Source organism: Scleropages formosus, chromosome 12 (genome assembly GCF_900964775.1).
Source record: "Scleropages formosus chromosome 12, fSclFor1.1, whole genome shotgun sequence".
Classification (NCBI taxonomy): domain Eukaryota; kingdom Metazoa; phylum Chordata; class Actinopteri; order Osteoglossiformes; family Osteoglossidae; genus Scleropages; species Scleropages formosus.
In genome coordinates this window covers 12,214,806-12,321,528 of record NC_041817.1, presented here as the reverse complement: position 1 = coordinate 12,321,528, position 106,723 = coordinate 12,214,806, and the positions used below count along the sequence as shown (strand labels likewise).

The 106,723-nt window shown below is 43.9% G+C and overlaps 4 protein-coding genes and 1 long non-coding RNA gene across 12 annotated transcripts; 4 read left to right on the top strand and 1 right to left on the bottom strand.

The window, feature by feature from the left end:
• Positions 1-24,883: 24,883 nt before the first annotated feature.
• LOC108929506 (uncharacterized) lies at positions 24,884-25,742 on the bottom strand. Its single transcript, XR_001965763.2, has 3 exons — positions 25,620-25,742; positions 25,479-25,530; positions 24,884-25,164 (listed from the first exon to the last, which is right to left on the bottom strand). It is a non-coding gene; the product is annotated as an uncharacterized LOC108929506 (long non-coding RNA).
• Positions 25,743-37,654: 11,912 nt separating this feature from the next.
• On the top strand, positions 37,655-53,364 carry LOC108929447 (follistatin-related protein 1-like). 2 transcript variants are annotated; one of them, XM_029257116.1, is made up of 10 exons: positions 37,655-37,718; positions 47,189-47,293; positions 47,435-47,564; positions 47,840-47,872; positions 49,316-49,446; positions 49,994-50,112; positions 50,405-50,517; positions 50,743-50,853; positions 51,123-51,220; positions 51,463-53,364. In XM_029257116.1, the coding sequence occupies exons 1-10, from the start codon at positions 37,656-37,658 to the stop codon at positions 51,502-51,504; spliced, it is 945 nt and encodes a 314-aa protein (XP_029112949.1). In that variant the 5' UTR covers position 37,655; the 3' UTR covers positions 51,505-53,364. The 2 variants fall into 2 exon arrangements, with proteins under 2 accessions (XP_029112949.1, XP_029112950.1); XM_029257117.1 differs by having other exon boundaries at positions 47,192-47,293; positions 51,463-53,363.
• Positions 53,365-54,555: 1,191 nt separating this feature from the next.
• lrrc58b (leucine rich repeat containing 58b) lies at positions 54,556-61,605 on the top strand. The gene is made up of 4 exons (XM_018744022.2): positions 54,556-55,268; positions 59,375-59,503; positions 59,707-59,984; positions 60,212-61,605. Exons 1-4 carry the CDS (start codon positions 54,814-54,816, stop codon positions 60,403-60,405), a joined length of 1,056 nt encoding a protein of 351 aa, XP_018599538.2. The 5' UTR covers positions 54,556-54,813; the 3' UTR covers positions 60,406-61,605.
• Positions 61,606-66,915: 5,310 nt separating this feature from the next.
• On the top strand, positions 66,916-86,095 carry gpr156 (G protein-coupled receptor 156). 3 transcript variants are annotated; one of them, XR_001965764.2, is made up of 12 exons: positions 66,916-67,149; positions 70,852-71,009; positions 71,510-71,634; positions 71,728-71,863; positions 72,580-72,690; positions 72,777-72,902; positions 73,197-73,292; positions 74,061-74,297; positions 75,014-75,175; positions 76,952-78,406; positions 82,262-82,265; positions 86,086-86,095. XR_001965764.2 is itself a non-coding variant. In XM_018744056.2 (10 exons), the coding sequence occupies exons 2-10, from the start codon at positions 70,890-70,892 to the stop codon at positions 78,059-78,061; spliced, it is 2,223 nt and encodes a 740-aa protein (XP_018599572.2). In that variant the 5' UTR covers positions 66,916-67,149; positions 70,852-70,889; the 3' UTR covers positions 78,062-79,883. The 3 variants fall into 3 exon arrangements, 2 of the variants coding, with proteins under 2 accessions (XP_018599572.2, XP_018599573.2); XM_018744056.2 differs by lacking the exons at positions 82,262-82,265; positions 86,086-86,095 and having other exon boundaries at positions 76,952-79,883; XM_018744057.2 differs by lacking the exons at positions 66,916-67,149; positions 82,262-82,265; positions 86,086-86,095 and adding an exon at positions 69,533-70,629 and having other exon boundaries at positions 76,952-79,883.
• Positions 83,347-105,391, top strand: gsk3ba (glycogen synthase kinase 3 beta, genome duplicate a). 5 transcript variants are annotated; one of them, XM_018744058.2, is made up of 11 exons: positions 83,347-84,315; positions 93,718-93,911; positions 94,334-94,417; positions 96,986-97,096; positions 97,531-97,661; positions 97,767-97,873; positions 98,166-98,263; positions 99,847-99,954; positions 102,801-102,987; positions 103,180-103,278; positions 103,427-105,391. In XM_018744058.2, the coding sequence occupies exons 1-11, from the start codon at positions 84,228-84,230 to the stop codon at positions 103,492-103,494; spliced, it is 1,275 nt and encodes a 424-aa protein (XP_018599574.1). In that variant the 5' UTR covers positions 83,347-84,227; the 3' UTR covers positions 103,495-105,391. The 5 variants fall into 5 exon arrangements, with proteins under 5 accessions (XP_018599574.1, XP_018599575.1, XP_018599576.1 ...); XM_018744059.2 differs by having other exon boundaries at positions 83,348-84,315; positions 99,847-99,942; XM_018744060.2 differs by lacking the exon at positions 83,347-84,315 and adding an exon at positions 84,401-84,671.
• The last annotated feature ends 1,332 nt before the right edge of the window (positions 105,392-106,723 follow it).

The following is a 106,723-nucleotide window of genomic DNA, read 5'->3' as shown; positions in this document are numbered from 1 at the left end:
ATGCATGCCCTACCCAACGACGACTTTACCAACAGTCCAACTGTCACATGATGGTTTTGTTTTATTTTTAAACTACATTTATGTTCTCTGACATGCACCATGTTTCAGAAAGTCAGCCTTGCTGTATTTTTTTTTTTAAATGCACAAGTTTGATTACCTATTCTTCACAAAAGAATTCTGCTCAGGTACAGCATGGCTCAAACACAGTTTAAGGCTTACAGAATACTTCCCTGCTGTGCAATAAAACTTTTAAGTACATAAAGGTGTTTAAAGGCTTCCTAATATTTTCTCATTTCAATGGTTAAACATGAGGTTCAACGAAAGTTGTTAGTACCACATTAATAGCAGTCAATATGCTTTATGAAAATACACGTATCCAGGCAGCATCAACAAAGAAAGCTGGCACGTTAATCTGTATGTCATTAATTTTGTGGAAATACATCAGACTTAATTGAAACTTGGAAGCATTTGTAGTTATTAAACTAATTTCAGTAATGTATGGGAAATCCTTGATTTTATAGGAATTAGACAGGTATCCTGTCTCTTAACAAAGAGTCCTTTAAGTGCAGTTGTACTTTTGCAAGCTCTGAAAAACATTCCAACATATACGTACGGTGGTGCTTGAAAGTTTGTGGACCCTTAATAAATCCACAGACAAGTATAATGTTTCTGTCTTGCTTGTTTAACTGGTTTCTCTTCGTCTAGTTTTAGGATTTGCGTGAAAATCTGTTCATGTTTTAGGTTGTATTAATGCAGATAGAGAAAATTGTAAAGGGTTCATAAACTTTCAAGCAGCACTGTATTTATGCTACTGATGGAAGTTTCATCAAGTCAGTTTTTAGCTCTGTGGCCACTGTTGTTTCATGGCAAAATTAAGTGGTTTAAGTTCCACTTTTCTGCATATGTCTCTGGTGTGCAAACACCAAGTAAAACATGCAAAGTCCCCCAACCACTGAGCAGCTCTGAACAGATGAGACACGAGTTTTACAAGCTGTGCCCTTGAATCCCTACTGATGAGTACATACAAAATAAATGTACAGTATTAATACTGTAGAAATTACATGCCAATTTCAAACCAGCAGATTATGCCTGTTAAATACAAAGGTTGTGGATGTACAAAGGAGTATTTTTTTATTTTTTTTTAAATTAATTCTCATACTCATCCCTTTTCTAAACAGGTTTTGGCTTTGAGAGAAAGCTCTTCAAAACAGAAACACTGTAAACGCAGCTGGGCTATGACAAACACCTGTATCTCTTTAGGGGAATCCCACACACTGTTTAACTTACTCTGAAGCTGTGAAAGATGTTGGAGACTAGATTAGAGAAGAAACTAGTTCTTCAAACTGCCATGCAGTAGCATTTTTCGTTAGTGCTATGTTTATGCCATGCAAACTGCGTTCTAGAGCCCGAATTCGACTGCCTATGCTGCTGTAGGGAGGCTGTCTTGTTTATACCTCTAAAACAACAACAGCAAAGATTCTAATTTTCAGAGCACCAAACAGCACAAATGCGGAATTAACGAATCATGGAGTTTTCATGTGCCCTGTCTTTTGGGGGGCCAACTTCATGGAGCTGTGCAGCAGCTAGTTCTGGAATGAAGGTGTATTAATGGGTCAAAGGGAGTCAACAGGGACAGTCGCTTTCTTTTAATGTCCAACTTTATTAAAAAAAAAAAAAAAAGATTATTCACCCTGTTCTGTGCTTAAATCCTGCGCTGCTTCTTCAATTGATGACTTACGAACTGATGAAAGTTCTCTCTCCTAAATGAAAAGAAAGCAGTAAGCCTAAGGAAAGTTGTTTTAAAAACTGTGCAATTATAAATTCATGTTAATATTTAAAAATCAAGCTGTTATTTAGTTGTTTTACAAACTAGCCATTTCCATGCAAAGATCATTAAAATAAGCTGATGCAATACTAAACAGACCTGGGGTTTGGTGAGAGGCCTTGACTCCCTACAGAAAAAAAAAGTGAAATAATGACTTCTCATACATTAGGGAATTAAAAGAAATGTATTGATAGTAGGGGGTGCGGTGGCACAGTGGGTTGGACTGGGTCCTGCTCTCTGGTGGGTCTGGGGTTCGAGTCCCACTTGGGGTGCCTTGCAGCGGACTGATGTCCCGTCCTGGGTGTGTCCCCTCCCCCTCCAGCCTTACGCCCTGTGTTGCCGGGTAGGCTCCGGCTCCCCGTGACCCAGTATGGGACAAGTGGTTCAGAAAATGTGTGTGTGTGTGTGTGTGTGTGTGTGTGTGTGTGTGTGTGTATTGATACTAAAACCACAAGGTGGAATTACCTCTGCTGTGAATATTTCATCTTCCAGATAAAGAATATAAGGACAGCCAAGAGAACAACAATAAGTGCAATAAATACTCCATATATCCCTCTAGGAGTATCACCTGGAAAGGAAAAAAAAAAAAGCTGTTTTCAGAATGAAATCAAAATACTGAATTTATATTTAATGGACACCGTTGCCAAAGGTAACATATGTCTCTCACCTATATATACAAACAGGCTCGCAGATGCTCGACCAAACTGGTTTGAGGCCTCACACAAGTAGAGTCCACTGAGATCTGCGCTGGCTGCTGACAACATCAGTCTGCTCCCTCCATTTTCAACTGAAGCACTGGACATTGTGCCATTGACTCTAAAAAAATATAATGTTTACTACAAACTATGCTATGAGGTATAGTCTGTTTGGACACAAACTATATCCACAGCAAGTAAATATTTTGTTTGTAATGAGCAAATGTAATTTAAATTTAGCGCTGACAGCTGTAAATTTTGTACAAAAGAAAATACGAAAAACAGAGCCAAATTTGCACAGGGATTCACACACACATTTCCTGAATTGCTTGTCCCATTCAGGGTCACAGGGAACCAGAGCCTACCCAGCAACACAGGGCATGAGGCCAGAGAGGCACCCAAGACAGGACATCAGTCCACCACAAGGCACCCTCAGCAGGACTCAAACCCCAGACCCACCAGAGAACAGGACCCAGTCTAATCCACTGCACCACTGCACCCCCCCAGGCAATCACACACACACACACATTGTCAGAACCGCTTGTCCCATACAGGGTCACAGGGAACCGGAGCCTAACCCGGCAACACAGGGCACAAGGCTGGAAGGGGAGGGGACACACCCAGGACAGGACGCCAGTCCGTCGCAAGGCACCCCAAGCGGGACTCAAACCCCAGACCCACCGGAGAGTAGGACTGCGGTCCAACCCACTGTGCCACCGCACCCCCTACACATTTTCAGAACTGCTTGTTCCATACGGGGTCACGGGGAACCGGAGCCTACCCGGCAACACAGGGCGTAAGGCCAGAGGGGGAAGGGGACACACCCAGGACAGGACGCCAGTCCACCACAAGGCACCCCAAGCAGGACTCGAACCCCAGACCCACTGGAAAGCAGGACTGTGGTCCAACCCACTGCGCCACCACACCCCCCCAGGCAATCATTTTTTTGAAAAAGGACAATTTGGTCAGAGAGCTGAAACACTATAGTATGTTCCAACTCCTTATAGGAATATTTTATGTGATGATTTTGCATACAGGTAATGCCAAAATACACACACATTTTCAGAACCGCTCATCCCATACGGGGTCACGGGGGAACCGGAGCCTACCCGGTAACACAGGGCGCAAGGCTGGAGGGGGAGGGGACACACCCAGGACGGGACGCCAGTCCGTCGCAAGGCACCCCAAGCGGGACTCGAACCCCAGACCCACTGGAAAGCAGGACTGTGGTCCAACCCACTGCGCCACCACACCCCCCCAGGCAATCATTTTTTTGAAAAAGGACAATTTGGTCAGAGAGCTGAAACACTATAGTATGTTCCAACTCCTTATAGGAATATTTTATGTGATGATTTTGCATACAGGTAATGCCAAAATATTGCAACACTGTACAATTAGCACACTTGTTGAATGATTCTCTGAATGTTGAACTAATGTAATGTGAAGATAAGAAATCCATTATTTAGCCAATGTTAATAGATTTATCAAACACATAAAAAACATTTAAAATCAAATGTTGAGACAAGCTGACACTTTGTGTAAATTCCAAGAAGGGATGGGCAAGTCAGCAGCAACAGTTATGCAAATTCTAGCACTCTGTTGTTAAGCACTGATCTGTCTGAGACAACTTTCCACAACTACTCTGAATTCATCCAATACATTTAACCTTTTCGCAATATGTATAAACATGCCCACAGATGGTCAAAGGAGCAGGTGTGTGAAGAAAGTGAGTGAAAATGAAACCCACAGTACACTATTCAAAGTTTAAATGCTAAAGACAGACACTTGGTGAAATGATTCTTCCAAAGTCCATTTGATACCTGCTCCAGGTGTATTTTGTGCCTTCAGATGGACTGGAATCCGCCATGCACTGAAAGACCGGACCTTCACGTGATGTCCCATGTCTGATATTTACAGAATGTGGAGGATCTGAAGGAAAGATCGACGAACACAATCACACTTGATGTCTAAATGATTACAGAACAGTAATAATTCATTTTCAATTGACAATGCTTCATCTAAGGAAAAGGCAGCCTGACGACACTCACAGTGCACCTGTATCCTGAACGGAATCACCTCCTCCTGCTTCAGGGCCGTGTGATTTACAACACATTGCACTTCTTGCTCATTCATGGATATGGTGGGTACCACGATCAGGTAGCTCCTGACTGTTGTTGTGCCATCGGAGTGATGCGTCTCATTTGAATGGATCGTGAAAGTGCTGTTCAGGTGGTCCACAACCCAGGTCACGCTTGCCGGAGGCCGGCCGCTGGCTGCAGTACAGGCTGCCATTATCTGTTCTCCTTCTCCAACCACTGGAGGAGCCTCAGGTGTTATGGTCACTTTAGGGTGAACTACCACATAGGTATACACTTCATATAAATGGCACAATAGAGCACATCTGTAACACAATTCTACCTTTATTACACAAGTAACACGGGATGTGCTGCTCCAAAAAAATCAACACTAGTCATAGCAAAGCTATAGTCCTCACTGTGAATTTTGGTGTTGTGCATTATACATTTCTTAATGTCTTTATACTATTGCCTAGTTTGCATTTATAACTTTAACAGTCTATAGCAGACATTTAAGCAAGGATTTCATTGCATCATATATACCTGCATTACATGTATGTGTAGATACAAAGAAAATACTGAACCCATTCATGTAGAAATGACTATAACTACCCTTTGAATAACACACTCCTTACTATAGCTTTGCTACAAAACGCTCAAGGCCTTGTATGATACAGAATCAGGAGATTATGACCCTAACTATATCACATAAAGTTCTGTTTCAGGTTATTTTTTTAAAGAGTAAAAGGAATGACATGTTACAAAATTACAAATGACAAAATCCTGCACAGCATAGTGGCTGGGGCCACCGCCTGGTAACCTGAAGGTCCACTCTTCAAGTTCAGATCATGCTGCAGTACTCTTCATCAAGGTACTTACCCCAAACTGCTCCTGCTGTATGCATTTGTAAATAACTAAGTCGCTTGGGGTAAAGAAAAAAAAAAAAAAAACAGAAGTTCTAGTGGATGTTGTGAATGTTAGAGCCATGACCCAGGTTCACACCCTTCAAAAAGGTTCTTACTCAAAATTCCTCCAGAAGAAAAAAAGACTTCCCTGTACAAATGAGCAAATCATTCCCATTCTTCATTATTATGGACAGACAAAATTACTCAATCTACTGACATATCACCAGTTCCCCTTATAGTGCAAGAAAAATAAAGTTCAATGCATACAATACCTCGAACACTCAGTTTAATTTCTGTCTGGAAAGATCCACTAGGGAAGACGGTGATGATACAGGTGTAGTTTCCTTCGTCCCTCAGGGATACGTTCGACACTCGAATGGATCCATTTTGTGCTGCTATGTCTCCAATGAATCGAACCCGTTCCCCCAGTCCATTGACATGGTGTACATCCTGCGGTGCCACAATGACGAGAAAGTCCTCCCTTACAGAATTTCCTCGAGTTCTTTTCTGCCAGGTTACCTGACTGATGATCTCGTCCGTCTCAGTGATTCTGCAGGACATGGTGGCATCTTCTCCCTCGGTGACTGCAACGTCACCATTTTTAACCTTTGCACCTGGAGAAAAGGGTTCGCATGAGAACATGAGAACTCCTGAAGGTGTTTATCTGCGTGCTGAAAGCAAATATAACAGTAAATACGAGAACGGAACTCATCTATAAGTGTAGCATGTCAAGTTTGTTCATTTCTACTTCACAACACACGTTCGGAGCAGTTAAACTGCATGATACAAACCAGCACGCTAATTCATACATGACACAAAGACAAAGGTATTTCCAAATATAATATTAGCTAACACGACACGAGTCGAGTGTACAAGTAATTAATGAGCTTACCATCAGTTGTATGATAAAACGTACGGATATATATACAGAGCATGAAAACAAGGTAACGCCTATCTTTCTTCATTTCGTTCGAATACTAGCCATCATTTATAATTCATGAGTCAGTACAGCGTTGTCATGGACATCACTTTCCAAATTCATTCACGGGTCTCATAACTAGCCCGGCGTCAGAGAGCTGAAATCTCCCCTTATACCAGAACATAGAAAACCCACATAGACGTGATGCAAGGAGCACGACAACTCCACACATCCTGGGCGGGGATCAACCGATGTCCTCAAGTCAAGAACCGCAATGATTTGCATACATGTTACATTCTCGATTCGGATGGGATAAAGAAGGACTGACGTACATCGCTCACTACGTATGCATATGCCACACAGGCAGACAGCAAATATAAATAATAAGTATGAACACGTATTATTTTTTTTCCAGAAACTATTCTCGTGAATGGATGTATGATTGGCTGTATTATAAAAACTGATATGTGTTCTACAGGAAATTAGATGTTTTTTTTTTTTTTTCTTCTGCAGCATGACAGGTAGGTATCCTTCTAATCTAAACCCTTTTCTCCAGGCTTCGAAGCGTACTGCATGTCAAAAAGTGCAACGTTTTGCATTGTAAATATACATCAACTTAACTACACACGCACTTTACAAGCCTGAACATCCAATCACTTAGGTTTTTTTGAACTACTTAGAGGAAGAAGCTACATTTACATTTATTCATTTAGCTGATGCTTTTCTCAGAAGTAACACACATGCAATCACAAGCATGTACACGTTTATTATATGTAGCTGGGTAATTTTACTGGAGCAATTAGCATAATCACCTTGCTCAAGGGTACTACTCTACAGCCACAGGGAGGGATCAAATCTGCGACCTTTAATTTCCAAAGGCCACAGCTCTAACCACCTTGAGTGGGCAGACAGAAAGTCAACAAACCTACAACCAACTACAGACAGCTGTGCTTAGGCCTAGGTTGTGGAGTTTGGACACCAGTACATTGGGGATGACCGTGTTGAAGGTGAAACTGGAGTCAACGAAAAGTATTCTGACATATGTGTTTGGCCCATCCAGGTGCTCCATGGCAGTGTGGAGGACAAGGCTGATTGCATCTCCCTTTGAGCTGTTTGCCCGATGGTCAAACTGATACTGATCCAGAGTGACAGGGATGATGCTTTTAATATGTGCCAGAGTCAGCTTCTCGGAGCGCTTGGATATCAAGGGTGTAAGTTCAATTGGGTGATAGTCATTCAGGCAAGTCACATTTTTCTGTCTGGGGATGGGCACAATTGTTGCAGTTTTGAGACAGGTTGGGACGAGGGTTCTGGTCAAGGAGAGGTTAAAAATGCTGGTGAAAACCTTTGTCAGCTGGTTGGCACAAGCACTAAGTACACACCCTGGGACACCATCAGGACCAGCTGCTTTCCTCATATTGACACCTGCCACCTCCGTGTCCTCTGTTCATTATGACAGTAGTAACATGTATTATTATCTCTTTCTATGTCTATCTCTATTACAAATACTGTAGTTACACTTATTATTATTATTATTATTATTACTACTGTATTATTATATTAGAGATGTTTGAGTATAGCCTAAGTGATTCTTTAATGTTTTTTATGCATGGAAAGGTACACGATAAACATTTAGACAAGACATAAGACAAACATTTGACAAACTAATGTTAGATACTCACCATACCTAACTGTTCCGACTTAACGTCAAAATCCAAAAGACAGACTGAGGACATGGAACTCGTTCGTAATTTGGGGACTGCCTGCGTACTGTTTTCCTACTACTTTCCTGCTTAATTTTGTTCTAGTATTTTAAATGCTTTCAAACACTTTGATGGTGATTACAGTATAAGTTAGGTAAGATAAGAAAAGTAAGTAGTGTACTGGTTAGAGCTGCTGCTGGTTTTGGACCCAAAGGTTATAGGTTTGAATCCCACGTCCAGCTGTAGAACCATTGAGCAAGGAACTGACCATAACATGCTCCAGTAAAAATGACCCAGCGATAGAAATGGGTAAATATCTGTAAGTATCTTAACACTGTAAGGTGAATTTGAGAAAAGCTTCAGTTAAATGAGTAAATGACTAAATGAGCTTAGTGGAAAGCAAATGTTGCCAGAAAGACACCCCCTTCCTTGCTTCTGATTCCCTCTACTGGTGAAAATTCCACTGCTTGAAAATCTGCAAGACTTTTTTTTTAAAAGAAATGCAGTCAAATGTTCTTCAGTCATCGAGAAAGAAAGTGCTTCTGTTCTATTTTATTAAATTATTATAATCATGCAAGTCTAACCTGCAAGGATGAAGACACCTGTCTGCAATTCACTTACAACTTTGTCAGTAAGTTTGTTACCAAAACCAGAAACTTAACAAACCATGTGTAAGATTATTTAACAAATTCATAATTACAGTAGCAAGGTAATTAAGCCTTGACCTATATTAAAAACATTGTGCCTTGTCCCGATCGGGGTCACGGCGAACCGGAGCCTAACCCAGCAACACAGGCGCAAGGCTGGAGGGGGAGGGGACACACCCAGAACGGGACACCAGTCCACTGCAAGGCACCGTCTCGAACCCCAGATCCGCCAGAGAGCACCACCGCACCCCCCTGTTATCTTTATTTATGTTATTCAATTTGCAGTTTGTTAGAGTGTGTAAAAAAACTAAAAAACTGTGTTCTGCATTGTAGATTGGGTGTCACTCAGGCGCTTCTATTAATCACATCTGTTTTGGTTGCCATTGTCAGAGTAGTTTTGATTTGGCGTTTCAGCTGATGTGAATTAGCCTGGTTCAAATTGCAGCAGCCTGAAGGTGCAAAGACAACGGAGTCTACCTACAGGAATCCACCAAAGGAGGCCTCCGCTACTATGTGACTTCTGTTGTCACAATCGGGTTTTGCAAGGGATCGTGTGTCAAACGTTGAACATCAAAGTTGTTTATGGCAACTGAACTGTGCAACATCACCGTCATCTGAGACTCAGATGCTCCGGCTGCTATAGTAACCTGGTTTATCTCTGTCTATTAAGCCCACCATCCTGTTTCAACCTCTCCATGGGACTCTGGAACTGCCAGTCTGCTGTGAGAAAGGCTGACTTCATACCAGCATATGCCTCTCATCTCTCACTGGACCTCCTGGCCCTAACTGAAACCTGGATCACCCCAGACAACTCAGCCACACCCGCAGCACTCTCCACTAACTGCTCCTTCTCTCATACCCCTCGTCCCTCTGGCAGAGGTGGAGGCACAGGCCTGCTCATCTCTCCCGGGTGGGAATATTCTGTTCTCCCTCTCTACCTACATGACTTGTCCTTCTTTGAATTGCATGTTGTCTCTATCACTGCCCCAGTCACTCTTGTTGTAGTTGTTCTGTATTTGTAGAAGTTACTTTTAATTATCTATGGTTTTTAACCTTAGAGTCTGTCTTTTCGTGTCTTAAAGGTTCTGTCATTCAGTCTTGTATTAGTTGGTTTTATTTTTAGGAGTTGGGAGTGCGGTGGTGCAGTGAGTTGGACTGGGTCCTGCTCTCCTGGGGGCCTGGGGTTTGAGTCCTGCTTGGGGTGCCTTGTGATGGACTGGCATCCTGTCCTGGGTGTCCCCTCTCCTCCTCCAGCCTTACGCTCTGTGTTACTGGGTAGGCTCTGGTTCCCTGCGACCCTGTATGGGACAAGCGGTTTGGAAAATGTGTGTGTGTGTGTGTGTGTGTGTGTGTGTGTGTGTGTGTGTGTGTGTGTATTTTTAGGAGTTCTTTATTAAAGAATTTAATCGTCGGAAATGATGAATTATGGACAAATGTTTACTGTCGAGTTGGACAGTATGTGGAACCAGACACCGGGCTGGTAATCCATTCTGATACCTAAGAAGAAAAGAAGAAAAAAACAAACAAAAAAAAAAAAAACGGTCTCCAGGGTAACGGGGTGACGTGCTCAGTGCCTTGTTTTTACTGCACGTAAAAATAAGTACCTAATTCAAAACTCGACTTCCCGCGCGATATTTCCGACCCGGATACATTCCCACAGCTCTCTGAACTGCGTCACGTCATAGGGAACGAGTCCCGTGAACGATAGCAAAATTTGGTAAAAAGGCTACATTCAGAAAGGATGTCCAATCCAGCCACGTGTTCTTTTCGAAGAAATTCGAGGCTACTCCAACACTGTACTGACTGAATTATTATAAATGATGGCTAGTATTCGAACGAAATGAAGAAAGTAAGGCGTTGTCTTGTTTTCATCATTCTCTGCTGTATCCGTATGTTTTATCGAACAACTGCTGCGCCTGCTGGTAAGTTCATGACTGTGCACTCGCATGATGTATATCAAAACAACATAAACTGATCGAAAGTAATACAACTACTAGGAACCAGGATTACGTACACAGTACAAATCATATGTAACGGATTTAATTTTGGGTGTGGTGACACTAGGACTGTTCACTAGCGGTGCATTATATGGGTGTAGTGTTTTCTCCTCTCGGAGCTATATCGGGCACGGACTTTGTACATGCGCACTGGAGTGCATCAGCCAGTCTTGTAGCAGCCAATAAAAGCTCTGTTTGAAACCAACCTTGACTGGTATCGTTTGTTGTTTTCTGGATCCCTAAGTGTCTGGCGAACCCTACAAGAACGCTCGGTTATACAGACAAAGTCACCTTGCACGGGCGCTTTTCTTTTTTCTGCCGTCTGGAAAGCGGCCTAGGCACTAGGCTACAGTTTACCCCCCCACTGCTGTTCCCTCCAAGCACATTGGCACATTACTTACACTGTCACTTTAGTATTTTCAGTTTTAAGAACTCTGGCTGTTTATTGTTATTTATTGCTGTTGTTATTAGCATTATTTATTGTTTTCTTTTGTGCAGTAGTATTATATTATATTGTTTTTTGTTCATAGTCTGTGGAGAAGCACTCAAAGAAGAATTTCATGGTACTTGTACCTTTGACAATAAACCTTGAAACAGTGATACAGCTGAGATACCTGCAGGCATTCTATAGATTGCAGAATTACTTATGAAAAAGCTATATTTACTGTTCATTGAGGAAACCTCAGTAGAATGTACATCTGTTACTTTCTGTGAAAGTAGAAATGAACAAACTTGACATGCTACACTTATAGATGAGTTCCGTTCTCGTATTTACTGTTATATTTGCTTTCAGCACGCAGATAAACACCTTCAGGAGTTCTCATGTTCTCATGCGAACCCTTTTCTCCAGGTGCAAAGGTTAAAAATGGTGACGTTGCAGTCACCGAGGGAGAAGATGCCACCATGTCCTGCAGAATCACTGAGACGGACGAGATCATCAGTCAGGTAACCTGGCAGAAAAGAACTCGAGGAAATTCTGTAAGGGAGGACTTTCTCGTCATTGTGGCACCGCAGGATGTACACCATGTCAATGGACTGGGGGAACGGGTTCGATTCATTGGAGACATAGCAGCACAAAATGGATCCATTCGAGTGTCGAACGTATCCCTGAGGGACGAAGGAAACTACACCTGTATCATCACCGTCTTCCCTAGTGGATCTTTCCAGACAGAAATTAAACTGAGTGTTCGAGGTATTGTATGCATTTAACTTTATTTTTCTTACACTATAAGGGGAACTGGTGATATGTCAGTAGATTGAGTAATTTTGTCTGTCCATAATAATGAAGAATGGGAATGATTTGCTCATTTGTACAGGGAAGTCTTTTTTTCTTCTGGAGGAATTTTGAGTAAGAGCCTTTTTGAAGGGTGTGAACCTGGGTCATGGCTCTAACATTCACAGCATCCACTAGAACTTCTGTTTTTCTTTTTTTTTTTCTTTACCCCAAGCGACTTTGTTATTTACAAATGCATACAGCAGGAGCAGTTTGGGGTAAGTACCTTGATGAAGAGTACTGCAGCATGATCTGAACTTGAAGAGTGGACCTTCAGGTTACCAGGCGGTGGCCCCAGCCACTATGCTGTGCAGGATTTTGTCATTCGTAATTTTGTAACATGTCATTCCTTTACTCTTTAAAAAATAACCTGAAACAGAACTTTATGTGATATAGTTAGGGTCATAATCTCCTGATTCTGTATCATACAAGGCCTTGAGCGTTTTGTAGCAAAGCTATAGTAAGGAGTGTGTTATTCAAAGGGGAGTTATAGTCATTTCTACATGAATGGGTTCAGTATTTTCTGAATTTTCTTTGTTCAGTATTTTCTTTGTATCTACACATACATGTAATGCAGGTATATATGATGCAATGAAATCCTTGCTTAAATGTCTCCTATAGACTGTTAAAGTTATAAATGCAAACTAGGCAATAGTATAAAGACATTAAGAAATGTATAATGCACAACACCAAAATTCACAGTGAGGACTATAGCTTTGCTATGACTAGTGTTGATTTTTTTGGAGCAGCACATCCCGTGTTACTTGTGTGATAAAGGTAGAATTGTGGTACAGATGTGCTGTATTGTGTCATTTATATGAAGTGTATACCTATGTGGTAGTTCGCCCTAAAGTGACCATAACACCTGAGGCTCCTCCAGTGGTTGGAGAAGGAGAACAGATAATGGCAGCCTGTACTGCAGCCAGCGGCCGGCCTCCGGCAAGCGTGACCTGGGTTGTGGACCACCTGAACAGCACTTTCACGATCCATTCAAATGAGACGCATCACTCCGACGGCACAACAACAGTCAGGAGCTACCTGATCGTGGTACCCACCATATCCATGAATGAGCAAGAAGTGCAATGTGTTGTAAATCACACGGCCCTGAAGCAGGTGGAGGCGATTCCGTTCAGGATACAGGTGCACTGTGAGTGTCGTCAGGCTGCCTTTTCCTTAGATGAAGCATTGTCAATTGAAAATGAATTATTACTGTTCTGTAATTATTTAGACATTAAGTGTGATTGTGTTCGTCTATCTTTCCTTCAGATCCTCCACATTCTGTAAATATCAGACATGGGACATCACGTGAAGGTCCGGTCTTTCAGTGCATGGCGGATTCCAGTCCATCTGAAGGCACAAAATACACCTGGAGCAGGTATCAAATGGACTTTGGAAGAATCATTTCACCAAGTGTCTGTCTTTAGCATTTAAACTTTGAATAGTGTACTGTGGGTTTCATTTTCACTCACTTTCTTCACACACCTGCTTGTGTGAGCTGGAGAAAGTTGCGAGGGACAGGGATGTCTGGGCTTCTCTGCTTTCCCTATTACCACGGCGACTAGAAGGACAAGTGGTCAAAAAATGGATGGATGGATGGATGGATGGATGGAAGGAAGGAAGGAAAAACAGACCATACCTTATAGCATAGTTTGTAGTGAACATTTTTTTTTTTTTTTTTTTTAGAGTCAATGGCGCAATATCCAGTGCTTCAGTTAAAAATGGAGGAAACACACTGATGTTCTCAGCAGCCAGCCCAGATCTCAATGGACTGTACTTGTGTGAGGCCTCGAACCAGTTTGGTCGAGCATCTGGGAGCCTGTTCATATATATAGGTGAGAGACACACGTTCCCTTGGACAACGGTGTCCGATAACTATAAATTAAGTATTTTTGACATGTCATTCTGAAAAAGACTTTTTTTTTCCCCCTCCTCCTCTGTCTTTTTTTCCTTTAACAGGTGGCACTCCTAGAGGGATCTATGGAGTACTTATTGCACTTATTGTTGTTCTTTTGGCTGTCCTTATTGTTGTTGTATTCTTTATCCAGAGGATTAAACACTCACAGCAGAGGTAATTTCACCTTGTAGTTCTAGTACCAGTACATTTCTCTCAATTTCCTAATGAATAAGAAGTCACATTATTGTACTTTTTCTATAGGAAGTCAAGGCCTCCCACCGAATCCCAGGTCTGTTTATCATTTCATTCCCCTGACTTTAATGACCTCTGTATGGAAATAGTATGTAAAACAACAAAATAAGTGCTAGATTTTTAAATATTAATTTAAATACTATGCAACAGTAAATTTATAACTATTTTCCTTAGGGTTACTGTTTTCTTTTTGTTTAGGAGAGGCATTTTTCTTCACTTCGTACATCAGAGATAGAAGAAGAAGCGCAGGATTCGAGTGCAGAACATACTGCCTAATCTGTTTTTCTTTTAATATTCATCTTTAAAACTTCTTTTGAAAGCCCTTGTCTCTGGGTCAAAGGGAGTCAACATTCATCTACCTTCACTCCAGAACGAGCCTCTGTACATCTCCGTGAAGCTGGCCCCTCTACAAACAGCACACATGAAAAACTCTGATTCGTTAGTGACGTTTAAAGTGCAGTTCAATCTCTTTTACTTTTGAAGATAATTGAGGTTGGTTTAGATGGCATGTGGTATCATCTAGAATTACCCCCCTACACACACAATACCGCAGACACTCGAATTCAAGCTTATTCTTTAGTATATCCACTGTGCTGAATTGTGCGATTCAAAGCGCGGTTCCATCTCTTACCTTTTCAGGTAGCAATGATTATGTGACATGTTATTTCTGGGGAGGGGGTGTGGTGGCGCAGTGGGTTGGACCAGGTCCTGCTTTCTGGTGGGTCTGGGGTTCAAGTCCCGCTTGGGGTGCCTTGCGGTGGACTGGCGTCCAGTCCTGGGTGTGTCTCCTCCCCCTCTGGCCTTACGCCCTGTGTTGCCGGGTAGGCTCTGGTTCCCCGTGACCCCGTATGGGACAAGCGGTTCAGAAAGTGTGTGTGTGTTTACACTGCTCAAAAAAATTACAGGAACACTTTGAAAACACATCAGATCTCACTGGGGGGAAAAACAAAAATCATGCTGGATATCTATACTGATATGGACTGGGTAATGTGTTAGGAATGAAAGGATGCCACAGTGTTTGATGGAAATGAAAATTATCAACCTACAGCGGTCTGAATTCAAGGACACCCTGAAAATCAAAGTGAAAAAATGATGCGGCAGGCTAGTCCACTTTGCTGAAATTTCATTGCGGCAACTCAAAATGGTACTCAGTAGTTTGCATGGCCCCCACGTGCTTGTATGCATGCCTGACCACGTGGGGGCATGCTCCTAATGAGATGACAGATGGTGTCCTGGGGTATTCCCTCCCACATCTGGACCAGGGCATCACTGAGCTCCTGGACAGTCTGAGGTGCAACCTGGTGGCGTCGGATGGACCGAAACATAATGTCCCAGAGGTGTTCTATTGGATTTAGGTCAGGCGAGTGTGGGGGGCCATTCAATGGTATCAATTCCTTCATCCTTCAGACACTACCTGCATACTCTCGCCACATGAGGCCTGGCATTGTTGTGCACCAGGAGGAACCCAGGACCCACTGCACCAATGTAGGGTCTGACACTGGGTCCAAGGATTTCATCCCGATACCTAATGGCAGTCAGGGTGCCAGTGTCTGTCCTGTAGAGGTCTGTGTGTCCCTCCATGGATATGCCTCCCCAGACCATCACTGACCCACCACCAAACGGGTCATGCTGAACGATATTACAGGCAGCCTAACGTTCTCCACGCCTTCTCCAGACCCTTTCACGTCTGTCACATGTGCTCAGGGTGAACCTGCTTTCATCTGTGAAAAGCACCAGTGGCGGACCTGCCCATTCTGGTGTTCTATGGCAAATGCCAATCGAGCTCCACGGTGCCGGGCAGTGAGCACAGGGCCCGCTAGAGGACGTCAGGCCCCCATGAGGTCTGTTTCTGATTGTTTGGTCAGAGACATTCACACCAGTGGCCTGCTGGAGGTCATTTTGTAGGGCTCTGGCAGTGCTCATCCTGTTCCTCCTTGCACAAAGGAGCAGATACCGGTCCTGCTGATGGGACCTTCTACAGCCCTGCCCAGCTCTCCTAGAGTAACTGCCTGTCTCCTGGAATCTCCTCCATGCTCTTGAGACTGTGCTGGGAGACGCAGCAAACCTTCTGGCAATGGCACGTATTGATGCGCCATCCTGGAGGAGTTGGACTGCCTGTGCAACCTCTGTAGGATTCAGGTATCGCCTTATGCTACCCGTAGTGACGCTGACCCTAGGCAAATACAAAACTAGTGAAAAACAGTCAGTGGCCTCCACCTGTAAAACCATTCCTGGTTTGGGGGTCGTCTCATTGTTGCCCCTCTAGTTCACCTGTTGTTAATTTCATTAACACCAAAGCAGCTGAAACTGATTAACAACCTCCTCTGCTACTTAACTGACCAGATCAATATCCCAGGAGTTTAATTGATTTGATGCTATACTCTGATTAAAAAGTGTTCCTTTAAGTCACTTTAGTAATGAAAGGGTTGTTTGATGTTGCCTCCAGTAACAGGAGAACCACACTGGTGATGACAGCCTCCCAAGCACAACAGCTACGGACAGCTTTCAGTTGTTTTGTATGCAAAGGTTTGCATTCCCAACTCATTACTTTTTTACACACTCTGATGCTTTGCATGAATTAAGTTTAATGATGTATTTCAGTTAAACTGTTAAAGGTGCACACAGTCGTTCTTTCTGTTTTGGCTATTATGGCAGTTATTTTGGACATGCACTTGAACTTAAGTCATGTGTATGCAGCATCATATATAAGTAATAGCTTTAAGTTACTGATGCCATTGTAGAAATGAGCTGTTCATAATTCACCATGATTTAATCCATGAGTGAAGTGTCCAGTAACAGGATGTTACAGATATAAAAGCCTATATACTTGGCTGGTCATGTGATATCCTCAAGTCAGCTTCCATGAGATGACCTGCTTTATTTAATATCAGCTTTTCATTGACCTACTGTTGTGACTGAAGTCTCCATACCATGTGAATGTACATAATTTTAAACATTTTTACAAATTACTATTCCATTCTTTGAGTGAAATTTTTGTAATGAGGAAAAAAGTATGCAACTTTTAACCAGACAAAATGCTTTGCTTTAGTATAGTGGAAATCTGTTACTTTAATGACTAAAGACAACCTCAAACTTCATTTATTTCCTTATTTCACAGGACCAGTTCAGCAGCCAATGTATGCAGTCTGTTGCAGAAGCCTTGTGGGATGTAAAGTATGTGTGCTGCAATGGTAGGAAATGTAGCCAGTGTCTTAAATGTAAACAAGAGTATACCAGTGTCTATGAAGTCACTGGCCTTTCTGATGCATTGTTTGTTCTGAGAGACATTTCTGTTGACTAAACTCTGATCTAATTTAATATTGTTTTTTTTTTTTTTTTAAATGGTTCGCGTTGAGTGTATCTTCTGGTTGTGTTAAGATCTAACAGAGCTAGTTTGAAATCCAAGAAGTTGCCATTCACAGTATAGTTGTAACATAGAAATATCTGGGTGCAGTTCTGCAAAGTGGTGCTCCACACATGCTCTTCTGCTCCCTGAAGTGAAGGGATCTGTTCCAAATGTTGAATGTCTGGTTAGTGAAAAGCCTAACTCTGCCTCATAAAGGTCAGCTGCTCTGTTCTTTCAACATACCTGGAATCCTGTGTTCATTCCAAGCTTGCACAACCCTGATGCCAAGATGACATAGCTGGCATGTGAAGTTGGAGACACAGTATGTGACAAGGTTCTCCTCTGTGGTTCAAGATTTCCTGGTCCACTAGCTGTACAAGTGCTGTCTTGAGTGGATAATTAACCCTATTATATGTCTCTGGCCACATCCTTTCAACTGTGTGGTTCTGGGACCTTGAAAACAGAAGAACATTCTTTTAAGTAATTACTGTATACCTCTATGTTATATGCACTAAGCAGAAGTTGTGATTATCCTCAATATTGGTAGAAAACAATCTTTACCCAATTGACTATAGTATGCAAATAGAACCGATACCTTAGTTGATTGTGTTTGCACGTAGGGTTGTCTCTTCTGTTTCGATATCCTTCAAACTTTTCTTGAATAAGGATAAGTAAAATTCCTTTCCATGGTCCACTCTAATTTGGTCCCACATCCCATGGTTGACAATTGCAGAGCTGGGAAAAAAAAAAGATGGATATTAGTATGAAATTAATACTATTAAAATTGCAAATACATGAGAATTGCTCCTGTAAACATCTCCAAATTGAAATATTGTTCTTTATTGGCAGAGATGAAAAAGAAACAACTTTACTGCTAAATCCATCAATTGCCAGAACATGTGTTGCTCCAAACATTGCCAGTTTTTCGTTGTGATCAATGTGCAATGTGCCCATGCCCTCTGCGGCATAAAGGACTGGATTCAAGTGATGTGTGCCCTGTAGACACAATCAAGTATGGGTTAATCTTGGTGTATAACATCAATTATCACAAAATCGGGACAGGGTCATCAGGACCAGTCGCTAGTAGCGCAAGTATCTTATCACCCTAAACGGGTTTATTTTGCGATAATGACCCTATGTTAATCCTGTTTAAGAAAAGCCGCCAATGAAGCTCACTTTTACTTCCAGATTTGGCTACTTGATAGATCTGAAATATTCTGCACTTTAGGGCATTCATTCATTATATTTGGTATTGTGCGATTTTGATTTCTACAGTTGGATGCACCCCAAGCAGGACTCGAACCCCAGACCCACCCACCACAGAGCAGGACCCAGCCAAACCCACTGCGCCCCCCGGTAGCCTGGTCTGATTGTCTAAAAAATTCTAGAAAAGCACTTTTTCATGCCATATCCGAATACTATGCAAAATTAATTGATGAAAATCAGAAGAACTCTAGTTTCTTGTTTAATATCATTTAATTGGTAAACACAAAGATAAACAATGTGTTTCTGCTTCCATTACTAATGTTGAATTTATGTCGTTTTTCAATAATAAATTAGAGGATATCCGTGAATCCATAGTGTCCTCCCGTTCGGTCTTAGCCAGTGTAAGCGGTTCTGACGATGATAATATTAGTTGTTCGCACCGTTTCAGTAGCTTCTACATAATAACTGTAGAGGAAATTGCCGTTCTAATTCGCTCTATGAAAGGTACTACCTATCCTTTAGACCCAATCCCCACTAAATTACTGAAAGCTACAGTTTCCGTGCTTGCAGAACCTATTGTCAATATTGTTAATACATCATTACCTACTGGCTGTGTTCCAGACACTTTTAAAATCGCCGTTATTAGACCTCTACATTTAGAGATAGATTGTTGTCTTTACACCATTCTTTGAAGGGCGCTCACATGTGTTGCTAATGATATTCTCATCTCTTCTGATGGTGGTCAGATCTCTATTCTTATGTAACTTACTGGACTTGAGTGCTGCATTTGATACTGTAGACCATAGATAGTATCCTACTGAGTAGACTTGAAAACCTGGTTGGACTAAGGGGTGCTGTTCTGAAGTGGTTCGACTTGTATTTAGCTAACCGTGAACAATTTGTACTGAAGTCTGATGACGGCACCCCCTTCATCTCAACTACAGTTCGGTATGTGCCACAGGGCTCTGTGTTGCAGCCATTACTGTTCTCACTGTATATGTTACCATTCATTGGGTTACATTATTTGCAGACAATGTAAATCTTCATTCGTATGCCGATGACACACAGCTATATGTTTTGTTTAAGCCTGATGATCCATCACATGTGGTGTCAGTGAGGGTGTGCACGATGGAGGAAACAGAGAACGAAAGTAGTTGGTCCAAAAATGTTTATTTTTCTTTACTTAAAAAAAAATTATCTTCAAAAACAATTTTAACCCCAGCCAAATACAAAAAAAAAAAAACAAAACAAACATTGATTTACAAAAGAAAAACAGCCACATGCACCACTACTTACGAAACCAGACAATTCTGTGTTCTATACTGTAAAGTGGGTGTGACTCAGATCGATTAATCGTGTCTGTTTGTTTCGGTTACCCATCATGTCGGAGTAGTTTTGAGCAGGACTCCCAGCCCTTGACTGCTTAAATAGCGCGGAAGTCGTTGGTCCCGCTCATTCATTGTGCATTATATTTTGCGTTGGAGGTAAGTCGCTGCAGTTAGGTTTATTTGTTGCTACCGCTTTATCGGGACGTACGTTCTTCTCGTGTAGTTGTGCGGTAGAAGCAATCCGTTGTGTGTTTGTCGGATTTGTTTGTTTGTATTGCGGTGTGTTAAGAATTCTGTGTCCCGTGTAGTGGACATGACTCAGTTGATCGATTATTCGCGTCTGTTTGTTTTGGTTACCATTGGCATTGTCGAAGTAGTTTCGATTTCGACTCTCAGCTGACGTGAATTAGCCTAGTTTAAATAGCAGGTGGTGGCGCGTAGCGGCAGCTTCTTGGCGCGAAGACTGGTGGTACAAAACAAGGGGTCTGTCGCCACTAATTGTCGTCAACACTGTGTTCCGTGAGGGATCATGTGACGTGTTAAATATCAAAGTTGTCTACTACTGCGACCTGTGCAACGTCACCGCCGCTTCAATTTCTCCATGGGACTCTATAACGACTGACAGTTTGTTGTGAGGAATGCTGACTTCATACAGCCTGATGTTTGTGACGCTCATTCTCAGTCACACACTGACTACCAGCAATTTTGTTTCCCCAACTCACGTGTTTTCCATTGAGGGGGGAAACCGGAGCACCTGGAGGAAACGGGCAAACAGGATAAACATGGAAACACCACACAGACTGAGAGGGATCGAGCCCACATCCAGTCACACAGCCCAGGCACTGTCATGCACCAGCACTACTCCCTGTGCCACTGGGCTATAGTTTTTCCTCAGGTATGTGTGCTGCATAGCATCCTTAGTCCTGTGACTATATCCTTTTTTGTTTGTTTGTTTGTTTCAGCATCAGTGACAACAAATGCCCAACTTGTCATCACCCATGTCAGTGAATATTTATGCATAGGCTCTATATGGAGATGGTCAATTTATCTGTTAAGGTTTCTTAGTAACTAAAATGCTAATCAAGTATCTTGCTAATGCAGCCTTCTTAGAGAAGGAAGTGGGGGGGTTTTTCCCCCTCACATTTACAGTAGTTTACATTCTGTCTTGAGCAATATCAGACTGATAGTGACAGCTTATATTAAAACAAATCAAACTATATTGTTCACTGCCTCATTGTTTGCCTGTTACCTTTTTCAAAGCTTTAAATATGTAGCAGAATTGAAAGGACCTCCTTGTGCTGGAGAAGGTGTTTGACCAAGCTTCCTATTTAACATCCTGAGCAGATTGGGCTTTAGCCCAAATTTCCTGAGGTGTGTGCATATGCTCTACACTGAGATAGGTAGCCCAATTACCATCAACGGCCCCCTCAGCAGTTGGGTGACCCAGCTTAGTGGAGTGAGGCAGGGCTGTCCACTCTCCCTGCTCCTCTGTGTTCTTGACATCAAGCCACTGGCAGCCACTATTCGCGCCCAGCTGGGGAGTGAACCTCGTCAAGTCACTTCTTGAGTATTTTGGGAGCTGGAAAAATGGCCAGGACTGCATCGGAGACTTTTCCTGATACGACAATCCTCTCAAGGTATTGGGTATCAACTTCCTTTTGAAAGGTGCTGCCAGGGTCAATTGGGAAGAACTCTTGGCCAAAGCCAAATGGAAAAATGGGATTGTGGAAGACCAGATCTCTCTCCTTGACAGGAAAAATTCTGCAATGAAGTTGGACATTCTCTGCCTGTCTTTCTACCTTCTACAGGTATACACCTTGCCCCACGTGATGCAGAGAGGTCTTAGAAAAGATATTTTTGATCTCATCTGGGGGTACAGGTATCAGCATGTGAGGAGGGAGGGATGTGCCCGACGTTCCTCTTAAACTGGATTGTCTTTTCCTTTCCTGGCTATGTAACCGACTGGCAACTCTAATCGAGCTTCCCCACGAGTATTTTGTGCGTCTTTGGTCAGCGCTTCTGATGCGCTAGCTGGTGAAGTCCTGGCCCAACACAGGGCTGAATGCTGAGACACGGCCCGTTCATTATAGCCATACTGTAAAGTGGAACAAGACCATTGTGGCCAGAGTCAAGGCAGAGACCTCAAACACAGGGCCTTATACAAGGCCCTGGTCGAGAGGAGAGGAACTCAAGTTCCTTTAGGACTCAAGGAAGACATGGGGGGCCAGGATTCAGCCAAAGGGCTAAACCACCATCTGCAAGACTTGAACTGGCGTTGTTTACAAAGTTGCTGGTCAACATGGTCCTGTACAGGCACAAACTGACCCACTCTGCCCACGACTTCAGTGTGACAAGAGCGAAACTCTCGCGTATACCTTTTGGGGATGCAAAAAGACCTTTAGAAACATACCCCTAGGAGAACCTGAGAGAGGAGGAGGATGAGATCCCCCCCCTCCCCCCAACAGGTCAGATTCAAGGCATTTGACCCATGCTAACAGTTTAATTTCCCACAGGTACATCTTATGTAAGAACCTGTGTGGTCTTAATCAATTGAGACATAATGAAATGTTTGGAATGTGAGAAATTAGGGGGTGATTGGTAGTGTAGTAGTTAGAGCTGCTGACTTTGGATTGAAAGGTCACAGGTTTTGATCCCCACCTCAGGCTGCAGGACCCTTGAGCAAGGTACTTACCCTAAATTGCTTTAGTAAAAATTACCCAGTTGTACAAATGGGTAAGGAATTGTAGGTAGGTTAAAATTGGAAGTCACTTTAGAGAAAAGCCTCAGTTCAATGAATAAATGTAAATATTACATATGAAACATTTCCACTGAAGGGGTGGTGGAGTGGGTAGTGCTGATTCTTAACACCATCTTGACTGTGTAGTGAAACATGGGTTTGAATCCTAGTTGGTCTTTGGCAAATGTTTCTATAAACTCCAACAGAAGTTGAAGTTCCTGCTTATTTGCAGGGAAATTGGGAACCACTGTGTATGTCTTCAATATTATACTGTTTTCTTTATTGATTGGAAGAAAACTTTACATCCTCTTATGTTACAATGAAAATAACTATGCAGTTTCTTAATTTACAAGTGCAAAAAGTATACCCAAAAATATTTACATATATGTGAATTTACTTTCATTTTTCTGCAGGGTTGCCTATAGGTGGAATTTGTAACCAGTTTTCCCCCCCATCTATTCATCTAGCTGACACTTCTCCCAAGTGATTTACACTAAGGTATTTACCCATTTGTAGAGTGGGGTAATTTTACTGGAGCAATTGGGGGTAAGTACCTTGCTCAAGGGGCAGGGCTCAAACCTGTGACCTTTAGAACCAAAGGCAGCAGCTTGAACCCCTATGCTACCAGCTGTCCTCCCGTTACATTTAAAGAAAAGCTGCAGAACACATTCTACTTCCTTTATTTTGGATCATTTAATTTTTCATAATTGTTAAAATCCTGGATCCAGTACATCTCAACTGTTGTATATACTTCTGGGTTATCAAAAACTGAAAGTGTGTTCTATGGTGTGATAAATCTGATAGGATACATTTGAAATATGTCTAACACTAAATGGAAAAACATTTGTTTCCTCAAGCAACCCTAATACTGAACAGCAAGTGATCATTCCACCCCATAGAGAAGGCTCTATTGCTTCCCACTAAACAGTATTCATTCTTCTTGCACATTACACACTATATCCGAATCACATTACTTTAAAGTTTTTACTACATATCTAAATCACTTCATTCTTTACATTAAGGGTCTTAATGTTATGTATTATCACCAACTGATAGTAAGTTACCACTGCCTCAGAGATTACATTTAATTTAGCAGCCCCCCCCCCCCCCCCACAAGTGTACAACTCAGAAGTGCATTACAGCAAAGAAAGGGGAGCTATAGATTACTGCTTGGAGTTGTATTATTTTTACTATTGTCTGTTTACATTTGTGTATTTGTAATTCATCATGTGGACTATATTTGCTGCGGGGGGTGGTACTAGCCTGGTGTTGCACCTGAAGGGACACCACAGTATTTCCTTTCTGCTGTGCACCTGTGTGAAATAATACACGTAAAATGAAAAAGACAACGTTAAACTCTCCGAAGTCCCCGAAGCGAAGAAAAAATTGCTTTCAGAACGACTTGCCTTCTCTCCAATAGGGGGCGTGCTGCTTACATGTATGAATAGTAATTATTACTCGTGTTTCTTTGACAAAACAAAAGCATAGCAGATACTAACCAAAAATAAGCCATTTACTTTCATATTCCCTTACTCAATCTTTCTGAATTCTTAAAATTAAATTTACATGAGGGTATGGGAAAATAAACCTGATACTCTGTGTACTGCTGTTCGAAGAATACTTGTTTATTTTTGGGGTTTTAAAAGTTGTTTCTTGATGTTCTTTACTTTTTTTTTTTTTTTTTTTTTTTTTTTTTTTTTTTTTTTTTGCGCGTGAAAAGCCCACAACTTCCATTACACACCAGGTAACGCGTTCTAAGCAGTAACCCTCCAGAAAGAGTTCTCAAAATCAAATGTGTAACTTTCTGTAAAAGTTAACACTCGATCTGAATCGTGATTCAGATCAGTTCTGAAGGATTTCTCAACTTTTTTTTTTTTTTTTTTTTTTTTTTAAAAAAAAACTTGTCACACATGAGCAGCCCGGAAAAACATTGTAACCCGTGAGCCTGTTAATGGTTAAAGAGGATCAATAAATAGAGTAAAACAACAAACCCATCAGACACGGGGGGGGGGGCTGGAGAACCAAGGCGGGAAAACAATTCGTTTCAACGAACCGCTCGTCCCCCCCCGGTGCCGCTGCCGGCGTCGGTCGGCAGTTCGCTGGACTGAGGATCAGAGACGCGTCGTGGAAAATAACTTCATCGTTACAGGAAGCCTGGATTCAAGGATCTTCGAGTATTGCAGACAGAAAGCTCTCGTTTAAGGAGAAAGCTTTCTTTTATACTCCAGCAATTAATGGAAGTTGAAAGCAAAAGTGACCCTTTTCGCTCTACGTCCTCATCATGTTAACGTCCGTAGACCGAGTTCGTTTTCTCCAAATACTGCCTGCTCTCGTTTCTCCGGACTCTTCGTACAACTTCAGCCTGTTGAGTAGTTAATAAAGTGCAAACATCACGTGAAACAGCTTCGAGTGCGATATGCGATAAACATATTAAATCTAAAATCTTCAACAGACATTAATTACGGTATATCAGCGTGGGCGTAACAATAAGGCGCAAACAAGGGACTCGTTCTTTCCGGTTTTTCCACTCTAATTTGTGTTTAACTTCAATGCATTACTAGTATATTTTTTGAACCCGCTGTACCTTCACGCATCTTATGCGCCGTTAACTCAACGTTAACTGACAAGAGAGCCTAATAATTGTACCAGTTACAAAAACCAAGCGAAGGACCATACCTGTTCACCACTGACATCGCCGTCGTCTTCGTAATTTTGCCTTTTTCGTTTCCTTAACAATAAAAAGCGAAAGAATTTTAAAACATGAACAAAAGCTACTTTTTTTTGCGTACATTTTTAATTAGCATTTAATGAGCTCACCGAAGTAAGTGGAGCGCACAGCAGATCCCCACAATGACACAAATTCCCCCAACCGCAGCAGGGAGGACATAATACAAGATAATTTCCTTTGTGTTTCTCTCTGACTGAGAAACACTGTCAGCAGCACCTGCACAACAAAGCATTTCTGTAACACTTCACATACTGTCTGTACATTCAGCCTGCAGGATCTTCACATCACCTTTATTATAAATCCTGCATCCGTCATCGTTCGAAAGGATCGGAAATGTTGAACATACAGGGTTACTGAGAAGAGCCCAACAAAAGAAGTAAATGACAGATCATTATTAATAATAGCCCATCGCTCACACTTTCGAGATAATAATTCACAGCTGAAGTGCTAAATCAGCTTTGGAGGACTGTGTTACCAGTTTTTAATACTTGATTTGAGTAAAAATCATATTTTGTGTGTGGATAACATAATCTACGTTGCCAACTTATTTTATTCCGTGTAAAGTTTATTTTTAATTTTAAAAGTCATTTCTGTAATCGTGAATTAAATCGCTTCTGTAGAGCGTACTGACAGTATCATTTAACAAACCATGACTGCACGATGGAAGCAAAAAGTAAGTGAAATGCATTTGCGATGATAAAACTCATTTGTAGGATCCTAACAAGTCACCTTTAATATTTAACATCCACTCTATTTTGTATTCTCCCTTCATTGTGTTCATGACACACAAGTAGATCCCCACATCACTCATCTGTACAGCAGAGATCCACAGCTTTCTTGGGTCTTGTGCATCAATCGTCATCCTCTCGGAGCTGAAGTTCTTCAACAATATATCTAATTTTTTTTGGAAACTGAACATTAAATCCCTGTCCTTCTTCCAAATAATTTGTGTCATGTTGTTTGACGAATTATTGCAGAGGAATTCAACCTTCTGTTCCAAAGATACTGACAAGTTAAGACGAACATCAGATGTGTGTTTGTAGGCACCTGTAACAGGATAGAAGAAGGAAAAATAATTTGCTTATAAGGATAAACATTACGTGCAGCACTACACTGTGACCTTTCTATGTGTTATGACAATAAAAGTATGTACTATAAACAGTCAATACCTATATATAACAGAAAATATCAAAAAGAGAATTAATAATAGATCATTCTTTTAACAAATGTATCATATTATTTTTGATCACAATTCACTGTTAATAGTATTCTCATCAGTAATATGTATAGAAAGTGTATTTTTTCAGTTTGAGTAACCACTTATTCCATTTATGGTGGTCTGAAGCCTATCCTGGAAGCATTGGTAGTAAGCAGGGTATGACTTAACAGATTATTTTCTCCCAAGCAACATGCAATGACTAATGTACATATACAGCTGGGAAATTTCACTGGAGCAATTCAGAGTAGATACCTTGCACAAAGGTACTATAGACATACACACACACACGTCTGAAGCCACTGTTCCCAACTGGGGTCGCGGTGAGCCGGAGCCTAACCCAGCAACATAGGGCGCAGGGCTGGAGGGGGGAGGGGATACACCCAGGACGGGACGCCAGTCCATCGTAACGCACCCCAAGCAGCGCTCGCACCCCAAGCAGCGCTCGAACCCCAGATCCGCTGGAGAGCAGGCCCCGGTCAAACCCGCTGCACCACCCCACCCTCCTGAGGTACTATAGAGGGAAGTCAATCCTGGGCCTTCTGAGGGTTAAGGCAGTGATATTAATCACTATGGTACTTGCTGCTACATGTTTGTATAATGTGGAAGGAAACTTGAGCACCCAGAGGAAACTCATGTGAACATGAGGATGACATGCAAACTGCATACACATAGAGAATGATTTGAATCTATGTCCGAACCCACAGCCCAGGAGATGTGAGACACCAGTTTTACCTGCAGCACTCTATACAACCCCATTGGTTCACCCCAATAAGCAAGAAACAGAATATTTGAAGTAAGGACATGACAATACAATGTAAACATATGTTTGTATAAAGCTACATTACCACTCCAGGCACTCCATTATCAACGTAAGTAAACAATCAAGTAAGCAAGCAAACCAACTCCTTGACAGACTGAAGTACCTGTGATGTTGAGAAGCTGCACAGTGATCAAGAGGTAAAATCCCCAGGAGCTATAAACCATGTTTTCGCTGAGGCTCACAGGGACATTGCAAGGACGGTCACTGTCTCACTGTGACAAATGCAGGAACTCGAAGTAGAGAGGAAGTGGCTGTTTGTAAACCACACTGAGCCCTCCCTGTTAGCAGAGCAGGAGGCCAGGTCTGGTGGGAGAGGAGGCTCTGTGTTTCACACGTTGCTTGAACATGACTTGAAGGGCACAGTTGATGCCTCATATTACATTTGAACCAGTGATTCATTAAATTCTATTAAAAATGTAAATTAAGTTATTTAAAATCTGCTATTTTGTGAGAAGATATTTTTTATTTATAAATGTTATTCAATTATCTTTTGCTCTTTTTAAGGTTCATGGTTGTGACTTTGTGATCTATCATCTATATGATAAGTGCAGGGGAGATGCAACATACTGTAGTATAACTAGTCACATTGTACAATAACCCTTGTGTAAAAATTACAGGGAGAAATATTCAAATTTATATATGAAATACAAAGGACAATTATAACTTTATAAAAAAAACTAATGGAAAAATGGTTCTGTCAATGCCAAACACTAGGAGACAAGAGGCAGGACCCAAGTACAGGTACTTTTACTATGACTTCCCAGAGACAAGGCGAGAATCGTGGTCAGGGACAGATGAGTTTTAAAGATCCGAGTGGCGAACGTCGATCTGAGAGCAAATCCGGGTTGAAGCCGAAGGAGTCGGGATGCGGGGCGAGGAATCCAGGACGGTGAGGGAAGGGCAGGAACACGGGTGGGGAAGCAGGGTAGGGACAAAGAGGCAGGTTCACGGGGCGAGGAGTTGAGGGAGGAAAGGCTGGAGTCGTGTACGTGGAGGGACGGCTGTCTCCATGGGATTCCACGACCTGGCAGCAGTGGTGTGGCTCCCTTCATTCTCTGCCAGTAGAGGTGTGGTCGGGGGCGTGAAAGTTAAGTTGCAATATTTATAGTCTAATGTTGTTGGTATTATTAATAACCATAATAACAACATCATTAGAAAGTGGTTTCTTATGGTTTATAAAAAAGTATACTGCAGCATCCAACTATGGAACTACTGGAGACAGGCTTCCAAGAAAATGCTCTTCATTGATCATGTCTTGAAACCCCCAGAGTTCCTCGGTGGCAGACTAAGCATAAGCAACACAACAGCCAATCAGAAAGGAACACAGAACTATGAAGAGGAATAAACACTAACATCAACTATTTACATTAATTCACACCAGCCCCCCTCAGCACCGTTACAATACTGTACTGTTATAAACCTTAAGAAACTAAGTAACAGTTACAGCATAAAATAGGGGGTGTGGTGGTACGGCGGGTTTGGCCTGTGCCTGCTCTCTGGCATGTCTGGGGTTCGAGTCCTGCTTGGGGTGCTTTACGACAGACTGGCGCCCCGTCCCTGGTGTGTCCCCTCCCCCTCCAGCCTTGCTCTCTGTGTTGCCAGGTTAGGCGTGAGGTTGTGGCGAACCGGAGCCTGACCCGGCAACACAGGGGTCAAGGCAGGAGGGGGAGGAAACACACCAGGGACGAGGTGCCAGTCCGTCGCAAGGCACCCCAAGCAGGACTCGAACCTCAGAGCGGGCACAGGCTAAACCTGCTTGCCTTGCCCTGCTCCAGAATAGTGCTGACAAATCTTAATATCCCATCCTGTAGTAAACAACCTTTTTGACTGCTTTCATGAAATAAGTAAAAAAAAAACTTACTTCATAACTCAAAACAGCATATGAATTCACCTTTAATATTTAATGCTGACTTCATTTTCTGCATTTCCCTAAGCGTGTTTGTGAAACGCAAATAGATCCCCACATATCACCCATCTGTATAGCTGAGATCTATTGTTTTGTTGGTTCCTTTGGATCAGTTTTTGGAAAGCTGACATTTTAAAAATATCTTTGATTTTTTTATGGAAACTTAAGGTTATCATATTAAATATTAATTTTAAAACTATTAGAATATATAAACACTGCAGAGAAAACCAGTCTTCTATTCCAAAGGTATTTAAAAGTTTCAGTGAACATATGAAGACTCCATTTGCAGAACAATCAGGGTCACATAACCTAAAATTTGAGAAAAAGTGCCGTTTGAAAGTTCAAAACCCTGCTTGGCTTTTTTAAACAGAACATATACATGTAAACAAACGAAACTATGATTAATGCCATGTTACAAACTGTTTTTCAGTAACCTTACACCATTATTACTATATTTATTCCTTGTCCAAACTTTCTTCCTCCTGAACATTGGGAGGGAAGAATCATTCTAGATATGACAAATGAGTATTTTGTAAGAATGAGGAACTGTAGTATAACCAGTATGCATGATCAGCAGGAGTGAAATTCCATGGCCCTGGTAACTAACAGAGTACACTATACCAGTGCTCACTATTGCACTGCAGAGTAGCCTGTCTTACAGCTGATAGAGCACTGCTATTTACATTTATTCACTTAGCAGATGCTTTTCTCCAAAGCAACTTTGAATGAAATCTATATAGTGTTACCAGCCCACACACCTTATTCACCGTGGTGACTTACACTGCTAGATACACTACTTACAATGGGTCACTCATCCATACATCAGTGGAACACACACTCTCTGCCACTCACACACAATGGGGAACCTGAACAGCATGTCTTTGGACTGTGGGAGGAAACCAGAGACCCAGAATAAACAGGGAGAACATGCAGACTCCACACAGACTGAGCAGGAATCGACCCCATGTCCTCTCACACCACTTAGGCGTTGTGCTTTGGATTGTGGAAGGAAACCAGAGTACCCAGAGGAAACCCACACAAACACAGGGAGAACTCCACACAGACTGAGTGGGGATCAAACCCACATGCTCTCACACCACTCAGGCACTGTGAGGTAGCAGCACTACTCGCTGCACCACCCTGCTGTCCAGGTGAAATGGCAAGAGGGTGAACTCTTTTTCATTGCACTGAGCAAGACAAGAAACCCTTTCTAGGGTAAGAAAGATCTTCTGTGTGGAGTGAAAAAGGCAGGTTTTTTCTGTGTGATGGAGAGCTGTTACAATACTTGCCAAACTATATACCTAACTATATGTTAAAAGTCCCTTACTAAAAATATGTGGGAGGAAAAGAGATCATTAGATGTACATGGTGTTATGCCCTGAGTAACTCATCTCACATAGGAGTGATATTTTGCACTAAGCAGCATGCAGATGAGACTGGTGTTAGCTGTTGTGGTCTAACTCATGGTTTCAGGGGAGTAATGGCCTGCTTTTGACAGGAAGCCAGAGGGTTACAACTCCTTTTGTTACACAAATACCGTTTTTTCAGGGCTCGCTCATGTAAACTCATAAATGCAGTACAGTTTCTGCTTAATTTCTTCATTTGGCTTTTAGTATTGCAAAGGCAAACACTGAATTCAGTGTAATGTGTTAAAGTTTCACTTAACACTCACCGTGAACTGTCAAAATAAGAGCGATAACTCCGTGACAGGTCATCCAACTGAAATATATTTGCTGCTGCAACCAAGGCACCGGGTCCAGAACACAGCTGTTTTGGCAATGGAAAATAAAATATTTCTAGGCCCAAATAAAGAGCATGTTTTTGCCTGGACGTTGACAGGAAACCAGTACGTGATAAAAGTGACATCTTGAACCTGAGAACACCATGAGTATGGACGGGCTCGTGTTGAGTGGGGAGATGGGTCATTCTATGATCTAGACGAAAATTGTGAAATTTAACTTTTTCTGCTGCCTGGAGTGTTTGTGTGTCTCTCTCAACAGAAGACGGCGTTTCCATATGCTTTTTTGCTGGTTGACTCATAAACAGTGACTTTTACTTTCATCAAGCGACATATTATTCTTGAAGGAACAATTTAAAGGGCACACTCTATCCTTCAACTGACAAGCATTGGACTGCCATAACCACAACGAGTGTTTACTTTTTTGTCACAATGCTTTCTTAGCATGCTGTTTGAATGTATCCTGAAAAAATGCAATATTTTTATAATGATGCTTTTCAGTTTGTCAGCAGCTGACTGTGTAAAAATCAGAAAGCTTAAAGGACACCTGTGCATAGTACTGAGGAACTTGAATGGCTGTTTGGTTCTACTATATATTTAAGCATGAAAATCTAGCAAAAAGTCTATAAAATTTAGCTCAGGAGTAATAAGCTTTCTTTTGGAGGAATGAAGTGTTTATTTTTCCATTACTTCAGGTCTTAATTTTCTAAAATATTTTTATGGACAGTAAGTTGCACTTTGGGTTTCAGGCTTAAATTATGCATTATCTAAAATGTTTTCTCTAAGAACTGCTGCACTGTTGTCTCTAAGACTATCCTAGGCCAGTGAAGGATGTTTAGATGATACATCAAGTTTTGACAATGGTACATTATTCTTCATTACCCACTTACTTTCCAGTTAACCACATCCTTCCTTTAAGGTTTGCTGTTTGTAATGCAAAAGTAAAACCTGAAGTTTAACCTTTGGGCCACTGATTAACCCAGTTTTATTTCAATACTCTACAAATTCTGCAGGGGGGATGTGGTGGTGCAGTGGGTCCAGGGTTCAAGTCCTGCTTGGGGTGCTTTGCAACAGACTGGTGTCCCATTCTGAGTGTGCCCCAGCCCCCTGCGTTAGGCTCTGGCTCCCCACAACTCCATACGGGACAAGTGGCTTCAGATGGTGTGTGTGTTACAAATTCTGCTTTTTACATTTATTTATTTAGTAGACACTTTTTTCCAAAGCAACTTCCAATGAACTCAATGTACTATTACCAGCATACATATGTTATTTACCATCCATACATCAGTGGAACACACTCTGGTTGAACCTGAATAGCACATCTTTGGACTGTGGGAATAAACCAGAGCACCCAGGGGAAACCCATGCAGACACAGGAAGAACATGCAAACTCCACACAGACTGAGTGGGGATCAAACCCATGTCCTCTCGCACCACTCAGGTGCTGTGTCACAGCAGCGCTACTCCCCGGGCCACCATGCCGCCCTATTTTTCTCAAATAACTGGATGAGTATTACTGAAAAAAAAAAAAATAGAAAATTAATGTGTATAAAAAAAGACCCCAAAAAATGTCTTGCGAAAACATTTTTTTCCCTTAAAGAATGTAGTGATGCAAGAGGGATGCTGATAAACAGGTGTTATGTTTAATCAGTTTTACTAACAATTTGTTTAAAAATGGAAAAGCCTTTATGCAGCTATTCGTGTACAGTGGTGGCGACAAACTGACTGTTCTCAGGAAACACGTCTCTGTATCCAAGTCTCTCTTTCTGTTGATGTAATGCACTCATTGTATTGTCCTCTGACATGTAAGTCACTTTGAATAAAAGCATCCGCAAAATGAATAAACGTAAATATAAATGCAAAGGAATGTAATTCTCTCACAAAATGTCTAAACAAATTGCACTGTCAGTACATTTAAGTAAAATGGCATATTGTAGCATGAACAACTTCACTCCTTGAATGAAAATATTAAGGTGGCGAAAAGGCCATGTCTGAATTTACATTTTACCTTTATATTCAGTTTGTTGTTGATCAACTGCTTTCTAATGGAACAAAATCCCTGAATCTTATATCCTGTTCTTTCTCTGAGTGAGTCCAGATGAAAAGGGGCAAATGTTTTCTGAAAGTAACTCAGACAAAAGGCAGCTTTCTTACCAAAGCCCACAGACTTGGTACCGCAATTGTGTTGTTACAGCAGAACATGGGCTGGACAGTCACATTGGATGACAGCAATATTTCTTTTCACTAAAAAAAAAAAATCTTGTGTCCCTTTTCAACTTCTGCCTCTCACTTACATTTCCCCTTATAACATTCAAGTTAATAAGCTGTTTTTTTTTAAAGGCAGTCAGTTTTGTTTACTGGAACGTATTTTGCTGACCTACTTTGCTTACAGGTGTAAACCTTGAAAAACACCCTTTGAAAGTGAAGGTGGAAAAGAAATTTTTAAAAAGCTTCAAGTCAGCTTTTCCAAAAACAAAAGTGCAGAACAACATCAGCATTATCAACTTCCTTATTTTAATTTTGTTCAGGAATGGTCGGACATTGTTTAATGTATCCAACGAAGTCTCAGTTAATTGTTCAAGATGTTTTAAAAAATAAAACTGTGTATATACTTCTGTGCACTGAAGGTAAACTAAGTTTTTTGTAAAGCCTGAGACGTGTGAACAACCTGTGCATCAGTAACCGCATGTACTGGTCTCATTACCACCATGGTGTCTGTAAACAAAAAAAAAAAAAATTCACCAGTATATGCAGGTTCAAAATATAGACTTTGGAGGACCCAGAACCCCATTGTAAAATGAGCGATGTAAAGTATCACTGTCTTTTCAGTGTAATATATATATGACTCTTTTTTTGTAAGGCTTTTTTAATATAGCATTTATTAACATTTTATATCATATACAGTTTTCATACATTTATTGGTATTTATGCACATGCATTGAGCTTGAAAAGGATTTCTTCTAGTCCATCAAGATATTAATTTAATCCTATAATTATGGCAGATTTTTAAATCTAAATTCTAGGATGGTGTGATCCTACAAAGTTCTAGAAGTAGAGTGTTTGTACCCTGCAGGTCCAATCATTCACTAACTTCATACAAGAAAAAAGACATTTTGCCAGTGCAGTCATCCTGTGGAATGCAGGTTATACACGTATCAAAAAAAATATATTTTGGTTCTGCATTGAATGACCTTTTCTCATTGTAAAGTGCAGTTTCTGATTAATGTTGTCTGTGGCTGTTTTCCCAACATGCAAGTTCCTTATTTTGTGCAGCACTAAATTAGCATGTTCCGCATGAGTCATGTGATTCAGTGTTTAGTGAAATAATGATTTTCGAGGAACTGTCTTAAAAAATGAATCAAGTTCAAGTTGTTTTTATTGTCATTCCTCTATACAGCTTGCATACAGTGGAACGAAATGTCGTTTCTCCGGAAACCTTGGTGCAACACCGAATATAGCACAAGACAATAAATAAATACACAGGACAGGACGTGAATGTGGGTGTGGCTGTGAGCTGTAGGCAGTTGTGGTGTAGTGTAGTGCTGGGTTGGCTGGTATTAATAAGAACATTTTTCATTTTCTATAAATTTGCACAAGTAAACGTTTCCCTTGTCAGTTCATGATAGAGTGCCTGATTAATGACAAGTATATTTTGTAGCCTACTTCCTAATGTGACTAACACTTTTGATTAAACAGCAGTTTATCTGTCTAAAAATCAGCGCGACTGATTGAAGTTGCGTGTGGTTATACGCTAATACTGGGGGTATATTGGGCTTGCTTGAAATGAGGGACCATTTACAGCTATAGATTACAAACATACCATACTGCCCAATGACTATTGTTGCGTATTGTTTCAATGTGTAGAAAAAAGGACTAAGGAGGGAAAACACACTCGTGAGAACCCCATGCAAGCATTAATGCAGAACCCTAAGCACTGCATAATAAGAACCTACTCATAGTCCTCAAAAACACTACCTAGTGGTGCTGCACAGACGATGCCCCATAACATGTATGGTTACTGTCTGTTAATATTGCACTGAAGAAAAATCACTTTACAAATATTGGTTTTCTTTAAAAAGTATATTTCAGATAGATGGGCATTAATATTTACAACTTACGGACATGTTTCAAGCAGTAAATCAGGTGCCGTGTTACTGCTTTAACTCACTAATCAGAATACGTGAGCACTCGGTACACTACTCATTAATCGCAAAATGTTACCACGTCTAAGTGTGTAGTTTTGCTTGTATTTCTATTACCATTTTTGCTTATATAATCCTTGCTTGGCTCTTGATAGGAAACCCTTGATTTTAAGTTTTGACTGAAGAAGATGTACCCGGGCCAGTTTGCGACCTGGAGGCAATTATAGGGCTTCTCGGAACTTCCACAAGTTGAGCTGTATTTTTATTTCAGGCAACTGAAGGCTTATACTACTCCGGAACACACAGCAAGTTGTGTTGCTGTCTCACAGCACCTGGGCTGTGCAATGCAACGTGGGTTTGATCCCTGCTTAGCCTGCGTGTTCTTTTCATGTTCTTCCACTGCTGGCAAGGGCTCCCTCCAGATGCTCTGGTTTCCTCCCACACACCAATGATATCTTTCAGGTGAACTGGAGTAAAAATTCCCCATATTGTCTGAATTTGTGAGTAACTGGATGTATATGTGGCTACTTTGCAACAAACTGGCGTCCTGGCAGAAGCTTCAGATCGTCATGACCTGGACTAAGATAAGCAGTACCAATATTACATAAGTGAGTGTGCCTGATATCTAGTTTCTTTAACAGAACCATTCTGTTTACCACATGATCAGATATCATTGCAGGCTGTGCACATTCACAAGAACATTTCTAGAACTGGAACTGGCAACTTTCAGCTTGAACTGTGTAAAAATTTTAACAATAGCCAAACAGTGCCTCCTGAAGTGTGTTCATGTTTCATCGCCTCTTAGCGAGTGTCAAGTGTGTGTGGGTCACCAGTGAACATGAGTTTACATGAGGATTAGTCAAAGGCCATTTCTAATAAATTCCCAACATTATCTGGTCTCACTGCTCGCTTTTTCAGGGGCTTGGAAGCTGCACATCGGGGCATATGATACCTGTTTCAGATGGATGATACTGAACTGCCGTGGGCGGCACAGTGGCACAGCGAGTAGCGCTGGTGTCTCATAGTCTCTGGATGGTGTGAGATAATGTGGGTTTGATTCCCCACTCAGTCTGTCTGGGGTTTGCGTGTTCTTTCCATGTCTGAGTGTGCTTCCTCTGGGTGCTCCGGTTTCCACTCACAGTCCGAAGACACGCAGTGTTTGGGTGACCCTGAACTACCCTTAGTGTGCGAATGGCATCCCGTTAAGGGTGTTACCCCTCCCCCCCCCCGTCCTTACGCCCAATAGGTTCGGAATAGGCTCCGGATCACCACGACCCTGCTCTGAGAAAGCAGTTACTGAATGGATAAAAAGTATTTGGAAAAATGAAAGCGCACAGAAGTAGCCTGGAAATAACAACATACGTCATTATTATGACGCTTCTGTGTCTTAAGTACCTTTAAAATACAACTTTTTTAGCTGTTAAACTCAAGCTTGTTCTGTCAGAGCAGTTACATGTAACTGAGAACGCAGCTGCGCGCTAAACGACCCCTGAAACGACCGCTATAGTTCAGCTGCAGCCCCGTCCCGTCCGTCGTCCCGTCCGTCGTTCCGCTCGCGTTTCTCGCACTGCCGGTGGTGCAGCGCTGCCGCACTCACACGTTCTTGCGAAAACAAAGAACTTTGCTCCTCTTGTTCATAAACGATCTTAAAACGTGTCGGAAAAGCTGTGCCTCGACATGGGCGATACGTCTTCTAACTTTCCAGACATCAAGTGCAGTCAGTGCTGTAGCAAATCAAAATGTCAGGGATTTGCAGCCACGTACAGCAGTCAAGAAGAAGAACGCAGTTCTCGAGTAACAGCAGTACTATTACTAAAAAAAATACACAAGTTAAAAGAGTTGTGGTGCAAAAATGTACTAAAAAAATTTGGTGACCCCCTAACTCTAAAGTATCCGTACCAGGTACTCAAACACTGAGGCAGTTCAGTTCAGGCAGGACGACGTTATTGACTTAACAAGTACGATACAATGTATCGGAATCGTTCCCGTCACAGAATTTGACTGAGGATGCTCGTCTCTGATTGGCTGCCACGTCACAGCCGGCAGGATTTGGCAGGAATTCGTCAGCGCCGCTCGGATTTCCTAAAATCCCCGATGTTCGCGCTCCCACAGCCGACGCTCTCTTCGCGGACCTTCAGCCACCGCAGCCCCTGAATGAAAATGGTAAAAGCGGCGTGTTTTCCTTAGTTTTGGCTCATGTTCGAACGCGAAAGCCTTTAGTTTATTACCGTAACTCTTAGCGTGGTCTCTTGCACATCACATCTGGATGTGCCCTCCTCCCTCTGTTCCCCCAGATCATCATGTGGCCAAGTAATATCTTCTTCGTGTGGATCATCATGTTGGTGGCCGCTTCCCGGGCTGAGGTGGGTCACTCCGCTCCGTACACAGCTCCTAAACACTGCTTTGCATAAAGTCCCACAGGTTTCTGTCAGCTAGTACAGAGATGCTTAGTTAGTGTTGCATTCCTTCTTCAGTAAAGTTAGATAGATAGATAGATAGATAGACTTTATTGATCCCACAAGGGAAATTATTGTTGTGTTCATCGTCTCTGTTAAATAACTTTACATTCACTAAATCTGCTAAATGATTTAGTAGTTTAACTGACGCTTTTCTCCAGAGAGTCACTTATATGTAGCTGCTGGGTACTTTTACTGGAGCGAGTAGGGGAAGTACACCGCGAGTCAGGGTAGTATGGCTAGAAGGGGGATTCGAACCAATGACCGTTAGGTCCAAAAGCAGTCGCTGTAACCACTCTGACACGCAATTATTCCCGTGTTTCGATGACTGCAATATACCATGTAAAACCATATGACACACACACACACACACACACACACACACACACACACACACACACACACACACACACACACACACACACACACACACACACACACACACACACACACAGAAACTGCTCATCCAAAGCAGAACAGGAGCCTAACCCGGCAACACAGGGCGGAAGGCTGGAGGGGGAGGGGACACACCCAGAACGGGACGCCCGTCTGTCGCAAGGCACCCCAAGCAGGACTCAAACCCCAGACCCACCGGAGAGCAGGACCCGGTCAAGCCCGCTGCGCCACCGCACCCCCCTAAAACTGTATGAGTGAAGTAATTTTCATTTATATGTGTAAGATCTAGTTAAAGGTAGTAAGGAAAAATTTTAAACACACACACACAAATCACTCTGCTTTTGAGAACGTCACACTTTTTGTCCACATTTGGACACACAGCAAAACTTCTGCCGACGTTACAACCACTAAAGCCCAACGGCGTACGATGTGCAGGTTAAAAATGAGTCACTGTTTGACCTTAGTGCAGAAAGACCTTTAAGACTGGAAGTAACTTCTAAGCAAGCATGGAATCCAGTATGGGTCAGGGTTATTATGTGAATATTGAGGGGGATGTTTTCCTGCTTGTCGAGACCCTTGGACTGCAAGATCAGTGTGCTACCTGGAGTTCCACCGAGTGTTTGCAGCTCCTCCTTTGCCGTGGTTGGTTAAAACAGAGTAATGGATGAATTTGTTCTTGTCACTAGTTAACAGTCTAAGCAGAATGTGTATCTGTGTTAAAGTTCCACAAATACGCACAGTGTGAACTAAACATCCTCTGAACGATTCAGATTTTTTTTTCTCCAAACACATGCCAGCCATTAGATCAATCTGTACAGTAGGTGCAACAACCATGGAAATTAATAACTTGTAGGGTTATCCCTGCCAGCTGGCATCACGCCAGAGATGGAAGTAGAGAAGCAGAAAAAAATACACGGTCATTTTCGCAGAGCCCTGCTACATACAACATTATTCTTTAAGAAAAGTTTAATATTGCCTGCTCTGTTATTAAGCTATGTGAGGCATTTCCTGCAGCGTACGGTCAAAATTTTTGAGGATTTGCGGTGATTATGAGAACCAGGGTCGGGTATCCTTGTGACCCTCATGACCCGGAATAAGAGGAAAACTCAGTTCTTTGTTGTCAGCGGCAGAGCCCGGGATGAATGCAGCAGAAAGGAATTTGCAGCTCGTGGCTCAGCAGAGGGTAATAGGAGCCATGTGCTGCTTGAAGTAAGCAAACATAGGGAGAGACCTCGTTTTCCATGGAACACAAAATTGTGTAATGGATCTTTATAGAACAGAAACCAATGTAATGAGCGATGATGGCAGCCCTGGACACCGCTTTGTGCAACACTCCTGTTGTTATGTGAAAGATCAGAATATCGTTTACTGTAATGATAACATCAAAAAAATAACTCCACGTGCACGGAGACGCAAAAAGACAGAGCCTTATTCACATGGAGAGAAAGGAGAAATTCTGCTAGGGAGCTTTTTGTCCTCCGCCATCCCGTGTGACCAAGTGACTGCAGAAAGCTGGGAAAGAAAATAAAGATGCGTTACAAAGCCCAGACAGCCAGCCACCATCCCCATGTTTTCTAGGCTCTTGGTTTCTTTCCATAAACACAAGTTTATAAATTCATCTTCCCAATTTCTGCAAGGTAATCTCTCTTCCTAAATAATCTCTCACAGCAGTTGTTGTGTTTGCCTTTGTCTTTTTTATTAGATAGTAGGTTTTGGGGTGTTAACACTCAAGTAAAGGAAACACACACACACAACACAAATGCATAATTGAGGTATTTAGTTTGAATGCATTGGGTATTACCTTCAGTAGTTGTTTTGAAAAACCATCCACCCGGTTATACATTATTGAAAAGCCCAGCAATGCATCCATATACTAGATGTCTAAGTTTAAATCTATAAAGTGGCCGCGATTACGGTTAAGCACAGACAGCTTCTCATTTGGAGTCTGAAAAACAGTGTTATTTTCAGATCTTTTTTGGCGTGTAATTGCGAGTCTAAAGCAGTATCTCTCAGCAGTAGCTGTAAAAGTAGTATTAATATGTTTTTATTGAAACAGAGCAAGGAAATGTAATGATGAAGTGGTCTAATGGCCAAGCAGTCCATATGGGGACAGCTGCAGGTTGAAGAGTGACCGTATTGTCTGGTGACGTGTTCTACGGTTATAGCACTTCTAGCAATACGCTTCCCCGGTTAACCTGTTGTGGCTCAAGCGTGCAAGAGGCGACCGGAAAGTGACCGGTTGTATTTTCACATGCCGAGTGTGTCAGGGAAGGGGAACTGCGCAGGGGAAGGTGGTCTCTTCCGGCGGTTTGTGAAGATCCTGTGTTGGCTGTGCTCAACTCTGAGGCTTTCGCAGCCGTCACTCTCGAGCCGGTCCGTTGTCCTTGTTTGGCTTCGGCTCCGCGGACCCTTCGCTGTTTTTGAGACGGGGTAAAATAGGGTCAGTTATTACCCGCATAGGGGGGTGTGGTGGCGCAGTGGGTTGGACCGGGTCCTGGGTCTGGGGTTCGAGTCCCGCTTGGGGTGCCTTGCGGCGGACTGGCGTCCCGTCCTGGGTGTGTCCCCTCCCCCTCCGGCCTTACGCCCTGTGTTGCCGGGTAGGCTCCGGTCCCCCGTGACCCCGTATGGGACAAGCGGTTCCGAAAATGTGAGTGTGTGTGTGTGTGTGTGTATTACCCACATGTGTGCTGGAAGTTCTCTTCCTCACCTCCCGCAGCCTGCGCGTGCCACACCTGTTTTTCCATTTGTTTTGCTTCTAAAGTCTGCTACTCACAAGAGTCACACAATGATGAAACATTTCAGAAACATGGCACATTGTTCTGTGCAGCTCTGCTCCTTTAGTCCCTGAACTACACAACGCTCTGCAGGAGAGCAGTGACCTGTTTGGATCTGCAGCCACTTGGCTTCTGCTGCTCTTGAAAACTCCTCTCTGTTCGTGTGTCACTAGCAGACACACTCTTCGTTTCGGTGTTGTCCTCTGCACTGTCCCCTAGTCTCTGCGACGATGGACACTTTCCAAAGCGTCGGGTTAAAGGCTGCTGTTACCTCTGTCCCACAGAGAAGATCTCGTATATGTTTTTGCCATTCAATGGCGATGACTCATTTCTTCCCTACAATAGGTGTCAGCTTCCTGTGGTGGTTGGTTCCTCCTTGGGGTCGGTTTGAGCACTCTGTGATGTGTATCTGCAGGGCAGGGAGGTGGGTCAGAGTAGTGCATGCAGGGCATTGTTTATCAACAGCACAAACTGCTTTCTTTCTGTACTCATCCGTCATTCAGCCAAAGTGCAACTCCCCACCTGCTTTTGATCAGTTGTGTGTATGCAAGAGCACTGACCACAGTACCACAACACAGACAGGGTATGGGCCCAGAGTGAAAAGTGGACCAAGTGAATCACTCGGCGATGCTCGTGCTTGCGCTGATTCGTGGTCCTTGTATGTAAGGCTCATCACGTGCAGGCTCCTCTTGCTCTCTGCCACGTGAGAGAGGAAAAGTTGGGAGGCTCGTAGTATACAGGCCCCTCGTGTCCCTTGGGCCATACAATAAGGCGGGAGGGTCAGTGGAGAAATATTCCGCTCATACATTTTTTTACAGTGGATTAACTTGGATGTCTTTTAATTTTTTGGATAAACACAACGCAGTGATGCATTCTGTAGTGGTACACTGATTTGTGTTACTACGGTGAAAAGCAGGAAAGCGCGGTGAACGGTCCCGGGTGAACTTGATAGGCTGCGTGTTCTTCGGGAGGGTCATGAGGATATGCGAGATCCTCTGTGCGGTTGCAACAGTGGGAAACAGAAATGCATCGGATAGGTGATGTGTTCGCGGGAGCGGTGAGCTAAAAGGCCGTGAGTTAATGCCAGAGAGAAGGACATGGGAAAAGTGAACTGGATGGACTCCTACATTCTTAACCTCTGCAGAGACTGTTTTCTGTCTCCTGCTCCTTTGTGTTTTTCCATATTTTTTCCATTCCTCCTTGAACACTGAATCCCAGCAGGACAAATAACTTTGCCCTGAGGTTCCGTGTGTCTGTGTCTGTCTGGGTATCTGTGTGTACAGGTCTGCATTTATGTATGTTCGTGTGTGTTTGGCCTCTTCATAACTTTATCCAGAAAGTGGAATGTAAATAACAATCATTCCTCCGTGCTGGATGCACACCTACTGTACACAGGCCTTATTATGGAAGAAATCTGACCTCATGTCTTTCATCTTAAAATTCCAGTGGTTTTGCAATTCCAGCAATTCTGAGGTCAGTATTGGGGGACTTTCAGAAACATCTATTTCATATACCATATATGTTATGGGGCCGGATAGTGCCGCAGTGAGTAGAGTTGCCACTTCACGGCGTCTGGGTGGTTTGAGAGAATATGGGTTTGATCCCCATTTAGTTTGTCTGCAGTTTGTGTGTGTCCCCCCCCACAGTCCGAAGACATGCTTTTCAGGTAAATTGGTGACTCTAGATTGCCCTTAGTGTGTGAACTGGTTAGTGTGTGTGACTACCCTGCAATAGACTGCCATCCCATTCAGGTTGTATCCCCCTCAGCCTTGTGCCCAGTTCTTCCAGGATGGTCTCTCAATCACTGTGACCCTACTCAGGAGAAGTGGTTATTGAAATCGGACAGATGATATATGTTGCGGCACATTGGTGGGTATTTGACATTTTGCACTTGCCACGGAACCTTACGGGGAGTAGCCATGCAGGAGTTTATGTTTATTCGTTAAGCAGACCCTTTTCTTCAAAGCAACTTCCAATGAAGTTCCAGCTATGTAGTTGTATCAGCCCACACTTACAATTCTAGATACACTACTTACAATGAGTCACTCATCCACATGCCAGTGAAACACACTTTCTCCCTGTCACTCTCACACACACACGCACTATAGGGGACTTTTTTTAGAGTCACAAATCCACCTGCACAGCATGTCTTTGGACTGTAGGAGGAAACCAGAGCACCTAGACAAAATGCATGCAGACATGGGGAGAAAACGCAAAACTCCACACAGACTGAGTGGAGAACAAACCCACGTCCTCTCGCACCACCTAGGTGCTGTGCCACTGTGCCACTCATGGCAGTTTAGTATCATCCATCTGAAACAGGTATCATGTATGTCCTGATGTGCAGCCCCCCAAGCCACTCTGTGCACTGATCCTTGAATTCCGGTACATTCCTCTTTACTGATCATCTCAGAATTCAGAACTCGCCTCATAACTGTGCCATTTGCAAGGAGCGTGCAGAAACTAGACTTGAGTTTAAGGGCTGTGCCATAGAAGTATGGTGGTGCTGAAGCTGTGGAAATCACAGTGTGGTTTCTTGGGTTTTACTAATAACACGGTTTTTGTATGTTGGGTTTTATACAGTGTAGTAATGTTGGTATAATGAGATGACAGTGTGACTGTATATACAGGTGGTCCCCGACTTATGATGGGGTTACGTTCTGCGAAACCCATCGTAAGTCGAAAATATCATGAGTCGAAAATGCATTTAATACACCTAATACACAGGGGGTGCGGTGGCGCAGTGGGTTGGACCACAGTCCTGCTCTCCGGTGGGTCTGGGGTTCGAGTCCCGCTTGGGGTGCCTTGCGACGGACTGGCGCCCCGTCCTGGGTGTGTCCCCTCCCCCTCCAGCCTTACGCCCTGAGTTGCCGGGTTAGGCTCCGGTTCCCCGTGACCCCGTATGGGACAAGCGGTTCTGAAAATGTGTGTGTGTGTGTACACCTAATACACACCTCTACGTCACAGACTGGGAGATGTGGATCGCCGAGCATCACGAGAGAGTATCACACCGCATATTGCTTGCCCGGGAAGAAAAATCAAAATTCGAAGTACAGTTTCTGTTGAATGTCTATCGCCGGCTCTCCATCGTAGAGTCGAAAATATCGTAAGTCGAACCATCGTAATTCGGGGACCACCTCTGTCAGCTTTCTGGAAGCTCGTATTGTCTGGTATATTAGCACTCATTTTCTTGGCCTCTTCTACCGCCTGTCCCTCATGGTGGAGTTATGTTCCTATGTTTCCGATCAAGGTCTTACATGTGTGGTTCTACTTTGTGGTCCATTGTGCATGCAATTGTATTGTTCTGTGTTGAAGGCCTGTATGTGTGTGATTCTGTGTTGTAGGCATGTTTGTTTGCCTTTGTGTGTATAGCTGCTTTGTTTCCATTCTGCTTGCTGAAATTCATGCCATGCTCGTAGAGAAGTGTTTGCCTGGAGTGGCATTCCGCCTAGAAACATGCCACCTCACTTAACACAGTCATATTTAATGAAAAATCCACCAGCGCCACCTTATGCCAGAAAGTGCTTTCTTGAAAGTAGTGAAGCCCTTGTGTCCCTTAGTTTTACCATGAAAGCGTTATTAAATCAGAACCAGTGCTTCTCATTCTCAGTGACATAATAGGTATGTAATGACCAATTCCATATGTTTCTTTAGAGGAAATCATGTGTGTAGTAGAAACACAAAAGTAGTGCAGGTGCAAAAATAAATGAAGCTCAAGTTGCATTGGTTAAACCGAGCAGGTAAGTAGAGTGAGGTGTACAAATCATAATCATTTATTAATTTTAGAAGTTTGTTTTCAGATTTAATATTTAGACAGTGAAATCCAGCTTGGACTGGGTCCTGCTCTCCGGTGGGTCTTGGGTTCGAGTCCCGCTTGGGGTGCCTTGCGACGGACTGGCGCCCCGTCCGGGGTGTGTCCCCTCCCCCTCCAGCCTTACGCCCTGAGTTGCCGGGTTAGGCTCCGGTTCCCCGTGACCCCGTATGGGACAAGCGGTTCTGAAAATGTGTGTGTGTGTGTACACCTAATACACACCTCTACGTCACAGACTGGGAGATGTGGATCGCCGAGCATCACGAGAGAGTATCACACCGCATATTGCTTGCCCGGGAAGAAAAATCAAAATTCAAAATTCGAAGTACAGTTTCTGTTGAATGTCTATCGCCGGCTCTCCATCGTAGAGTCGAAAATATCGTAAGTCGAACCATCGTAATTCGGGGACCACCTCTGTCAGCTTTCTGGAAGCTCGTATTGTCTGGTATATTAGCACTCATTTTCTTGGCCTCTTCTACCGCCTGTCCCTCATGGTGGAGTTATGTTCCTATGTTTCCGATCAAGGTCTTACATGTGTGGTTCTACTTTGTGGTCCATTGTGCATGCAATTGTATTGTTCTGTGTTGAAGGCCTGTATGTGTGTGATTCTGTGTTGTAGGCATGTTTGTTTGCCTTTGTGTGTATAGCTGCTTTGTTTCCATTCTGCTTGCTGAAATTCATGCCATGCTCGTAGAGAAGTGTTTGCCTGGAGTGGCATTCCGCCTAGAAACATGCCACCTCACTTAACGCAGTCATATTTAATGAAAAATCCACCAGCGCCACCTTATGCCAGAAAGTGCTTTCTTGAAAGTAGTGAAGCCCTTGTGTCCCTTAGTTTTACCATGAAAGCGTTATCAAATCAGAACCAGTGCTTCTCATTCTCAGTGACATAATAGGTGTGTAATGACCAATTCCATGTTTCTTTAGAGGAAATCATGTGTGTAGTAGAAACACAAAAGTAGTGCAGGTGCAAAACTAAATGAAGCCCAAGTTGCATTGGTTAAACTGAGCAGGTAAGTAGAGTGAGGTGTACAAATCATAATCATTTATTAATTTTAGAAGTTTGTTTTCAGATTTAATATTTAGACAGTGAAATCCAGCTTGGACCGGGTCCTGCTCTCCGGTGGGTCTTGGGTTCGAGTCCCGCTTGGGGTGCCTTGCGACGGACTGGCGCTCCGTCCGGGGTGTGTCCCCTCCCCCTCCGGCCTTACGCCCTGTGTTGCCGGGTTGGGCTCCGGTCCCCCGCGACCCCGTATGGGACAAGCGGTTGAGAAAAAATGAAATCCAGCTATTCCACTTCTACCACAAAACCCATCTTCCACTAACATCTTTCTAGCTTTGCTACACAACTCCTGCAAGGAGAACCTGGTCAGGAGAGGGATGCTGTTCAAGGTGAGCGTCACATTGCAGGTGGTCACAATGACTCTGCAGCTACTCTCAGCACAGGACGCGACTGCGCCCACACATACCTACACCACAGTGGCCACCCCTCCTGCATCCTCTGCACTGTACATTGACACAGGCTCTGTCACTATCCCACTGTCTCTGGGTGGTCCACCGGTTCCTGGCTCCCTGGCAATGGGTCAAGTCATGTCTGTTTTCCAAGATCACTTTGCTACAGCTGCTTCTCCCATTTAGACTCAGTTAGTGGATAAATCAGCTCAGACATTAGCCTTTTCATTTCGATGTTTAGGTTATCGTTGCCGGTCATTTTTTTCCTATACAATGTATATTGGCTCCTTTGCTTCTCTGTTGGGGGGTGCGGTGGCGCAGCGGGTTGGACCGGGTCCTGCTCTCCGGTGGGTCTGGGGTTCGAGTCCCGCTTGGGGTGCCTTGCGACGGACTGGTGTCCCACCCTGGGCGTGTCCCCTCCTCCTCCAGCCTTATGCCCTCAGTTGCCGGGTTAGGCTCCGGTTCCCCGCAACCCTGTATGGGACAAGCGGTTCTGAAAGTGTGTGCGCTTCTCTGTTGTGTGGAAAATAAAGCAACTTGATTACAAAAAAAGGTTTAATATTTAGATTTTATAAGTTCATTTTAATATTTTAAACAAGAATGATCATCCCAAAGGGGTTCACATACTTTCAAGCAGCACTGTACAGTCAGTATTTTGCAGTTTTGACACTGGGTTCGCCATCACTAAGGTAAACATTTAAAAGGCATTTTAAAAATACTGCTCCAATTCATAATTGCTGCTCTCTTATGAGCTGTGGCAGACACGAGTGCGGGGTGTCATCCAACGCAATGTTTGGAAGGGGGCGCAGTATGCAAGCAGCCTGTAGATTCGTGACCCCCCCACCCAATACCACAAAAGTCTTTTTATAAAAATCCCGAGCGCGACACTGGGACTCCACCGCACTGACTTCTCAGCTGTCCACTTTACCTGCATATGTCACAAGAAGGAGGTGACGAGCAAGTCCCAGGTGTGTGCCAACGTGTTCTGCGGAGCCGGCCGGGAGTGCACCGTGACGGAGAAGGCAGAGCCTGTCTGCCTGTGTATCGAGGTGAGCAAAGTGACACGTCCGAACGATCCGCTCATCTATATGGACATAGCTGAACAGCACTCGCAGATACTCTTGGCATAATGAAGCGTGTGGGAGGAGTAATTTCAGAGTTTATAGTCCAAATCATCTTCTCTTCACAAGCAATGCAAACCCCACAAGCGGACTGTGTGCGGCAGCAATGGCAAGACCTACCATAACCACTGTGAGCTGCATCGGGATGCATGTCTCACAGGCTTGAAGATCCAGGTGGCCCGTGATGGACGCTGCCAAGGTGTGTCTTCACGGGAGATGGTGTGCGTCAAGGATGTAGCTGTGATATGGTTGAGATGTGTCTGCGGTGTGGCTGGTGCGGCGCAGCGGGGGTGTGCGCTGAACGCGGCACCGGAGATTTTAAGGGTCCCGTACCCCGGTGTGTCACATAGGTGCTGCGAATCTCAGTTTGTTAACTTACAGGAACGCAGCTGGCTTTTTGTAACGGGATGAGGAATGTGCCACTCTCCGAGACCGAAAGAGTAATCGTATTCTTTGTTTCTTTTTCAACTTCAGAGAAGAAAATAGACAAAGGCAAGGCAAGCCCAAGTAAGTAATATTTACAACTGAAATGAGAATTTTACGCGTAATTTAACATTTACAATACTGTACAAAGTATTAAGACTCTGAAAGTCTTTAAATGTTGATGAGTTGCAGTTGATTGCTGGATTTCCTAATCAATTTTTGTACTGCAAACACAAATATTCAGACATTTTTATAGTGAACTTACCAGCAGATATCAGAAGTCACTAACACACTCACTCGCTACCGCTAACTGCAATACTTGTCCAGAGCAGGTTCACATTAGTCTGGAGCCTGTCCCAGATGCTCAGGGCATTAGGTTAATCAGAGTACAGCCTATAAGCGATGCCAGTCCATCACAGAGTAATATCTAAAATAATAAACTAAAATAGGGGGGCGCGGTGGGTTGGACCGGGTCCTGCTCTCCGGTGGGTCTGGGGTTCGAGTCCCACTTGGGGTGCCTTGCGACGGACTGGCGTCCCGTCCTGGGTGCGTCCCCTCCCCCTCCGGCCTTACGCCCTGTGTTGCCAGGTTAGGCTCCGGTTCCCCACGACCCCGTATGAGGCAAGCGGTTCAGACAATGTGTGTGTGAACTAAAATAAGATATTTGCATAATTATTTAAACTGCACACTGTGCCTTTGCCAAAATCGCAACTGTAATTAATTTGACATGGGCGTTTCCAAAATTTGTGCGGTGGTTGTTATGATATTAGCTCAGCCCTCTCTGCAGTTTTAGAAAACTTTTCCACTGAGCCTTTTGTGAATTTAAAAAAGTAAGTTTGAGAGTGTGAGCTTACAGTAAAATTTAAGTTTATTGAAACAGAAGATCATTCATCAGTTGCATTCCAGAAACATTTTAGGTTTCAAACCTTCAAAAAAGGTTTGAAGATCAGAATACAAAATTCAAAGCACTATACCTTGTAGCACACAGTCTTGCTGTGCTAATGGCATAACCAGTGTTTTCCTTATATACAACATTACACTGCAAAGTAATGATATATTATCTATCATCCAGAATATTCAATTCGGAATATTCACACATATTCAAAGCGGTGGACAGTTTAGTTAATAATGTCTAATGCCCACTTGGGTGTCTTGGTTTTGCACTCCAGCTGTTCTTCTGCAGTGAGGTAAGGAATTTAGCTAATAATTATATTCATCCTAACAGGATGGCCTCGAGTATGCGACATACGGTATGAAGCACAACACCTTCGCTGCACTGTAAATGTATTTTATTGCGGTGATGCATGCCCACCCTACTGGTCCATGAACAGTACATTTGTGTACCTGCCATCCCAAGTGCTGCCAGGGCTATGTATTGAACCAGTTTACTGTAGAGCCTTCCCACATTCTACAGTCCCTTTTTGAGGTGTAAACTCATAAATTTCTGCTCGGCAGCATCATCGCATCTTCCAGCTCGAAGGGAACCAATTCCTGTATTTTACCATTTATTTTCATCGCTCTGTGCAGTTGTCTGTTACCTGGGAGACCGCAATGAGTTGCGCGGTCGTATCATCCAGTGGCTGCAGGCTGAGGTGGTCCCTGATGGCTGGTTCTCCAAGGGCTCCAACTTCTCTGACATTCTACTGAAATACTTCAAGGTTGGTGATCATGGTCACAAGACATCTCATATATTCATTATATATAATATTGTAGTGTATGCGCATTAATTGTCATAACTGGTGGGAGCTGGACTAACACGGTCCTTTTACGTTTTCTTAAAGAACAGTTAACCAGGCATGCACAGAGATATTTCTGTAAAGATATGAAATTTTGCAGGAGTTCCCATTTATGTGCAGTTCTCAGAGGGCGATGTCCCTCTACACTCATTAATTTTAGTCAACACTATCGTCTCTACTGCTGTGACAATGAACATACACTACATATTTTGTGTAGCAGTTATGCAATACAGTTAATATTAAGAATCATTTAGTTATGTAAGTATTTCTTTTTGTCAATACACTCAGATCTTGGTCTTGAGTTCAAAGACTCCAGGACCCCAAATATATAGTATGCTTTCTGGTTTTTAACGAAGTGTAAAATTTGTCCGGTCTTAGCTGACTCCCACTGTAGCACTGTGAGACTGTCTCTCGTAGTGACACTTTGGTCGTTCATTTACCTTCCTGTGATTCCGTGTTTGTTCTAAAGGAGTATGACAACGGGGACTTGCAGCTAGACTCCTCTGAGTTCCTTAGGTTCATCCAGCACAATGAGACTGCAATCAACATAACTTCTTTTGCAGATGAAGAGAGTAACCGCCTGCTTAGGTGAGCAGCGCCTAAAGAACCGTTCTGACTGTTTCAGTCTCTATTGCTTGGTGGTTGGTTGCAGCGAACCCTTGTATTCATTTCCATTTTTTCGTTAATACTTTGGATAATACCTACTGATGGTCATTAGCCTTTCACCGGCTACTTACCATCGTACCGATATATCTAAAATCCAATTTATTTATAGTTGTACAGAAACAGAAATGATCTGTCAGATGTGACACTCCGTAGATGATGTGCTGGAGTGGCCCTCTTCAGCATGAGGTGCTCATGTGTGGAGTTCTGCCTCCAGGAATCTATGTGTGGATGCACTTATTGAGCTGTCAGATGAGAACGCAGACTGGAAGCTTAGTTTCAGTGAGTTTCTCAACTGCCTGATGCCTGGATTCAACCCTCCGGAGAAGAGTAAGCCCCACCTGCACCTCACCGCTTAGAATAACATGCATGTATATCTGGTCAAACAGCAAGGATGCAATGGATTCTGGACATTTTAACTTTTCTTTGTAGTCTGAAACATCTAAAAACAGAGTAAGGTCCCCTTATCTAGAAAGGACCTGGCCAACTCCAAAATGCCAGCACTGATGAGCAGTGTCACTCCTAGCATGCATTTACTGCTCTCACCTCCTGCAGAGTGCGCCCTGGAAGACGAAACATATGAGGATGGGGCCGTAACACAGGTGGAGTGCAACCGCTGTGTCTGTGCTTGTGGGAACTGGGTGTGCACCGCCATGACCTGTGATGGTGAGATTCGCAGAAGACTGTGTGGCTTGCATTGGTCCGTTGGTCCTTTGCCAATGGTAGAGAAGAGAAATTGCTTGAACATCTTATTTTTGGGGTGGATAATGGCAGTGACTGAAGATTTTGATTGAGAAAGGTCTGACCTTCTCTACATATCTGCATGAATTCATGAATAGTCTTGCATGACTGGCGGTGTGAGATGTTCTTGACCACACCCTCACTACCCCCCCCCCCCCCCCCCCCAATCTCAACGTTCATCTTGCAACTCACAGGTAAGGAAAAGGTTGCAATGGAGTTAGAAGAAGGTGTTGACCTGGAGATGACTGAGGAGGAGTGGACCAACCGTGTGGCAGAGCTCAACAAGTATCAGGTCTGGGCAGATGTCAGCGGTGTTACTAGTAGTACATCTTTTTTAGTGTGCACTAAAACAGTTTTTTGACAAGAAAGAAGAAAGCATGATGACTAAACTATTAACCATCAGGTCTCATTTCTTAACTGAAAAAAGTGGAGTTGTGATGAATTATACTGCTACATTGGTCAGACATGTATGTAACAGATTTATGTTTTATATCATACAAGCATGTTACACGGTGGTGTTTCTGTCCTGTGCAGGAAACTGTGGAGAAGATGAAACTGAGCATGAAGGAGGTCTAGAAGGAGACCTGCACTGAAAGGTGCAGGTGCAGAGGAGAATCTTTCTCACTGCGATAACACCACATAAAGTGCAAGCTTGACCATTTGTACTGTTGCTGAGATCACTACGAGTTTCACTATCGATTTTATATGATTGTCACTTATTACAGATGTTTGAAAGTTTTACTGTTTCACTTGCTGTATGTTAGAAGTAGAAGACTGTAACTGATAGTTCATTGTAAAATGCTAACATTTCACTGTGTAACAGCAAGCCCTGTTAGGGTAGCCAAAGTACTTTATCTGTAGCCTTATTTCACATCTTTGTTGTCTAGACAAGAGCAACTGTAAAGAAAGAAACCTAATCAATGGACTGAAACAGGAAGAAAAGCGTAAAACAGTTGGAAAATAGTAATAGGATAAATTATTTAAGTGGTTTTTGCATGACGTGATCTCAGAACACTGTTTATTCCAATCACCTGCTAAGAATGAGACAAACATCTATACAGTTCATTGTTGTTTAGCAGGTTTACCAGTTCATGCAACTCCAAACTCAGGATGTGCAATTATGAAGAATCATGTCCAAAAACAACTGCAGCCACTCTCTGGATAATGACTCTTTCCATCTGTTGTATGGGTTACTTGCCTGACTCTGCCTAACTGAAAAACAGAGTGTGGATTTGACAGTTCCCCATCAGAATTTTGTTGTGTTGCTTGAGACAGGGAAGACTTATGAAGCTGGCCAGAGTGTCGGGGTCCATTCCTACGCAAGGTCAGCAGCGGAGAGTGCATTCCTTTAGAAATGCAGTCTACATATTGGTGACATGTTAGAAAAAATTTGAATCCCTGAAGGAATCTAGAATGTCACTTTAGGTTGTATTTTAGGTACTAATAGACAGTCAAATTTGATCTGTTTTCCAAGCAAAATTCTGTGTCTTCAGCCTTCCTTAGATGTTCAATTTACGGCAGTCCTGCTGTCTGTCATTTACCTTGCTATGCTAATGACAATAATGTACCACTCTATAGCATATGATGCTGTAACAGTTCTTATGCCTCATTAGAATTTCTAATGCATACATACAGTACACAATTATACTGAGTGCACACACAGCAGGGTCGGGGGGGGGTCATATTCCTGAATATACAAGTACAGTGCTAACATTACACTACTACAGTACACTGGTGTACCTGAATGTTAGCTTCTGAACGTAAAGGTTTTCCGTGCTTTGAACGAATAACACTATTAGTTTTGATGGCAATACAGGTTTAAACTGATCATCTTCATAACATCTGAGTGCTTCAATGAGAGTCAGATTGACATGGGATTGTGTTCAGTCACGTCCTTTTGGATTTTGTTTACAACATGCTGAACGCGGCACGTCAAGTGAAAATGATCACGCTATTAATACGATGCACAAAGATATATGAGCAGTGTGTATAGGGTGTTGATGGTATGTGTATACTGCAATGTGAATATGTGTGGTTTTAAACAAAAGGGCTTTAAATATGTAAATGGATGGGATTAGAAGAGATGTAGAGGACATCATCATCAAACCAAAGATTTAGATGATGGCTTTCGTTCAAGACCTGCAGGTAGAGATCAGTGCTCTGAACACAGCAGCTACTCAGTATTTTAGTATATAATTCTTCCTCGCAGAATCTTTTCTTAATGTGTGCTAATGCCTTAGAGAACCTTGAACTTATTAATGAATTATGAGGATTTGGAAGCTTGTCATTTTGTCTGTATTGTTTCAGGATGTTTCCATGTGTTTTTAAAAGGGTAGGGGATTAAAAGGTTCAGTATTCTTGTTGGAGCTTCACTTATTGTTTATATCATTTGCATTAGTTTTACAGGTGCCAATAATAAAAGGACAAAAATGGTTGTCATACATGGATTCTCTCAAGATGGCAGCGCACACAGACGCAGCGGTCTCTCGCGGACCTAAGAGACCCTTGACTTTAAACAGAAGACTTGTGATTTTCTTCTACTTGTAACGTACTACGTTTGTGGTTTATCTGCTAACATGTGAGAATGAACACAACTCCAACTGAGATTTTTTTTTTAATATCTACTATAACACCTACTGTATAGGCCTATCAATATTATTAAAACAAGAAAGTAATAGCAATGCTCAAAGAAACGATAGAATATCCATATTTCCATTTTACCGTCTCATTCTAAAAGCACTACAGTGAGGTCTGTATAACACAACTACTACTAAAAGAAAACTTTAATGGCCAATATGTTTGTACATACAAAGAATGTGACATTTTGGATGCTGCTTCACACACATTCAACATACAGAACAGAGTGAAAGTGCTACATTAACCATGCAGTAACACATTATGAAGATCAAATAATATAATGTAGTTTTGGGGGTAAGGGAAGACATCACATCATCATTCCTTACTTTCCCTCCTTTCCTTACTATAACTGGAAGAGTAGAATACAATAATTTATAGGAAAATTAATTATGAGGACATGTTTGACCGCACTATCAAGATTAAATACAAATAAGTGTAGCTGGTGACACGTTGATAAATATATTACTTTATGTCTTTAAGCTGTACACTATCATCAGTGCAGATTTAATTTGCATTAAATTATTGTCGAAATTGACATTTTCATGTCCATTCAATGTGCACTTTAGAGGCTAATTAGTGGCACAGCTTGAGTGGAAAATATAATTTCAAATTCAGCTTCTGAGTAAACAAATACTCATAACGCTGAAAGCGCAAATTACACGTAAAACGAGACGGATCTGAGCCCCACCGGCCACGGGACACGTCCCGGGTGGAGGCGCTGTCTTGCGTAATGCAGGCTAAAAATAAAATCCAAATTTCACATGCTGGCGGAAAAAGTTTTCTGTTTTAGAGAAAAATGCCAGCTGAAAGTTTGCTGCGTCCGAAAAGTTGCAAATATGACCTTTAGACACAGATTCTCCGGGCTGCGCGCCTCCCCACAAACCCGCGGAAACACCCCGATCGGGCTGGGCTGAGATTTGAGGGTTAACACAGCCGGGGTGGGTCAGTGGCGCGCCGGCGCCCCGGAACATGAACAGCGCATAACTCAGAGCTCAGCTCGCGGCTCAGTGCAGGATCGCTCGTATCCGCGCGCTGCCTCAGCTGTGGAGTTACGTGCGCGCACCGTCGTGCTTTGAAATCATACTATAGTCTGGTTACACAGAAAGAGAACTAGATGAGTCTCCCGGATGTCCGTTTAAAAAGAGAAGCCGCGAAGCCTTTCCCTCGCCTCTGTGGGAATTATTTGGGCAGCATTCCGTCTTGACAAAGTTTGTCTCCCCCCCCTCCCTTCCCCCTGCGCAGGCCCACATGGACGCGCACGAAGGGTCCGAGCACGGCGAGAACGTGCTGGATCTGTCGCGACTCGACCTGGACAAGCTGAACGTGGAGACGGTGAGCGAGGAGCGCCGGAAGGAGACGCGCGTGCTGTACCTGACCTTCAACAGGCTCGTGGTGCTGCCCGCCTCCATCTCGCTCTTCTCCAGCCTCGAGTTTCTGGACGTCAGCAGTAACGGGCTGGCCGTGGTCTGCGAGGACATCACCCGCCTGAGGAGGCTGAAGACGCTCATAGCCAAGAACAACCGGCTGGACGAGTGTTCGCTGCCCAAGGAGCTGGGCTCCATGCGCATCGAGGTGCTGAACCTCAGCGGCAACAGGTTCGAGGAGGTGCCCGCACAGTGCCTCAAGCTGCAGCGCCTGCGCTCCCTGTCGCTCGGGGGGAACCGGCTGAAGACGATCCCCGCGGAGATAGAGAACCTGAGGAGGTACGATACGAACGAACGGAGCTCTGAGCTGAGCACACACTGACACTCTACTCTACTCTACTCTACTGTACAGTACTGTAGTGTACTGTATGTATTGTACTCTTCTGTACCCGTGGTGGGGAGAGCAGCGACTCTACAGTATATTGTTACCATTGCATTAGTGGGCAAGGCGACCTGCTGTTATTAATCAGCTCTCTTCTACAGTCAGTGATTTACCTATGCGTACACTGTACGGTACAGTGAGTAACTGTCAGTTCAAGTAAGTTTACCTCGACGAGGGAATTGCAGCAGGACGGGGACGGACCGGCACCGGAAACCTTCTCATGATGTATGGCGAAGCCCCTAACCATGGCGCCCCCTGGCGCTCACAGGATGCACCGCTCCGCTTGTACTCATGTTTCTGTCATCTGTAGCGGAATTGAAAATGGTACAGAAATGAATGTGTTGATAGCTGTACGGAGTTTTAGCTCGATCTCCGGACGGGGCACGCGGTGCTGCCTACCCGCGTGTCGTCCCCGCACAGGCACCGCTGCCCACCTACTCCGAAGGGTTAAGGGGTTCTGATGGTTGGAACGATGATCCAAAAAGGTTCAGTCACGAGAAGAATCTGTTTTGACCTGTGTCCGATGGACTCCGCTGCACTGACAGGCCTCTGGTACTCGTACTGTTCCGTCGACTTTGATCACAAAGAACTGAAAAAGACAGAAAAATATGTAGACTGATGGAAATTTGTACTCCATAGTGAATAGCACAGTAGTGAACAATTGATTTGAACAGTTGTTGCAAAAATTATTCTTCATCTTTCAAGTGCTAAGATGGAAATACAGGATTTAATAATAATAATAGACTAGGTTGAATAGTTTGTTTTAGCAGTGCTCAGATAAAATATACTAAAATACACTGTCTTCATTTTACAGATACAATTGGAACCTGAAGTCTGTAACTCTGTAAATCCGAAGTGACTAAGCTTATTAATAGATGCCTCTGAATTTTTTTCGTGGTTAGCTTATGTGAAATTTTCAGATAAAGCTATAACAGAAAGTACTCTGTACACATGTCATTGTTTTTATTAGCATCAAACAAAAATTAAAGAAAAAAAAAAGTCATTTAAATAATCTCCTAATTAATTGCAGCACTTGTCCGATCCATCCCTTAAGGATGTGCAACAATTGTGAATTTCTAACCACTTTCAACCTTATCTACACAATCAAAATATTAATACAGATGTGTCTTGATTTATATAGTGGTTAGGTTGTGTAACACACACACACACACACACACACACACACACACACACACACACATTTTCAGAACCGCTTGTCCCATACGGGATCGCGGGGAACCGGAGCCTAACCCGGCAACTCAGGGCGTAAGGTTGAAGGGGGAGGGGACACACCCAGGACGGGACGCCAGTCCATCGCAAGGCACCCCCAAGCGGGACTCGAACCTCAGACCCACCAGAAAGCAGGACTGTGGTCCAACCCACTGCGCTACCACAGCCCCCTTGTTTTGTAAACAAAAAAGCTATAACGTCTGTAAAATTCTTTGACTTTTTTATATTTCTCTATGTGGAAATCCAGGTTGCTTTTGCTTCTCAACTGTCAAATTTAAGAAAATGGATAAGTGAAGACAATACAGTTAAATGTTTTCAAAATTTTGATATCTTTGAAAGAACAACATTTTTTTTTATATTTATAAAAGCTCAAATTTAGTTTTTTCTTTTAATACAAGGAGCAAGTATATGTTTCACTTCTGCAGATGAAAATCAGACTTTGTCAGTTTTTTATTGGACCATATATATCACTATAATATGGCCCTACTTTTGAATAAGGTCATGAGCTAATTAACTGTCTGGTTTGCCTAATTATTTCAACAGGCATCGTTATCAAATAATTGTTTTCTTTTAGACCAGTTGACTTGTTTAATAGAGTTGCAACCAAAAAAAAGAATTTAAAATAGCTTGATACTGTACATTTAAACAGCATGATGTCTAAATGTGGACTTTAGGTTTGTGCAGGTGGTTAAGTTGATTCTTGATACTGTTCAGTTTTACTGGCCTCATAATATTTGTTTTTTTTGTTAGGCTGAAGGGCTCCAAAGCTTTCTAACCTGTGTGTAGTCACTGTAAAACTTCCGCTTGAGGTGAGATGGGGGTCTTTGCGCCCATTCAATGAATTCTGCTCCCCCAACACAATTCGCTGTGACTGGTTATCGGTGGTTACTCAGATTGGGACAGGTTTAAAGGTTAATGTCTTATCTATATTATCTAAGTAAATAACACAGTAATTTCACTAAATCAGACACTTCCTTAACATGTAGCTTTACAGTGCTAGGGAACTTTCTATAGATGCCATACAAACTGCAGCAACCGCACTTAGACTACAACCATGTCATTACTACAACACTGTAAAGCAAGGAGCCACACGCTGTGCTTGGCGGAGTGGTTCTGAAATGCAGTGTTTGCACTTCCTTTATAGAGTAATAAATGTGCAAATATTGTCATGATACTGTCATCTCTTGCTTTTATGTGAGTTTAAGTGTAAAGGACCCTGGTAGCAATACATTTGCGAGCAACCTAGGAAAATCTAAGATTTAAGAGGTCTCCGTCATCTGCTTGCCCTCTTGTTGCACAAGTGTAGGCTTGGTTATAATAAAAATTTAAATTAAAGCAAAATAAGCACAGATTGTTTGGTGCTGACACATGACTGTTATGGCAGTGTGTGTTAGTAGCAGTATCGTTGCCCACACATTGGGAAACCTGAACTGCACAAGGCTGGTTTGGCCTTGCCTTCCTTGTGGCGATGGGTTTTAATATATGTTCTGAACTTCAGCAATGAATAAGTCAGCAAGTGGTTGGGGGACTGATCAGGGCCCAGGGGCCACACTGTGGGCTCCAGTGAGACGACACCCTGGGACAGAGTGGGCGGTTGCCTTTGGAAATAGTCCAGCTGCTCGTACTGCTCATCATGATGTGGCTGTTGAGTTTCAGCCCCATCTGATTGCCCCGGGGTTCAGTGAATACTGGTAGGCGTCTTACTGCCTGCTGCCTGGTCGTCATCGTTTCAGAGCTTTTAGTGGTGAAGGTTTGCATATTCATGAGTTTCTGTGAGTTACAGTACACCAAAGAAAATGAGCAATGTGGTTAAAGGTACATGAGTCATGTAATAACTCAAGATGATGGAGGACTTCCACCTCTACAACAAAGGAGTCCTTTTGTAATATGAATTTCAGCACTAAGCAAAACCCCGCATTCAAACCACATATGGTTTCATTGAGCAATCTTGAGGGCAGTTCCCACACCACAAATTTGCAACATATTGATTGCTTATATCTATTCCCTACTTTTCCCTTTATTTATTAACAGATTGAATGTTTTCTATCACATTCACATTGCTTCAATATAAAGCGAAACCACACTTGTGTAAAACTTCAGATTATAAAATTCCATTTAAAATTTTACAAATTTGAATATTCCATAAAAACCATAGAAGTGTAAGGTTTAAAGGTATAAAGTGTAATGCTTCATTACAAAATGAGACATTCTGTTCAAGGAATTCTGTATAAAACTTTGTGAAGATTACAGAGAAAAGTGTAAAGACTGAAATAATTCAAAATAAAGTAAATTTTTCAGAAGTAATCAAAATAAAAGAATTCTGTAAGCTACTTAAACATTACATTATAGAGAGAAGCAGTAATGGTATGTAAACAGAAGACATTCAGATCAAACTATTTCCATCTGTGTTCCCCTGAGCCGTGTGACACACTTCCGGCTCATTCTGTGGGTACGCTGTGCAGGCGCTCACTGTCTCCTGCTGCGTCATGCTTGCGCATCAGAACAGCATACATTTACATTTATGTGACGCGTTTCCCCAAAGTGACTAACACCGTTAAGCTACCTTCAGCTGTTTACCCATTTATACATTTGGGTTATTTCACTGGAGCAGTTTAGGCTTAGTACCTTGCTTAAGGTTACTACAGCAGTGTGTAATTAGAACCATCAACCAATGTCAGCTGCTCCATGTACACTGCCTACATACACTGAACAGTGTTTCCCTTAGCCAGGCACGCAGCGTTCACTGTTATTGTTTGTGCCCTGTTGGAGACAGCCTGGAGACGCTGTACCTGGGCGGAAACCACATTGGCGACATCCCTCTAGAGCTGGCCAACCTGCCAAACCTGAGCTACCTGGTGCTGTGTGACAACCGCATCCAGAGCATCCCACCCCAGCTAACCAGGTGAGTCCCTTCCACTGCTCTTTACACATCTCACATTCACATTTTATTCAGTTACTTCCCTGCACTGCCTTCCATTTCAAGAGGCTCCCTCTTCATACTGCCATGATTAGTTTGTGGCATCTCCCTGCTTTTAGCAAACATACCTGATCAGTTTGGTTGTGCAGAAACTCCGCGGATTCTTACTGGCCTTTCAACTTCCCCAGGCTTCACTCCCTACGTTCCCTGAGCCTGCACAACAACCTTCTCACCTACTTACCTCGTGAGATCCTCAGTCTAGTTCGCCTGCAGGAGCTCAGTCTTCGTGGCAACCCGCTGGTGGTGCGCTTTGTTAAGGACATGACCTATGACCCCCCATCCTTGTTGGAACTCGCTGGACGTGCCATCAAGTCCAAAAATCTGCCCTACAGCCTCTTCGACCTGCCTGCCAACTTGGTGCGCTATCTGGACATGGCCAGCAAGTGCCCAAACCCAAAATGTGCAGGTGAGAGGACCAGAGTAACATACTCTGTTTTGCATACCTGTATGGTAACATGGTATCTTCGAGGCTGTTGCTTAAACGTGTAAGCGTGTTTTTCTGTTGCTATGGCATTTGCCATAACAACTGAAATAAGTGGTGGGACCTGGGATCAGCAGACCTAGTATGTGAGCATCTAATTGTGTGTCCTTGTCACCTGAAAGTGTCTCATGCTGTTTCCTCATGCTCTCCAGGAGTGTATTTCGACTCTTGCGTGCGGCACATCAAATTTGTGGACTTCTGTGGAAAATACCGGCTACCCCTAATGCACTACCTGTGCTCCCCCGAGTGCTCATCCCCCTGCAGCTCCAACCCACAGAGCGATGCCGACTCTGAGGACGAGAGCAGCGTGCCTGCCGATCGGCTGCAGAGGGTGCTGCTGGGATAGAGCGAAGGGGAGGAGCCTCAAAAGCAGCCAGTCACAGTCAGAGTGCGTGAACCCATAAGGACTGAAGTAACTGGGTTTCTTTTACATGGAGGAATGGCTCCATGATGCAAAGTACAGCAGAATATTTATTTTTAAATTGGTTTTGTAATTAAAGTCATGAAGGATTGACGTAAATGTGTCTGGCAAATCTGGTGTTCAAAACGCACATTTATCTGAGAAATTCATTGCTAATTTATACCCTTTATTGGTCTGGTATTCACAGATGTAGCATGTACATGTAGTTTATTTTATAATAAAACAAGGGGAACAGAGTATAGCATATTGCTTTAATGTATCCGTAAGATCCACTGAATTAAAACATAGTGCTGCAGTTATAACCCTTTTTTTCTTTAAAGAGTTTAATTAGAAATTTAAATGATACAAGTGCCTATAAGCAAAAGTTCTGCACTTTTCAAGCAATCAAGCTTTTTACTTTCTGAAATTGTTCAGTAGTTGGGATTCTTGGTTTAGGAAGGTAAAGCTGTAATATATGTTTATGCATTAAGTCAAAACTATCAGGAAACAGTAACAGAAATTAATTGCTTCTATTAGAATTATTTCTGCTTGCTTACATAAAATTATATAAATTTCATATGTATATTTTCTATTAATAAGGATATTTGTAATGTTATGAACTGACAATAATGTTACATTTAAAAAAACTTACTGATCTACTGAAAATTGGACATTTTTGTTTTGCTCTTACTGTGAACAACTGCTGTTTTCAGTCCAGTTGCATGTCCAGGGTGCGGCTGTAGGAACTCATAGTTATTTTGAGATCCCTGTTTTGGAAGTTGGTCTTGCTGTACAGAATGGGAAGACCAGCTGACCCACTTGGCGCATGCTTTCACAGAAAGTAAATGATCTCTACTTTGCTGGCTTGTATGCCTTGGAGCTGGGGACAGGAATCTGTGCTTACATCTTGCTTTTATTTTTAATTCACCCAAGGTGCCTGCCAGTAGTTTTCGTGGTGGCTTTCATAGCTGCCTGAAATATACTGTTAGAGAGTTTCAACATCCAGCATGTGATTTTTGTTCATTGTGTCATGCAGCTCTTAAACAGCCAAATCTGGTTTAGGTTTAACTGACCATTGTCAGGGGGGCACGGTGGTGCAGCAGGTTTGGCCAGGGCCCACTGTATGGTGAGCCTGCGGTTCAAGTCCCGCTTGGGGTGCCTTGTGGCAGACTGGCGTCCCATCCCGGGTGTGTTCCCTCCCCCTCCAGGCTTGCACCCTGTGTTGCTGGGTTAGGCTCTGGTTCACGTGTGTGTGTGTGTGTGTGTGTGTGTGAGAGACCATTGTGAATTGCTTTATTATCTCTTCCTGCTAGTGAAATTTTCATTTCAGAAAAGTGAACTTTTATGTTCATTAATGTATGCATCATATCTGTAACTGAAGCCTTAGAGCTCTGACACATCATATGAAATATTTCATAGAACTACATATACAGAAGACAGTTCTGGGACTAATAATGCCACTGAGCGTGTGCACTTAAGTGTTAATTAATATAGCTTTCACAGACTATCTCTAATAAAAATAATTTATCTTCTGGATGAAAAACGACTGATCTTTATTTTGTTCACAGCAGTTACTATTCGGGGAGCCTAATTTTTATTTTGTAGTTGGAAAGGGTTACTAACATATGCACAGTAGTTTGTTTTGTTGAGCAAAATCTATGAAATATTAAGCCACTGTGTTTCTTTGCTCTGTACTACCTTTACCCTGGTAAGCAACAGGATTTTGAGTCCAGCCACAGGTATGGTGAGTGAAGTATGGAATTCACCACAAATTAAAAAACTAAGCTTGATTAAATGGGAAAAATCTATTTGTTCAAACAACTTAATTCAAGGACTGATCTAACTACTGTGTGAAACAAGTAATAATTCAAAAACTGAAAAAGTCCATAGAACCAAATATGGAAATAGTCTAAATAATACACATTTAATCATATGGGACTATAAGGACCCCTATAAGTTTTCATGACTGGCTAGAAATGCCAGCAGAATTTTCCTGTGCTGATTCTCCCAAGAATTTAATATTTTATTTTTGTTTCAAAACACTGAATTCGGTGCTGTTGCACAAAACATATTTGGTATCAAGGTCTGATTGATAAATTCAGTGTGCCACACACTGATTACCAATTTACCAAAAGTGTGTGAGTGACACAGAGAGTGTGTGTTCCACTGATGTATGAATGAGTAACCCAGTTTAAGTAGTGTATCTAGCAGTGTAAGTCACCGCGGTGAATAAGGTGTATGGGCTGATAACACTACATAGAGTTCATTGGAAATCGCTTTGGAGAAAAGTGTCTGCTAAGTGAATAAATAAATGTAAATGTAAATTTGCTGTATGTGGCAACTTGTCAGTGTGTTGCTGCCCCAGTATCTGAACTGAATTATGAACTTTGTGGAACTCTATTCTCCCTGTGTCTGAGAGCAGGGTGATGCTGCAAAATATATATTATATTGTGGCTCCATGTCTTCAGCATTATTCAGAGCACAGCCAATGGGACATCAGTCCTGTAGGTAGTTGCACTGGCAGAAGTAAACTCAGAATTTCCAGATCCAGAAGCAGAACGTCCTGGTAAGGCCATTGTTGGCTATGGGGTCCCTGGGTTCAGTCTGGATGCATTTGCATGTTAACATAATTAAATCGGTTGGACTGAATGTTCAACACTTCCTTTGAACATCTGCAGAAAAGGGCCCACATACCCCTGTCTTTTCCTGGCCACGGTACCACACTTTTGTTCGGTAATTCCTGCGTGATGGGATACACCACCTTTCTCCTTGTGTTTTGCGCACTTGTTGGCCCTTTTCTCTGTGGGGAAGTTGCAGGGGTCTTTGGGGGAATGTAAACTCACCCTTTCTTGGGATCTTGGCCCACAAAACCATCCATTGTTCAACAATGTTTTGGCAAACATTTTCTAGCCCATAACACACGGTCTTCATTTTTCTGGGTTCATCAACGTATAGTCCGTTTCTGCCTTCCTGAGTCAAAACTGTCTCAAACTGTTTCACCAGGTAAAGTGATGTTTGTCTTATTCTGATGTTAGAGATGTCTGTTAGCTTATGATTATAGTAGTATTTAATGTAAGCACATTGAATGTCAATTGTCTAATACATCAGATAACTGTTTATTAACTTGATTACACTCATGTTACTTTCATTATATATTTAATACATACTTTTTTCATAATCAGAAAGCAGGCAGAATGGTAAAGATACCACTTCTTTTAATTGGGAGAATATTTGTTATGTTGGATAGTTACTGTGCACACAGGTAGAAGAAAATGTGATCATTACCCTGCAAACACAAATGAGACCAGATGTCTCTCCATAACTTGACTTATTTCTATATTCAACCCCAATATCACAATCAATAAAGTTTAATGATAGATGTCCTTTGACATATATGTTAGGTTTTGTTAAATCCTAAGATAGGGCTACAAACAATTAAAATGTTACTGTAAAACTTTTAAGTATGAATTCCATTTTCATCAACTGGTCATCCTCTGCAGAGTTGCAGTGATTCCAAGTCTATCCTGAAAACACAGGGCATGAAGCAGAGTACAGTGGATGCGATTCTAGTCCATCACAGGACTTTTATTTTCTTTTATTTAAACTGAAACAAAAGTTGCAACATTTGTCAACATCTGGCCACGTTCAGTGTTATCTGTGCAATCAATAAAAGTGAATTAATATATCTGTACCTCAGTATACTCACTGGTATGCTCTGTGAAAGTCTTGGAAAAATATGCTGGAAAACTTTTAACATTTTATTAACTTGGAGCTGCATTAAAATTAAAACTAATGTAAAATGGCTTAAAAATACTTGGCCTCTACAAATTCCTACTCAGTATGGACTACTGACCAAATTCAGTATTCATCTTCTTGTTATTGATCATGAATGTGGAAGGCTGCTAAATCAATCTATTCCCACTCTTGGTCGCTGTGCAACAGACCATTTTTTTTTTCAAAAATAGACCAGTGACGAAATACCACTGAAAATAAATAAATGTAAAATGTTCGAAGTCTTCCGAAATGTCTTTGATGTTCAGACGCGGCTCGTAGTTTCTATACGAAACACTGACACCTGGTGGTCACTGACCAGAAGTGCGCAATTACAAAAGTGCCCCTAGTGGAATAAGCCTACTTTTATACATTTCACCTACAGTTATTATTTACATTTACATTTATTCATTCACCTGACGCTTTTCTCCAAAGCAACTTACAGTGGTGAGGTTACAATTATTTACCCATTTACACAGCCGGGTAATCAGAAGTAATGAGCGTATATTTCATGTAAAATAAAAACAACATTTTCTGAAATTATTTTAGGAGATGTTTTGAGACGGAAACCTCGGGTCGGAATCCTGTCCATACACGGACAACGACAGGAAAAGTATGTGATGGAAAAGGATTTATTGAAGTATTCTGTATATGAACCACCCCCCACCCCCCCCAGCCACAGTCCTGTACACCACCCCCTTTACATTTACATTGCATTTATTCACTTAGACACTTTTCTCCAAAGCAACTTCCACTGAACTCTATGTAGTGTTATGAGCCCACACACCTTATTCACCAAGGTGACTTACACTGCTAGATACACTACTTACACTCAGTCACTCATCCATATATCAGTGAAACACACTCTCTCTGTTACTCACACACACTATGGGGGAACCTGAAGAGCATGTCTTTGGACTGTGGGAGGAAACCAGAGTACCCGGAATAAACAGGGAGAACATGCAAACTCCACGCAGACTGAGCAGGAATTGATTCCATGTCTTCTCGCACCACCCAGGCACTGTAAGACAGTAGCGCTACTCACTGTGCTGCCGTGCCACCCCACAGTTGTGATCTTCAGCGATGAGGCCTAACTCCTGACACAAATGAAGCTCGTGCCAACACCTGAATTAAACCCGGTCTTGTCCTGCATACAAATCGGACAGAAAAGAAGAAGGAAACACTACTAAATATCTAACCGTTACTACAGTGCAGTACAACTTTTGTGCAAGTGCCTGTAAGTTATTAGTAGGTACAGATCAGTATCCATCAATAAACTCAGTACTAAGGATGCTGCAGATGGGCAAGATTGCTGCTGTCAGCATTTATTCATTTAGCTGACACTTTTCTGCAAAGCTACTGACAAGTTTGTTTATACAAGTGTCCAATTCTACTGTAGCAATTCAGTCTAAGCATACAGTGAGAGGTGGGATTCAAACCTACAACCATTGGAGCCAAAGGCATCAACACAAACCACTCCACTATCAGCTACCCTTGGTGGTTCTTATGTCACATCATCACTTATTCTCACATCTATGCACATTTTTTTCTGAAATGAGGATGCAGTAATATTGTTGGTACAGCTGGTAGAGGCAGGGCTCAGACATCGACGCTTTGGGGTCTCGTGTTTGCGCAGCTGGGTGCGCGCTGGCAGGCGACGCCCTCCTCGAACAATAACCTTTCCTTCCTTTGTCTGTCCGCCAACGCAGCGCGTTTGAGAAACAGAGAAAATACCTTTGTTGTCGTTTCCACTCTCACCGCTGGATAACGGTGCCCTTCTACTGTTTTTCGATTTTCTGTTTTTGTTTCCCACGAGATCCTCCTCGCGTTCGCCACTCGGCCCTCGCTCACCACAAGTGCATTGCAGGGCGCCGGCCGGGGGCGTAGTGTTTGCAGCTCTTTCCTTGTAACCAGAGTGCTCAGGGTTCGAATCCTGCTGCTGCTGTAATACACAGCTGACAGTACGGTGGTTACCCTGCATTACATTTATTCGTTCAACTGACGCGTTTCTCCAAAGCCACCTACAATTTACCTATTTACACCAGTGGGGATTTCTGTCCAAGGGTCCCACAGCTGGAGGGAGGGGGTATTAAAATCTTTGACCTTAGTGTCCAAAGGAAGTAGATATAACCACTGCACTACTAGCTGTACCATAGTAGTGGGACTGAATTACTACATTAAGAATACAGTAACCAGCAAGTATACAGGTAAATAATAGTTATACCTGCTGCTGTATAGTAATAATACACTCTCTCTATGAAACCGCTTATCCACAGTGGTGTCGCGGCGAACCGTGGCGTAATACGGCAACACAGGGGAGGGGACACACCCAGGACGGGACGCCACTCCATCGCAAGGCACCCCAAGCGGGACTCGAACCCCAGACCCACCGGAGAGCAGGACTCGACCAACCCCGATGCGCAACCTAAATTTTTTTAAAAGTTATTATTGTTGTCCTCGTGCTGTTCCAAAAATTGTTTAGCCGATGACTTTGCCCACGGCGACGAGCGGTGTTGTTCGGCGGGCAGGGAGGGAGGCACTGCGGCGGGTCTTTTCCGCCCATTCTCGCAGAGGAACGCAGTGAACGAGCTCGGTTTCCTTTGGAAGTCACCTTCCATTACATCACACCCCCCCCGCGACCCGCACCCCCCACCCCCCACCGCTGGAATTCCTCTGCTGCTCTGAGTCAGGGACTCGATCGACACCGGTGCCTTTTTCCTCCCGGCGGTACAGTTTCACTTCTAGAAGTGTGTGGAAGCGATGAATGCCGCTCTGCCTCGTCGAAATGACGCGCAATGGGAGCAAACGTGGACAAACGGCTCATTTTGAGTGAGTTCTTGGCGAAGATGTGCCGAGTGCTGCGCGGGAACGCGCCTGTCGGTGTCGCGCGTCGCTCACGAGATCAGCGCGTTCTCCCAGGTAACGATTGTCGATTCCCTCTTTCGGTCGCTGTTCAGCATTTGGTGCCTTCTGACCTTTTAGTGTTTCGTATTTCCTGAGCATTAAAAATTCCTTATGGTAGGGCTTCCTCGATTTTCAGTAAAAAGAAGTTTATCGTCCAATCAATGATGAAGCGAATTTCGTTTTTGATTTTGCAATAATGAGGGTTAATTACATTTGTATTCATTTAGCTGATGCTTTTCCTCCAAGCGACTTACACAGTGTTGGTTACAATTATTTACCCATTTATACAGGTGGGTAATTTTACCGGAGCAATTTTAGGGTAACCTTGCTGACTCAAGGGTACTACACCTAGAAGTGAGGCTCGAACCTGCGACCTTTGGTGCTAAGGGCAGTAGCGCTAACCCTCTTACGCTACAAGCTGTCCCCCATTAATTACAATAATGCTCTTGATTCCTTAAATTTGCGATATAATTTGTTCTACTCGATTGCATCTTTGCACAAGACTTAAAGAGCATCAGCGCAAATTAATTAATGCAAAACAAATTTGCCCCTAAAACAGATATACAAGGCGGTATATACACACACACCGCTTGTCCCCTGGGGGGAACCGGAGTCTAACCCGACAACGCAGGGCGAGAGGCTGGAGAGAGAGGGGACACACCCAGGACGGGATGCCCGTCTATCCCAGGGCACCCCAAGCGGGACTCGAACCTCAGACCCACCAGAGAGCAGGACCCGGTCCAACCCACTGCGTCACCGCCCAAAGCCGCCTAGAGCTGGACAATCATTGTGATAATATATAGGCCCTATGAGCTCATGTCAGCTTTTATTTATCTATTAGAAAATGAACTCTCTCTTATTTTGGCTCCTTGACAATCCTCAGATGGAAATCTGCTTCCGTATTGCGTAACAAAAAAGTACGTGACTGGGACGTGTTTCAAAATAAACCGCCTCTTACTTATTTAAGGGTTTATTGCCCTTGATCCCTAGTGCGTCACTTCAGGTACTTTGGATTTTAGGCCCCATGGAAGGATGTAAATCTGTCCTAAATCGTATTCAAAGTTGAAGTCAGTCGGCGGGGCGGTTACACTGATGGCGATTTTGTTTTGTTTTATTTCCCAAAAGACAGCAGTTCGTTCCTGTCATTGTTCGTTCAGGAATTAATTTGCGGCTTTTTATGACAGACAGAAGTGAGGGAAACAGACACACCCGACTATTTGTAACCTTTGTTAAGCTCACGTCTTGGTCCAGTCCGGGACGGTATTAGATACTCAGCTTCACGATGATTTACCCATTCTTACTGTAGCGCATTCAATCCAGGCTGTATCACTGCTAGAATGGGATTCGAACCTGCGCTCTTCGGTATATAAATCAACGGCTCCGCTGACCGGCTGCCCCAATAAGTGAATCATTAATGCTGTGTAATATAATATAATATAATATACACACTGTCTGAAACCGTTTGTACAGAGCAAGGTCGTGGTGAATCGGAACCTAACCCAGCAACACAGGGCGTAGGGCTGGAGGGGGAGGGGACACACCGAGGACGGGACGCCAGTCCGTCACAAGGCACCCCACGCGGGACTCGAACCCCAGACCCGCGCCCCCTTAGGTGTTTGAGGAAAAAAGCGGTTGTCGGGACGGGAGCATTGTTTCCCTGTGTGTGTCGGTGTTCTAGTGAAAAGTTTACAATAAACTCTCTCCGATATCCGATGTTCTAGCAATTTCTACCTCGAAACCGGCGGATGGAGCGAACACTTGTGCCCGTTTTACCCGCTATTTCAACGATTCTCTCAAAGTTATTATTGCTGCTTTTTTCTGTCTTGCGGAAAGGGTCGTGATTTATTATTGTTCGTTTCCACGGGTACATTTCTCCCAATATGAGTTATCAATAAAACTTGTATTCTCCATGTCACCGAATGAGTGAGGCATTTCACAAGATAAAGGATCAATTATATTGACAGATTTAAAAAAATAAGACAAGCCTTCTAATCTGCTTGGGATACACTATTTCTCTGGGTCTCACTTGGAATATTTGACAGCACTTTTCGGGAGCTTTTAAATGAAAGCAAAAAAAAAAAAGAGAGTTTAAGACATGATTGTATGGGTAGCCTACTGACTTTTCATTTTAACACACTGTAGGAAATTACAATGACAATTACACACATTTTCTGAGCCGCTTGTCCCATACGGGGTTGCGGGGAACCGGAGCCTACCCTGCAACACAGGGCGTAAAGCCGGAGGGGGAGGGGACACATCCAGGACGGGACGCCAGTCCGTCGCAAGGCACCCCAAGCGGGACTCGAACCCCAGACCCACTGGAGAGCAGGACCCGGTCCACCCTACTGCACCACCATGCCCCCCCATGACAATTACAATGAATGTGGTTTTCTTACATCTCCCTGCCTTTGGGATTCTTCAGTGTGCAGCTCATAAAGACTTTCGCTCCCTTAAAGTAACTTGTGAAACCTTTTGAATTCTTCCCTGGTCTAACGGGACTGTATGATGTCTGAGGACTTTCATAGCTTTACCGACAGAAGGCAGAGGCCCAGCATTCGAATGCTTGGAGTGAGTGATTTGGGAGGATTTTGTCCCACGAGAACAACGAATGTTTTCCTGAGACTCTAGAGAGCCATTCTTGGGTTTGCTGTAACGTCTCAGGGTAAGAGAGAGAGACAGAGAGAAAAGGAAAGAGAGAGAGGAGAAAGTGAGAGAATGAGACGATTTGCCACTCTCCGAGCTCCACTTTAGGACGCGTACCTCGCATGGCCTCCGGAACGTGTCTCCAGAAACGAACCCAAATAAAAACGCTTTGGCTCTCATTGTCATCGTGACTGGAAACGACAACAGTAAACTTGTTAAAGGCTGAGAAGAGGTTGTCACTGTAAAGGAGATGGGACCCCCCACGGAGTGGTTTTAATGAAGATGCGTTCAAAACTGTCATCGAGATTTGACTTGAAAATGATGCCGAGTCCGAGAAACACCGCGCACGCGACACGGGTCTTACCGGCAGAAAACTACTTTGCATACAGTAACCGACCTGGCTGCGCGGCTTCAGGTGTTCGGGTGTGAAAGTTGACCGTTTGCTGTGAAAGAAGGTGAAACAAAGTGAAGAAGGTGCGAGAAATGGGAAGACACCAGAGGATGAGGATAATTGTCCTCCACAAAATGAGCAGAACATCTCACGTGCCCTGTAGTGTAGCTCACGCCGCTGTCTGAGTGTCGATACACTTTGGTGTATTTTAATTTCGCTGAGCCAGTAGCGCTTTTTCTTGCACTCTGAAGTACACCAAGATATTGAATTTTACATTTTTACAGGTTTCCATTTGATGAAACTATTTCGACAGAATGAAATGAAATGTTTTGCTCGTGCAATTCTGCAAGGCCTGTTGAATTACGGGAAAGCTTCTTTTTAAAGACACCTGCTTTTTACTTCAACGTTCCTAGTTCTTCGGTTTTTCTCAAGGTTCCAGGGGAACTTCTTCAAAAACACCAGTAAGAGTTTACTTCTACTTATGAGGTGAATCATCAGAATGTATTGAATGCTTTCATGCAGTTTGGTATGACGATGATTTTGCTACGCAAATCGGGACATGTAGGCTGCTAATTTTGGTAGTGGTAGTCTCATGGTGGGTCTTCAAGACCAAATGTGTATCTCGAACTGCGCCTGTCTGCCCTGTGTGTCGACAGTGTTGTGAATCTGACCCTTCTTCTCAGCATGACCGAGTGAAACCTCATCATAGCCTGGGCCAACCATGGAGCCGGCCCTCAACTGCAGTGCGGAGTGCCCAGGGCCCGGAAGCTGCTTCCTCCAACCGGGTATCGACAACCAGGAGGCCTGGAGGGTCCTGCGCAGACTGTGCTCTCTGGCTCAGGTGAAGTCTCTTGCTCTCCTTCTTTCTCTCGGTGTCGAGGACCTAGTGGAAGCATCGCAATAAAAGCCCAAGGTGCCAACGCGTTAGAAGAAAAGAGGACAGCGCACAGTAGACAGCTGATATGGTCACAGGAACAGCCCACACAGCTGGGTGTTGTATAACACAGCAGTTATCAGCACATCTGTATCTCTGAGCTGGGCCTGATCCATCCAGCCTCCTCCACATGTATGCAAGTGATTCCTGTGCATACTGGATTTAAATGACAACCAGGATCTGCAGCTCTTTAACAGAAAGCATCTTTTCATTTTGAAAAGTGTGGTGTGTACAATAATAATAATAATTATAATAATAGAGACCAAGATAAGGTACAGGACAGGTATCAAACAAAGGACTTTAATACAGAGAGCTGTTCGGACTCACCCCTCAGCATGGCGGCATCATGCGGCTGACAAAAATGACTGTAATTAAAAAACCTGCTCTCTGTTTCCATCTTGGCGCAGGTTGGTCATGGTCCCCCCAGAACACAGTCTCTGATTCTGAGGGCCATTGTGGGGGTGATGCTCTCCGGTGGCATCCTGCTGGCCCTCTTCTTTTTAGCCTTCACCCTGCGCTGCAGGAACAACAGGTATGGACAGAGCTACTCCTCCGTAGACCATATGCGCTTTGCGGGGTTCCAATCACCGCCGGTCACAGCTGCGTACCACGGTCTGTCCAACAGGATAGTGAAGATGTCCAGCCCCAACCTGAATGTGCTGACCCTGTGCGGCAGCGTGCTGACCTACTGCAGTGGCTTCCTGCATACCACAGAGGAGAGCTCCCTACTACCTCTTACCAGCCGTGCAACTCTATTCCAGGTACACACAATTACATAGATACACGCACGTATTTTTCCTGTATTCGGAAATTTCCCGCTTTAATGCAGTAAATCGTTTCTACCTCCATCTACACACAAAGATGCATCCATACATGCACAGTTAAACGCGCATGCCCACACACGGAGGTGTGCACACATCTGCACGCACGTAACCAAACATTGCTGGGGTGCATAAAACCATATCCCGTAAAGGTGACGGGGTGGGTCGACCCGCTTTGCTTCGGGTTATTCTCATATCTGCAGACTGTATGCAGTCGGTGATCCGGACTCTTCTGTCCGCAGCGTCTGTGAAAATTCCACATCAGCACCTCGTGTAGCTGCTTTGGCAGCAGAGCAATAGCACTGATTCACTTTTTAAGGGGACATCGGTATCTTCCTTTTGTTGGAATCCGGCGACTGTGTATCACGATGTTTCTCTAGTGGTGGCAGTGTTACTCCTCTCACCAGTCAAGAGCTTCCTTTACATCACTTGCCCTACCTGCCTTCCAGCTGCTCGGAGGCCAACTTAGGAATGGCCAGAGGAATCAGAAGAAATCGTGGAACACAGGATCCACATTTAGTTCTCTCTGTGTGTAACAGTCTTTGTGAGGAGATCGCAAGTAGCTTACCTGTATTCATACCTGGATACTGCTGACTCTCGGCCAGCTGAACTCTGTCAGTTGCAGATGTCAGAATTCACAGCCGTCTGTGTCCCAGGTCCGGATCTGGACCCTCTGCATTGGTAGCTCCCTGGTATTTGGACCCATCCTGGCCAAAACTTGGCGCCTGTACCGGATCTTCACCCAGCGAATGCCAAACAGGCGGGTGGTGGGTGTCCCTCCGTGTCATTCTAGCGTCTATCACTAAGCACTTCCTAGAAAGAGATATGAGGGAATGTGTTGCCTGGGTTTCAGATCATTAGAGATATCCAGCTCATTGGTTTGGTGGCCCTGCTAATTCTGCTGGACGTCCTGGTTCTTAGTACCTGGGGTCTGACTGACCCGGTCCAGTGTGCAAGGTCCATTACAGCACTCGTGAAGGTAAGGTCCTTAATTACTCATCATTTACATACTTTTCAGTTACATTTTGTTGGTACGTTCTATTGCATCCAAAAAAGTGGTTAGTGATGTGATTTATAATGTAATTGTTTCACTGTAGTGTTGAATTTACAATCAGGACGTAACATATTTAATGAATGACTTAAAAAAACTGCGCTCTGAAGACATCTTCGCCGCAGACATAGGAGGACATCTCTTTGTCGATGTGTCAAGTGTCCCCTCTGTGGCTATGTAGAGGGTGCTGGCGACTTTCCTCTGTTGGAAACTCTTTCCCAGGTGGCAGAAGAGGACGTCTCCTACTCGCTGTCCCAGGCAGAGTCCTGCTCCTCACTCTACACTGATGTCTGGATCTTCATTCTGTCTGTGCTCAAGGTAAAACATGGCACATCATGCCTCTCACACAAACTAAGTGAGTCAAAGTGTACTTAGTGTAGGTGTCACCTATTTATAGGTCTGTGCTCCTCATGCAAACCAACCTTCATTGGCATTATAAGGGGCCAAGAGGTGAGGTGTTGCTCCAGCAGGACTTAAACCCTATAAATTTACTATAAAATTACTGCACTCACACCTGGTGGGTCTTTCACACTTCACTGAAAGGAAAAAATAAACAGAACTTAATGGCAGTGACTTTTCAGGTAGTTTTGCACCATTGTTGCCATGAGGCAGCAGGGTGGCACAGCGAGTAGCGCTGCTGTCTCACAACGCCTAAGTGGTGTGAGAGGACGTGGAGTTGATTCCTGCTCAGTCTGTGTGGAGTCTACATGTTCTCCCTGTTTATTCTGGGTGCTCTGGTTTCCTCCCACACTCTAAAGACATGCTGTTCAGGTTCATCCATAGTGTGTGTGAGTGACAGAGAGAGTGTGTTCCACTGATGTATGGATGAGTGACCCAGTGTAAGTAGTGTATCTAGCAGTGTAAGTCACCACGGTGAATAAGGTGTGTGGGCTCATAACACTACATAGAGTTCATTGGAAGTCACTTTGGAGAAAAGTGTCTGCTAAATCAATGTTTATAAGCTTATGGTGGACACAATGGCACAAATTCACCCCAAATGCTGCATTGTACTTACATGTGATTTACTGTTATTCTCACATGTCCCATGTCATCTGTGTCTTCTCCTTCCCTCCACATTCCCACTAGGGTGGCCTCCTTCTGTATGGGACCTACCTGGCAGGTCTGAGCAGCAATGTCAGCTCACCTCCAGTGAACCAGTCCCCAACCATCATGGCATCTGTGTGTTTGGTCTGCCTGTCCGTGGCAGGTGTTATGCTTGTGTCTGGACTGCTGCCGGCCTGGCCAAGCGTGGTCCATGGGTTTGTATCCGGAGCCATTTTCCTCTGCACGCTGACCATCAACTGCGTTCTGTTTGTGCCACAGGTGAGGGTACAGATATAGTAACCTGAGTCTGTCCAGGGTCACATAGGTCAGCGACTCGTGGTAGATCTGGATCATTCTATACGGGATAATATGAGCTCTGTGCACATTTTAAGTTGACGGGTCTCGAGGTAGGGGGCACGGTGGCGCAGTGGGTTGGACCGGGTCCTGCTCTTCAGTGGGTCTGGGGTTCGAGTCCCGCTTGGGGTGCCTTGCGACGGACTGGCGTCCCGTCCTGGGTGTGTCCCCTCCCTCTCTGGCCTTACGCCCTGTGTTGCCGGGTAGGCTCCGGTTCCCCGTGACCCCGTATGGGACAAGCGGTTCAGAAAGTGTGTGTGTGTGGGTGGTCTCGAGGTAACATACCATCCTCTCTCAGAACGTGAACATTTAGAGTGCATATTCATGGCTACAGAGATTCAGCTCCATAAGGTCTCCTGTATCGTCACAGTCTCACTTTGGGGGTGTGTAGGGAGTTACAGTATGTGTGTATCTGTATTTGCTTGTGTCAGTGTCTCTGTCCGTGCTCTAATTACAATACTCGGTGTGTGTTTATCATTGTTCATTTTAGTGAAAAGATCACATCACTTCAGTAAGACACTAAACTACGAACAACACTTCTGTTTTCTAGTTTGAGTGCAAAGGCAACCAGCTGTAGTTATGAATTCTGCCCCTTACATTCTGCCTCCCGCCCAACCCCTCTGCCCCTATAACCCCCTCAGCTGAGGCAGTGGAGGCAGTTTGAGGGTGAGCAGAAGCCCAGTGCCAATCATATGGCCAAATTCTTCAGTAGCCCCAGCAAGGGCCTCTACTCCATGTACAGCGAGGAGGGTCTCTACCACTTGCTGGAGGAGAACGTGTCCATGAAGAGGCTCCTCACAGAGGTACGGCTAGGTCTAAGGTCAAAGAACCTCAGCTCCTCTGGCCGAGATTAGCAACAAGACAGGTCTGCAACAGCTGTATTTGCATAAAGCAGTATTTCTTTTTCACTAATTGTATTGCATCACTTTGCCACGCTGATTTTCTATAAATCTAAGGTTTTATATAGATGTAGTTTTTTTTTGCTTTCATGAATTTTTCTGATGTTGCTGTTAAGAACAATAGTGAAATACGATAATGACGGTACAGTACTGTATGCCCGTAAGGTATAAGAGAAAGGAGAGAAGATCAGTAGCTCGGGAGGAATGGCTTGAACGTTAGGTGAATGCTGAGCTCGGTGTTCTTTTTGTGGATGATTTACTAAGACACCACAAGGGTTCTGGCCCGATCAAGCTGCGAACAAGATACAAAGTTTCTGGAAGCGTGGTTCCCCAGACTGGGTTCAAATCACCACTGTCCACCTATAGGGGTCACCTGATCAGCTATATAAACACATTTTTCACACTGCAGTCATACCCCGCATAACGTCCTATTAAAGTGCGTCCGTTAGCATACACGTCCGTGGTCCCGTAAGAAAATAATAGAAATTAAAGAAGAATTTCAGCCAGCGGGACGTAGCGGACGCAAGCGGCCTTTAAGCAGCCATACGCACACACGTGATTGCCTAGAGAGGTGACCGTGCAGCCAGGTGTACGATGTCAAACTTTATCCAGAGATATAGATATAGTCTGTAGTATATAGAGATGGGGGCACGGTGGCGCAGTGGGTTGGACCAGGTCCTGCTCTCTGGTGGGTCTGGGGTTCGAGTCCTTCTTGGGGTGCCTTGCAACAGACTGGCGTCCTGTCCTGGGTGTGTCCTCTCCCCCTCCAGCCTTATGCCCTGTGTTGCCAGGTTAGGCTCTGGCTCAATGTGACCCCAACTGGGACGTGCGGTTCTGAAAATGTGTGTGTGTATATAGAGATAAGATATATAGTCTATAATACAGTATACGTACATATGTTTGAAGTCATAATAAACACCGATGTTATTGGTTGACATTTGAAGGTTATTATAATGAACTTTCAATCATTATTACCTTATTAACAAAAGAAAAAATTTTACTGTACACTACAGTACTGTACAACAATGCGTGTGTGATCTCGCATCAGCGGCATCACCGCAGCAGACAAGCATCTCGTGCATCTTGTTCCATTATCCTGTCTCCATATTCAAGTTTTTATAAAGCATCCACCCTTAAGTTCATAATGGGTCCAAAACACAGCTCAAGCACCCCCAGCGACAGCAGCACAAGTACTGTACAGTAATATAAAGTTGTACAGGTATTGACTGAACTTACTGTTCCCATACAACAACAACAAAAGGGTTGTTCGAAGAACGTCCAAATCGCACAACGTCCTATTTCTCAGAACGTACATAGGACGTTACGCGAGGCATGACTGTACTCCCCTTTTCTTACTTTGCAGTGATGATGCCACCTAGATTGATGGTGAATCGTTACAATGACAGTGCAGAGCTCAGCATTTACCTAATCATCATGTCTATAAGACAGTTTGAATATGTAGGGTCTACACATAGTCATTGTCATATACACCATGAATAACGACTGTGACTGATACTGACTTAAGTACATCAACGGCTGTGATTGACCTTTGTTTGCATTTGTATGATGACCAGTGCCAATAATTTTCACTTTGCAGACCTTTGTCCTTCCCTTGCTGGTTATTTAACAACCCCGGTTTCTCTCCTGGGTCTCGGCTAACGTTGTGCTTTTCCCTCGCAGAAGGATGCCGTTATTGTGAGCTTACAGGAGCAAGTGAACAGTGCCAAGGACAAGCTGCTAAGACTGATGTCAGCGAGTACACACCCAGGGGCCTTCGAGCTGCCTTACCGCCTTAGCTTGTCCTCCACGCATTCTGCAGAGCTGGCAAATTCCTCAAGCCCTTTGCTGAGCTCCATCACTGCAGCCCTTCCTAGTCCCTGTTCTATAGTTACTGTAAATGCAGTTGCACAAGGATCACCTAACAGCAGTTTGAAAAGTGACATCAGCACAGAGAGCAGGGCAAAGTCTGTGTATAATAACGTAGCCATCAAGGGCGATTCGGAGCACGTGGACCGTGTCACAGCGCCCAGCCTCCGGCCCGGTAGCTGCGTCAGCTCCACCTACGCCCAGACCTCAGTCTCCTCACAGCAAAGGGAAGTGGTGTCTCCAGGCCCAAGGAGCGAGCAGGCTTTCATCAGCAGTGAGCAGCTGCAAGAGGTCCTTCAGGAACTCAGCCTGGACGCCTTCAGCGTCCTGCACACTGGGTCTTCGTCCGGTACTCCGGTTATCCCTTATTACCGTGGCATGTCTCCCTACGTCATGCGGAAAAGGAGGCCCCCCTTTCGCGCCTCCATGCGAGGAGCTTCCACAGGTTGCTCCCTAGGGTCCCAGCACACGTCACAACCACTGGCTCTGTCTGCTGTGCACATCGATCTCCAAGCACCCCATGCTCTCAACCCCAGGGAGAACAGAAGAGTAGAGGGAGAAGAGGATGAGAAGGAAGCTATCCCAAAGCAGAGATCCCATGGCTTAAAGGAGAACCATTGTGGGGCATCAGGAAGACTTTTCTTTCCACCCGAGTTAGCAGGGTCGCACGGAGTACCTCGGCCTTGCAAGACCGAGGGTCCACTGCAAGCGCCGTGGGATGATTCCGATTCGGAATCCAGCAGCTCTGAGGAGGGCTGCTGTTATCGCAGGCCCTACTGCCGGGCCTGCGTATTAGGCTCCTTTGAGTCAGTTGAAACCTCTGCTTCAGAGACGGACAGCGAGTCTGCAGCGGTTCCGGTCTGTGGCTACAGGATTCACTCACTTGTCAGTTTCAAGGAGGACCTAAGGCCTACCTTTGTCTGAACATGCATCATGAGCTGCAAGCCAAGCAGGATGTAATGCTGTAACCGTGTAACACTGGATTCCTATGTTTCTGGATCTCTGTTCTCTCCCTGCTGCCTTGGGAGATGTGTGTTATTTTGTCATGAGCTCCCTACTAGTTTTGGACCACTTACCAGTTAGAGAGGCGCAGATCATTATACATTTCCCTCTTAATAAGTCATTAACAGTGTTTTCATCGGCTTCCTGGAAGGCTGCGCGCCGTGCGTTATTTATACATCCCCACGTAAAGCCGGATTTTGGCATAGCTGTTATAAAGTAGCATGGTTTATCACCAGATTGCCAGTTTGCTTTACATGCTGACTCATCGTTGATCCCTGCTGTTTCTGCATCAGTCGCATCGCAGTGAGTGCTGACAGAGCAGCGGCATCCCGACCTGCCCCGCCCCCCAGCGCTAGCCTGTCACTGCACCTATTTCGGGGTGATGTGTTCATACGAGGAGGTGTGGATCTGCACGCAAGTGCTGCTTTCCAGCCTCTCAGCTGTGAATTAGGCTTCCGTTAGTCTTATTTTTATGCAGATATTGGCATTTTTCTTTAATGGTTTCATTATTGTAGCTATAATTCATCCAGTGTTTGTCTATCGCTTTTACAAGTGCATTCAGCCCTCGTATATACGGGTCCTGTAAAACCAAAAAAAAAAATGCTTCAAACCCTTATGAAAGTATATACTCTTTTAAATACAACAGGCTTATCATGGAATGACATTTTTGCCCATTTTATTTACACAGCAGGTTTTTAATTCTGTAATTTGCATAAGATATTTTGGACAGAGACACATATTTGCGTCTGTCTCAAACCAAATGATTTTTAACCCTCAATCGCGTCAATCGGGCTATTTTCCGGCAAAATGTTACTGTATTAACCTCTAAATCAGACTGGAAACAATGACCAGTAGTGTCCAAGTAGGGTGAGAATGGTGGTGGTTGAACTACAATCTTTTAAAACGGGCACTGGATGGAGACAGATATTCCCTGCAGTAGTTTATTAACATGGTGACGTTTCTTTCATGGCAAATACCAACTATACGGTATACTTACTACCTCCTGTCATATTGACAGTCTCAGCCAATCACAGTCACCAAGTTATATCTAACACCACAACTGAAATAGTAGAATTAATACTATTCTTAATTTATCTGATGCTTTTCTCCAAAGTGACTTAAAATGTTAAGCTTCTTACAGTCACAGTATGTATCCATTTAAGAAGCAGGGTAATTTTTACAGGAGCAATTCAAGGCATGTACTTTGCTCAAGGGTACTACAACAGGAGCAGAGATCAAACATCTGTTATTAATACTACGCAGTACCTCTAATGGCACGGTGTTTGCAAGCTTCTTAGAGCAAAAGTTATAGGCAATGATCTTCTGAACAAATCATAGGCAGTGATCTTCTGAACTTTATTTTTTTATAAGATCTATGAGCCAAGTTATCAAAATGTCTCTATTTTCTAAATGTTTTATACATATGTCACTGTGGTTCATACACTTATAAAATGTGTACAGTGAGCTGCATGCATTGACTAAGTTATAAAACTGATACCAAGCAACAGCTGATTGTCTAGAAGGATCAGACAGGGTTAGGTGAAAGGACAATGCTCCGTTTGGACCCTTTCTTTTGTGCTGTAATTTTCCACTTTGAAACGTGAGAACGACGAGGAATATTTATCAGTAACTTTATTTCACTTATTTCTGTTGTATTTAGTTTTAATTTAATGTATTTTATTTATTATCACCATTTTTTTAAGGATACTTCTGATAATATTTCACCCCATCACCTTACTATAAGTCATTGTATAATGAAATATAGCATGGTGTTTTGCACATGAAAATGGGTTTATTTATCAGTAAATGTTCATTTCATAAATACTGTATATGTATGTTTTTTACTAATTTAAGGGTTTTCAATGAATGTCCATAACATAATACAATTCAAAATACAATTCTTTTAATTATTTCAGCAATGTTGTCTGTTGAAATGCAGAACTATGTGTATAAGGCTTTCCTAAGCGTCAGTTGGTCAAACTCCAGTTCTTCTGCCCATCAGCTATTACATTTCATTATAAAAGACTGTCTTAAGACAAAGTCTTAAATTTCCTCAGTCATTTAGTACTTACCAAAACTCGTATGGAAAATATGACACTTTCACTGAATTACAAGAACAGTTTTCATGTTTTCGCACAAATTGCAGACTGACAATTTTCTTTTGTTTTGCAAAACCCTGCACACAATAAGCCTTGTGAAGCAAATCTTGCATCAATGAAACCTTGTGTTTTATTGTGCAATACGATATACAATATTTTACTCATTGCAAACACTAATACCCAACAAATAGAAATATAAACAATTAATTATTATCAAATGATTGTGAGAAGGGGGGTGCGGTGGCGCAGTGAGTTGGACCGGGTCCTTCTCTCCGGTGGGTCCGGGGTTTGAGTCCCGCTTGGGGTGCCTTGCGGTGGACTGACGTCCCGTCCTGGGTGTGTCCCCTCCCCCTCCGGCCTTACGCCCTGTGTTACCGGGTAGGCTCCGGCTCCCCGCGACCCCGTATGGGACAAGCGGTTCCGAAAGTGTGTGTGTGGTTGTGAGAAATGGAAGCAATATTTTACCGCCCCCCATGAGGTCATGAGAAACCTGTGTCTTAATGCCAGGAGCAAAGCATTTGACAGGGAGAACACTGAGCATCTACAAGAGAAAGCTGCGGCTATAGTTGCTGAGGACACTCTTGACAGTGCGGTATGTTCTGCTGCTTCTGCTTTTTTAGTGGGGAATGTGCTGGTACACAAAGAAGCTATGCTTTTTTAGCTTGTGGACAAGTCATGCCAGGAAAAAACAAGAACTTTCCTTATTTAAGAGCCTTTGTTGCAATTGTTGCTATTTTCGTCCAAAATAAAACTCACTGGCAGTCAGAGAGAATAAAGCTGTGGATCACTGACTGAATACACTTGGTTGATGGGCGGTACAAAAAAGTATATGAAAAGGCTCGGTAACAATCTGAAGTTAGACTTGTGTCACTGAGATCTAAGAAAACACAATTAATCTTCATTTTCCACTCGCTCAGTGAATATGTGAAGTATTATAGTTAGAGATATGCATGAGAAATAGGTTATGTGTAAGTCTTTCTAAATGAGAAATTGTAAATTAATTCATTGCCAGTAGTCACTTGTCCATTCAGGGTTATGGTGGTCTGGAGTCTATCCTAGAAGCAGAAAGTGTGAGGAACAGTACACCCTTTGGGTGGGATGTCAGTCCATCACAGGGAAAACTCCACAATCACTGAACATTCAACCACCAGTGATCTTGCCTCTGTCCTATACTCACATCATGCTACTTATCCATTGAAGTCTTACTGCCAAACTGTGCTGTCATTTACAAATTAGTCTCTTTGCACACTGCTATACCCTAGAGCCACTTACTTGAAGATGTAAATACACACACACACACACACACACCGTCTGAACTGCTCATCCCGTGCGGGGTAGCAGGGAGCCAGAGCCTCACCCGGCAACCCAGGATATAAGGCTGGAGGGGGAGGGGACACACCCAGGACGGGACAACAGTCCACCACAAGGCACCCCAAGCAGGATTTGAACCCCAGACCCACTACAGAGCAGGACGAGGGCCAACCCACTATGCCACTGCACCACCATGCCCCCTTCTAAGGTGTAAATATCCATTCTCAATATTATATCCCCCGGTACTTTGAATTGCACTGTTGTGTTCCATTGTCTTTGCACTTCTGTATTGCACTGTCCCTTTGCATCATTTTGTAGTTTATACCCCTCCACTACCCCCCCCCATAGTCCCCACCCCCAATGTGCTTTACTGTAAAAACAAAGAACACAAGAATTTCACCGTGTTCCTCGAGTACACGTGACAATAAAGCCTGAACATCGAGCCAGATTTGAACCACTGGCCAACACAACACCCAGGAATACCATTAAATGAACATTATACATCAATTTCAGTTTTCCTCTGCAAGGTAAGAATGTTTATGTTTCAACAGACTGTCTGGGAGCAATAAACTCTTTCACTTTCCAACTTGAGCAACTACTCAAAATTACACGAAAGTTAACTCAAATGTTATCTGCACTTTGGATAACCATTTTGATAAAACAGCAGCCAACATTTACAGGTTCATTTACATTCTTTTAACTTTTTTGCTAGGGGAGTGTGGAGAAGTCAGAGGCACCAGTGGCAGCTCACAGATCTTGGGCTGTAGGTTTAAATCCTCCCCCCCGCGATGCTTACGGGGAATTTGAAAGGTCTAATTGGGTTTCTGTTGGTTTTCTCCAAAGGTCAAAGCACATGTGATTCAGCTGGGCTGGTGACCCTAAACACTACGTGTGTTTCTAAGCGAGTACCCCGTCATGCACCGGTCTTCCATGCAGGATGTACTCTACCTTGTCTCCTTTGCTGCAGATCACTAAAACTCTGTTTGGGCAAGAAGTTTCCATGTATGGATGTGATTTTCTCATATCACCTAGAATTAGGTCTTAACTGGGATAAATTATTAATTTTTCCAGCAAATATATGCATGCCCAGGCAGATTATATACTGTACATTATAACCTAATGAGCTCAACTAAACAGAGGGCAGCTGATAGTATACTAGTTAGTTGAGGCTGTTGATGCTTTTAGCACTAAAGGTCTCAGGTTCAAATCTGCACCTCCAATTGAACTACCCTTGATGAAGGTCCATCCGAACCACTTGCCCCATATGGGACATGGGGAAATGGAGCCTAACCTGGCACACGGGGGGGGAGGACACACCCAGGATGGGACACCACTCTGTCGCAAGGCACCCCAAGCAGGGCTTGAACCCCAAACCCCCCAAAGAGCAGGACCAGGACTAACCCACTGCGCCGCCCCCACCTTGAGGAGGAACTACCCAGCTATAGAGCACATATGACATATGTCAATAATTGTAGGTATCCTAACGTTGTAAGTTGCTTGAACTAGTAAATGAAATGTAATGTACATCTGCAGATCTGTCTGACACGCCACATCCCTATACTGTACATATTAGATGTCCGAAACAGCGCCCCTCTACGGTGGAATGCAATCGTAACCAAAGCCCTGGTGGATCAGCGACCCTCCCTCGGCTGTACAGTAGCTGAGACTCGTGAACGAGCTTCCCAACGCACGACTGAAAATAGCCATTTCATTAATTTCCAGAGGCCCCGCCCATTTCGGAAGGACTCGTTTCGGATTGGCCGACGCAGCCTCCTCGAGCGTGGGTGCGCGTTCACAATTTCCGATTCTTGCTGCGGCAAATCGGAGTAGCGCCCGGCAGCGCCCAGCGAGCTGCGCAGGGTTTCTCCGCAATTTACGTATGTGACGTTTGCGGTCCGGAGTCACAAAGAGAGCGAGCGAAGACGGACGGAGTGCGAATTAAATGAGAAATAGTGCATTTGTGGTGTGCTAACACCCAGTGTGGCTTTTATTGCGGGAGGAAGGGCGCTCGAGAGGATCTTTTCGACTGTGAGAGTAACGGACGAATATTCTGATTTTCCACTTCCGAGTTATGCGGTCCGAAGAGCATGGAGTTGTGTGGAAATCGCTCGATTTTTAAAATAGGGAAAGTGGGGAAATCTTCATTTCGGTAGTACTAGTCGGTCGGGTTGAGGAAGGGCGCCGCCATGGCCGCTGTCGGCTCCGCTCTTCACCTCTCTAAATGAAGAATTACTGCATGGTGTCATATATTGCTTATAAGTTATAATTGATTTTTTTTTTTGTTTTGTTTTAATACAGACAAGTCATGTACCTTCTTTTTCTACGATATTTATAATCCTGTGCCCGAATTAAGTGCAGCAGTGATAAACAGGCGGTTTTAACGGGGCCGGAACGAACGGGCTGTGTAGAGACGTTGAACGATGCTCCTGTGAAGGCCTCGTCTTCTTCTCACTCGGTGTCCGAAGACCGCTGGATGTGGGGGATGAGGATCTGATCTGATCTGAGCCCGGCGAGCCGACAGCACAGCGAGCGGCCTTGAAGCGCACCGCACCGCACCGCATCGCACCACGCCACGCCACGGGGCGAGGAGTGTGAGACGGAGTCGCCGGAGACGGAGCACGGAGAGACGGAGAGGTGCCAAGGCCGAGGACGGGATCTGCGATCGGAAGATCATCATCATGTCGGGGAGGCCCAGAACCACCTCGTTCGCGGAGAGCTGCAGACCGGGGCCGCAGCCGTCGGCCTTCGGCAGCATGAAAGTCAGCAGTGAGTATCATGGAGCGCCTCTTAGCGCCATTTTCATTTATGACAGCGGTCCCATGTAGGGAGTTTCGACTTTCGTGGAGGACCTCCTCCCGTGTGCTCGTCACTGTTAACCTTGAATCCCGTCGCCCCGACTGACGCCAGCCTGGTGGTTTCTAGACTCGATCAGCGTTTTTATTGCTGTCCCCCCGGAGTCCGGTTCATCAGTATCAGTTAAATTCCATAATTTTAATTATTGCTGCTTCAGTGAGTGCGCTTGGCTGATGTCGCTTGATGCTGATCCGTGGATTATAATCGGATCATGTTCGCTCGGGGTACATGGCAGCGGCACCCCCGCTCCCACGATACACCGATAGTACGTGAGTAAATGACTGGATCGCGACGCGGTCCGTTTCCTGTCGCTTTGAGACGCATCTCAGTAGATAGAGCTGGTTACTCTGGTATTAAGGGGTTTTGTCCGTGCGAACAGGCGAGTCGGGGCCGCTGATCCGCCGGTACTACTGCGGACAGGTCAGAGGACTTAAGTTATGTGCGATCGATTTGCCTTTCACATATAATATATATATATATAACCATATAATTTCAATGAATCGCATAAGTGAGACGCTGCGGTGACCGGGCGCCGGCGGCCGGCCGCGGGTGGGAGACGCCGCGAAACGGACTGCGCGTCGTCCCCAGCGCGAAGTCCACGATCCGCATCGGTTTTCTCTGTAACTCCTTCAGGAGCCCAAGGAGCGTGGTGGTCGGTAGGTCTGCTGGAACAGAGGGTAAACGGGGTAATGTACCTGCAGATGAGGGAGGAAGCCGGTGCAGATGCGCGCTGTCGTGTCGCCCGTTTCGTTTGGCAGCGCTGTTGGTGTGATGGTGGGGTGGAGTGTGTGTGTGCGTCCGTTTGAAACTAGGTGAGGCCACCTTGGCTTGAGCAACGTTGTGTGCCTCGGTTACCTTTCGCTCTTCTTGTTAATGCTACTTTTTTACAGTGCAGCTGATATGAAATGATGACAGAGCACCGGCTCAGTGGAGTGCCTCTTTGTCCAGTACTGGGTTTCGGTGTTTGGAGTCATTGCGCCATAGAAGCCTGAAAAGAGATTTGTGGGTATTATAAATAACTGAGAAAAGACACTTGACACAGTTGGAAGCTGGAAGTGCAGACTGCATAGATCCCCCCCTTTTCTTCCGCCTCATCGCTCAGTGTCCTGGCTGGGCCTTTTTGACGGGTCAGGTCAGTAATAAAAGAATTGATCGTGGTAATTGCTTTTGCACTGACATAGTGCAGCAGTCACTGAGGCTTTCTGCTGAATCCACTGGAGCCGTTTTGACTTTTTCGTGGCGCGCTGTTTTGGATCCCGGTGCCTCCCGTTCAGGCAGTCCCCGTCTAATGCTTTCAAAAAGGGCTTTAACTATTTTCACTATACTGGCCAGTAATCGGAGATCTGAAGGATGTCGATGTGATTTTTACGTTGCAGCCATGCCATTTTCTTTAACAGGTGATGTAACTGCTGTCAGTGTGTGTGTTTGTGCGCACGCATGCACACGCTTGCATTTGGAATACCCAGTTGGATGGCCAGATAGCGGAAGGAGCTTCTGAAGAGGCCGCCAGGTCAAAGTAATATAGCCTGTAATACTTTGGTGCTCTCTGTGGCCTTAATGCTACGTGACCCGGGGAAGAAAAGGCGGAAATGTGGAGACTCGGAATGAGACTGGGAGAAACAGGAAGATCTCGCAGCTGTAGCTTGGTCTCCAGCTGGTTTCGGGAGACGGACGGGCACCGAGTGCGGCTGCTGGTCAGGTGACAATGTGGACCAATGCCTGCGCGTCTCCTTGTCACAGGTACGTTGTCATTGGTTGGCCTGGTCACCTGACCTGCTGGCAGAGCTTCCCAGAGCTGCATCCTCTGTGCTTCCTGTGGAGCTCAGCCCAGCAGCTCTCGTGGGAGCTGGAAGGCCTCTAGGGTTCACCGAGGCATGGGAATCGTTACCGCGCTTTTAGCTGGTGTCATTGTCACCCGTAGTTTGCTCGAGTTCCTCATTTTTATGTACACCGTTTACAATTGAGGTGTATGTTTACGGAGCTTTAATTAATGGCTTACAGCTTACTTTTTATCACTGTGTCGTGGAAGGATTCTGCTGCATGCAGGATGGAAGTATCATGACATTGTTTAATACATGTACCAGGCATAAGGTAGTGTAATTGTTCCTGCTCAAACGTTTTTATTTTTGCCTCCTCCTGAAATATCCCTGAGTAAGGTGCTTAACCAGGCTGAATCGCTCCTGTAAAAATTTACCCAGCTGTATAAATGGCTAATTATATATTATATATCTATTATCTATAATGGCTAATAATTGTAAGTAGTTTAACATTGTAAGTTGCTTTGGAGAAAAGTCAGCTAAATGAATGAAAGTCAATCACTGGTGCCTAGTGTTCCCTTGTAGAGTTTAACATTTTTCTCCAGTAAGTACTGATATGAAGCTCTGCGCCCTTACGGTTCCTGGAAAGGGAATACATTGTGTGATGACGCTGTACTTCTGTTCATCGCTGCTCCCCGAACCAGTCGCTGTATCTTATGCAGATATCGGAGTCCTTAGAAAGGCTGATGTAACTAAATTTCTATTTCAGTGCAAAGTTCTATATTTTCTCAGTTTTCTATTCATTTAATCAGTTTTGAACTGAAAAAGAATGAACCAGTCCCCCCCCCCCCCCCCCTTCTTTAATGGATAGATGACTTTAGGGATAAAAGGAGCCCTTTAGTAGTAATAACAGGTTATTTTAAGTGCAGTTTTACACAGAAGAGCATTATGTCATCAAATGAAAGTGTTGCAAGAAACTGACTTGCAATCCTGTCTTGTGGAAATGTGATGCTCAGCCTAGAAGATGCTCACACTTGAGCCAGGATGGTGGGTAGTGAAGCTACTGGCCAATATTCATGGGAGATCACTTGTTGAGCTGAACCACGTCAAGCCCAAGCTGTAGTCCAGCAGATCTCCTTTTCTCTGAACTTGCTTGAGGTCAAGTAGGAGTGGGTGTATGCGTGTGGCATTTTCAGAGCTCCAAGTTGCAGGGACAAGGCTTCTCCAAGTGCAGAAACATGAAGCGCTGGGTTTGTTACCATAGTTGTCTTTCTTAGGAACATTTTGTGCTAATTTCCACTTAACTTGGAGCTTCCAGGTTGTTTTTCTAAGGAAGGACTAACTAAGCAGTGATGCAAAGTATGTTCTGAAAAGCTTCATTCAGCTTACCTTATCGACATGCCTCTGGAGGAGTTGTCTTGGCAAAGGCCGCATCTTTCCACTCCGCACTCTCTCTCTCCTGGACCGGGAACGATGAGAGCTGGCTTCTGATCTGCTGGACTTGCTGTTGGCCTCAGCAAGCCTACTTTTCTGTGGCGGGTAAAGGTACATTATGTGCACTTTTGTGTCTCTTATGTGCTACACATGGATTAATTTCCTAAAGGAGCCTTTAAATCTAAATTATCCTTGGGTATCCATCGTTTATCCCTGTATTCACCTGCAAAGTTTATTCATTTAGCTGATGCTTTTCTCCAAAGCAGCTTACAATGTTGGGTTACTTGCAAATACTTACTCATTTATACAGATGGGTAAAATTGCTAGGTCACTTTAGGGTAAGAACCTTGTTCAAGGGTACTACAGCTGGAGGTGGGATTCAAACTGCGGCCTTTGGCTCCAAAGACATCATTTCTAACCACTAAGCTACAAGCTAAAGCCATTCATATTGGGTACCTTGCTCAAGAGTAGAGTCCCATGACTCATCTAGGTGTTTGAAAATGCAACCTAGTGATCACAGATGTGATTCAGACTTGTAGTTTGATTTCAACATTTATGTGTTACTAGAAGGTGAGTAGTTGTGTGGAATTAAATAATGACATGGGTTTCCATTAAGCACACCTTGCTAGAGGGAGTCACCAACTGACTCACTGCCATGCCATGGAAACCAAGCGGGTGTGTCTTTGTGGGTTTGATGCTGTTGGAATGCCCTACCTGGCCACTGACAGAGCTAGTATATAACATGTTGTGGAATACTGACCGAGTAGGACCTTCTTCTTGAGCTTGCCGGATCCCTGATGGAACATATAGTGGCGTGATGTTTGCCCCATCCTGCTCACCTTCTGATGTCACTCCTATCCCATGTTTCACATCATAGTGCAGATTTAACACCCTTTAGACTTCCTCTTTTTTGTAAAACATTGCCATAGTAGTGAACTTTGCACAGAAAGAAATTCTCATGTTCATTTTCACCAAGCCTGTAAGAGACCAACGTGGCCAAGATCAAGCCTGTCAGATTTGCCCAGGAACTATGCACTTAGGAGAGGCGTCTTTGCATGATCCAACTGTGCGTCCAGTGACGCGGGGGGTTTTACTCTCTGGGTGTGTATCTGGTGTCACGTGGTGGGGTGCGGAGCGAAGGCGTGGTAACAGATGCACTTTGTCAGTCTTATGCTGAGTTGCACAATGTGAAGGTGGTGCGTGTCTTCAGCTGATCATCTGAGGTGCTGTATCTGCTGTGACTGGCTGGTAATTGAGTGGTTTGACACACATCTTGTAGGCAAAACAAGAGTCCCAGTCTGTCAGGCTCCTAAGGTATTTGGGAGTTTTCATTGATCTTTGACTAATAATCAAAGAACAGAAAATGTGGGATATATGTTAAGTGTGAGGTAGAATTTCAGTAGTCCAGTTCTTTCAGTATGGCCCTTAGTCTTTCAGTTATGTCTGATTTTAAATGCACATAACCCTATTTGTACTTCTAATTTTTTTTTTTTAATTTTTTCAGTGCAGCATGCAGGACAAGTGGCTTTTGGGCTCTTTCTGTTCTTCCAACCATAGAAGTCAGTTGGTCTGGGGTTACGTTGACTTGAAGCTCCAGTTTTGCTGAAAATGTAGGTCTTTCGTCTGCTAGTGGTCATGTTTCTGCTGTGTTCAGCAGTGTGTAATGAGCATCCCTCCCATGTCCTGCAACTGCCATGTTCAGCAGTTGGTTTTTCTGTTGCTCTGATTCAGAGGAAGGGCTCTCCTCTAACAGTCGGGTGGAACTGGGCCCACTTGTTTGTTATAAACTTCCTGCAGTCTGTGTTGGTTTTTTTTTTTTTTTGGAGAGGTGATGGTTTGGTCATATGAACATGCATTTTACAAGCACTTGTTTCTGATTCACTTTACTTTGTGTCAAGGGAAGGCTATGCACTTCATTATCTGGGATTAGGGGTGGTACTTTGTTCCAGGTAGGTTGCAGGACAGACAGGATGGAGAAGCTCTGACTCATTTCCCTTTCCTGGAGTTGAGGAAGGGATGGTGGTTCTTGAACTGCTTGTCACCTCCCCAATTTGGGCTATGCAGGAGATGACTAGCCAGGAGGGAGTGGCTTAATGACGTGGCGTAATCTGCTTCACCACTCAAGGGAGGTTCTGACATGCCTGGGGAATGTAAGCCTGGAGGATGGGACTGGAGCAGGAATACCGGACAAGATGGGCTGCATTCTGACAGCAGGACGTCTCTGAATCATGATGTCTTCGTACTGTAGCAGCAGTCTGATCTTCTGCAGTGGTTGTAGCCCTTTCTTGAATTAGTTGAATTCAGTCCCTGTGTTTGGCAAGGACCTCGTGTGCAAGAGAAAAGAGTTCAGGTCCATATACAGCTTGTGGGGATTTTATGAATAGGGCACAAAGATAATTAGTGATTGACTGAACACGTGAGTGTTTGTCAGGAATGTGGCAGGTACTGTACCTGCATCCAGTTTATTGGTCTGTGTTTTGAGTCACGTTCCTTCTCACAGACCATCATGTGAAGATGGCGGTAATTCAGCATCTGCTATATCATTGCTTTTTTCTTTCCCAGCACATTTCGAAGAGGTATTTAAATTTTTACTTTTGCCAATGATTTTATTAAGACGGTACCAGCATCAGTCTGCTTTCTGACATTGACTTCTTTTGCCCTCTTCCAGTGGTCTTTGCATGCACTGCACACATTCCTGGACCAAGTTCATGATGCATGAATTCCTACCAATGTGTTTTACTGTAGCAGCAGCTCAGTGTGTCCTTCTGTTCATGGCAACCCCTCCACAATAGGGTTTGCTTTCTTAAGCTGCTACAGTAGCAATTGAAGGTCAAGATCTTGACGTGCGGTGTGATCTCGGCCTTGTGTGATGAGAGCTCGCTCTGTTTCCTAAGGCGCTTCCTAATTAAACCTGCCAACACCTATCAGCATGAAGGCTGCCAGTGTACCTGAACAAAGGAGGAAGAACATGTTGGATTGTGTAGATAATTCTCCTTATCTGTCTTGTTGCCCGTCTTTTTGTGTGAGTTGGTTATGTAAGCGGGTGGAATCGAGGATGAATGTAGAAGTTTCTGATGTGATCTCCGGAGTTGTGACAAAGACTGCAGGTGGCAATAAACCTGCCTTGGTTTATTTGTGTTAAACCAAAATTGGTTTTCAGACAGTTGAAGCCTTCCAAGCAAGAAGATAGATGGTGTTTCTCAAGGAATTCACTGACTAACCTGTGATTTGTATGAGAGCAGTGCCTGTAAGTGATTAAATTACACTTACTGAAAGTGTTTGATTTAATAGGTCTTCTAAGTGTTAAACTTTGAGCAGGAAACAAGCTGACTGATAAAAGCAGAAGCCTACTGTATGCTGTAAATGATAAAATGCTACTGTTGATACTGGTTGGAGGTTTACGTATGCTGAGATGTTGCAGTGAGATTTTGCGTTTTTGCTGTGTTCTGTGACACTGAAGGTGTTGGGAGTGGACTGTTACTGTGCTAATGAGAGCAAGTGTTATAGATCATCGTATTTTTCCATCACTGTAAGAACCAGAGTTTGGATAGCATGGGAATACTGGTTTCTATACATGGATTGATGGGTCCTTATCTTCTTCCTCATCTCTTTTCAAGAAACACCCCCATTTCCTCACATTCTGGGTTCTGACCCCACATCTTATATAGGAGGTTAGTCTTGCTGCATTGTTGTGGTTGCACTTTTTTGAGTGCTTGTGTAAAATGCATTACGTTGGACCGATTCTAGTACCGTCACTGTGGATTCCCCCATCTCGGCTGCTCCAGGCCACCTTGTTGTAGTTGTTTAAACAGGGCTGGGAAGCAGAAAGGTACCATGGCCTATTTCAGCCAGCAAGCACATCTACAATCGGTGAACGTTTAATGGGCTTTGGGTACTTTCCGCTAGGACATGAAAGCTTGTTAATGTCCGATTTAAACAAACATACACCCACACACGTCTTGCTTGCGAACATACACTGTAAAAATGGCATTCAACTGGTTTGAAGAGGATATTAATAAAAGGCAAATATTAACCCAAGCGACACTTTAAAGAACAGTGTTTGCTTGTAGACATTGTGGGTCTTTGTGTTTGGAGGCTCATGTCTGGTAAGCTTTGCTTTGAGGAGCTTGTTGATGCCCAGGGTGGCTGGATGATTTCCTCTCTTGACTGTGTGACACCCTACTGCAGAGAGAGCTTGGAGCCCTAGCTACAGATGAGCTTCCTGGTTTGTAGTGGCAATGACCTGCAGTGACCCCTGAGGCAGGCAGGCACCACTGTTCTGTTGGCATTTGTAACAGGAAGCAGTTTACCCTGGGATTTTGATGTTTGCTTGCGGGGTGAGGTGCAGGGGGTTTTACCTTCTTGCATTGAGTCTTCGTTCTTTCGGGGGGGCAGGTATGTGGGCTCTGAATGAAGCCGTCGTTCCATTTTAGTCTGCCGTCTGATGTTAGATGAGCGAGCTTCTGTCGTAACACTCCTGGAATGTTCCCTTCCGTTGAGGCCCAGGAATGCCAAGTGTCGTCATACCTGCTTTCAGCTGCTTTCCCGAGGTGATGGACAGGCGTGCAGGCTTCACTGGAAATACTAAGTAAAGAAGTAAATATATCCTGTACCATAGCCCAGTCTAGTGCTGCAGAAAACAGGTCTCACCACAGCCAAATAGTGGTTAGCAGACAGCAAATATCAGCAGGATGGCGCTGGGCACAGATTTTGTCTAATGTATGTATAGTAGACACACATGGGTTAAACCTTGGCTCCAAAGATCAACTTCTAGTGCTGTTCCAGGTATTGTGGTTTTTACTTTTGGGACAGGGTGTGATTGGGTTGTGGGTGACAGAGCAATTTTTTTTTTTTTTTTTTTAAATGTTGGTGTGGAAATGCAAGTCTACGGAGGGTCTGCCCACCACTGCCCTTTTTAACTGGGGGGTCGGTTTGGGCCAGCAGGATGGAGGCTTGGTTAACATTTAACTCCACACTTACAAGGACTTTGCACTTGGCTCAGTCAGGAGGTGCTCCAGCCTTCTATCTCTGTGTGGTTCTTGCACTTCCTCTTGGGAGCATTTTCCTCTTGGAGGGGGGGTGGAGAAGACGATGCTGTTGGCAGTGGTCTTAATAGAAAGCTGTGGTGACTGCAAGCTCAAGTTTTGCTGACAACCATGTCTTGTGGTCGGCAAATGAACGGCCACGCGACTGAAGGCCTTGGCTCCACCCTGTGGCTGTCTGTGACCTCACATCCTGTCAGTCTCTCATTGGCTACTGCATAGATGCAGCTCGATGTGCCCTAGTTGTGTTGAATGTCATAAGGGCATGCATTCGTTTAACTTTCGTTAGTTGACCTTCCATTACTTACCAAGCAACTTTTGCCCTGTTTAGTAACTCCTGGTTTTAAAAAAAAAATGAAGATGAAGATGTAGAATAGAATAAAGATGCGTTTCATGTTACACTTATAGTAGTTGTTCGAGTAGCAAGTAATCCATTCACAAATGTAGCTGAACAAGCATGGTAGATGGTTAACAAGATATGTATGTGAGTGGTTGTGTATGTGATCATGGTCATCTGACCCATAATTAAGAGTGATGTTGACCATGGGTTTGGATACAGCCTTCTGAAGTAGTGAAAATAATTATAATAAACTGATGCCTTTGCCTACAATGACCTACAATGTTACATAATCAAATTTACAATGATTTACCCATTTATTAAAAATATTCTTACTGTATGCCAATTCAGGGTAAGCACCTTGCTCAAAGGTACTGCTACAGATAGGAGTTTTGAACTGGGGACCTTCCAGTCGCAAGGAGGCAGCCCTAAACACTTGGCTGCTCACTCCTACTGGAGACTGAAATGGTTATTGTAGAAAGATACTGTTGAACCTTGAGAGTTGTGTCAGAGCAAGCCAGTTCTAGATTCTTTTGATCATTGTTTTTCCAAATTTCTCCTTAGGTGTTCTTCAAATATTTCTGTTAACAAATCTTCCAATCCTCCTACAGCCAATTTTAACCTTCCTCAGGTTTAGCCACTTCTACTGTGAAACTTCACAATGGGCCGCACATCCGGTTCTGCAGCTTTTGAAATCGGCTTGCAAAACGGAGACTGACCAGTTTCCTTCTCTTTGCATTTTCAGGAGACAAAGATGGCAGCAAAGTGACCACAGTGGTGGCCACACAAGGCCAAGGGCCTGACCGGCCACAGGAAGTCAGCTACACAGACACCAAGGTGATCGGGAATGGCTCCTTCGGTGTGGTCTACCAGGCCAAGCTGTGTGATTCAGGCGAGCTGGTGGCCATCAAGAAGGTGTTGCAGGACAAGAGGTTCAAGGTGAGGAGTGCAGCTACTTGAAGGTCCAGGGGAAGAGTTTGGGCCTCTGACATCCGATAGCAGAACAGTCGTGCTTCACCTGAACTTCAGGGCTTTGCCTGACTGATGTCATACTTTAGTCTCGTGTGTTTTGTGTCCTGGTGTACAGTTAAAGAGAAGGAACTCCAGTTAAAGGGACTGTGTGCCAGGGTAAAATGCACACCTCTCTGCTCGTTTACTCCTCACCGATTGGTGTGCATCAGGGTCCCCCCTGCTCATATACATGTATTCCAGTATGTACTGACAAAAGAAAAGGTGCTTAATGTCACTGTTCACCTGGAGACCTTTCCAGCTTCTTGGGACAACCAGAGATAGGAATTTGGTGTTGGACCTATATGACTACCATTCCTGATCATGTCTTTCCACCCACCTCTCTGTTACAGAACCGGGAGCTTCAGATCATGAGGAAACTGGACCACTGCAACATTGTACGCCTGCGTTACTTCTTCTACTCCAGCGGTGATAAGGTGAGTTCCCCTCTAGGAAGACTAATAACATTTTTGCCCTAAAAGTACTAATTTCCCTCCTCTTAGAAGTATTCCATTCATTTGTGTTTATTCATGTAGCTCACACTTTCTTCCAACGTGATTTAAAATGTTAAGCGATGTACTGTTTACCCATCTATACCACAGGATAATTTTACTGGAGCAATTTTAGGGTGAGTGCCTTGCTCAAGGGTACTACAGCTGGAGGTGGAATTCGAACCTGTGACCTTCAGATCCAAAAACTACAGCTCTGTCCACTGTGCAGTCAGCGGTCCTGCGAATTCTGAAATGTATAGTTGTCGGGACTGCACTGTGGGGTATTTAGTTCATTGGTTGTCACTTAGGCTGCACTTATTGTAACAGTGTGAGAATCCTGGCAAATCGCAGCACTTGGTGGTACCGTTGCGGTCAGCTATTAGTTTCCACACTGCAGGAAGAGGCCGTGGGCTCCTATGTGCAGTAGGGTAATACTCTCGCACAAAGTTATTCAGATGGCTCCCACACATGACGTCTGGGCAGGGGGTAATGGGATAAGATATTTCATGGGCATGGTTGGCATCGCACAATGAACAAGGCTCGGATTCTCTCCGTGCGCCATGGCATACTTTGTGCCACGCCCCACCAATGAGTCATGACTCTGCCTTTGAACCCAGTGCCAAGTTTAGACATGACTCTTTCATCTCTGTGGTCGCAGATGCCTTTGTGCCCAGTGACCTATTGAATAAGGAATTACATTAAAAAGCTGTGAACACTGTACTTCTTTCACCCTTTGGCCACAATGCCATCATCTGCTGTGAAACGGAGGCCCCGATGACGGCTCATCTCTCCAGCACCATTGGCAGCCATGGACCTCGTGAATTATGATGTCCTGTTCCCTTCGTCTAGTTTCTGAGTAATTTTTTTTTTTTTTTTTTTTTTTTTTTTTTTTTTTTTTTGGTCCCCTTTCTGGTTTGTATGTTAACTCCCCCCCCCCCCCCCCCCCTTCTTCAGCACTACACTTTGTTGTGCGGGAACAATGTGAGCTGACATTGTTCACATGGATTAACCGCTCTGCCTTTGGTGTGAGTGGAGTGGGTGGGGTGGTGGGGGCACAAATCCCACGGTTAAACACCATGGGCAGCTTTAAGATTGGTCAGCTCTGTGACTGGCATGGATCGAAAACTGCCTTCGCTTACTCCCCATGTTCAGGCTTCCAGCTCAGACTAGGCCCAGTTCTGCCACCTGTAAGAAATATTGCAAGGCAATGCTTGTTTTCTCACACATCCAACACCTGCTGACAGAGCAATTACTTAGTGTGCATAAGGTTTAGTCGTTTAGCATGGTTTTGTAGAGTGAGATGTTCTATAAAGTCACGTAGGAATAAAATGACACAGATTTGCGTAGCTTCCAGAGGTGTCAAGCAGTATGGATTTATAGTGTGTTGGGCAGTTCTGCCTCATCTAGGTGTTTATGGGACATTCTGTCGTCCCTCCCAAATGTTTAAGCTGACTTGGCAGGTGCACACGCTGAGCTGCTGACAGTTCATGTCATATACAAACACTCAACGCCTACGCTATAGTCTGGAGTAGATCTTTAAATATTGTGTGTAGAGTCTGTCTGTCTTTTTTTTTTTTTTTTTTTTTTTTTTTTCTCCCCCCCTCTTCCTCCCCATTTATGCTCAGCAGTTTTCTGGGAACAGTAATGACACTTCCAGGAATCCCTTGCAACTGGGGGACATATGGGGGGCATATAGGTGACTCCATTCACCCTTAAACACCACAGAAACCCTTAGTTAAAAATGTGTATGAGCGAGCAGTGTGATCTGTCCGATTTCAGTGTTGTGCTGCCTTTTCAAGTGGCCTGGCTTCTCGGGATTGTCAGTGTCGAAGTGTGTTGCTTTCTCTGAGAATAATGTGTGAAATGTGTATTTGGAGCTTTTTGTTTTTCTGCTGGGGCCCTATACTTTTTCAGCTTACTATTACAACACCGCTCATCAGTTTGCTTGAAATAAGGTGGAAAACAAAATACCTGAAAGGGAGATTTTTCATCTGTATTGTCTGTTTGAAATGTGATGCAGATTTATGTGATTGTTTGTTCAGAAAACCCGGATGTACAATGTATTCATTTAGCTGATGCTTCTCTCCAAAGCAACTTAAAATGTTAAGTTGCTTGCAGTTATACCCGTTTATACAGCTGGGTAATTTTACTGGAGCAATTTAGAATATGTACCTTGCTCAAGGGTACCACAGCTGGAAGCGGGATTTAAACCTGCAATATTTGGATCCAAAGGCAGCAGCTGTAACCACAACACTACCAGCTGCTCCATGTTTCGTGTAACCGCTGACTTTACCTAACTCTTGTTTCCAGCGTCCAAAAGTCAATGTTGGTTTAATGCACATCCCGTGGTGTTCTGAGATTTACGTTTGGAGAAAAAGCGTCTGAATAAATGAATGTAATGTAAAAGGATCTTCTCTTCAGTTGTGTGATTCACTCCAATTTGAACCCTGCACAGCTTGGTCTACTACAGGGATCTAACCAACGTTTCTCTGTCATTTCCTTTCTTGCATGCAGAAGGATGAGGTTTACTTGAACCTGGTGCTGGACTACGTGCCTGAAACGGTCTACAGAGTAGCCAGGCACTATAGCCGGGCCAAGCAGACCCTGCCAATGGTGTATGTGAAGGTACGTTTCATTTTCTGCTGTTTCACACGTTGCCTTTGAACCCGTGTTTCTCAGACCCAGGGGCCTGAATCCTATAGTGTTACAGTCCCATGTCCGAGCTTGTCTGTGGATACTGTGTTCCCTCTTACTGGCCCAACTCCCGCATTGTTCCTGTCTGTTACACAGGCCTAATTGTAATTCCTCACACTGCTGGCCTTAGGTGACCCTCTGACCTGTAGCTGACAGATTGTGTGTGCTAACTGTGCTCAGTGGTGGAGTCCCTTGTGCGCGCTGCTTTTACATTGTGTGATTGCGAAGCTGTGCCGTAGGCACTGTTTCAGAGGCGTCCCGAAGTGAGCTGTGTATCTGCGTGCTGCAGCAGGGTGGATATTTTCTCCTGTAAAATAGGGAAAAGTAGTAGAAGTTTGCAGCTCCGGGGTTTCTCGTCTCTGCAGCTATACATGTACCAGCTGTTCCGGAGCCTGGCGTACATCCACTCCTTTGGGATCTGCCACCGGGACATCAAGCCCCAGAACCTGCTGCTGGACCCCGAGACGGCTGTGCTCAAGCTCTGCGACTTTGGGAGGTGAGCCAGGAGGTGGTTAGGATGGTTACTGCCCTGTTTTCCTCAAAATCGGTGTCAATGAAGATGAGAACCTTGATGATGGTGACTTTTGTATTTACTGCACAGTGCAAAGCAGCTGGTGCGTGGGGAGCCGAATGTCTCCTACATCTGCTCACGGTACTACCGGGCTCCTGAGCTCATCTTCGGTGCCACAGACTACACCTCCAGCATAGGTACGTTAGTCTCACTGGGCTGCGCTTTGTGTGAGATGTAATGACACAGTTGCTCCTTGATTTCTGAAGGTGACAACTTGTAGTGTCATGTTAACGTAGTGGTAACACTCCTTTCCATCATATGGATGGGAGCAGTATGGAAGTGTGTTTATACTATTTAGATATAGGACCTGTCTCTTCAGGGGAGTTGAGGATGTGAATCTGTAAATGCTTCTCATCTTTTAAGCTATGAATTTGTGTACACATCAAGTCAAGCATGTCTAATTCATTCTCCTCACTCGCCCTCTTCCAGATGTGTGGTCAGCAGGCTGCGTGCTGGCGGAACTGTTGCTCGGGCAGCCGATTTTCCCTGGTGACAGTGGAGTGGACCAGCTGGTGGAGATCATCAAGGTAGACACGTGTATTTGCACTTTGATGTGAGTGTGTGCTCCTTGCACAGTACAGGCTGTGTCAGACTGTCGCGTGTGCCCCCCCGCCCCCCCCGTGTGTTCTGGCCTCTATCCAGCCCTTTGTCCTGAATGGCAGGCGGGCCCTGTGTAGGTGGCAGATGGAATGCTGTTGGATTAGCAAACCTTGCAGCTCTGCTTCTGCTACTGGTGCCCCACAGACCCTCCACAGCTCTGTCCTAACAGAGGCCTACAGTTTATGGCACAGTCTTACTGGGATGCAGCCCGATGTGCTACCGCATTTGTTTGTTATCTCTTTGAGGGTGTATTTCTGCATTCTGCCTAGGGTGGACATTGTGTTCATCGCAGTGAGCCTTCTCGTTTGACTATGGAACAGTCTGTTTTCTGCGGAATGAGAAGGGGTGGTTGCCAGGACGGCCCTTGGGACCCTGATCGCTCACCCCTAAATAATGTCAGATCACTTCTCTTGTGGCCAGTGTAACATTGTCTGTTCTCATTTGATGTTCCCATATTGTGAAATCAAATTGCACAGATCTTTGGGGTGTTGCACGTGTTCAGTGTAGCAATGTTTACAGACTGCCAAGTCCACAGGCAATAGCAGTGTCTGCTGAACTGGACTTGGAAATGTTTACTTGAACTATTGTAGCGGTAGTAATGAAAAGGTAGACGTGCTCGAGCTGGACGTAATCGACATGAGTGGGAACGCTTTGAAGATAACCCCCTACAAAGGGCACAAACAAAACCTCCCTTGTGTTTTCTTAGTGCTGTGTTTGTGCTGTTCTGATCTGTAAAAACAGTGTTGAAACTGTTTTTAACATTATAGCAATTATTTTCACTGACATCACGCAGTCCTCTTGAACAGTGCTAGAACCCCTGACCAGGCTCAAGTTGGCTCTCCTGCCCTGTTGTAGAGGGCTGCATGGCATCACAGTGTGAAAATGATAAAACTTTTAGGGGCTGCTGGTAGCCTTTAAAAGTTTAGAGCTGCTGCCTTGGACCCAAAAGGTTACAAGTTCAAAATCCACCTCCAGCTGTAGTACCCTTGAGGAAGCTAAATGAGTAAATGTAAAACTCAATATATCTTTTTATAAAAAAAAAAAAAAAAAGAGAAAATACTCTAAATGGCACCAGTGACAGGACAAATGAATGAGCCCAGTTTAGGGTCCCCGCACTTATGTAGGGGGATGTGAGTGACATCAGTTAGAAAATTGCTATTATCTTTAAAAAAAGAAAAGCATTTTTTTTTTTTTTTTAGGTGCAATGACACAAAACGGTACAAACACTTGACCAATGAAACATGAGGTATTTTTTGTTTGTTGTTTGTAGTAGGACAGTTTCATGGAGCTGAGGGTGGGGTTCCTCTGCAGCTCATGATGTCATGTTGAAAGAGTGCCGGGTTTCGACCAAGGAGTCAGTCGGTCAGAACCGCTGCCTGCAGCATAGGGACAACGGTGTCTGAGACAAAATGCAGGCTTTATTTTGGAGAGTTTGACAGTGCATATGTGTTGAATTTTAATAATCACTCTTTCCACTTGTCCACACCCTTTTCTTCACTTTGTTGCCCAGGTTCTGGGGACCCCCACAAGGGAGCAGATTCGGGAGATGAACCCCAACTACACAGAGTTTAAATTCCCCCAAATCAAGGCGCACCCTTGGACTAAGGTGAGTGAACAGGTACAGAAACAACTTTTATCTTCTTGCTCTTTGACCACCTCTCTAGTGCACCCTTCACCCCCACCCTCTGCTCTCTGATTAGTCATGTGATTATCTGAGTCTAAACATCACTTCATTGTACTACAGTCATGCGCTGCTTAACTACTGACTGCATATATGATGGTCTCATAAGAACTTTTCAGTCCCGTTATCTTATTGACTAGTGACATCGTAGCGCAATGTTACTCGCGTGTTCGTGGTGGTGTTGGTGTAAACAAACCTACTGTGCTGCCAGTGGTATAAAAGTATAGCACATACAATTATGTACAGTACATAATACTTGATAATGATGATTATCACCTGTGTTACTGGTTTATGTATATAAACCGTATAACCGGCATCAGCGTTATAAATCTGTTTACTGTGCCTCTTGACTGCACTGCGGCTATACCATGTAGGTTTGTATAAGTACACTCTGACGTTTGCACAACAGACAGACACTGTCTGAAGCCGCTTGTCTCGAGCGGGGTCGCGGTGAGCCAGAGCCTAACCCGGCAACACAGGGCACAAGGCTGGAGGAGGAGGGGACGCACCCAGGACGGGACAGCAGTCCGTCAGAAGGCACCCCAAGCGGGACTCGAACACCAGACCTGTCAGAGAGCAGGATCCAGCCAAGCCCGCTGCACCACTGCGCCTCCGACTTGCACAACGATGAATTCGCCAAACTATGCGTTTCTCAGAATGTATCCCCGTCGTTAAGCAGCGCACATCTGTACATCCAGAAACGCTTTCTTGCCCAAATGGAAGTCAGAGGTCAGAAGTCAGGTAGCGGGTCAGCAGCTACTTGTTCCTTGGGCTGTGAGGGGGTAACTGGTGATAAGTGATGTGTGAGAATTGGCTCGTGTAAACCATTCCAACAGACTTGAGAGCAGCAATGCAGGCACATTCCTGGTGCTGATGCCTCTGACACCCTCTTGTGGCTCTTTCATGACCTCAAGCTACAAGTAGCTGTGTACAGCTTGTGTCAGCATGCTTCACTTCCTGTGGCCGGTCCTAAATCAATGTACTGAGAAAAGATCTGAGGAGACGTTCTCAGTCTGGCCAGAAAATAGTTCCATATGTATTATCCTGCCTTCAGTATTTGTGTGTATCAAAATCCTCTTAATCTGCTTGTACACCACTCCATCTGCTCTTCTTACATTTTCTCTTTGTGATCATCATTGTCAGCTGCCAGCGTACTGGTTAGAGCTGCTGACTTTGGAGCCAAAGGTCACAGGTTCAAATCCCACCTCCAGTTGTAGTACCCCAGAGCAAGGAAAGTACTTCTCCAAAACTCCTCCAGTAAAATTACCCAGCTGTGTAAATAGGTGAATAATTGTACATGGCTTAACATTGTAAGTTGCTTTGCAGAAAAGTGTCAGCTAAATGTGTAAATGAATCATGTCCTGTCTCTCGTATGGGTCTGCCTGTCATTAAGATTTTGAGTCGTGTTGGTGTTCAGTGTTCACGTGCACCATTCATGCAGCCCAGACATTCATCCTGTCCCACTCTTCTGTGCAACCAAAGCAAAACGGTCTTTGTAATGCAAGACATCCTGATCCAACTCCATGCTGTTGAACACTTGTTAGCAGGGTCTCCAACCGTGTGATGAAGCAGGGTTGGCTGATGTGGAATCATGCTGATTTAAATCATTATTTAAATATTTTTTTTAAATTGTTTTTATATTTTACATCAAATCTTATGCTTACTCATTTAGCTGATTATTTTCTCCAAAGCATCCTACAATGTTAAGCCACTTACAATTATTCACCTGTTTGTACAGCTGGTTAATTTTTAGTGGAGCAATTTTAGGATGAGTACCTTGCTCAAGGGTACTATAGCTGGAGGTGGGATTCAGACCTCAACCTTTGAATCCAAACGCAGCAGCTGTAACCACTACGCTGCCAGCTGTCCCCCTCTTCTAATAACTTAAAAGGTTTATTTGGTAGCATATGTAGAAGCACCTGGAAACTGCTTTAAATTAGAGGAAACTATCAGCACAAAGTTGTTAAATGAATTAAATAACAAGGACTCAAAGAAAATTAAAGCACAGTGTTTAATACACAAGTGAGCTGTGATTAGCTCATAAAATACAAAAAAAAAGTCAATTATGTTACACCACAACTTTTGAGAATGATGATGTAGTCCTTCATTCAGACACCAGCAGTGTTACTAGAAGTATGGGTTACATTTGGCTCAGCCAGCTCAACGTTCTTGAAGAGAAACACAAGTTTTGCTGCATTTTCTGTGCCAAGTGTCTTTCTAAGTTTACCACGTATGGACTTATTCAGTGTAAAGACACATTCTGTACCTGCAGAGGATGCAGTAGCAGAAAGACAGTGCTTGACAGCAGCCATGGGTCCACAGCAATGACATCACTCTCAGTAACTAAAATTTAGCAGTTTAAATTTTTTTTTTTTAGGAAGAGAACAAATATTTTGGCAACATTGCTTTTAAGCATTTAGAGAACACTCAAGATTTTCTAAAAAAAAAAAAAAAAAAAAAAAATACCAACCCTGTGATGAAGGTTCCTGAAGCAGTGGTCTGAGTTTTGCAGGGACAGGTGAGAAAAGAGGACTCTGATACACACCCATCAGAGGGACATACTGAGAAGTTGGTTGAGGAAGAAGGCCGGGCAGCACGAGGTTCTGAATGGTGTGGTTGCCCTCTTCCTCCCTTGGTGCCATGGCTTTATCTTTGCTTGGTGTCCATTTTGCTCAACTCACTGGGCTAGTGACATTTTATAAAGCCTTTTGAAACTTTTGTTTTCCTTGTGGTAAAGTGCGAGTTGCCCTAACTTGACCTCAACAACCTGTGCTGTGCTCTAGGTGTTCCGGCCGCGCACTCCGCCCGAGGCCATCGCTCTTTGCTCCCGACTCTTGGAGTACACACCCACAGCACGTTTGGTACCCTTGGAGGCCTGCGCACACACCTTCTTTGATGAGCTGCGGGACCCAGCAGTGAAGCTGCCCAACGGGCGTGAGAAGCCCCCGCTGTTCAATTTCACCCCACAGGGTATGAATGATAACCTGGGCAATGTGGGCAGGAGTGGGAGAATGGGCAGGTGTGTTTTGAGTGAAGTGTGTGTCTCTCTCATGTATGCAGTTACTCCAGGTGGATGGTGTTCAGTTGAGGCTGTGCAGGCATGATGAGTGTGTCTCACCACACTGAGAATGAGCATGTTTGTCTGTCTACTGCCCTCCCCAGAGCTGTCCAGTAACCCGGCCCTGGCCTCCATCCTCATTCCAGCCCACGTTCGCAGCCAAAGTGGAGCTTCTAACCCAGCCAATGCCTCTGCCACCCAAGGTCAGATCTTACTCGCTTTTTCTCTCCACCCTGAAAAATACAGCTCCTTTCTTTTGATCTGGGTTGCCATCGAGCAGTGGCTGCAAAGAGGAGGGGTGGGGTATAGAGCAGGTTCCAAGTTTTGATTTCTCCTTTCCCTCTACTCCAGATGCCAACAGTGGAGATCGTTCTCAGTCCACCAACGTCGCCTCTGCCTCCGCCTCCAACTCCACCTGAACACACAGACCCAACTGTGTAACTGGGCTCCGCCCACCTATGGACCACGCCTTCACGAGGATGGCAGGAAGTAGGGTGGGGCTACAAACAAAACCACATAAAAATACCCAAACACACCGAATCCAGCCTGACCCTCCTCTTATGTGTACAAGAACTGCTCCTCATTTTTTCCCTTGGAGTTTTGGCAAGGGATTGTTATATCAACAGAAATACGTAATAAATACTAAAAGTACACATTTTCCCCCCCCACTGACAATCTTTTCTAGCTCCTCATCATACCCCTTGGAGTTCTTTCCTCCTTTAGCTAGATGGAGGGAATCTGTTGCCATATGAGCCATGACCTGTGAGCCCTGATCCCTGACTATTTCATGGTATTTCTGCTCTAGTTTATGGCTTGAGCTTCTTCTGGAGAACATGGAGGTTTGGGTTCATCGCACAGGGTAACATGGGTCTTCAGGTCTTACCATTCATTTTGGAACAATGTGGCAGTAGAGGTATTGTTTATGTATACAGTTCTTTTTCTTCATTTACAGAAATGGTCTAAATGATAAATGAGGTTTTATGCGTTTTAATGTTTTATGAGCAACATTGATTTGATTTTAACCTTTTCTGGATTGGTGGAGTTAATGAGCCAAAATGGCAGCATTCTCTGCTGAAACCTTGTGCTTGTATTATAGAAATACAGACACACATACACATGGCTTATATTATTTTTTTATTTTTTTCAATTTTTTTTTTTTTTTTTTTTTTTTCCATAATGCAAATAATATACCTATAGGTAAGCCCCCAGCACAATGGCATTATCTGGTAGCAGAAATGCTGCCACCCAGGCCAGCTGTTGGATATTGGTTTGAATTTTTTTGGGGGTTATTAATTGAGAATTGCACAGACATACCTCCTACACTGTCTTTTATTTATTAATTGTTATGACTGACCGACTGTAGAGGCACAGCTGGGCCTGCCAGACAGGAAGTGAACCGCACTATGCCACTGCACACCACTGTCACATGACCTGGTCCGCCCGGTCTGTGTACGCTTCCTGTGATCGTCCACCAGCAGACCCACTGTGTCTCATCACAGTTAGTCCTCTGCATCACTTTGGATTTTCTACATAGAAATGTATATATTTATATACATAAATTAATTAGGCTTCCTCTTGAACAAGGTTTTACTTTTGTTGTAGCATTAAGGAAAAGGTATGTGAGTGTTCCCCCAAAGTGCTTCTGCAGGAGTTCCCAGCTCCTCTAATCCAAGCAGCTGGTTCACACTGAACCTGAACACTGACTGGAGCCACTACCGCAACGACACTTCCGCTGTGGCCCCAGTGACATTCCAGCACATGCTGGTTACTCTCCAGGGAGCACAAGGGCTTGTGGGTAGTGTGAGGTCTACGAAGTCCCATGAGCAGCATTGAACTGCCCTTCAGGAAGATGTGCATCTGTCTTTTTGGCACGTGCACTCCATTGTTGCTGGTCACAGACAGTGGATGTTCCCTGGGCTTCCGGGTGCTTCCGTCCATGTTTTCCCACAAGGGAGAAGTTGAGGGCTTAAGGAGCTTTGACCTGAGGACATATGCTGCCAGTCCTGCATTTTGAACTCTGGAACACTAGCAGGGGTGTGCTTGGGTTGGTTTCCTCCACCTCCGTCAGCCTGTGCACCTCTTCAGTACAGTCCTTCACCATGTCTTACCAAGGAGAGTTGGAACGGGGGACAACAGAACTAGAACTTGTATGTATGTGTATATATAGTTAACCCCCACCAAATTCTGGCTTGTACTTACTTTCGGTGTATTGTATGTAAATATGCAGACCCAGGAACTGTTAAAGAGCAGGAACAGAACACAGATGAAAGAAAAAGATTCAGGGTAAAAATAATTGTCTAAAAAAAAAAAAAAAAAAACATATGAGCTTTTTTCCAGCCATAGAGTTCAACTTTAACTGTACATTAGGTGCCAGCTATATTATTGTAACAATAACTAGTCATGTATAGTGTATCTATAGGTTGGAGTGCCTTTGCTTCCGTTACACGTCCCCACCCATCCTATAATTCCTCTGGAGTGCTGTTGAATGGCCTGCCCCATACCCCCCACTCCAGGTGCTCAGACCAGTTACCTTTTCCAGAACGGTTGTTCTCCTCTCTTGTCTTTATTAAGGCGGATTTTACGTGTAACTGAAAATGAAGAATTTGCTTTGGGTTCAGTGCTGTTGAATCCCTTAGGTCATCCTACTGATGTCATGTCAAGTGTGCACTGTTCAAGTGATGGCTGCAAAAATACAAGTAGTACCCTGGTTTTCAGTTATTAGTGGGCAACTTGTGTGCTCACTGGCTCTAGCTGGGTAGGTATATGAATTTGTACTCTCAATGGGCAGTGCTACATGTAAGCTTTCTCACGGGCTCCTCTAAGACACTGCAATAAGGCCCCCTGGTGCACCGTCTTAGCTGCGTAAGCCTTTTGCTGCCTTTATGCACATCATCGTTCCTGTTTCTTTTCCTGGTACCAAAGTTGATCAGTGCTATTGCTGTGGCCCAGCACACTACGAGGCAATAACGGTCTGCAGTGTATCATGTCCATTCAACAGCACTCGGTGGCTCGGATGCCATGTAGCTTCTCCCCCTTGTGTGACACACAGGGCTTGCTTGTGATATATGCGTTGATAGATGTTACTGTTCGAACACCTGGCCTGTAAAAAGAACTGTGTGACCACTTCTTGTGACAAGTTAGATAAGATAAAATATATATTTAAAAAAAAAAAAAGAAAAAAAACACAAAGCATAAAAGATAATGACTGTGGGTTGCATACAGACTATGAAAAACACTTGCGGAAAAAGACGAGTTAAAGGAAAAAAAAAACAGAAAACCTGTATGATGTACTACTTGAATGCTTGTTTGTGACTGAAGATTTTATTTAATTTTAAATATAAACCTTTTTTCTGTGGAAGTATGCTATGTTTCCTTCTCCCTGTACAGATGTTCATTTTGTTCCTGTGTGACTTGGTTCAGAGAAATAGTTACCTGGTACTGTAATTTGCATTAAATAAATAGGCTAGCCTGGAACTGAGCAAATGATAGTGTCTGTCTTGTTTCCCCCATGAAAATAATTGCTTTTCTAATCTATAATTAGTGTGGTGTAAATTCATTAAAAGCAGTCTATATTCATCCAGCACACTTAACTGTAGCACTTTACCATGAAGAAACTTAATGATGATTTCTGGTGACATTTATCCACTT

Excerpts from the sequence above, each read along its gene's own strand:
- gsk3ba (XM_018744058.2), top strand. The coding sequence starts at position 84,228 with ATGTCGGGGAGGCCCAGAACCACCTCGTTCGCGGAGAGCTGCAGACCG. Across the intron at positions 97,097-97,530 it reads TGCCAATGGTGTATGTGAAG|CTATACATGTACCAGCTGTT; the intron begins GTACGTTTCATT and ends TCGTCTCTGCAG. Across the intron at positions 97,874-98,165 it reads AGACTACACCTCCAGCATAG|ATGTGTGGTCAGCAGGCTGC; the intron begins GTACGTTAGTCT and ends GCCCTCTTCCAG.
- gpr156 (XM_018744056.2), top strand. The coding sequence starts at position 70,890 with ATGGAGCCGGCCCTCAACTGCAGTGCGGAGTGCCCAGGGCCCGGAAGC. Across the intron at positions 72,903-73,196 it reads CCATTACAGCACTCGTGAAG|GTGGCAGAAGAGGACGTCTC; the intron begins GTAAGGTCCTTA and ends ACTCTTTCCCAG. Across the intron at positions 75,176-76,951 it reads TGAAGAGGCTCCTCACAGAG|AAGGATGCCGTTATTGTGAG; the intron begins GTACGGCTAGGT and ends TTTCCCTCGCAG.
- LOC108929447 (XM_029257116.1), top strand. The coding sequence starts at position 37,656 with ATGTGGCCAAGTAATATCTTCTTCGTGTGGATCATCATGTTGGTGGCC. Across the intron at positions 47,873-49,315 it reads CAAAGGCAAGGCAAGCCCAA|TTGTCTGTTACCTGGGAGAC; the intron begins GTAAGTAATATT and ends CGCTCTGTGCAG. Across the intron at positions 51,221-51,462 it reads CAGAGCTCAACAAGTATCAG|GAAACTGTGGAGAAGATGAA; the intron begins GTCTGGGCAGAT and ends TGTCCTGTGCAG.
- lrrc58b (XM_018744022.2), top strand. The coding sequence starts at position 54,814 with ATGGACGCGCACGAAGGGTCCGAGCACGGCGAGAACGTGCTGGATCTG. Across the intron at positions 55,269-59,374 it reads GAGATAGAGAACCTGAGGAG|CCTGGAGACGCTGTACCTGG; the intron begins GTACGATACGAA and ends TGTTGGAGACAG. Across the intron at positions 59,985-60,211 it reads CCCAAACCCAAAATGTGCAG|GAGTGTATTTCGACTCTTGC; the intron begins GTGAGAGGACCA and ends CATGCTCTCCAG.